The 144,179-nt window shown below is 46.7% G+C and overlaps 8 protein-coding genes across 8 annotated transcripts; 4 read left to right on the forward strand and 4 right to left on the reverse strand.

Annotated features, from left to right (window-relative positions):
• The first annotated feature begins 3,066 nt into the window (after window positions 1–3,066).
• LOC142194203 (olfactory receptor 2AT4-like) lies at window positions 3,067–4,032 on the forward strand. The gene has a single exon (XM_075263221.1). It carries the CDS (start codon window positions 3,070–3,072, stop codon window positions 4,030–4,032), a length of 963 nt encoding a protein of 320 aa, XP_075119322.1. The 5' UTR covers window positions 3,067–3,069.
• A 14,194-nt stretch (window positions 4,033–18,226) lies between these two features.
• On the reverse strand, window positions 18,227–20,197 carry LOC142194204 (olfactory receptor 52K1-like). The gene is made up of 2 exons (XM_075263222.1): window positions 20,011–20,197; window positions 18,227–19,167 (listed from the first exon to the last, which is right to left on the reverse strand). Exons 1-2 carry the CDS (start codon window positions 20,195–20,197, stop codon window positions 18,227–18,229), a joined length of 1,128 nt encoding a protein of 375 aa, XP_075119323.1.
• A 23,658-nt stretch (window positions 20,198–43,855) lies between these two features.
• LOC142194205 (olfactory receptor 10A4-like) lies at window positions 43,856–45,163 on the reverse strand. The gene is made up of 2 exons (XM_075263223.1): window positions 45,142–45,163; window positions 43,856–44,793 (listed from the first exon to the last, which is right to left on the reverse strand). The coding sequence occupies exons 1-2, from the start codon at window positions 45,161–45,163 to the stop codon at window positions 43,856–43,858; spliced, it is 960 nt and encodes a 319-aa protein (XP_075119324.1).
• A 6,912-nt stretch (window positions 45,164–52,075) lies between these two features.
• Window positions 52,076–63,455, forward strand: LOC142194206 (olfactory receptor 10A4-like). The gene is made up of 2 exons (XM_075263224.1): window positions 52,076–52,100; window positions 62,494–63,455. Exons 1-2 carry the CDS (start codon window positions 52,076–52,078, stop codon window positions 63,453–63,455), a joined length of 987 nt encoding a protein of 328 aa, XP_075119325.1.
• A 4,379-nt stretch (window positions 63,456–67,834) lies between these two features.
• Window positions 67,835–70,579, reverse strand: LOC142194208 (olfactory receptor 6B1-like). The gene is made up of 3 exons (XM_075263225.1): window positions 70,409–70,579; window positions 69,572–69,641; window positions 67,835–68,775 (listed from the first exon to the last, which is right to left on the reverse strand). The coding sequence occupies exons 1-3, from the start codon at window positions 70,577–70,579 to the stop codon at window positions 67,835–67,837; spliced, it is 1,182 nt and encodes a 393-aa protein (XP_075119326.1).
• Window positions 70,580–113,740: 43,161 nt separating this feature from the next.
• LOC142194209 (olfactory receptor 6B1-like) lies at window positions 113,741–114,685 on the forward strand. Its single transcript, XM_075263226.1, has one exon. The coding sequence runs from the start codon at window positions 113,741–113,743 to the stop codon at window positions 114,683–114,685; it is 945 nt and encodes a 314-aa protein (XP_075119327.1).
• Window positions 114,686–121,159: 6,474 nt separating this feature from the next.
• On the reverse strand, window positions 121,160–122,110 carry LOC142194210 (olfactory receptor 2A12-like). Its single transcript, XM_075263227.1, has one exon. The coding sequence runs from the start codon at window positions 122,108–122,110 to the stop codon at window positions 121,160–121,162; it is 951 nt and encodes a 316-aa protein (XP_075119328.1).
• Window positions 122,111–137,599: 15,489 nt separating this feature from the next.
• Window positions 137,600–138,541, forward strand: LOC142194211 (olfactory receptor 1D2-like). The gene has a single exon (XM_075263229.1). The coding sequence runs from the start codon at window positions 137,600–137,602 to the stop codon at window positions 138,539–138,541; it is 942 nt and encodes a 313-aa protein (XP_075119330.1).
• The last annotated feature ends 5,638 nt before the right edge of the window (window positions 138,542–144,179 follow it).

Genomic DNA, 144,179 nt, shown 5'->3' on the forward strand with positions numbered 1-144,179 from the left:
GAAGGCTTGTAGAAGTTTATTAGAAGACATTACTCCTATATGTGCAATGTTTGTGGATGTTTAAGATAGTTACAGAGCCGCTGCTTGTTCTATAACAGGGCGATCCGAGTCCATGGTGAATAAATGCTACTATTTAACTTCAAATAATTTTGGCCTCTTTAGTTTGGTTTGTGGATTTATGGTAACATCCATGAGGTTCAAGGCAGGGATGGAATTAAGATCAGCATTTCGGGTAGCTCAAGGAAGTGAATGGGTATTCTCTGCATCCTTAGTGGTCTAGGGCATTGTGTGGGTTAATCTCGATATTCCTGCTGGTGTCTAGTGGCATACTTTCCAGGCTCTAGCATTGGCCATACAGGAGATAGGGTGACATTAGGAGGGTCCATCTACTCCCCATGGTCTCTCCATCACACATATTGAATTTCATGACCCATCTCTTACAGACTGCTCTCCATGGTTACTGGTTCCATTTTCACAGATTAGAGCCCATGCCCCCTTTCTCTCATAGACTGTTCCCCATACCTCCTATTACATAGACTTCTTCCCATGCCCCTCTCTTTCAGAAACTTCTCTCCCATCTCTCCATCTCTTTCACAAATACTGTAGATTTATGATTTTTCATGTTGACTGCTTTCCATGGTTCCTCTTTCCCCCACCAAACCCCATGCCTCCTACCTCTTGCAGACTTCTCCCCATGGTTTCCCTATCACAGACTGTTTCTCATAATTCCCCTGTCCCTGACCAATCCACATGCTTTATATTTATTGCAGACTGCTCCCCATGATTCTCACTTTTGCAGACCACTGCCCATGCCTCCTTTCTCTTCTAAATGGTTCCCATGCCTTTCTCTATTACACAGATTTCATGTTTTCATTTTGAATGCTCTAAGCAACCATTCCTCATGCCGCTTTCTCTCACCAAATGCTAACCATTCCCCCTATAGTATGCGGAATATTCCCTATGCCCCCTCTATTACACAGACTGCTCCCCATGTCCCCTCTATTACACAGACTGCTCCCCATGTCCCCTCTATTACACAGACTGCTCCCCATGTCCCCTCTATTACACAGACTGCTCCCCATGTCCCCTCTATTACACAGACTGCTCCCCATGTCCCCTCTGTTACACAAACTGCTCACCATGTCCCCTCTATTACACAGACTGCTCCCCAGGTTCCCTTTATTACACAGTCTGCTCCCATGTCCCCTCTATTACACAGACTGCTCCCCATGTCCCCTTTATTACACAGTCTGCTCCCCATGTCCCCTCTATTACACAGACTGCTCCCCATGTCCCATCTATTACGCAGACTGCTTCCCATGACCTCTCTATTACACAGACTGCTCCCCATGTCCCCTCTGTTACACAAACTGCTCACCATGTCCCCTCTATTACACAGACTGCTCCCCAGGTTCCCCTTATTACACAGACTGCTCTCCATGTCCCCTCTATTACACAGACTGCTCCCCATGTCCCCTCTATTACACAGTCTGCTCCCCATGTCCCCTCTATTACACAGACTGCTCCCCATGTCCCCTCTATTACACAGACTGCTCCCCATGTCCCATCTATTACGCAGACTGCTTCCCATGACCCCTCTATTACACAGACTGCTCCCCATGCCCCCTCTGCTACACAGACTGCTCCCCATGTCCCCTCTATTACACAGACTGCTCCCCAGGTTCCCTTTATTATACAGTCTGCTCCCCATGTCCCCTCTATTACACAGACTGCTCCCCATGTCCCCTCTATTACACAGACTGCTCCCCAGGTTCCCTTTATTACACAGTCTGCTCCCCATGTCCCCTCTATTACACAGACTGCTCCCCATGTCCCCTCTGCTACACAGACTGTTCCCCATGTCCCCTCTATTACACAGACTGCTCCCCAGGTTCCCTTTATTACACAGTCTGCTCCCCATGTCTCCTCTATTACACAGACTGCTCCCCATGCCCCCTCTATTACACAGTCTGCTCCCCATGTCCCCTCTATTACACAGACTGCTCCCCATGTCCCCTCTATTACACAGACTGCTCCCCATGTCCCATCTATTACGCAGACTGCTTCCCATGACCCCTCTATTACACAGTCTGCTCCCCATGCCCTTTCTGTCACACAGACTTCTCCCCATGCCCCCTCTGTTACACAGACTGCTCCCCATGACCTTCCCATGCACACACTGCTCTCCTGGTTCTCCATCTCTTTCTATATTTCTCGTATTCATGTTGACTCCCCCCTATGATTCCCTCCATCCCAGTGTCATCTCCATGTCCTCCCCCTCACTCAAATGCTCCCATGGTTCCCCATCTCTCCCACAAGCTACTCCCTATGCCTCCCTTCTCTCATAGACTTCTGTAATGAGCCCCAATTCCTCTCAATCAGATTGCTCCCCAATACCCCATTTTACATTGACTACTTTTTATGTGTGCCCTCTTACACTTGTTCTTTATCCCCCTCTCCTGGACATCTCCTTACTTCCTTAGAACATAATATTTTTCCCATGACTTCATAAACAAATTTTAGTGATATTCAGGCTTAATATATCATTTATATTGTCATGAAAAATTCTACTAAATTCCTTATCCACCCCAAACTATATGGGGAATATATAATATGCATATTTTTCCAAATTGAGTGTTTTTGGGGCACCTGGTCAGCCATGAAGGCTCTGGACCTGTAACTTACAAATGTACATACATCGAGTAACATAATATGCCTATTACTTATTGTTTGGGAACAGTTGGGGTATGGCTGAGCCCATGGACTTCTCTTTGGCAGAGCATATCATAAACGTCCTAGCAATGTCTGGTGAGAGATGTCCTTCAAGAAAAAAATTGCTTTCAAAAATTTCAATCGTGGTCATTGAGAATGGGTTCCAATCTGTTTACCAATAGTTTATCGAATAAAGTCAATAATTCCATTGTTCCTCTCTTCTTGTGGGAACCGATGGGGCTCCAGTCCAAGCCCTCTGCCAATGACGTTGATCCGTAGTGTATTCTTCGTATATGGCCCTCCACCCTCCATCATACTAAGCTCCTTCTCTACTTTACAGCTCATCATCACCAGGCTATGGCCAACCAGTCTGATGTTATGTTCATACTCATTGGATTCCCGGGGCTGCCCGAGATGTACCATACCGTGGTCTCCTGTATACTGTTTCTTGTATATATCGCTGCCCTCTCAGCTAATAGTGCCGTCATTCTGCTGATTACATGGAAGGAACATCTCCATCAGCCCATGTACATCATCGTTGTGAACCTGGCTCTTTCCGACGTCTTATTTGATACAATAACGTTACCCAAATTAATAGCCAAATACTGGTTTGGAGCAAGCGGCATGACGTTCTCAGCCTGCATGTTCCAGCTCTTCTGCGTCCACTACTTGGGGTCTCTTGATTCATTCATCATCATGTTTATGGCCCTAGATCGCTATGTGGCCATCAGCCGACCCCTGAGGTATTCCACCATCATCACCAAGAGACTTACCGTACTTATCTCCGTTCTCCTGTGGGTTCTGGCCGCTCTGACCTCCTTAGTCAATGTCGTCTGGCACTCCCAGTTTCCATATTGTGGCTCAAGAAAGATCAACAATTGTTTTTGTGTAAACATGGCGGTCATGGTTCTAGCCTGCGGGGATATCTCGTTGCTTAAACAGACTGTGTATTATATTGCCATGGTGGTCCTCTTAGGTCCATTGTGTTACATTATAATATCCTACGTCCTCATCATTGTGAAAGTGTGCTCATCGGTGAAGAACGAGAGTCTACAGAAAGCGTTCTACACGTGTGTCACTCATCTGTTCATCATCTTCATGTACTACGGCCCTCGGGTGTTCGTGTACACGGCCTATCAGGTCAACTTGGTCTTCAGTCTAGACTTTAGTGTCTTGCTTCTCTGCCTCTACACCTATCTCCCCCACGTTTTCAACCCAATTATCTTTTGTCTGAGGACTCAAGAAATCCGAGAAGTCATTGGAAAAGCCCTACGGAGGAAATTTGGGTTACACATTGAAGTTGGGGTGGTGCACACATAGACTAGGAGCCAAAAGAAGATCAAATTACACATAATAGTAATAGTAATAATAATCATCATAATGCTACATTTAATAAATACATCTTATCTATTACATTTTCTAGTGGTGGTAACTGTAGCTGTGTATTTTGTTACCGGGGTGGAGATGGGCGAAATACTTTGGCACAAGCCAGGTTATTAATTGGGCCACAGTAGTCACATGGGCACACCGAGTGAAATGACATCATGACACTCAGCATGCCCCTGACACAGTGGCATAACTAGGAATGGCGGGGGCCTTGTGGTGGACTTATGACATGGCCCCCTCCCCTTCCTGACTGACACCGAAGACCTTGACCGACCGACCCCCCGCTGCATTCCTGCGCACTCTGCCTGCCAGTGTCCAGAGATAACTCTCAGCCTGCGCTGTTAAGAATCAGACACCGGGGATCCCTGGGTGGCCACAGAACGCCACTGTCTCCTGCTCTCACGCTCTGCCCGGCCCCGCACAGACACGCCCCACCCATAGGCCCACCCTGCCCACAAGAAGTGGGTAGTAGATCTTTTGCCTTGGTCAGTTTATAAAGTAGTTCACATGCTGAAAAACTGTGAGCACCCCTGGTGTATAGCATTCGGAAAATCAATGCTGATTCTGCAGCAGGCTCGTCCTTGCTAGTCGGGAGAGCTGGCAGCTTGCTGTTATGAGGGAGCTTACTTTTTCTCATAGGAATGAATTGACCAGCGTTGATTGGCCAGTGTACAGCATTCGGCCAATCAACGCTGGTTCTGCCGGAGGCTCGTCTGTGAGGAGGTGGAGTCTAAGATCGAACCACAGCAGTCTCCATTGTGGTCCAATTTTAGACTCCGCCTCCTCACAAACGAGCCTCCGGCAGAACCAGCATTGATTGGCCGAATGCTGTACACTGGCCAATCAACGCTGGTCAATTCATTCCTATGAGAAAAACTAAGCTACCTCATAACCACAAGCTGCCAGCTCTCCCGACTAGCAAGGAAGAGCCTGCTGCAGAACCAGCGTTGATTTGCCGCAGGCTCGTCTTTGCTATTCAGGAGAGCTGGAAGCTTGCTGTTATGAAGAAGCTTACTTTTTATCAGCGCAACTGCAAGCGCTGTGCATAGACTATAATGGGGTCCGTGCGCTTTAACTGCACAGCGCTCCTCCTAAACACTCTCCTCCTGCTACTCGTGGACTTGGTGACTCTCCTTTAGTTGAATAATGGTTTCCCCTGAAACAAGCATTTTTTCCCATAGACTATAATGGGATTCGATATTCGATCGAGTAGTTGAATATTGAGGCTCTACTCGAAACGAATATTGAATCTCGAATATTTCACTACTCGCTCATCTCTAGATGTAAGGGGTAGTTGGAAAAAAACTGTTATTTTTAGATCTTCTAGGGGTCTTGAATCCCATTGGATCTTATCACTTATACAATACACTGCAATGCTAATACATTGCAATGTATTGTAATGTATTACAGGCTGCCTAGTGTATAATTCTGAGCCAGAACAGACCCCCATATTTATTCTGTTTTACGCTTACTAGACCCTTTCATTAATTTATCTCCCCAACCAAGCACCAAAATTAATTCAGCCCTTATACTAGACCCCCTAAAAAATTCAAATCCCAATCCAGACCTCTAAATCTATTCAGATCCATGACTAAACCCCTAAACTATTTGGATACCTGTTTAGACCCCCTAGTTCGTTTGATCTATATACAGGACCCCAAAATGTAGCCATAAAACAGACCAAATCGGTAAATTACTTCAGACCCCGACAACACCCCTAAATGAATCAAAACTTCAAGCAGAACTTAATGGAAAAAGAACTCAAAGTTAATCTACACCCCCAGCTAAATTAATTCAGACCCCTGACCAGACCACAACTAGACCTCTAAGATATTGAATATAAATCCAACCCCCAAATTAAAAAAGACCCCATACTAAATTATACGACATTAAAGGGATTCTACCATTAAAATCAATTTTTTCTCATTGACACAGGAATAGCCTTAAGAAAGCCTATTCTTCTCCTACCTTTAGATGTCTTCTCCGCGCCACCGTTTGGTAGAAATCCCGGTTTTCGTCTGTATGCAGATGAGTTCTCTCGCAGCACTGGGGGCGGTCCTCAGAGCTCAAACAGCACTGGAGGCATCCCCAATGCTGTGAGAGAACTCTCCAGCGAAGCCTCCATCTTCTTCAGGAATGGCCTTGTCATGCATCTTCTTCTGGCGGTCAAACTTCTAGGCCTCGGGAAGTGTTGACTGCACATGCCCACAGGCCACAAGAAGTAAGTAAGCAGCCATTTTCTTGTGGCCTGTGGGCATGCACAGTTGGCTCTGCTCGAGGCCTAGAAGTTTGAGCGCCAGCTTCAGAAGAAGACGCGTGAAGAGGACGTTCCTGAAGAAGATGGAGGCAATCCCTAAAAATCCCAGACAGCAAAATTGAATCAGGCCCCCAGTAAGACCTGTAACAACCAACACTCCCAACTAGAACCCTAAATTTAGATCTCAAGCCAGACCCCAAAATTAATTCAGACCTTATACCAAATCACAAAATGAAACAGGCAGCAGGAAACACCCCAAAAATAATTCAGACCCCTATCCAGACCACAAAAGGTATTGAGAGTAACATGACCCCAATAATGATTCATATCCCAAATCAGACCCCAAAATTAATTCAGATCATTAAAAAGACCCCTGCCCAGAATCATCCATTCATTCATTCATTCAGACTTCTGACCAGACTCCTAAATTTGAGATCCCAGACTAGGCAGCAAAAATGGATCAGATGCCCCAATCAGACTTGTATTTAATCCGAACCCTCCCCCTACTGTTATTCAGATTCCTGATCACACCCCAAAATTAACTCAAATCCCATAACAGTCCACAAAATGTATTCAGACCCTAGACCAGACCTCCAACTCAGGGGTCTTACCTTAAGCCCCTAAAGCTGGGGTACTACTCACAAGGTTGTGACACTGCCCAGCATCTGCAGAACAACTCCAGAACTAATTATTGTACTTTGGAGAACAGGCCATGGTCTATTCTTTCCTCAAAAGCAACTTCCTCTGAAGCCCTGCTCAAGATGCCTGACTCTATTAGTGGTGGCACAAGACGGTGGTGAGCGGGCCTCCTTTATCATGTTTGTAGCCAGGGCCCAGATGGTGGTAACAGCCGTACTGGTCTGATGGTGGTCAGGTGCTTGGTTGAGGAGACCCTCATAGACCCCACTAAGAATGAGAAAGTTTATTGGGACAACCAGATTTAACCCAAATATTCCAAAAGTTTCAGGTTCGACACAAAACTGAAAAGTTTGGGGTTCATCACCCACAAAACACTATTATACTCTGGAGTCTCCTAAGATCCCAGAGAATAAAAAATGGAGGCCCATGGGAGGTGGGTATAAATTAAAACACTTATACTCATCTTACCTCACATCTCCTAGTTGTCCAGTGATTTCCCCGGTGTCTTCTTCCGGCCTCTTTTGGCCTCTAGCTGACATCATGTTCCTCAAGGTCGCCACTGAGGCCTATGATTGGAGCTCACCAACATTATGATGCTTTGACCCAGAGTACAGGCCTGAAGAAGGTTCTTGGGTGAGGCAAGGTGAGTATAACTGTTTCTTATTTGTACTCACCTCCCCCGTGTCTCCACTTATTTTACTCTGGGGTCAGAGGAGACCCTCGAGTGTAATAATAGCCCTTCCCATTCATGCCGAAACAGTTGGGCCTGAAACAAATCTGAAGGCTGAACCCGATGAATATTTGTTGAAACCAATCTTGTGAGATTGGTCCATCTCTAGGATCCACCAAGTATTCATGACAGTAAGTGTGTGAGTCGTTACAAAGAGTGACTCTTGCTCTGGAGGTCCTGTCCTGTCCTGCACTACATATTACTATGGAGAAGTCAAACACTCTCTGATTGCTGACAGTCCTATTTGAGGGACTCTTTATGGATCGGCCAAAGGACCATCCAAACCAGTAAAAATAGTCCAAAAAGGACAACACTATCATTTAAATTAAATTTGTGACTATCATGTAGGAATAGCCTTAAGAAAGGCTATCCATGTCCTACCTTTAGATGTCTTCTCCGGGCCGTCGTTCGGCATATAATCCGGTGTCCATTAGTATGTAAATGAGTTCTCTTGCAGCACTGGGGGTGGTCCTCAGCGCTCAAATAGCACTGGGGGCATCCCCAATGCTGCGAGAGAACTCTCCAGTGCCGCCTCCATCTTCTTGAGGAATGGGTCTTCTTCTTACACAGTATAGTAAGCGGCCATTTTCTTGTGGCCAGCAGGCATGCACAGTCACCTTTGCCCTAGGCCTGAGACCTAGAAGTTTGAAGCCAACCCTCGAAAGAAGATGTGTGAAGACCCGTTCCTGAAGAAGATGGAGGCGGCACTGGAGAGTTCTCTTGCAGCATTGGGGACGCCCTCAGTGCTGGTTGAGTGCTGAGGACTGCCCCCAGTGCTGAGGACTGCCCCCAGTGCTGTTTGAGTGCTGAGGACTGCCCCCAGTGCTGTTTGAGTGCTGAGGACCGCCCCCAGTGCTGCAAGAGAACTAATTTCTATACTGACGGAAACCGGATTATATACCAAACGGCAGTGCGGAGAAAACATCTATAGTTAGGAGACGAATAGCCTTTCTTAAGGCTATTCCTACGTGTTAGTCAGAAAAAACTGAGTTTAAATGATAGGATCCCTTTAACCCCATGACCCTAAGGTCAGTCTAGTGGAAGGGAATACAATTATAAATACATTAAATCTTAATATAATAAATCATATAAATGCAAAAAATATCTAGATTTTTTTTTTAATTAATCTATTTTGAACATTCTTAAATGTTATTACTTTTTTCAAAAAAATACATAAAAATAGGGATACAATTTTGGATTTTTTAATTCTGAGTTTCAGTAACACTATAAAAATGAAACCAGAATTTAGTCTGACGAATCTAAGCTGTAGATTGGTGACATGACGGCTCATTAACAAGAAAGCAAAAACAACAATTCACCGAAGACCATAAAAGAGCAGTGGTGAGCGCGACACGATGACAAGGCTAATGACGCCCTGGGAGACCTTATTAGCCAAAGTCAAGAGCGTCATTACCTAATGACCTCCCCTCTGACTTCTCAGTAAATAGTGTCACTGCCGGGGGTAATGAGGGTTGTTGTCACTGTGACATAAGGAGACGAGACCTGGGAATCCAAGAGGGAATCTTTTTGAAACATTAACTTAGAGAACAAAACATTGGGCGACGTCTGATGATTCCGACAAGCACAATTTCCTCTTGACTTCTTATAATTAGTCTTCTTTATGATCCGGCTGAGAACTGGCACGATGCCCCCTGAGCATATCCGGGCCGCACATGGGCGTTGAGGCGCAGCAGCGCATCATCTGTTACCTTGTAATAGTCTTCACTGGAGTTCATTGAGTTTTAGGCAGAGATTTGATGGATTATTTTATATATAACGAAAGTACAATAACTAAAGTAGTAAAACTTTACCAACTCTGTTTCCACTAACTCGGCAAATGATGGAGTTAAAAAATACCATTACCATGTTGACCCCATTGGTATGCTCTTTTACCTCTGTCCTTTTCAGAGTGCCCAGACCTACTTACCAAACCCCTACCGAAACTTCTTAGGTTGCCCAGTGTCATACTGCCCCATTAGCAAACCAGAAGACCCTCCAGGGTGCCCAGGCTCCAAAACAATAAAGATCCAGGAGAAGACACCCAAATTTCAAGGGCACTATGGTCTATTTTATAGGAATTTTTTTTAGGTAGACCTCCCAAATTATTTTAAGTGATGGGTAGGGTGGAACGATCGGGATCTGAAAAGATCGGATCCCGATTGGCGATGGAGCAAATTTCACGATAGGGATCAGCTGGAAAACGATCGGAAATCATGATTTTGAAATCTCAAGATCGGCTCAACCCCAAAAGTGACTTTTCCCATAGGGAAGCATTAACTAGGATTGAACCATCGAGATCAGGAAAAATCGGATCCCGATCGGCAATCAAACAAATTTCATGATCGGGATCGGCTGGAAAATGATCGGAAATCGGATTTTAAAATCGATCTTGAAATCTCAAGATCAGCTCAACCCTAGTGGTGGGCTGAAGAGACCCCAGTCCAACATTGTACATTCCTACCAGATTCTGTTCTACTTGATCCAGCAATGATGTGTAACACGTGATCACTGCAGCCAATCACTGATGTCTCAACATCTTTAAGGTCTTCATTGAGGCCAGTGATCAAAGATTGTATCAGCATATCACTGCCGAATGTCCAAGGTTTATAGAACACCAAAGGAAAAACCCATTTGTCATGTTCTTCCCCCTCAGGCCCTGCAGAAAGTATGACAATGGTTCTTAAATTAAAATCTGAGAACTACATAAGCGTTAAATATATCAAGTCACCTCAAACGATCTGGAGGAATATGGAAAAAGATACACTCATTGACACAGAAGACAACCACAAAAGCCACCACTTTCCCCCAGTGATCATCAGTGAAAGTATCTTCTAGAAAGATATTCACATACTTATACTGAGCCTACTGCAAATAGTTAGAGGTCCCAAATAGGTGACCCCCCCATCACCCACAACTTTGAAATGCCAAAATAGACCATATGGGAAGGGACTTTCATCCCCACCACAAGGGAAGTTGATTTGGCACACCCATGGTATTACCCTGCACTGGCTGGGAAGCAATGGTTGGGTTAAACCAGGATTAACTTTTTGCTTGTATAAGAACCATCACACCTTTTTGGGAGTTGCGATTTCACTTAAAGTATGTTCTGTTCCATGTCCTGGTAAAAGAGTCATTGTATCACAAGTAGACATGAGAAAAATGGTTCAGATCGATCCAGATTAAGACAGAATTTTCCAAAAGTTTTTGGGGTTGGTTACATAGAAAACACTATCATACTCTATTATAATGGAAACCCAGCATAGTTGAGGCAACATTACCCCACTTTTCCTGGACATCTTTGAAATATGGTGGACCCCTGACATCCACCTCTGGCCTCTTCCAGACTCTGGCTGATGCGCAGATGAAGCAGAGCTGCGCTGAGCTCGTCTACTCCAGAGATGCAGCCAAGCTGAGCGCACGGCCAGCACTGCTACAACGGAGATGAAGCAGAGCTGGCCGTGCACTGAGCTCAGCTACTCCAGACATGCAACAGAACTGATCTCACGGCCAGTCCTGCTACATCGGAGATGAAGCAGAGCTGGCCGTGCGCTGAGCTCGTCTACTCCAGAGATGCAGCCGAGCTGAGCGCACGGCCAGCACTGCTACATCGTAGATGAAGCAGAGCTGCCGTGCGCTGAGCTTGGCTACTCCGGAGATGCATCAGAGAACGCACAGCCAGCACTGCTACATAGGAGATTCAGCAGAGCTGAGTGTGCAGCAGGGTTCAACGCACACTCAGCACTGCTACATCTCAGATGCAGCACTGCTAAATCTGAGATCGGACCACAATGGAAACTGCTGTGGACCGATCTTAGACTCTGCCTCCTCTGGTAGAACCAGCGTTGATTGGCCGAATGCTGTACTCTATGTGGCATTCGGCCAATCAACGCTGGTCAATGCATTCCTATGGGAAAAAGTCAGCTCGCGCATATCGCAAGCTGACAGGGATCCCGACCAGATAGAGCCCCAAAGAGCTGGGTGAGTGACATTCCCACCTAAATAAAGGTAATCCCTAGCTAACCCTGCCTGTACATCTGTCCCTGTCTCACAGTCACATAGTTCACAGTCTCAGATTAATTGAATGTTAAATCCACTATTCGTATAAATTGGAGGTCACCTGATTTCGGCAGCCAATTAATTTTTCAGATTTTTTTTCGATGCTTCCGTTGTCGTAGTTCCTGTCCAACCTCCCCTGTGCCGTTATTGGTGCAAAAAACGCTCCAGGGAAGGTGGGAGGGGACACAAATTTTTACTGCGTTTGCCTCGTGGTATTCGATTGTAATTGAACACCTCGAACTGCCTGATATTCGATCGAATGGTGTTCGCTCATCTCTAGTACTTACCTTTCTGCTCTGTTGGGAAGGTATGTAATGAGCTAATTTTGCTGTATGGGGCCACTGTATGAACCATACAGTAGCCCTTTTACTGGGCCAACATACAGAGGTCCCTGCACTGAGTCCCCACACAGTCGTCCCTTCACTGGTCCCTTCCATACATTTGGCCATTCACTGGTCCACCATTTAGTTGTCCCTTCACTGCTCCTCCCATTTAGTTGTCACTCCCATAAATTTGGCCCTTCACTGGTCCCTCCATACAGTTGTTCCTCCCATAGATTTGGCCCTTCATTGCTCCCTTATATAGCATTCTCTCCCATACAGTTGTCTCTTCAGTATGCATACAGTATGGGAGAACCAAAGAAGGGGCCACTGTATGGGGGACCAGTGAAAGTTCAACACCAATTACACCAGCAACGTAATTAATTGTGTGGGGGCAGTGATTGGGAGACATTAAAGTGTGTGGGGCATTGGGGGGATATTATTGGGGATGTCTATGAATTGGAGTGACCTCTGAGGAGGCTGGAGAGGTGTAAGATTAGAGAAAACAAAAAGCATAATCACTCATCCTCAGTGCCCTCTTGTCCACTTATGTTGGCTCCTCATTGCTGGAAGTCCTGCACCTTGTGTCATTTCTAAGACAAACCTTCTCTTTACAATGTCCAGGCGCCCCACACATTGCATAGATAAGAAGAGAGCGAAGGCACTGCAAACAATGAACACACGTAGCAAGCAAGTGAACGGAAATGTAACAACCTGGAAAAATTGTTTACAAATCTTGATATAGAACAGAATTTTATTGGTTGGTTGCCCATTAGGGTTGAGCCGATCTTGAGATTTAAGGATCGATTTAAAAATCTGATTTCCGATCATTTTCCAGCTGATCCCGATCGTGAAATTTACTCGATCGCCGATCAGGATCCGATCTTTTCCGAACCTGATTGTTCAACCCTACTCCCCATTTATCTAAGAACTATTTGCTTGCACATATTTCCCAGACTCCTTTCGACCACTTTGTTCCTGAGGCAGAATATAATGGGGTTGTATGAATGTGACCCAAAACTGTAGGTACAGATCATGAGCAGGGCTTTAGGGAGGACCTGGGACAGGTGGACACAGCCAACTATTCGCGGTATATAGGAATCTATACGGGAGTTTACAGCCAGCATGGACAAAGAACAGTGATTTGACCTTGTTGGGGCCACAATATGGAAAAAACAACCCCCATGTCATTACATATGTCCCCAAAAAAGCTTTAGCAAACCATGGAACTAGACACAAAGCTCTATTATAGATGATGGCGTGATACCGGAGAGGTCTACAGATGGCCACATACCGATCAAGAGACATTAGCAAGAGGGTTAATGAATCAAGACAGTTCAGTATATGGACAAGGCCATCTGGAGGAAGCAGATACAGCAGGTATTTGGTGCTAGCACAACTTTTTGTTTTTCCAGTTGTATTGCAGTCACAGGAACCCCATTCACCTGCATTTCTGGTTTGTATTTTTGGCAATGCTGTCCAACGTTTTTGTGTTTGTTGCATTGAGAAGGAGGTAGACCGTGACCCAAACCGGTACTTAGGGATGGAATTTAGGCAAGTCTCAGTCTTCAAATTTTTAGATTGGCCCTTGACTAGCTTTGAAACCAACCAATAACAGCTGTCATTGGCTGATCACAGGGTCTGGGAGGTCCATGACCTTTAAACCATCCAATAAAAGCTGTCATTGGCTGATCACATGGTCTGGGAGGTCCATGACCTATAAACCATCCAATAACAGCTGCCATTGGTTGATCACATGGTCTGGGAGGTCCATGACCTGTAAACCATCCAATAAAAGCTGTCATTGGTTGATCACATGGTCTGGGAGGTCCATGACCTATAAACCATCCAATAACAGCTGTCATTGGCTGATCACATGGTCTTGGAGGTCCATGATCTTTAAACCATCCAATAAAAGCTGTCATTGGCTGATCACATGGTCTGGGAGGTCCATGACCTATAAACCATCCAATAACAGCTGCCATTGGTTGATCACATGGTCTGGGAGGACCATGACCTGTAAACCATCCAATAAAAGCTGTCATTGGTTGATCACATGGTCTGGGAGGTCCATGACCTATAAACCATCCAATAACAGCTGTCATTGGCTGATCACATGGTCTGGGAGGTCCATGACCTGTAAACCATCCAACAAAAGCTGTCATTGGCTGATCACATGGTCTGGGAGGTCCATGACCTGTAAACCATCCAATAAAAGCTGTCATTGGCTGATCACATGGTCTGGGAGGTCCATAACCTGTAAACCATCCAATAAAAGCTGTCATTGGCTGATCACATGGTCTGGGAGGTCCATAACCTGTAAACCATCCAATAAAAGCTGTCATTGGCTGATCACATGGTCTGGGAGGTCCATGACCTGTAAACCATCCAATAAAAGCTGTCATTGGCTGATCACATGGTCTGGGAGGACCATGACCTGTAAACCATCCAATAAAAGCTGTCATTGGCTGATCACATGGTCTGGGAGGACCATGACCTGTAAACCATCCAATAAAAGCTGTCATTGGCTGATCACATGGTCTGGGAGGACCATGACCTGTAAACCATCCAATAAAAGCTGTCATTGGCTGATCACATGGTCTGGAAGGACCATGACCTGTAAACCATCCAATAAAAGCTGTCATTGGCTGATCACATGGTCTGGGAGGTCCATGACCTGTAAACCATCCAACAAAAGCTGTCATTGGCTGATCACATGGTCTGGGAGGACCATGACCTGTAAACCATCCAATAACAGCTGTCATTGGCTGATCACATGGTCTGGGAGGACCATGACCTGTAAACCATCCAATAAAAGCTGTCATTGGCTGATCACATGGTCTGGGAGGACCATGACCTGTAAACCATCCAATAAAAGCTGTCATTGGCTGATCACATGGTCTGGGAGGTCCATGACCTGTAAACCATCCAATAAAAGCTGTCATTGGCTGATCACATGGTCTGGGAGGACCATGACCTGTAAACCATCCAATAAAAGCTGTCATTGGCTGATCACATGGTCTGGGAGGTCCATGACCTGTAAACCATCCAATAAAAGCTGTCATTGGCTGATCACATGGTCTGGGAGGACCATGACCTGTAAACCATCCAATAAAAGCTGTCATTGGCTGATCACATGGTCTGGGAGGTCCATGACCTATAAACCATCCAATAAAAGCTGTCATTGGCTGATCACATGGTCTTGGAGGACCATGACCTGTAAACCATCCAATAAAAGCTGTCATTGGCTGATCACATGGTCTGGGAGGACCATGACCTGTAAACCATCCAATAAAAGCTGTCATTGGCTGATCACATGGTCTGGGAGGACCATGACCTGTAAACCATCCAATAAAAGCTGTCATTGGCTGATCACATGGTCTGGGAGGTCCATGACCTGTAAACCATCCAACAAAAGCTGTCATTGGCTGATCACATGGTCTGGGAGGACCATGACCTGTAAACCATCCAATAACAGCTGTCATTGGCTGATCACATGGTCTGGGAGGACCATGACCTGTAAACCGGCCAATAACATCTGATCACAGACCTGGAGTTACCATTAAGACCTCATAGGGCTCTATGAACGGAAAAATAAAAATGTTATGAGGTTTGAAGGCAGGGAGTCAAAAATGAAAATCAAAAATCAAAAAACTCCACCCGATGGGAAGGAGTTAATGTCTTGATGAATAATACATGTCTTCTTTTTCACGTTGATTCTTATATTTCATGATTATTTTATTTATAACACACATGAAAAACCCTTTATAATTGGGACTCAGTGAGAGTTTTTTAATTTAATTTTTTATTTATTTTTTACATTTTTTGTTTTTCTTCTCTGTTTCTCGTTTCGTGTGCAGTGTTTCACCAGACCAGGATCAGTATCCATGCACATGGTCATACAATTATTACCAGATTGTTTAGTCCCAGCCTGTCTGTATTCTCCAGGTCTCCTCTATGTTCTCTTTCCTTACAACTTAGGACCTAAGGGCCAAAAAGTAAACCTATAGGGAATTTCAGCTTTCCGTGGATCCTCACTTGCCACTTTGTAGCGTACATTGCTCTTAAGCCATTCTAATACTTGTGGGGTGTAAGGTGGAGCACAACTAACCCCCCATTAGAAGGCATTGGCCTCATTGTTTGTCAAACATGGGACCCAAGGGGGGATTGTTGGCTAAACTAAACCCTGGTAATTGGTGCACAGAGTATCAATGCTCATGGAGTCTCCCAGGTGTGTGAGAAGACTACACGAGGAAAGACCAGGCAACAGAGCCCTGGAGACTCTGGATCATAATCTGAGGCTGGGATAAGGTTTAATGGTCCTTGGAGCCTGGTAAGAGGACAGTGGACAGCAGGGTTTGACCCATGAACATGGCTGCTCATGTATCCCATGCAAAGGATGGGAGACTCCATATTGACTGTAGACTATCAGCAAGCAGATATTATAATATCAGTTCTATGCTTTACTTAAAGTTGTTTTCCAACCCCTTCCCTGCCCCCTTTCAAAATAAGGAAAGGGGGCAGGGAAGGGGTTAGACTAAACTAACTTCTGCCCCAACCACAGTTTCATAGTCTGTTCCAGCGTTCCAGCAGTCACATGGGGGTGATCGGGTCCTTCGTCGCCACAGAGGAAGTAGAGACTGAACTATAACAGCTCGCTGGTGGGTGTCCCTTATATTCCCACTATAGACAAGTGGGGTAAACATGGCCCTAACATTTCTATCAATCACATCTTGTATATTTTCGATGAAAGGAAAACAGAATATGGTGAAATATATGGAATTCCCGCCCATGGAGTTGGCCTTTATGACGAGGGTTGAGCCGATCTTGAGATTTCAGGATTGTTTTTAAAATCCGATTTTCGATCATTTTCCAGCCGATCCCATGATCGTGAAATTTGCTCGGAATCGAGAAAGATCGGATCCCGATCGGTGATCGAGCAAATTTCAACCCTATTTGGGACACATCCCACATCGTACTTTATGGCAGTGAGAAATTTTTGGATGATGTTTTATGTTTATTTTTAAAAATAAATAAAAAATTTACAAAAACATTAGGATGGTCAATGTTCACGTCACATAAGAGAAGATAATAATTAACATTCACCACACTTGACTTTATTTTGTAAGAATTGTTTATTTTTTGCGTAAGAAGTTATATGACTTTTTATACAAGAAAATTTTGAAGGAAATTTTAAAATTCTATTTTTTTAAGAAAGTAATTCAGTTTTGAAATGATTGGGGGGCTTAGACACAAGATAACAAAACAATCTTCTATATTTGTTACCCTGCCCATCTCCCTATCAAACTATATCCGTTTCCTTAGTTCCTCAAGCCAACGCGTTTCATGTCCCAACAGGATGGAGGGGCAATACCGTTGAGGATTGCCCCTCCATCCAGTTGGGACATGAAACGCGTTGGTGGAAGGAAATAAGGGAAATGGATCTAATTTGATAGGGAGATACAGGAAGAGCTTTGGGGACTGTCCTTGGAGGGGCAATCCTCAACTAGCAAGCTGGGCTCATACCGTTGAGGATTGCCCCTGCATCCAGTTGGGACATGAAACGCGTTGGTGGAAGGAAATAAGGGAAATGGATCTAATTTGATAGGGAGATACAGGGAGAGCTTTGGGGACTGTCCTTGTTGGGGCAGGAGTCATGGTGGGACATAGGTGAGAGATTACACGAGCCCTTCGTCTGCAAGTCCCGATGAGTCCCCAACATCTCTCAGTAGGTTCAGGTAAGACGGTTTGTTTTGTGCACTGCAATTGGTGATGCAAAACAAAAATTATTACAAAAATAGTAAAACTTAAAAAATAAATAAATAAATATACAATTTATTCGTATCGACCTTACTAAAGTTATGGTTAGGTGACCAATATCAGATGGGTAAGGTTCCAACACTGAAAGTAGGTCATTGACCTACTTCCAATGACCACGACCAATGACCTCCCAGTGCCCACAATACCATTTTCTGGCTTAGGTCGGTGACTCTCTACCTAAAGTAGATCAATGACCTCATCATTCCTAGCAAAACCCAAAAGATTTTGAATTTGCCAAAATCCATATTTTTTGGGTTGGCAAATTCAAGGAATCCGATTTGTGACCATTGGAATTCCTCATCACCGTTAGGTAAATTTTTGTCTCTTAAATATCGACCTCAAAGTTGTTTTAATCTCCTCGTTCCTGAGACAAAATATGATGGGGCTGGTGAAATGTGGCACAAACGAGTAGAGACAGATAAGGGAGATGTAGACGTCCACTGGGGGTCTTTGTATCTGCTCGTAGGTGTAGACAAGGAGCCGCGGGACGTTGTAGGTGGCGATGACGAACCAGTGGGTCACGCAGGTGTAGAAGGCTTTATTCCAGCTCTCGGATCGCGCCGACATGCAGATTCTTCTGAGGATGACGCTGTAGGAGAATATGATGAAAGACAATGACCCAAGGTAACAAGCCAAGCCAACAAAGTAAGCTCTCAGAAGAGCCGAAGCTGGGTCGGTGGAGCTCGTGGCGCCAACGGTTCCCATAGAACAGAAGAAGTTCTTCACTTTATTGGAGCCAACGTAGGATAGAGAATACGCCAAATACATGATATAAAGTCCGATCAGCACCGCCCCCGCGTACAAGGATATGCAAACGACTATGACGAGTCTGTTACTAATGATGGAGTGATAGTGGAGAGGTTTGCAAATGGCGACATAGCGGTCAATGGCCATCAGCAAGATAATAAAAGAGTCAAAAGGATTCAAGGTGTGAACCAGGGTCAACTGCAGGAAACACCCTACGAAGGTCATGGAGCCGGCGCCAAACCAATACGTGACAATCATTTTTGGCAAAGTGGCGGTGTCAAACAGAAGGTCGGACATGGCCAGGCTTGCGATGATAATGTACATGGGTTGATGTAAATGTTCTTTAAGGACGATTAAAGAGATGACAGTGATGTTCACCCATAGGGATACATTATAGACCAGGAAAATGAGAGTTCCCACCACAATATGAAACTTCTCTGGAAGACCCGGGAATCCGATGAGGACAAACTCGTGAAATGTCGATTTATTCGCCATGGACTCTGAGAAAATACAATGTTGCATGTATAGATCATGGAAAATGAACAATTGATCAAGTAAAGAATACACAGTATACTGCCACCTGGTGTTAAAAGTGTGTATCAATGTGCATGTCCACTTACTGAGCTGAGTGGTGGACATGCATGCTCGGCCTCAGTAATCCTCTGTCTACTGTCTATATGAATTGTTTCTTTGCTTGTCAGGGATGGACCTGAGTCTGTTGCAATATATAGCAAAGTTGAGAATTTTACATCCAAATAATCTCCTTGCACCCAGGCCTGTGACTATGACAAGGGGGAATCCTGAGTGTATGGAGGAAGCAAGATTCCCCATAGTCATAGAAAGAATTCTCTGCAGTAAGAGGTACAAGGCCATTGAAGTCTCTTCTACAGACTCTTAAAATCTATACACAAGTTCAGGAGAGGTCGGAGGACTTTGATAATATCATTTTAGAATTTTAAAGAAGCAACATTAATGCAGGGATGTGATTGCAAGATTCCAGGTCAGGAAGGAAGTTTTTCCTTGATATAGGGCGATTGGTGTCGGCCACATTGGGCTTTTATGCCTTTTAGGTCAACTTGGTAGGATTATTGGATGGACAATGTTATCAACAGTAAAGATATAGGCATGGAAAGAGTTAATTGACTGTGTGTTAGTGTCCAATATTGGGTCAAATGTGTGCATGTGCACTGAGAGAGAGACAGAGAGGGGCCATACCCTTCCATCTGCTGCAGACACCCCTGCCCTAACCAGACCCCTCTGACTTCTAGGCTCTGTCTGCCCCAACTCTTCTGTTTTCCTTTAGACTCCTCTGTCTCCACTAGACTTCTTTGTCCCCTTCAAACCCTTCTGTGTTCCTCCAGACTCTCCAGACTCTCCTGCCCCCTCCACACTGGTCTGTTTCTTTTCCAGACTCTTCTGTTCTCCTCCAGACCCTCCTACTCCCCTACAGACTCTCCTTTCTCCTCCAGACTCTTGCAGGGTGACTCTTTCTTCCCTATAGACTCTCCCGTCTTCTCCAGACTCCTTCATCTACCCAGACTCTTCTGTTCTCCTCCCAACTACTCTGTTCTTCTCTAAACTTCTCTGTCCCCTTCAAACATTGGTTTGCTAATCCAGACTCCTCTGTACTAGAGATGAGCGAACAGTAAAATATTCGATGTTTGTTTTTCGTTCCGAATCGCATCTCAATATTGGACTATTGGAAGGAATATGGAACCCCATTATAGTCTATGGGAGAAAATGCTTCGTTTCAGGGGATCCCACCATTCCACTCAGGAGGGTCACCAAGTCCACTATGACACCCCAGGAAATGATGCCAACACCCTGGAATGACACTGGGTCAACAGGGGGCGCATGTCTGGGGGCATCTAACACACCAAAGACCCTCTATTACCCCAACATCACAGCCTAACAACTACACACTATACACACTCACTACAACCTCTATCAAAGTGGGGGGAAAATACCTGGAAACCTTCTTTACTCCCCAAATGGATGGACACAAACCCCAATTTAAGCTCAACAAACATTACCAAGCACCCCTTTAAATCACTTTCCCCATGACAACCACAGATGGAATAGACAATGGGAAATCCTTCAGTCCCCCCCTGACCTGTCATTGTGTGTGTGTGTGTGTGTGTGTGTGTGTGTGTGTGTGTGTGTGTGTGTGTGTGTGTGTGTGTGTGTGATGTGGTAAGACCTTCCAAAATTCACTTTTCTAGCCCTTAACATGAGCCCTTCCAAATTAAGTTCCAGGCCCTTAAGCTGAGCTCCAGCAGAGATTGAGGCCCTTCAGGTGACTTCAGCCTCTACCTGCAGAGTTTTAGGCCCTTTCACTTAGTTCAGCCTTCACCTGCAGAGATTTGTTGGTTCTTTGGGAGAGTTGAGCCTTTAAAAAGCAGAGATTTAGTTTTTGGCCCTTAGGGCCCATTCACATGGAGTAATGTGCCGCATGACCTGGCACGTATATGCCGTGTGAGATTTTACGGGCCGTATACGCTCCCATTGACCACGGCATATACGTGCCAGGTCATGCGGCACATTACTCCATGTGAATGGGCCCTTAGAGTGAGTAGAGCCTTTAAAATACAGTGTCTTTGGCCCTTGGAGTGACTAGAGCCATGCAGCAGCAGTGTTTTATTTTTTGGCCCTTGGGGTGACCCCTAAAATATTAGATTTCAGGCCCTTGGGCTGGAGCCCTAAAAAATTGAGTTGCAACCCCCTGGAAGGGGGGGGGGGGGGTAATGGAATTTTTTTTTTACATTCAGGAGTAGGGGCTGGGATTGTAGGAGGAGGAGGATGAGGAGGAAGAGTAAATTGGGTGCTGGCAGCCCTTCTCCAGTACCTGGACTGTGGAGTGGATATACAGCTGGGTATCCACGTCCCCGTGCACGTCCCCTGCTGCTACGCTGCATGATTTGCAGATTTATTAAGCTCTGATAAGATCTGTTATTTCCTGCCTAACCAAAGCTAGAAATCCCTGTATTGCCCTGAGACCAAGCTCTCCTTATCACTCCAAAACGAAAATGAGACAAAGATGGCCGACACTATTCTTATGAATCAGAGGTCACATGTTTGCGGCAGCCAATGGGTTTTTTCAATTTTTTTCACTGCCTCCTTTGTCCTAGTTCCTGTCCCACCTCCCCTGCACAGTTATTGGTGCAAAAAAAGCGCCAGGAAAGGTGGGAGGGGATACCAATTTTTACTGCGTTTGCGGCCTTGTATCGAATATCCCGAATGGCCTGATATTCAATCGAATACCTATTCGATCGAACGGCGTTCGCTCATCTCTACTCTGTACCTCTCCCATCACCTCCAGGCTCTGGTAGGGGGGCTCTTTCCTCCCTGTAGACTCTCCTGTCCTCCTACAGACTCCTCTTCAGACTCCCCTTCCCCTCCAGACCCCTCTGCATCTCCAGAATCCTCAGTCTCTTCTAGACTCCTCTTTCCCCTGTAGACTTACAATTCTTCTTAGTAAACTAGGCTGTATATAGAGTGGAGAGAACATGAATGGGCATCAGAGATTGGCAAACGCAGTGCCGGAGGTTCCTTGGAAAGTTGTGTAGTATGGACAGAGTATGACTGTTGCATCCTGACCTTGTGCAGTATATAATATACCTTGTGTGTATAGGTGACACCATTGCCTGCAGTGTGCTGTGTGCAGGACCTGCTGCAATAACTGTACCTTCAGCTGTGTATCTTCTGTGCCATCCAGTGGTGGACTAGGAGAATAGCATGTCACATTATGGTGTCAGTAAGCAGTCAGTAAGCCATGGGTGCAAATACTTTCCTGCAATGTGGCAAAACATATTTCTGTGCTGGTCTAATCCCTATTATGTCAGTGATTCTTCTATCTGTACATTACATACAAAGAACAAGAATTATCTTCTGGCCTTACCTGCAGATTGTTCTGTATAAAGGTTCTAAGCAATAAAAATTCACCATAAACCGGTGCCCTGCAGAGTTTCAGAATGACTTCGAAACCATAGCAGAAAAATCAGGAATAAAGGTATACAGGATATAGATATACAGGGATATAGGAACACATGATAACATGTATCAGGAGTGATGGGAAGTAGAAGGGAACGTACCTGCTGCAGTCACATAGGAGGCTCCTATATAGTAAGGGCTTTGTCCTCTGGGCTGTTTTATAGAGATTCGGCTGCAGGTTTGTCCCTTGGAGATTTCCTATATGAGTCTCAAACGTTGGAAAAAAAACTATCCGACAAACTGCGGTAATTGCTCATTACTTTATTCTACACATCAAACTTTCAATCTCCAAAGACATTTTATTCCCAGGCCACATAATGGTCCTGTACCTAGTCGTATTACCTTGTATATTACATTGTATCTAATTGTGTTACCTTGTATATTACAATTAGAGATGAGTGAACACCGTTCGATCGAATAGCTATTCGATCGAAAATCATGGCGTTCGATGTATTCGTTCACAATCGAATACAAGGCCGCATACGCAGTGGAAATTCGTATCCCCTCCCACCTTCCCTGGCACATTTTTTGCACCAATAACTGTGCAGGGGAGGTGGGACAGGAACTACGACAATGGAGGCAGTGAAAAAATTTGAAAAAATCCATTGGCTGCCGAAATCAGGTGACCTCCCATTCATAAGAACGGCCGCCGCCCTATTCGCCATTTTAGCGGTCAGAGGTAGGGAGAGAGAGACATCTGCTGAGGGCTAGATAGCGATTAGCTTCAGATAGGCAGGCAAGAACTAAAGAAGAAAACCAACAGCTCAGAGCTATACACTGTAGGGACAGGGGTCCAGCTTTCCCCGGACGGTGGAAAACAGGGATACACAACAGATACAACTTCATACATAGCGGAGAAACAGCTTTCATTGTTGGCTGTCCGCACACAGAATAGCCGGAATCCACAGCAGTGACTACATCATATAGAGCTGAAAAAAAAAACTTGAATTTTGGGGGGGCCTGAAAAATAACAGCAATCTACTGCAGTTACGTCTTGCTATATATGTGCAAACCAGCTTTTCAGGCTGTGTAACCCCAGAACAAGGATACAGAGCAATTAGGTCAGGCTATGTCCGCTCAATCCAGATATCCAGGGTGTGTACCCCCAAAACCTAGGTGGGAGCACCGAAATTCAGTCAGGCTATATCAGCTCAATCCAATTTTTTTGTTCAATCCAGTATTATTTGTTCTCCATGATGTGAACTATGCCTTTGTCTCTTGAGAAGCAACCCAACATGAAGTCAGCCATGTGTGCCAGTGTGTTACTTGGCATGCCTTTGCTGGCCCCAACTGTAAGGGTCACTCTCCATTTCCTCCATTTTCCACTCCCCTTCATACCATTTGTGGTGAAGCAATGGGATGCACTGAAGTGCACCCTCTAGCCTCGTGTGGGACAGGGACATCAGATGCCACTCCAACCCCCTCGTCTTCCTCCGCCAGCCAACGGTGCGAAGATGAGAGGAGTGTGCTCTGAATGTTTTCTGCCTAGCAGAGGCTAGTTCTCACTTACGAAAATGGCCCCACTTTGACCTGTATATCAGGCACAATGGTGTAGGTTTCAAAGAAACATGGCACCAACAAGTTGAAAACGTGGGTCATGTGTGGACCGTGTTTGAGTCTGGCAAGCTCCAGACGTGCTACCAGGTTCCAGCCATTATCACAGGCGCCAAAATGCCAGGCCCCAGGTGTAGCAGGGAAAAAAACATTGCCATCTCAGCCAGGATGGCATCCCTGACCTCGGAGGCACTGTGCTGTCTGTCCCCCAAGCTGATCAGCTTCAGCACGGCCTGCTGACATCTCCCCACGCCAGTGTTACAGCATTTGCCGCTAGTAGCTGGGGTGGAGGTTGCAGCATCGTAGGGTTTCAGTCTACTGCCATGCCCCATGCTCCCAGCCCTGCCATGAATTTTGGGCTGAGAGAGGAGATAGACCACCCCAGTTTGCACCCCGGGCTGAGACTCCACTACATTCACCCGGCCTGTCATTAAAGATAAGCAGCATCCCTGACCACAGGTGCTTGTCCATGCGTCGGTGGTCAAGTGGACCTTGCAGCAAAGCGCGGAGCTCTGGGCCCGACTGATGTTATGGGACACATGCAGGTGCAAGGCAGGGACAGCACACCAAGAGAAGTAGTAATGGCCAGGCCCAGCATAGGGAGGTGCCCCAGCTGCCATCTGCTGACGGAAGGCCTGGGTATCCAGAAGCCTAAACGCCAACATCTCCAGGGCCAGCAGTTTTTGATGAGGCCGTTAAAGGCTTGGGCATGTGGGTGGCTTGCGCTGTACTTCTGCCTGCAATGAAACACCTGGGAGATGGGGAGTGGCTGGGAAGAGGTGCATTATGGTGCAGGCCAAAAGGGCGGATGAGGGTGAACTCCCCAAAGTGTCAGAGACAGGTGTGTAGGTGTCCAGGCTGGTGTAAACAGTGAAAGAGGCAGTGGCGGCAACGCCGGGCGACGATTGTCCTGTGTTTGCTCTCTCACACTGAGCCCAGGGCTTGCCTTCCAAATGACAGCGCACGCAAGAGGTGGTAAGGATGCTCTCTTCAGATCCCCTACTCAGTTTAGACTTGCAAAATGTGCAAACAACACTAAATTTGTCATGTAACTGGTGACACTAGGCACCTCAGTGTCTCTTGAAAAGCAACCTAACATGAAGTCAGCCATGTGTGCCAGTGTGTTACTTGGCATGTCTTATAATAAGTTTCTAACCAGCACAGTTGGGAGAATCAGGGTGGATTGAGCCTCTAACCAGAAGAGTTTGGGGGCATTAGTGTGAATTGAAGCTAGTCGGAGCAGAATTGTACAACGCAGATGATGGAGGAGTATGAGGAGGAGGAAGAATTGTAGAGGGTGAGCACACACATCAAACTTCATGTCAGGGTGCTTGACACTGCTGGAAATGAAAATGATGGGTCTATGCAGTGGCTGCTCATTTTGATCAGCGTCAGCCGGTCAACACTGTTAGCTGACAGCCGGCTGCTCTTATCCGTCATGATGCCACCGACTGCGCTGAAAACCCTTTCCTATAGCACGCTGGCGTCAAGGCAGGAAAGGACCTCCAATGCGTAGAGCGCAAGTTCCAGCCACAAATCCAACTTGGAGACCCAATAAGTATAGGCCGCAGAGGGATCGGAGAGGACAGGGCTGGGGTCGGCCAGGTATTCCCGCAACATGCACCTATACTTGTCCCTCCTGGTGACACTAGGCCCCTCAGTGGCAGTAATTTGGTCAGGGGTTGCCATTAACATGTCTCAAACCTAGGAATAAGTCTTGCAACAGGGTAGAGTTTTGTATGAGTGGCCTTGCTGCCTCTGGACATGCCTTTTCCTGTAGCCACTGTTTTTCCTGCTAAGCTTGCCTCCACATCTACACTGCTTTCTCCACTAGACATCACCCCTGTCCATGTCGGGTCGGTGGCCTCGTCATCCACCAACTTCTCTTCCAATTGCTCACTGTCCCTTGCACCTTAGTGTGACTTTTGCCCCTAGACATCGCCCCAGTTTATGCCTCTGTTTCTAGACACCTTTTTTGTTGATTAGTTTGCCTGCACATCTACACTCCTTTCGCCCCTAGACATCACCCCTGTTCATTTCTGGTCAATGGCCTCGTCATCCACCAACTCCTCTTCCAATTGCTCACTGTCCCCTTACTGGAAACCGCACATAACCACAGCTCGGGCCTAGTCTGTGTTGTACCCTGCACCTTGCTTAACGCAGCTGCCATATCAGGAATTGTGATGAGCGCATGCTAATGTTTCGTGTCCAGTGGAAAGGATGGGATAGGATTTCACATAAGTCTGCCACCCATGGAAACTCATGGTACAGAAACTGCGGGAGATGACTTTGATGAACCCTTGGGTTTTGGAGATGGAACTCCATCAAAGGTCTGTGCAGCTCACACACTCTACTCAACATATGTTATCTAGGGTTTCAGTGTGTGGGGATGTCGCACAACAGCCAGTGTTCGGGCAGATGGAGGCGTTGCTGGAGGCTTCGGAGGCTAGCAGCGGCTCCTGTACACTTGCGAAAGTGGGAGCACAAGCGCCGCATTTTCACCAGTAGCTTCTGTACATTTGGGTATGTTTTCAAAAAATATTGAACCACCAACTTAGACGTGGGCCAGGCATGGACCATGTTGGAGGCTGGCAAGCTGCAGAGCCGCTACCAGGTTCCTGCCGTTATCACACATGACAAACATGCCAGGCCCCAGGTGTAGCAGGGAAAAACACATTGCCATCTCAGCCAGGATGGCATCCCTGACCTCGGAGGCAGTGTGCTGTCTGTCCCCCAAGCTGATGAGCTTCAGCACGGCCTGCTGACGTCTCCCCACGCCAGTAGCTGGGGTCGATTCAATGGCAGAGGAGGAGGAGGAGGAGAGTGGTGTTTCTGCACTCCTGCCAGGAATATTGGGCGGGGAGACAAGGCAGGCCACCACAGTTTGAGACCCGGTCCCAGCCTCAACTACATTCAGCCAGTGTGCCGTGATTTAGATGTAGCGTCCCTGGCCGCATGCACTTGTCCACGCGTCGGTGGTCAAGTGGAACTTTGTGCAACTTAGCGCAGAACTTAGGGCCTGCCTGATGTTACGGGACACACGCTGGTGCAAGGCTCCACTAACCCCAAGGGCCAAAAACACTGCTGGTGCAAGGCTCAACTCACCCAAAGGGCCAAAAACTAAATCTCTGCTGGTTAAAGGCTCAACTCACCCAAAGGGCCTAACACAATGCTGGTGCAAGGCTCAACTCAATTACAGGTGCAACATTTACATGGCTTCTTTCCAAACCGAGGGGGATTCCTTTCGGTAAGATGTGATGGCTGTTTCCAGCCCTGATTATTCTGGTTGATCGTGTTCAGTAATGAGGCAGCTCAGCATGAGGATCTTGTATGTTAGGTTGTCCATGCCCACTAATATGCATGAAGACTCCATCACAGTAAATGTCCTTATTATTCTCCAATTCAATCTCTGAATGATCTGCTCTGACAGACGGCCTAGGCACTGCTGCAATGGCAATCACTGGGGTCTCCTGTTCTGGTTCCAAAGAATCTTGTGTTTTACTTGAAGAAGAGACCATCTTAGTCTGACTGCTGGTTGCTTGTGCTGCAGCATGTGGAGTTGGCTCTGTCAGCCTTGTGATGAACTCCTCATTCTGGATCCCATTACTTTCAACAGTCTCTAAAGTCTTTTGAAACTTTGAATTCTGTTCAGTTCCAAAGGACTCTGTGTTTAGATTTGGCTCAGTCGCAGCTCCAGGACAGGCCTTGGAAGGCAAGGTTTCCTTTAGTGGCTCCATCTCAGCAGGATGATGATGGTGAAGCTTGGTTACATCTGGTGTCGGAAGGGAAAGTGGTTTCTGATCTACATGTAAAGTACTGGAGCATGTTGTTTGGACAATTAACACCTGATCAGAACCCTGTATAGGTAATGTAGAGTCCCATATTAGAGGACCATTACCGCTAGTAGTGGTTGCAGCCAATTCTCCCCCCTTGCGGTCCTATAAATAAAAGTTGCCCCAGGACTTGATGCCAAAATGTTATCAATTTCACAATCCAAATCAAGGTCAATGTCTGGGTCCTCCGTCCAATTCACTGCATCAATCCAACACAATGAGAGTGATGGTTCTGGAACCACTGTTTTAGGGGCTAAGAGTTTTAAAGGGGCTAACACTCTGCTGGTGCAAGGCTTTACTCACTCCAAGGGCCAAAAACACTGCAGGTAGAAGGCTGAAGTCACCTGAAGGGCCTCAATCTCTGCTGATAGCTCAGCTTAAAACATCTTGTGTGGTACCAGTCCCAAAGAAACCCAACCCGATGGGCTACAATGACTACCGACCTGTAGCACTGACATCACACCTGTTGAAGGTCCTAGAGAGACTGGTCCTGACACACCTACACCCCCTAGTGAGCTCCGCTCTGGACCCCCTCCAGTTTGCCTATCGGCCGGGCATTGGGGTAGATGACGCCATCATCCACCTTCTTCACAGAGCTCTCTCTCACCTGGAGAAACCCGGGAACACTGTGAGAATAATGTTCTTTGATTTCTCCAGTGCGTTCAACACCATTCAGCCAGGGCTACTGAGGGAGAAGCTGAACCTTGCTGGTGTGGACCATCACCTGTCCTACTGGATCCTAGACTACCTGACAAACCACCCCCAGTATGTGAGAGCTCGGAACTGTGTGTCTGACACTGTGATCTGTAGTACGGGGGCACCACAAGGTCCAGTTCTTGCCCCATTCCTCTTCACACTGTACACTGCTGACTTTAGGCACAACTCCTCCAGCTGTTACTTACAGAAGTCCTCCGATGACTCTGCTATAGTCGGCCTTATCACTGATGGCGACGATAGGGAATACAGAGACTTACAGTCCTATGAAAAAGTTTGGGCACCCCTATTAATCTTAATCATTTTTTGTTCTAAATATTTTGGTGTTTGCAACAGCCATTTCAGTTTGATATATCTAATAACTGATGGACACAGTAATATTTCAGGATTGAAATGAGGTTTATTGTACTAACAGAAAATGCCTAATATGCATTAAACCAAAATTTGACCGGTGCAAATGTATGGGCACCCTTATCATTTTATTGATTTGAATTCCCCTAACTACTTTTTACTGACTTATTGAAGCACAAAATTGGTTTTGTAACCTCAGTGAGCTTTGAACTTCATAGCCAGATGTATCCAATCATAAGAAAAGGTATTTAAGGTGGCCAATTGCAAGTTGATCTCCTATTTGAATCTCCTCTGAAGAGTGGCATCATGGGCTACTCAAAACAACTCTCAAATGATCTGAAAACAAAGATTGTTCAACATAGTTGTTCAGGGGAAGGATACAAAAAGTTGTCTCAGAGATTTAACCTGTCAGTTTCCACTGTGAGGAACATAGTAAGGAAATGGAAGAGCACAGGGACAGTTCTTGTTAAGCCCAGAAGTGGCAGGCCAAGAAAAATATCAGAAAGACAGAGAAGAAGAATGGTGAGAACAGTCAAGGACAATCCACAGACCACCTCCAAAGAGCTGCAGCATCATCTTGCTGCAGATGGTGTCACTGTGCATCGGTCAACTATACAGCGCACTTTGCACAAATAGAAGCTGTATGGGAGAGTGATGAGAAAGAAGCCGTTTCTGCACGTACGCCACAAATAGAGTTGCCTGAGGTATGAAAAAGCACATTTGGACAAGGCAGCTTCATTTTGGAAACAAAAATTGAGTTGTTTGGTTATAAAAAAAGACGTTATGCATGGCGTCCAAAAAGAAACAGCATTCCAAGAAAAACACATGCTACCCACTGTAAAATTTGGTGGAGGTTCCATCATGCTTTGGGGCTGTGTGGCCAATGCCGGCATCGGGAATCTTGTTAAAGTTGAGGGTCGCATGGATTCCACTCAGTATCAGCAGATTCTTGAGAATAATGTTCAAGAATCAGTGACGAAGTTGAAGTTACGCCGGGGATGGATATTTCAGCAAGACAATGATCCAAAACACCGCTCCAAATCCTCAGGCATTCATGCAGAGGAACAATTACAATGTTCTGGAATGGCCATCCCAGTCCCCAGACCTGAATATCATTGAACATCTGTGGGATGATTTGAAGCGGGCTGTCCATGCTCGGCCACCATCTAACTTAACTGAACTTGAATTGTTTGTCCAAAATACCTTTATCCAGGATCCAGGAACTGATTAAAAGCTACAGGAAGCGACTAGAGGCTGTTATCTTTGCAAAAGGAGGATCTACTAAATATTAATGTCACTTTTCTGTTGAGGTGCCCATACTTTTGCACCAGTCAAATTTTGGTTTAATGCATATTGCACATTTTCTGTTAATACAATAAACCTCATTTCAATCCTGAAATATTACAGTGTCCATCAGTTATTAGATATATCAAACTGAAATGGCTGCTGCAAACACCAAAATATTTAGAACTAAAAATGATTAAGATTAATAGGGGTGCCCAAACTTTTTCATAGGACTGTATATCGGGACTTTATTGAATGGTGCCAGCAGAACCACCTCAGGATTAATGCTGGGAAGACCAAGGAGATGGTGGTGGACTTAAACAGAGAAGTGCCCCGACCCCGGTGGAGATCCAAGGGACATGCATTGAGATAGTCAGGACCTATAAGTATCTGGGCGTGCTCCTCAATAATAAACTAGACTGGGCTGATCACCTGGAGGCGCTGCACAGAAAGGGCCACAGCAGGCTCTACCTGCTCAGGAGGCTGAGGGCCTTCGGAGTCCAGGGGACACTTCTTAGGGCCTTCTTCAACTCTGTGGTTGTCTCAGCCATCTTTTTCGGGGTGGCCTGCTGGGGGAGCAGTATATCAACCAAGGACAGAAATAGACTTGACAGGCTGATCAGGAGGGCCAGCTCTGTCCTGGGGAGCCCCTTGGACCCAGTACAGGTGGTGGGTGACAGAAGGATACTGTCCGTGGTGACCTCCATGCGGGAGAACAAATCCCACCCCATGTATGGGACTGTGATGGGACTTGGCAGCACTGTAAGTGACCGTCTGCTTCAGCCCAAGTGTGAGAAGGAGCTATTGCAAGTCCTTCCTTCCAACCGCGACCAGGCTGTATAATCTACATCAGACCAAGCGAAGACACTCCACACAGAGAACTAATGATTATGACGATGACCATGAGGTTTTCCTCTTTCTCTTCCGTTTTTCCTAGTATATCTTCTCTTCTCAGCATATGTGTGTCTACGTCTGTATTATATTACTATGTATTATCCTGTACCTGTATTACTATGCAGCTGTAACATGCTGAAATTTCCCCAATGTGGGACTATTAAAGGATTATCTTATCTTATGTTATCTTAAGGGCCTGTAACTTAATTTAGAAGGCTCACATTAAGGGCTAGAAAAGTGCATTTTGGAAGGTCTTACCACATCACACACATCCACAATGACAGGTCAGGGGGGGACTGAAGGATTTCCCATTGTCTATTCCATCTGTGGTTGTCATGTGCAATGTGATTTAAAGGGGTGCTTGTTAATATTTCTTTAGCTTAAATTGGGGTTTGTGTCCATCCATTTGGGGAGTAAAGAAGGTTTACAGGTATTTTCCCACGTTGATAGTGGTTTTCTTGAATGTGGAAAGTGTGTAGTCGTTAGGCTGTGATAGTGGGGTAATAGAGGGACTTTGGTGTGTTAGATGCCCCCAGACATGCTTCCCCTGCTGTCCCAGTTGCATTGCAGAGGTGTTGGCATCATTTCCTGGGGTGTCATAGTGGACTTGGTGACCCTCCTGAGTCGAATGGTGGGATCCCCTGAAACGAAGCATTTTCTCCCATAGACTATAATGAATTGAAACGAATAATGAATATTGAATATTTTACTGTTCACTCATTTCTAATATATAGTGCTAGGAGCCCTGACAGTGTCATACACTATGTATTATAGATAGGTTCCTAGGAGCCCTGACAGTGTCATACACTATGTATTATAGATAGGTTCCTAGGAGCCCTGACAGTGTCATACACTATGTATTATAGATAGGTTCCTAGGGGCCCTGACGGTGTTATACACACTATGTATTATAGATAGGTTCCTAGGAGCCCTGACAGTGTCATACACTATGTATTATAGATAGGTTCCTAGGGGCCCTGACGGTGTTATACACACTATGTATTATAGATAGGTTCCTAGGAGCCCTAACAGTGTCATACACTATGTATTATAGATAGGTTCCTAGGAGCCCTGACAGTGTCATACACTATGTATTATAGATAGGTTCCTAGGGGCCCTGACAGTGTCATACACTATGTATTATAGATAGGTTCCTAGGAGCCCTGACAGTGTCATACACTATGTATTATAGATAGGTTCCTAGGAGCCCTGACAGTGTCATACACTATGTATTATAGATAGGTTCCTAGGAGCCCTGATAATGTCATACACTATGTATTATAGATAGGTTCCTAGGAGCCCTGACAGTGTCATACACTATGTATTATAGATAGGTTCCTAGGAGCCCTAACAGTGTCATACACTATGTATTATAGATAGGTTCCTAGGAGCCCTGACAGTGGCATACACTATGTATTATAGATAGGTTCCTAGGAGCCCTGACAGTGGCATACACTATGTATTATAGATAGGTTCCTAGGAGCCCTGACAGTGTCATACACTATGTATTATAGATAGGTTCCTAGGAGCCCTGACAGTGTCATACACTATGTATTATAGATAGGTTCCTAGGAGCCCTGACAGTGTCATACACTATGTATTATAGATAGGTTCCTAGGAGCCCTGACAGTGTCATACACTATGTATTATAGATAGGTTCCTAGGAGCCCTGATAATGTCATACACTATGTATTATAGATAGGTTCCTAGGAGCCCTGACAGTGTCATATGCTATGATACCATACAACAATTCTGGTCTTTGTGACAGATTGCTCTGTCTGTTCCCCTAAAAATTGAATCCCCCACTACCAGCACCTGTCTAGTCATTCCCCGATTCCACCCCTCCCACACTTTCAGGAGCAGCCATCTTCTTCGGTGTGGCCTGCTGGGGGAGAAGTATATCAATCAGAGACCGTGATAGCACTGGGCAGTACTGTCAGTGACCAACTGCTTCACCCCAAGTGTGAGAAGGAGCTATCGGAGATCCTTCCTCCCAGCGGTCAGGCTGAATAATCTACATCAGGCCAAGTGAAGACACTCCGCACAGAGAACTAAATGATCCTGAATCTTTCTTTCCTTCTTAGTTGCTCTGACTCCTGGTATCTTCTATCTGCTCTGAGCTTGTCTGTGTCCTGTCCTGTAATATATTACTGTATTATCCAGGCTGCTGTAACACACTGAGTATCCCCATGGTGGGACTAGTAAGGGATTATCTTATCATATATATACAATGTGTCATAATATGACGACATAAATACATTTTTATTTACATTTTTTTATTAACAGTATTAAGCAGAAAAAAACCTATATTACTGTAGTATTGCCGGCAGAATATATTATATCACGTCACTTCTACAGCTTGGTAACATTGTAAATAGAGATGAGCGAACAGTGTTCTATCGAACTCATGTTCGATCGGATATTAGGCTGTTCGGCATGTTCGAATCGAATCGAACACCGCGTGGTAAAGTGCGCCATTACTCGATTCCCCTCCCACCTTCCCTGGCGCCTTTTTTGCTCCAATAACAGCGCAGGGTAGGTGGGACAGGAACTACGACACCGGTGACGTTGAAAAAAGTAGGCAAAACCCATTGGCTGCCGAAAACATGTGCCCTCTAATTTAAAAGAACAGCGACGCCCAGCTTCGCGTCATTCTGAGCTTGCAATTCACCGAGGACGGAGGTTTCCGTCCAGCTAGCTAGGGCTTAGATTCTGGGTAGGCAGGGACAGGCTAGGATAGGAAGGAGAAGACAACCAACAGCTCTTGTAAGAGCTAAATTCCAGGGAGAAGCTTGTCAGTGTAACGTGGCACTGACGGGCTCAATCGCCGCAACCCAGCTTTCCCAGGATCCTGAATGGAATACACTGTCAGTGTATTCCCGTATACCCGATATATACCCCGATACCCGTTCCAACGGTGTGCCCCCCCACCTTCACCCCAGAAATACCCTGCAAGTCCCCTAGCAATAGAATTGGGGCTATATACACCCACAATTTTTACTACTGGTATACAGTGCCATTGTCTGACTGGGAATTCAAAGAATATATTGGGAATACAAATACCCTCATTTCTTGCTACTGCCATATAGTGCCAGTGTCTGACTGGGAATTCAAAGAATATATTGGGGTTACGTGCACCCACAATTTTTACTACTGGTATACAGTGCCATTGTCTGACTGGGAATTCAAAGAATATATTGGGGTTATAAATACCCTCATTTCTTGCTACTGCCATATAGTGCCAGTTTCTGACTGGGAATTCAAAGAATATATTGGGGTTACGTGCACCCACAATTTTTACTACTGGTATACAGTGCCATTGTCTGACTGGGAATTCAAAGAATATATTGGGGTTATAAATACCCTCATTTCTTGCTACTGCCATATAGTGCCAGTTTCTGACTGGTAATTCAAAGAATATATTGGGGTTACGTGCACCCACAATTTTTACTACTGGTATACAGTGCCATTGTCTGACTGGGAATTCAAAGAGTATATTGGGAATACAAATACCCTCATTTCTTGCTACTGCCATATAGTGCCAGTGTCTGACTGGGAATTCAAAGAATATATTGGGGTTACGTGCACCCACAATTTTTACTACTGGTATACAGTGCCATTGTCTGACTGGGAATTCAAAGAGTATATTGGGAATACAAATACCCTCATTTCTTGCTACTGCCATATAGTGCCAGTTTCTGACTGGGAATTCAAAGAATATATTGGGGTTACGTGCACCCACAATTTTTACTACTGGTATACAGTGCCATTGTTTGACTGGGAATTCAAAGAATATATTGGGGTTATAAATACCCTCATTTCTTGCTACTGCCATATAGTGCCAGTTTCTGACTGGTAATTCAAAGAATATATTGGGGTTACGTGCACCCACAATTTTTACTACTGGTATACAGTGCCATTGTCTGACTGGGAATTCAAAGAATATATTGGGGTTATAAATACCCTCATTTCTTGCTACTGCCATATAGTGCCAGTTTCTGACTGGTAATTCAAAGAATATATTGGGGTTACGTGCACCCACAATTTTTACTACTGGTATACAGTGCCATTGTCTGACTGGGAATTCAAAGAGTATATTGGGAATACAAATACCCTCATTTCTTGCTACTGCCATATAGTGCCAGTGTCTGACTGGGAATTCAAAGAATATATTGGGGTTACGTGCACCCACAATTTTTACTACTGGTATACAGTGCCATTGTCTGACTGGGAATTCAAAGAGTATATTGGGAATACAAATACCCTCATTTCTTGCTACTGCCATATAGTGCCAGTTTCTGACTGGGAATTCAAAGAATATATTGGGGTTACGTGCACCCACAATTTTTACTACTGGTATACAGTGCCATTGTCTGACTGGGAATTCAAAGAGTATATTGGGAATACAAATACCCTCATTTCTTGCTACTGCCATATAGTGCCAGTGTCTGACTGGGAATTCAAAGAATATATTGGGGTTACGTGCACCCACAATTTTTACTACTGGTATACAGTGCCATTGTCTGACTGGGAATTCAAAGAGTATATTGGGAATACAAATACCCTCATTTCTTGCTACTGCCATATAGTGCCAGTTTCTGACTGGGAATTCAAAGAATATATTGGGGTTACGTGCACCCACAATTTTTACTACTGGTATACAGTGCCATTGTCTGACTGGGAATTCAAAGAGTATATTGGGAATACAAATACCCTCATTTCTTGCTACTGCCATATAGTGCCAGTGTCTGACTGGGAATTCAAAGAATATATTGGGGTTACGTGCACCCACAATTTTTACTACTGGTATACAGTGCCATTGTCTGACTGGGAATTCAAAGAGTATATTGGGAATACAAATACCCTCATTTCTTGCTACTGCCATATAGTGCCAGTTTCTGACTGGGAATTCAAAGAATATATTGGGGTTACGTGCACCCACAATTTTTACTACTGGTATACAGTGCCATTGTCTGACTGGGAATTCAAAGAGTATATTGGGAATACAAATACCCTCATTTCTTGCTACTGCCATATAGTGCCAGTGTCTGACTGGGAATTCAAAGAATATATTGGGGTTACGTGCACCCACAATTTTTACTACTGGTATACAGTGCCAATTTCTAACTAGGAATTCAAAATGCGCAAGGCTCCCGGAAAGGGACGTGGACGAGGCCGTGGGCGAGGTCGGGGGAATGGTTCTGGGGAGCAAGGTAGCAGTGAAGCCACAGGGCGTCCCGTGCCTACTCCTGTGGGGCAGCAAGCATTGCGCCACTCCACAGTGCCAGGGTTGCTTGCCACATTAACTAAACTGCAGGGTACAAACCTTAGTAGGCCCGAGAACCAGGAACAGGTCTTGCAATGGCTGTCAGAGAACGCTTACAGCACATTGTCCAGCAGCCAGTCAGACTCTGCCTCCTCTCCTCCTATTACCCAACAGTCTTGTCTTCCTTCCTCCCAAAATTCCGAAGCTTTACAGAACAATAACCCAAACTGTCCCTGCTCCCCAGAGCTGTTCTCCGCTCCTTTCATTGTCCCTCAACCTGCCTCTCCACGTCACGATTCCACGAACCTAACAGAGGAGCATCTGTATCCAGATGCTCAAACACTAGAGTCTCCTCCATCTCCGTTCGATTTGGTGGTGGATGACCAGCAACCCACCCTCATCGACGATGATGTGACGCAGTTGCCGTCAGGGCATCCAGTTGACCGGCGCATTGTGCGGGAGGAGGAGATGAGACAGGAGTTGGAAGAGGAAGTGGTGGATGATGAGGACACTGACCCGACCTGGACAGGGGGGATGTCAAGCGGGGAAAGTAGTGTGGATGTTGAGGCAGGTGCAGCACCAAAAAGGGTAGCTAGAGGCAGAGGCAGAGGTCAGCAGCTTAGGCGAAGCCAGGCCACACCCGGAATCTCCCAAGATGTTCCAGTTCGTACCCAGCCCCGAAAAACTCCCACCTCGAGGGCACGTTTCTCGAAGGTGTGGAGTTTTTTCAAGGAATGCGCCGAGGACAGATATAGTGTTGTCTGCACAATTTGCCTCTCGAAATTGATTAGGGGCTCTGAGAAGAGCAACCTGTCCACCACTTCAATGCGCCGTCATTTGGAATCCAAGCACTGGAATCAGTGGCAGGCAGCAACGGCAGGACAAAGGCCGCCTGCCGTTCACGCCACTGCCACTGCCTCTGCCACTGCCTCTGCCACTGCCACTGCTGACTGTGCTGGCGATGCACTCCAGAGGACGAGCCAGGACACCACTTCATCTGCCTCCGCCACTTTGTTGACTTCTACCTCATCCTCCCCTGGTCCTGTCTTATCTCCTTCTCCTGCACCATCAAAGGCACCATCAGGCGTTTCTTTACAACAACCCACCATCTCTCAGACATTGGAGCGGCGGCAGAAATACACTGCTAACCACCCACACGCGCAAGCCTTGAACGCCAACATCGCTAAACTGCTGGCCCAGGAGATGTTGGCGTTCCGGCTTGTTGAAACTCCCGCCTTCCTGGACCTGATGGCAACTGCGGCACCTCGCTATGCCGTCCCTAGCCGTCACTACTTCTCCCGGTGTGCCGTCCCCGCCTTGCACCAGCACGTGTCACTCAACATCAGGCGGGCCCTTAGTTCCGCGCTTTGCACAAAGGTCCACTTGACCACCGACGCGTGGACAAGTGCATGCGGACAGGGACGCTACATTTCACTGACGGCACACTGGGTGAATGTAGTTGAGGCTGGGACTGCTTCCCAAACTGGCCCGGTGTACCTCGTCTCCCCGCCTAACATTCCTGGCAGGGACACGAGAAGAACACCCCCCTCCTCCTCCTCCTCTACCGCCTCCTCCTCCGCCACCGCCTCCTCCTCCGCCACCGCCTCCTCCTCCGCTGTTAGATTGACCCCAGCTACGAGTTGGAAACGTTGCAGCACTGGCGTTGGTAGACGTCAGCAGGCTGTGCTGAAGCTGATCAGCTTGGGGGACAGACAGCACACTGCCTCCGAGGTGAGGGATGCCCTCCTCGATGAGACGGCAATATGGTTTGAGCCGCTGCACCTGGGCCCAGGCATGGTCGTTTGTGATAACGGCCGGAACCTGGTAGCAGCTCTGGAGCTTGCCGGACTCCAACATGTTCCATGCCTGGCCCACGTCTTCAACCTAGTGGTGCAACGTTTCCTAAAGAGCTACCCCAATGTTCCAGAGCTACTGGTGAAAGTGCGGCGCATGTGCGCCCACTTTCGCAAGTCGACAGTAGCCGCTGCTAGCTTAAAATCTCTCCAGCAACGCCTGCATGTGCCACAACACCGGCTTTTGTGCGACGTCCCCACACGCTGGAACTCAACGTTTCAGATGTTGAATAGAGTGGTTGAGCAGCAGAGACCTTTGATGGAATACCAGCTACAAAACCCTAGGGTGCCACAAAGTCAGCTGCCTCAGTTTCACATCCATGAGTGGCCATGGATGAGAGACCTTTGTGACATCCTACGGGTCTTTGAGGAGTCCACAAGGAGGGTGAGCTCTGAGGATGCGATGGTGAGCCTTACAATCCCGCTCTTGTGTGTTCTGAGAGAATCCCTGATTGACATCAGGGATAACTCAGATCACACAGAGGAGTTAGGGATAGCATCCGATCCGTCACAGCTGGAGAGTAGGTCCACACATCTGTCCGCTTCACTGCGTTTAATGGAGGAGGAGGAGGAGGAGGAGGAGGAAGAAGAGTTGTCCGATGATGTGATGGTGATACAGGAGGCTTCCGGGCAACTTCGAATCGTCCCATTGTTGCAGCGCGGATGGGTAGACATGGAGGATGAGGAGGAAATGGAGATTGAACTTTCCGGTGGGGCCAGAGGAGTCATGCCAACTAACACTGTGGCAGACATGGCTGAGTTCATGTTGGGGTGCTTTACAACCGACAAGCGTATTGTCAAAATCATGGAGGACAACCAGTACTGGATCTTTGCTATCCTTGACCCCCGGTATAAAAACAACATCTCGTCTTTTATTCCGGTAGAGGGGAGGGCCAATCGCATCAATGCTTGCCACAGGCAATTGGTGCAGAATATGATGGAGATGTTTCCAGCATGTGACGTTGGCGGCAGGGAGGGCAGTTCCTCCAGTAGGCAACCAAGTTCTCACCGGTCCACACAAACGAGGGGCACACTGTCTAAGGTCTGGGACACCTTGATGGCACCCCCTCGCCAAAGTGCCGCCACGGAGGGTCCTAGTGTCACCAGGCGTGAGAAGTATAGGCGCATGTTGCGGGAATACCTTTCCGACCACAGCCCTGTCCTCTCCGACCCCTCTGCGCCCTACACGTATTGGGTGTCGAAGTTGGACCTGTGGCTTGAACTTGCCCTATATGCCTTGGAGGTGCTGTCCTGTCCTGCCGCCAGCGTCCTATCTGAGAGGGTGTTCAGTGCAGCCGGTGGCATCATCACTGACAAGCGCACCCGTCTGTCAGCTGAGAGTGCCGACCGGCTCACTTTGATAAAAATGAACCACCACTGGGTAGAGCCGTCATTTTTGTGCCCACCTGTGTAAAGCACCCCAACATGAAACTCCATGTCTGTACTCAACCTCTCCAATTCCTCCGCATCCTCATACTCATCCACCATAAGCGTTGCACAATTCTGCTAATACTAGGCTCCCTCCACCCTGATTTCCCCCAACTCTGCTGGTTAGAGGCTCCCTCCACCATGAATTTGCCCAAACTGGGCTGTTTAGAGGCTCCCTCCACCATGAATTGGTCCAAACTGGGTTTTTTAGAGGCTCCCTCCACCATGAATTTGCCCAAACTGGGCTGTTTAGAGGCTCCCTCCACCATGAATTGGTCCAAACTGGGCTGGTTAGAGGCTCCCTCCACCATGAATTTCCCAAAACTTGGCTGTTTAGAGGCTCCCTCCACCATGAATTTGCCCAAACTGGGCTGTTTAGAGGCTCCCTCCACCATTAATTGGTCCAAACTGGGCTGGTTAGAGGCTCCCTCCACCATGAATTTGCCCAAACTGGGGTGGTTAGAGGCTCCCTCCACCATTAATTGGTCCAAACTGGGCTGGTTAGAGGCTCCCTCCACCATGAATTTCCCAAAACTTGGCTGTTTAGAGGCTCCCTCCACCATTAATTGGTCCAAACTGGGCTGGTTAGAGGCTCCCTCCACCATGAATTTGCCCAAACTGGGCTGTTTAGAGGCTCCCTCCACCATTAATTGGTCCAAACTGGGCTGGTTAGAGGCTCCCTCCACCATGAATTTGCCCAAACTGGGCTGTTTAGAGGCTCCCTCCACCATGAATTGGTCCAAACTGGGGTGGTTAGAGGCTCCCTCCACCATGAATTGGTCCAAACTGGGGTGGTTAGAGGCTCCCTCCACCATTAATTGGTCCAAACTGGGCTGGTTAGAGGCTCCCTCCACCATGAATTTGCCCAAACTGGGCTGTTTAGAGGCTCCCTCCACCATTAATTGGTCCAAACTGGGCTGGTTAGAGGCTCCCTCCACCATGAATTTGCCCAAACTGGGCTGTTTAGAGGCTCCCTCCACCATGAATTGGTCCAAACTGGGGTGGTTAGAGGCTCCCTCCACCATGAATTGGTCCAAACTGGGGTGGTTAGAGGCTCCCTCCACCATTAATTGGTCCAAACTGGGCTGGTTAGAGGCTCCCTCCACCATTAATTGGTCCAAACTGGGCTGGTTAGAGGCTCCCTCCACCATGAATTTGCCCAAACTGGGGTGGTTAGAGGCTCCCTCCACCATTAATTGGTCCAAACTGGGCTGGTTAGAGGCTCCCTCCACAATTAATTGGTCCAAACTGGGCTAATTAGAGGCTCCCTCCACCATGAATTGGTCCAAACTGGGTTTTTTAGAGGCTCCCTCCACCATGAATTTGCCCAAACTGGGCTGTTTAGAGGCTCCCTCCACCATGAATTGGTCCAAACTGGGCTGGTTAGAGGCTCCCTCCACCATGAATTGGTCCAAACTGGGGTGGTTAGAGGCTCCCTCCACCATTAATTGGTCCAAACTGGGCTGGTTAGAGGCTCCCTCCACCATTAATTGGTCCAAACTGGGCTGGTTAGAGGCTCCCTCCACCATGAATTTGCCCAAACTGGGGTGGTTAGAGGCTCCCTCCACCATTAATTGGTCCAAACTGGGCTGGTTAGAGGCTCCCTCCACAATTAATTGGTCCAAACTGGGCTAATTAGAGGCTCCCTCCACCATGAATTGGTCCAAACTGGGTTTTTTAGAGGCTCCCTCCACCATGAATTTGCCCAAACTGGGCTGTTTAGAGGCTCCCTCCACCATGAATTGGTCCAAACTGGGCTGGTTAGAGGCTCCCTCCACCATGAATTTCCCAAAACTTGGCTGTTTAGAGGCTCCCTCCACCATGAATTTGCCCAAACTGGGCTGTTTAGAGGCTCCCTCCACCATTAATTGGTCCAAACTGGGCTGGTTAGAGGCTCCCTCCACCATGAATTTGCCCAAACTGGGGTGGTTAGAGGCTCCCTCCACCATTAATTGGTCCAAACTGGGCTGGTTAGAGGCTCCCTCCACCATGAATTTCCCAAAACTTGGCTGTTTAGAGGCTCCCTCCACCATTAATTGGTCCAAACTGGGCTGGTTAGAGGCTCCCTCCACCATGAATTTGCCCAAACTGGGCTGTTTAGAGGCTCCCTCCACCATTAATTGGTCCAAACTGGGCTGGTTAGAGGCTCCCTCCACCATGAATTTGCCCAAACTGGGCTGTTTAGAGGCTCCCTCCACCATGAATTGGTCCAAACTGGGGTGGTTAGAGGCTCCCTCCACCATGAATTGGTCCAAACTGGGGTGGTTAGAGGCTCCCTCCACCATTAATTGGTCCAAACTGGGCTGGTTAGAGGCTCCCTCCACCTTGAATTTCCCAAAACTTGGCTGTTTAGAGGCTCCCTCCACCATTAATTGGTCCAAACTGGGCTGGTTAGAGGCTCCCTCCACCATGAATTTGCCCAAACTGGGCTGTTTAGAGGCTCCCTCCACCATGAATTTGCCCAAACTGGGCTGTTTAGAGGCTCCCTCCACCATGAATTGGTCCAAACTGGGCTGGTTAGAGGCTCCCTCCACCATGAATTTCCCAAAACTTGGCTGTTTAGAGGCTCCCTCCACCATTAATTGGTCCAAACTGGGCTGGTTAGAGGCTCCCTCCACCATGAATTTGCCCAAACTGGGGTGGTTAGAGGCTCCCTCCACCATTAATTGGTCCAAACTGGGCTGGTTAGAGGCTCCCTCCACCATTAATTGGTCCAAACTGGGCTAATTAGAGGCTCCCTCCACCATGAATTGGTCCAAACTGGGTTTTTTAGAGGCTCCCTTTACCATGAATTTGCCCAAACTGGGCTGTTTAGAGGCTCCCTCCACCATGAATTGGTCCAAACTGGGCTGGTTAGAGGCTCCCTCCACCATGAATTGGTCCAAACTGGGCTGGTTAGAGGCTCCCTCCACCATGAATTTCCCAAAACTTGGCTGTTTAGAGGCTCCCTCCACCATTAATTGGTCCAAACTGGGCTGGTTAGAGGCTCCCTCCACCATGAATTGGTCCAAACTGGGGTTTTTAGAGGCTCCCTCCACCATGAATTGGTCCAAACTGGGGTTTTTAGAGTCTCCCTCCACCATGAATTGGTCCAAACTGGGGTTTTTAGAGGCTCCCTCCACCATGAATTTGCCCAAACTCTGCTGGTTAGAGGCTCAATCCACCCTGATTTTCAAAACAAATGTTGGTGCCAACCTCAACTTACTACAAGGGCCAAATTCACTGCTGGTGACAAGCTCTCCTCACTGCAAGTGCCAAATACACATGTTTCAAGGTGTTTTCCTACTGTCAGAGAGGTGGTATTGAGTGTGTAAAGTGTGTAGTTGTTAGGCTGTGATGTTGGGGTAATAGAGGGTCTTTGGTGTGTTAGATGCCCCCAGACATGCTTCCCCTGCTGTCCCAGTGTCATTCCAGAGGTGTTGGCATCATTTCCTGGGGTGTCATAGTGGACTTGGTGACCCTCCAGACACGGATTTGGGTTTCCCCCTTAACGAGTATCTGTTCCCCATAGACTATAATGGGGTTCGAAACCCGTTCGAACACACGAACATTGAGCGGCTGTTCGAATCGAATTTCGAACCTCGAACATTTTAGTGTTCGCTCATCTCTAATTGTAAACACTAAACTCACAATAGCAAAGTGCATTATCCTTTTCCACCCCAATCTGATTTTTTCCCGTTTCCAGTATGTTGTACAGAATATTACATAGAGTCATTATTAAGTACAATCTGAACATGAAAGTAATGGAGGAGGATAAGGACCATGGTCCACATTTACTAGGGTACGTGTGCTGGGTGCCCGGGCTCACCAAATTTACTACAACTCGTAACAGAAGACTAGTGTGAGTTCTATCACAAATCTACGCACCCACATACACGAGGATGACTAACAGCCTTCAGCCTCCTAGTCATTTTGGTAAGCCGTATGCCTGTGAAGGAACCAAGTACAATCGGTGCATCGCCGTCTTAATAAATTCCTCCCAATATTATAAAAGATAAATTAACTTTGCTAAACTTAAAACCTAAAAACGAAGCATTTTCTTGCCCATATTTCCCAGAGTCCTCTTGATCTCCTTGTTCCTGAGACAGAATATAATAGGGCTGCAGACATGGGGCACGTAACTGTAGATACAGATCATCAGGGCGGCGACATCGGCGTTGGGGTTGACCTGGGTCTTGTAGCCATAGTCCACTATACGGGGTATGTAGAAGATGATGAGGACAAACCAGTGGGTGATGCAGGTGTTTAAGGCTTTCTGCCAGTTCTCCAGGTGGCTCATGGAGCAGATGTTGAGGATTATTACGATATAGGACACCACAATGGCGGAGAAGGGGCCCATGTGCATTATCAGACCCGCGTAGAGAGCATTCCTCCTGACGGTAGAGGAATCCATGCAGGAGTTTATAGCCACAGATGACACAGAACAGTAGAAGGATTTGACCCTGTTGGGGCCACAGTATGGAAGAAACAACCCCCATGTCATGACATATGTCCCGGTGGAAGCTGAGGCAAACCAAGCGGCCAAACATAAGAACATGCAGACTCTATTACTGACGATGGCGTGATACCGGAGAGGTCTACAGATGGCCACATACCGATCAAAGGCCATGATCAAAAGGGTTAATGAATCAAGACAGTTCAGTATATGGACGAAAGCCATCTGGAGGAAGCAGGCCGAGAAGGAGATGGCCTCCGACCCAAACCAGTACTTGGAGATGATGTGGGGCAAGGTCATAGTGTCAAAGAGCAGGTCGGACAGGGCCAGGTTAGCGATAATGATGTACATGGGCTGGTGAAGGTTGTCTTTCAGGAGGACTATCCCTATAACCATGATATTAACACAAACTGAGATGCTGTAAATGCAGAACATGAGAGCTCCAAACACGGAGTAGAAGTCTTCCCGGAGGCCCGAGAAAGCAACAATGACGAAACAGAAGGTGGTGGAGTCATTCGCCATATCTGTGAAAAGAGAAAGCATTGGATAAAGGAGAAATCTGTTCACAAAGCTCACAAGAATTTTTTTTTTTTTCCACTCCTGACTTTGGCTTAAAAAACTGCTACAAAATCTGCAACAAAAAAAGCTGTGTTTCCGCAACATGGGGCCTCAGCCTTAATGATGTTGTATGGATGTTTAGGGTCAATATGGAGTCCATTTGATGACTCCTGTATAGGGTGCAGCGATCGGGATCGAAAAAGATCGGATCCCGATCAGCGATCGAGTAAATTTCACGATCGTGTTCGGGTTCCGATCCTGCCTAAAAAAGATCAGGAACGGAATTCCGATCCCAATCACTCAACCCTAGTTACCTGCACAGAACCACTGCCGCATCCCGGAGCTCCGGGTCGTTGTTCTTGGTCCGGTCCTCTCTCATTCAGACGCCGACAGAGCGCCGTGTGCGCCCCCGCCTCCCTAGGCTAACTAGTGTTACTGATGCTGGGAGTAGGCACAACAAGCCCTGTCTACTCCCAGCATCAGTAACACTAGCCTAGGGAGGCAGGGGCATACACATCGCTCTGTTGGCATCTGAATGAGAGAGGACCGGACCGAGAATAGCGCCCAGAGCTCCAGGGTGCGGCAGCGGTTCTGTGCAGGTAACCGGACAGCAGGGGGGACTAAGTAGCCGGTGGATTTTTTAATCACTACACAGCATGGAGTCCAAAAGTTGAAGCCTTCAATATTTGGACTCCATGCTGTGTAGTGAATAGGATCGTTTTTAAAATCCGTTTTTTGATTATTAAAAAATCCCATTGACTTACATCAGGCTCGGAATTGGAGTCGGGATCGGGTTCGAATGGAAAATGATTGGAAATCAGATTTTAAAAATGATCCTGAAATCTCAAGATCGGCTCAGCCCTACTGCTGTATGGTATTGCACTACAGACAAGTATATGCCTGTATTTCTCCACATTGAGGATATCATTCATCCTGACTAGTGTTCAGCGTGTAGTATTCGATCAACTATCTCGCCGGCATAGGAATGCGTGTAATCAGCCGAACACCAAGGGGTTAAATGCTTTGAATATTTGATGCGTTTAACTCCTTGGTGTTCGGCCGATTACACGCATTCCTATTCGATCGAATACTACTCGATCAGCACTAATCCTGACCAAATCCTCAACTCCATTTGCTAAAATGCATCGCCAAATCGCATGAACCCTCCACCATACTCCACTGTAACCTGAAGCCACTGATTATTGTACTATCCTCCGTCCCATTTTGACTCATGAGTCCAGAACTTCCCCATCCATTTCTCTGCACCTGATTTCCTAAGTTTTCATGTTGAGTCTTGACCTTGTCTCCACATTGAAGCTATGACTTCTTACCAATAATTCTTCTATGAAGACCACTTCTGGCCAATCTTCTCCAACAAGGAATGAATGTACCTGGGTCCCATGTTCTGCCAGTTCCGAGCTGAGGGCACTGATGGACATCTCCTGGTTTAGAAGGGAAGTCAGTCTGATAGGTCTTTCATCTACTCTACTAAATTTCTTCGGTCAACAAATGTGTTTATAGTCCTCAATGTTGCCCATTTCTTGCTGCTTCTTCAAATTTGGCTATAACACAAGGCAGTTTGTACCATCAGGGACTTGTCTGATTGGCTCCAACATTATTCTACAGCAGGGCAATGACCCCAAACATCCATCCAACACCATTAAGATCTATCTCCGGAGTAAAGAAGAACAAGGAGACTTGGAAATGACTATATGACCCCCAACAAAGCCCTGATCTCAATATCATCAAGTCTGTCTGGTATGACATAAACAGACAGAAGGATTGGAGTAAGCCTACATCCACAGAAGATTTGTGCTAATTTCTCCAAGTTGATGGGAACAACCTCCCTTCAAAAACTGTCTGCAAGTACTGAGAAGGGAATTTCTAGAAGAGCAATTCCCCAGTAGCTTCTGATGAACCCTGGGAGAAGGAGAACAACAATATAGTGAGTCCTAAACTGAACCCATCCCCTCTCCCTGCCTACTTGCGTAACTGCCCTAGGCGCCAGATGACAACTGGGTGGCAGTCCCTTCTTATGATATAGGTGACAATACAGAATACAAACAAGACAAACAACAAATGGGAGGTTAGTCAGAATCAGTCAAGCAGTGCAGTACAGAATCAAAATCCAAAAGAATAGTCACAAGAAAAGTCAAAGATCAGACAATGTAATACAAACAGTAACAGTATAGCCAGCACAGACAGAAAGGAAAAGAGCGAGCACTAAGGTGAGGGTGGGAAAACAAGATATAGGAAGGAAGAACTCACCCTAGACTTGATTGGAAGGAAAGATATCAATCACATAAGGAAGGCTGAGATTAACTATTTGAGGAGAAGAGGGAAACAAAAAAGTTACAGATGAGTGTGGTGGAGAATCACGGCCGCAAAATAAGGTGGCGTATACGATCCAGGCTCCCATTGAAATCAATGGGAGCTTTTACAGCGCGCAAACTCTGACATGCCATATACGTACCAGATCACGCTGCACGTTACATCGTGTGAATGCACCCTTATAGTTGTACAAAAGTACAAATTGGTTGGCACTTCTATGTGACTCTAATCATCTATGTTTATTGAACAAAAGGTTCTAATCTGACCCCTTACATTTCCTATGCAAAAAAAAAAAAAAGACAGGACATCTTTTGTCCTGAGGTGAAGAATAAGAATTAGAGATGAGCGAGTACTGATCGGATCAGCCGATCCGAACAGCACGCTCCATAGAAATGAATGGACGTAGCCGGCATGCGGGGGGTTAAGCGGCCGGCCGACGTCAAAGCGGAAGTACCAGGTGCATCCATTCATTTCTATGGAGCGTGCTGTTCAGATCAGCTGATCCGAAAAGTACTCGCTCATCTCTAATAAGAATCTTTCCGTTATAATTTCCTCCATGTCTTACAATTCTGCTTTCAGTTAAATAAACTCCTTACAAGAACTGCACAACAATGTAACCTGTACACAGCATCTTAATACTTGATGTGCGACGTCCCCACACGCTAGAACTCGACGTACCACATGTTGAGCAGAGTGTGTAAGCAGCAGAGACCTTTGATGGCATTCCATCTCCAAAACCCAAGGGTTCCTCAGAGTCAGCTCCCGCAGTTTCTGCACCATGATTTTCCATGGGTGACAGACTTATGTGAAATCCTTTCCCATCCTTTCCACTGGACACGAAACATTAGCATGCGCTCATCACAACTCCAGACATGGCAGCTGCGTTAAGCAGGGTGTAGGGTACAACACAGACCTGGCCCGAGCTGTGGTTATGTGCGGTTTTCAGTAAGGGTACAGTGATCAATTGGAAGAGGAGTTGGTGGACGACAAGGCCACCGACCCGACATGGACAGGGGTGATGTCTAGGGGCGAAAGCAGTGTAGATGTGGAGGGAAGCTAAGCAGCAAAAACGGTGGGTAGAGGCAAATGCATGCAAAACTCTAAACTGTTTCAAGACTTATTCCTAGGTCTGGGACACGTTAATGGCCCCCCTGGCCAAATTACTGCCACTGAGGGGCCTACTGTCACCAGGAGGGACAAGTATAGGCGCATGTTGTGGGAATACCGGCTGACCCCAGCTCTGTCCTCTCCAATCCCTCTGTGCCCTACACTTATTTTCTCTTCTCTTTTTCTGCAATACACAAATCTTTTGAAGTTCCTTTGGGATCTCAGAGGAGGTGGCCTCAGTGCTGAAAAACACATCTGATGCCCCTTGGTGATATGCATTAAGAGAACCCTCGAGCAACCAAGTGTAGTCAGCTAGCATAGCATCGAGCATGGCTAAATGCAGACAAAGAAGTTGTACCACTTCCAGAGATGGTAACTTCAGTGCTGCAGTTTTCAATGGACAGTGTAACGGGATTAGCTCAGGGATCGCTGTCTTGACCACTTTTTGGCACAAAATGAAAGTTCAATCCAGCCAAGTATGGTGCAAGGATTTAACCCCACATGTCCCAAAACCTGGAGTGGCTGAATGGAGTAGAGACACCAATACTCCCTGCTCCAGCAGCCAGACCATTACCAGGGTTTTGGTAATACCCACCAGCCAGGAGCGCAGCTTTGCTCAGCTGCACCTAGATTGTGTATGACAGGAACCTGGGAGAAATGTATACTCCTTCTACCACTTTTCCCCTGGCCCTGTCACAACGGTCACACCAGATGTTCGGATTGTCCTTCATTAAAGTTTCCTTATACTTTAGGAAATAAACTTGTGAGGGTGAAAGGTTGAGATATCGCATCAAACAATCCTTGACTGTACTTCTGTGACTGTGAAGAATGCCACCATTGGCCTTGGAAATAGGTAGGCACGAGCGACCTGAGTATCAAATATATTGTTTAGTGTATCACACCGTATTGAGGGGAAGGGGTTCAACAGAGGGAGAAAAGGACCCGAAAAGAGATCCTGGGAGGACGGAGAAGTAATGGCTGCAGTTGTACTATATTTATAGAGCAGTTTTCAGTGTTCTAGTACCAGTGTCCGGTGCTTGTACTGCTTGAGTTATTGGTGGAAATAATGTCACAGAAATAAATGAAAAATACAAGGGGTAGACCCTTAAAAATTGGATTGAGCTGATATAGCCTGACTGAAATTTTGTCTCTCCCACCTAGGGTTTGGGGTTACAGACTGTGAAAAGCTGTATTGAGCGGACATAACTGGACTGAATTTCGGTGTCTCCCACCTAGGTTTTGGGGGTACACACCCTGGATATCTGGATTGAGCGGACATAGCCTGACCTAATTGCTCTGTATCCTTGTTCTGGGGTTACACAGCCTGAAAAGCTGCTTTGCATGTATATAGCAAGAAGTAACTGCAGTGAATTGCTGCAATTTTTCACGAAACAACAAAATTCAAGTTTTTTTTCCAGCTATGTGTACTTGTAACTGCTGTGGATTGCTGCTTTTTTTCAGGCCCCCCCAAAATTCAAGGTATTTCCATCTCTATATGAACTTGTAATTGCTGTGGATTCCGGCTATTCTGTGTGCGGACAGCCAACAATGAACGCTATTTCTCCGCTATATATGACGTTGTATCTGTTGTGTGTCCCTGTTTTCCACCGTCCGGGGAAAGCTGGACTCCTGTCCCTGCAGTGTATAGCTCTGAGCTGTTGGTTTTCTTCTTTAGTTCTTGCCTGCCTATCTGAAGCTAATCGCTATCTAGCCCTCAGCAGATATGTTTCTCTCCCTATGTCTGACCGCAAAAATGGCGAATAGGGCGGTGGCCGTTCTTATGAATGGGAGGTCACATGTTTTCGGCAGCCAATTGGTTTTTTTTCAATTTTTTTCACTGCCTCCATTGTCGTAGTTCCTGTCCCACCTCCCCTGCACAGTTATTGGTGCAAAAAATGTGCCAGGGAAGGTCGGAAGGGATACAAATTTTTACTGCGTATGCGGCCTTGTATTCGATTGTGAACGAATACATCGAATGCCATGATATTTGATCAAATACCTATTCGGTTGAACAGCATTCGCTCATCTCTACTTCTCACAGCTGAGGGTTTGTTACTGTTGTATCCATCCTGGACAATCCTCGGTGAGCAGCAGCATCACACGGCTCACTTGCCTTATACTTTGTTACATTGTATCAGTCAGGATTCTTCTCAGCTCTATCAGTGTAATTTGGGTTTTCATTCATTGACAACAAGCAGTACAAAATATTGATGAAGGAAAGAAAGACAAGGAGGGGTCTGACTGTTATACTATATACTCTGACTGTTATACAATATGCTCTGACTGTTATACTATATACTCTGACTGTTATACAATATGCTCTGACTGTTATACTATATACTCTGACTGTTATACAATATGCTCTGACTGTTATACTATATACTCTGACTGTTATACTATATATTCTGACTGTTATACTATATACTCTGACTGTTATACTATATATTCTGACTGTTATACTATATACTCTGACTGTTACACTATATACTCTGACAGTTACACTATACGCTCTGACTGTTATACTATACGCTCTGACTGTTATACTATATGCTCTGACTGTTATACTATACGCTCTGACTGTTATACTATATATTCTGACTGTTATACTATATACTCTGACTGTTATACTATATACTCTGACTGTTATACTATATATTCTTTCTGTTATACTATATACTATGACTGTTACACTGTATATTCTGACTGTTATACTATATACTCTGACTGTTATACTATATATTCTGACTGTTATGCTATATACTCTGTTATACTATATACTCTGACTGTTAAACTATATACTCTGACTGTTATACTATATACTCTGACTGTTACACTATATACTCTGACTGTTACACTATATACTCTGACTGTTACACTATATATTCTGACTGTTACACTATATACTCTGACTGTTACACTATATATTCTGACTGTTACACTATATACTCTGACTGTTATACTATATACTCTGACTGTTACACTATATACTCTGACTGTTATACTATATAATCTGACTGTTACACTATATACTCTGACAGTTACACTATATACTCTGACTGTTATACTATATAATCTGACTGTTATACTATATATTCTGACTGTTATGCTATATACTCCGACTGTTATACTATATACTCTGACTGTTATGCTATATACTCTGTTATACTATATACTCTGACTGTTATACTATATACTCTGACTGTTATACTATATACTCTGACTGTTATACTATATACTCTGACTGTTATACTATATACTCTGACTGTTACACTATATACTCTGACAGTTACACTATACACTCTGACTGTTACACTATATACTCTGACTGTTATACTATATATTCTGACTGTTATAGTATATACTCTGACTGTTATACTATACACTCTGACTGTTCTACTATACATTCTGACTGTTATACTATATACTCTGACTGTTATACTATATACTCTGACTGTTATACTATAGGAGTGCTGAGCTCACTTTACCTTGCAGACTTCCATACCCGTGTTCTCTGCTGCTGCGGCACCTCCGGCTTCTGACATCCACGGCCTGCTGGTGCTTTATATACAGTCCTCTATGTTATATATACAGTCCCTGATGACCTAATTAACCAGACAGGCCATGACATCATGGGATCAATCTCATATTCTCATATTCTCATTAGATGATTTTGGCAAATTCAAAAGTTTTGGAACTTTTAGTTTGAATCTGATTGTAAACAGATCCGTTCACCAATCCTTGAGTATTATTATTATTACAGACGAGGAAACCTGTTTGTAACAAACTCAACTTGGCATGACTTTCCCCAAAATGTCGCTCCTGGTCTGTTGCAGAAGTGAGAGAGCCTTAGTCTTCTTCTGTGATGTGTCCTAATGGTCTCCAGCCCTCCTGAGGTGTGGGGTGAGGGAGGGTGTAAGGGCAGGCATGGAGTGGTTGGCTGGTTTGGGGGTACCATAGTCCTCGTCGTCCTCGTTTGGTGACAGGTAGATGATGGGCATGTGGGTATGGGGCTCCTCTTCTCCCAGTAGGATGTAGAGTTTCCTCTTTCCGTCTGCAGACGTGGACTCTAACTCCCTCACCTTCCTTAGTCTAAGCTGACTGGAACACTTCCTTGCACTTCAGAAGCTGGAGGAAGACTCCGGGTCTCCTCACACTTCCCAGAAGTCTATCCTCTGGAATATACCATCTGCTCTACATCCCAATCTCCTTTGGATCAGACTATTTAAGGAACGACATAGAGATACAAAACTAAATGGGAAAACAAAATTAGTTATGTCCAATATTCGTGGGGTTCAGATCCCAGGTCGCCTCAGACCAAGCTTGCTCGGAATGGACCAGAAATGCTATTACTATACTGTGGATTCTCTTCAGAGCCCAGAACATAATAAACGGAGGCCCAGGGGAGGCGAGTAATATAAAAATAATGATACTCACATTGCCTCACCTTTCCTGGCCATCCTTACAGCGTCCAATGGTTCCCAACCATCGTCTTCAGACCTTTGGCTAACATCACATGGGTTGACGCTTGGGTGGAAGAATCACATCAGCGACCTGGGGCACTGACATCAGAGTTTGGAAGAGGTCTGAAGAGGAGACCACTGGGCACACGGGAGAGGTGAGTATAAGTGTTTGTTATTTCACTTGGCCTCTACTTATGACAGTCTGAAGAGACCCCACATTATAATAGTTTTGAGTTTAGATCAAGCCTGAAACTTTTGGAAAATTTGGGTGGAATTTGGTTTAGAAAAAACTGCATTTCCACCAGTTTCTTATGGGGGGGGGGGGTTCTCACGGGGATTATGGGTGCTGCCAAAATGATCACCTGTATTCTGTGAATTGCTACAATTATGGCCACAAAGATATCTACCCCACGTGTCTCTGAAGCCAGGCACCGATGAAGTTCTGATGAAGGAACTCACAGACCCTCGGCTCCTCACTTATAAGCTCTGTAGGTTTGAGGAGCCCATTGGCATTTGTCCGGCTATGAGGTTGCTTCATTCCACAAGTTTACCAACAAGCCATGTCCCAATCTTGCCTACAAGTGCTCCTACTCACAAACTGTCCTCCAAGCCAGCCCACTCACCAAATTTGTGTGAAGGAGACCTTAATATGGAACCATTCCCATCTCGGTAATCCCATTCACAGGGCCGTACGAGGACTTAATGTTTGTAGGAGAAATCATTCTTTGCAGTGGTACCATTTAATATTACGTACAATGTACTGGGAAACTGGGAAAAAAATCAGAATTGGGTGGAAGTAGAGAAAAAGTGCGACTTCAAGGGTTTCATTTTTAAAGGGATTCTACCATCAAAATCAAATTTTTTGTTGGTCACACGTAGTAATAGCCTTAAGAAAGTCTATTCTTCTCCTACCTTTAGATGTCTTCTCCACTCCCCCATTCTGTAGAAATGCAGGTTTTGTCGGTATGCAAATGAGTTCTCTTGCAGCACTGGGGGCGGTCCTCAGCACTCAAAGAGCATTGGGGGCATCTCCAATGCTGCGAGAGAACTCTCCAACAGTGTCACCAGCTTGGCCCCCCCACACCATCACACCTCCTCCTCCATGCTTCACGGTGGGAACCAGGCATGTAGGGTCCATCCGTTCACCTTTTCTGCATTGCACAAAGACATGATGGTTGGAACCAAAGATCTCAAATTTGGACTCATCAGACCTTGGCACATTTCCACTGGTCTAATGTCCACTCCTTGTGGTCTCTTCTGCTTGTTGCCGGTCCTTAGCAGTGGTTTTCTAGCAGCTATTTTACCATGAAGGCCGGCGGCTGCACAACGTCTCCTCTTACCAGTTGTTGTAGAGATGTGTCTGCTGCTAGAACTCTGTGTGGCATTGACCTGCTCTCTAATCTGAGCTGCTGGTAACCTGCGATTTCTGAGGCTGGTGACTCGGATGAACTTATCCTCCGCAGCAGAGGTGACTCTTGGTCTTCCTTTCCTGGGGCGGTCCTTATCCTCCGCAGCAGAGGTGACTCTTGGTCTTCCTTTCCTGGGGCGGTCCTTATCCTCCGCAGCAGAAGTGACTCTTGGTCTTCCTTTCCTGGGGCGGTCCTCATGTTAGCCAGTTTCTTTGTAGCGCTTGAGGGTTTTTATAACTGCACTCGGGGACACTTTCATAGTTTTGCCAATTTTACGGACTGACTGACCTCCATTTCTTAAAGTAATGATGGCCACTTTTTCTTTACTTAGCTGCTTTTTTCTTGCCATAATACAAATTCTAACAGTCTATTCAGTCAGACTATCCGCTGTGTATCCACCTGACTTTTGCACAACACAACTGATGGTCCCAACCCCATTTATAAGGCAAGAAATCCCACTTATTAAACCTGACAGGGCACACCTGTGAAGTGAGAACCATTCCTGGTGACTACCTCAGGAAGCTCATCAAGAGAATGCCAAGAGTGTGCAAAGCAGGAATCAAAGCAAAAGGAAGCGAGAATAAGACAGCTTGTCAGCTGTGTCACACTTTTTTTGGTAAGTCTACAATTCCACATGTGTTACTTCTGAGTTTTGATGCCTTCAGTGTGAATCTACAATTGTCATAGTCATGAAAATACAGAAAACTCTTTGAATGAGAAGGTGTGTCCAAACATTTGGTCTGTACTGTAGGTGATACCTTGGTAATAGGAACATGGTCAAGACTATGGTCACAGCAGAGGAACGTAGTCAAAAATTGAGGTTCATCGCCAATGGAGCAGTTTAGGAGCCAAACAAAGTAACCAAAGCAGGACCATAGGTAATAATAGCTAGCAGCAATACAAATACTAGGGATGACTTGGAACAGGGATATGGAGTCTTACAAGATGGTGTCAGGCAAGGTGTATAGGGGTAATGGACTGGGCAAGTCCCTCCAGGAACTTGTTATGAATTGTACGCTGATCCTTGGACTGAATATACAGTATATATCACATCTAGAGGATCTCATAATTCACCCAATGTGAAGCATATAATAATGAAGAGGAAGAAGCATTAATGAGGGTCTGGGCCGTATGGTAAAGAAGAAAAGAGAATGGTAACCAGATGAGACATCTTCTCCACGTCATTGGTCCTACTAGACAAGGATTTTTCCGTATCTCCTGGGACTGAATCTGATCATTACTGTTGTCTTGTAAAGGGGAGAGTTGCTGGGAGCGGGGCACAATGATGAGAATTTGGTACATACGCATAGCGACCCTTGAAACATCCCTGTGAGTTGACAAATGGGCTGGTCGCCATCTCAGGTAGTATCAATCCTGTATTATTAGTACCGTGGAAAGTAGAACTGATGGACCTGCAGCCTCTTCATGGTCACATGACCAGGTCCATCACTCTATGGCCCAGCAGAAGATAAGAGAAGCATGGAAGTGGAAACAAAGTAAAACAAGTGACGGGAGACGTCTCCTCATATCTTGTATCAACTTCAGCGCATGAAACGTGTATATTATATTTAGTGAGATTAAAGTAAAGCTGCCCATACACATTAGATTGTGGTGATTAGTGGACGTGGCTGACCACGACATACACTGATACTAGTAGCAAACCTCCAGCACAGCCCAAATATTTTTGTTAAAGTCTTCTGTCGGCCTTCATGAATATATACGGTGCTTTCATGGCCAGCTTGATGGATGGTGCACTAGTAGATATGACCAGCTTTAACCACTTCCGTGCCAATTTGTTGTTCAGGACCGGACACAATTCTGTTTTTTTTGTATATTCTGTTTTGAGGGCCTGAACCTGTAATAAGGGCGTGTTATTGATGTATTATTTTGTTTATGTTTTTTTATTACTTTTTTATGTTTTACATTGTGTCCCCATTAGGTCATAATAGACCTCTGGGGAAATCTGAGCACTTTTTTGTAGGGGAGGCCGATTTCCCCTGAAACTGTGGCTGGTACATTGAACCCCATTTACGGGAGGAATACAACCTCCTGGCCATCACTATAGCACAGATCTAGGACCTCTAGGACCCAGCAGCTCTTATAACCTCTAATCCCGGGTCAGAGGGAAGCCACATCATGGTGGCGCCCATAGTGGTGTATGCAGCTCTCATTGAATACTGTGTACACAATGATCAGGAAGGCAGGGATGGTAACAAACCTTCCCTGCCTTCTCTAAGGGAGCTCCAAATTTAGTTACAACCAGCGCCCTGTTCCAGCAGCTGCATGATTGGTACTTATTAGGGTTGAGCGATCGTGTTTGGAAAAGATCGGATTCTGATCAGCGATCGAGAAAATTTCACAATCGTGATCGGAATTTCGAACACGATCTTTTTAGGTGGGATCGAGATCGGTGATTATTTCCCACAATGCTTTGCTACTGGCCAAGCATTGTGGGAAAAGCTAACAATGTTAGCCTTAACACTGAGTACATGCTCCACTCATGAGAATGAGCGGAGCATATACTCAGTGTGAAGGCTCTGCTGCGGTTCCATAGGAATGAATGGAAGCAGCCGGCACACAGCCTTAACCCCCTGCATGCCGGCTGCGTCCATTCATTCTAATGGGAGACTAGCTAACATCTCTAGTAGCTACTTACCTGTGGAGATGGCTGGTCTGGTGCCCGGTGTTCTCGTTCTTCTTCTCCTCGCTGCTCCCGCCTCCCAGGTTAGTGTTAAAGAGCTAGGAAGAAGGCGGGGCTTGTGGCTTAGGAAAGTGTGGGCGGGTACAGGGCAGGGAGACGTGATGTCTCCCCTCCCAGTACCCGCCCACACTCTTCTAACCCGCCCACACTCTCCTAACCTAGAAGGCAGGGGACAGTGAGGCGAAGAAGAACGAGAACACCGGGCACCAGACCAGCCATCTCTGCAGGTAAGTGGACACCAGGGGGGACTAAGTAGCCAGAGGATTAAAAAAAATCACTACACAGTGTGGATTCTAACAATTAAAGCGTTCAATTGTTAGATTCCATGTTGTATAGTGAATAGGATTGTTTTTAAAATCTGATCTCTGATTAGTAAAAAAAATCCCATTGACTTGCATAGGGATCGGAATTGGGATCGAGATCGGTTCGAATGAAAAATGATCGGAAATCGGATTTCAAAATCGATCCTGAAAAGTCAAGATCGGCTCAACCCTAGTACTGATACATCTTTGCAAAGCTAGACAACCACTCTCCAGACGTATATACCCAATGGGCAGTCCGAAAGTAAACTATCTACATATATGCTTTCTGGTGGTATTGGATTGGCCCCATCTCCGGGTAACATGGGTACTGCATCATAACATTTAGTTTTGTGTTGTGCTATATTTTTTTCTCTGGTGATCCCACGCCCTGGTGCTTGTATAATAGTAACGTACACTATTCCCTGAAAAAGTGATCATGGTATTAGGTATTTTTATGCGCCAGTTTTATTTTCATGTTTGTGTTTAACATATTAAGAAACTGGTGAGAGGAGTGACCAGGTAAAGAGAGGAAAATGACAACAAAACTCTGATAGTAGGCCGGTAGTCACAAGTAACCAAAGTGCAGGGACTCCTTCATAGCTAGCTGGCATTTTATTATGCAAAGGGACACAGGGTAACCCCAATGTCTCTGCATTATTGAGAGTAACCCCTAAAACAGCCGACATGCAAGGGTTAAGAAGGGTTTTTGACATGACCTGCTCCAAAAATGGGATTTCTATAGTTTACTGGATAAATAAACACTAGTTTCCATGACCATGAAGCAGCGGATGGGACTTAGTTTTATTTATGTTTATTAATGTGATTAATTCATTTTTTATTTTTTTTTGTGACTTCTGCCATAAATGTTTAATAAAATATTTTTTCTTATTTGTTCCTTTTACTTCATTGCTACTGATTAAATAATATCAGCTGACTGACAGTGTAAAGTACTAATAAAAAAAATCTAACACTAACCCCCATAGTAACCTGGTACCCACTGTCACCAGGAGTACTGGGAAGAGCTAGGTCCCATCCAGTGCCTGACCACCAGAAGGGATTGTCAGGTATTAGGGTGGTCGCAGGCTGGGATTATTAGGTTGGGAATTGCCAAAAACAGTGGAGACTAGTAGTATGAAAAAGCAGCATCAGACTATTACTGAAGGATACTTAGGCCCAAGTTTAGTTTTTCACCTTTCCTAGCCTGATATTAACAGTCATTGGCCACCCAAGTGCAAGGTCATCACTCAAGATGGTCAGGTACCAGACAGAACCCAGCTCTTTCCAGTAGTCTAATAACAATCTGCTTCTTACTGACTATCACCATGCCCGCAGCTTAGTAATGCATTTCCTAAGGCTGTAGTACTTCTACATTATAGTGGATAGTGCTGCAGAGTGTGGGGACAAAAGACCCTGAGGAACCCCTTCTAAATCAATCCCTACAGTCTCGCTTAGTTAGGGGTTATCCTTGGTCAAACCTTTTTTGTCAATTATTCTTAATAATATCTCCAATGTCCACCAAAAATTTTGACATGAAATAAAATTAGCTTACGCGCAAATTAATAGAAAGAGGGCCCAGATTTAGACTGAGGCTCCTTGTGTGCACCAGATATAATTGTTCTGGAGAACTTTCAACAACCCTTAAGAAATACACCAAAGTACCTATCAGGTTTGGGTGTCTTCTGCTGGGCGATTATTGGGCTACTGGTGGCTCAGTCTGCCCCTGACATGACCCCTTTACATAGAGGGCCCATGTGCAGCTGAAGAGATTGTATCTATAGTGCCTGCCCCAATATATACACCAGTGAGAGCAATATTATATACTACAACAGCTGGATATACCCTGTGCCCTCAGCTGTCAGCAGCAGAGCAGTCACTCATCAGGTCTATAGGGATTGTGTCTGTTAGACAGAGGTCTGTATATAAAGTCAAGAGGCAGGCACCAGTCAGCAGGAGACACCAGTCAGCAGCACTGCAGAATTACAGCAATCACTGGGCAGGATATGTGGATGGTAAATTCAGCTCAGAACTTCTACTCATAACTTGTAGCATGTGAACAGACTCCTATTATACACAGAAATTTATACAAGGAATAGACAACACTTATTACATGCTACTAAAGAATGGAAAACGCTGCACACTGCATACAGCTGAGGGTTTGTTACAATTGTATCCAGTCTGAACAATTGTCTGTGATCTCAAAGATACATATCAGGATGTATGTGGTGACTGGGAGAGAGGGATCTGTGGTGTTACATAGGACTGCCGGTGACATCTACTACATTACCTGTATATAGAGAGTTATCACTGTGTTATCTGTGGTGTTACATAGGACTGCCGGTGACATCTACTACATTACCTGTATATAGAGAGTTATCACTGTGTTATCTGTGGTGTTACATAGGACTGCCGGTGACATCTACTACATTACCTGTATATAGAGAGTTATCACTGTGTTACCTGTGGTGTTACATAGGACTGCCGGTGACATCTACTACATTACCTGTATATAGAGAGTTATCACTGTATTATCTGTGCTGTTACATAGGACTGCCGGTGACATCTACTACATTACCTGTATATAGAGAGTTATCACTGTGTTATCTGTGGTGTTACATAGGACTGCCGGTGACATCTACTACATTACCTGTATATAGAGAGTTATCACTGTGTTATCTGTGGTGTTACATAGGACTGCCGGTGACATCTACTACATTACCTGTATATAGAGAGTTATCACTGTGTTATCTGTGTGTTACATAGGACTGCCGGTGACATCTACTACATTATCTGTATATAGAGAGTTATCACTGTGTTATCTGTGGTGTTACATAGGACTGCCGGTGACATCTGCTACATTACCTGTACTCAGAGAGTTATCACTGTGTTATCTGTGGTGTTACATAGGACTGCCGGTGACATCTACTACATTACCTGTATATAGAGAGTTATCACTGTGTTATCTGTGTGTTACATAGGACTGCCGGTGACATCTACTACATTATCTGTATATAGAGAGTTATCACTGTGTTATCTGTGGTGTTACATAGGACTGCCGGTGACATCTGCTACATTACCTGTACTCAGAGAGTTATCACTGTGTTATCTGTGCTGTTACATAGGACTGCCGGTGACATCTACTACATTACCTGTACTCAGAGAGTTATCACTGTGTTATCTGTGGTGTTACATAGGACTGCCGGTGACATCTACTACATTACCTGTATATAGAGAGTTATCACTGTGTTATCTGTGGTATTACATAGGACTGCTGGTGACATCTACTACATTACCTGTATATAGAGAGTTATCACTGTGTTATCTGTGGTGTTACATAGGACTGCCGGTGACATCTACTACATTACCTGTACTCAGAGAGTTATCACTGTGTTATCTGTGGTGTTACATAGGACTGCCGGTGACATCTACTACATTACCTATACTCAGAGAGTTATCACTGTGTTATCTGTGGTTTTACATAGGACTGCCGGTGACATCTACTACATTACCTGTATATAGAGAGTTATCACTGTGTTATCTGTGGTGTTACATAGGACTGCCGGTGACATCTACTACATTACCTGTATATAGAGAGTTATCACTGTGTTATCTGTGGTGTTACATAGGACTGCCGGTGACATCTACTACATTACCTGTATATAGAGAGTTATCACTGTGTTATCTGTGGTGTTACATAGGACTGCCGGTGACATCTACTACATTACCTGTATATAGAGAGTTATCACTGTGTTATCTGTGGTGTTACATAGGACTGCCGGTGGCATCTACTACATTACCTGTATATAGAGAGTTATCACTGTGTTATCTGTGGTGTTACATAGGACTGCCGGTGACATCTACTACATTACCTGTATATAGAGAGTTATCACTGTGTTATCTGTGGTGTTACATAGGACTGCCGGTGACATCTACTACATTACCTGTATATAGAGAGTTATCACTGTGTTATCTGTGGTGTTACATAGGACTGCCGGTCACATCTACTACATTACCTGTATATAGAGAGTTATCACTGTGTTATCTGTGGTGTTACATAGGACTGCCGGTGACATCTACTACATTACCTGTATATAGAGAGTTATCACTGTGTTATCTGTGGTGTTACATAGGACTGCCGGTGACATCTACTACATTACCTGTATATAGAGAGTTATCACTGTGTTATCTGTGGTGTTACATAGGACTGCCGGTCACATCTACTACATTACCTGTATATAGAGAGTTATCACTGTGTTATCTGTGGTGTTACATAGGACTGCCGGTGACATCTACTACATTACCTGTATATAGAGAGTTATCACTGTGTTATCTGTGGTGTTACATAGGACTGCCGGTCACATCTACTACATTACCTGTATATAGAGAGTTATCACTGTGTTATCTGTGGTGTTACATAGGACTGCCGGTCACATCTACTACATTACCTGTACTCAGAGAGTTATCACTGTGTTATCTGTGGTGTTACATAGGACTGCCGGTGACATCTACTACATTACCTGTATATAGAGAGTTATCACTGTGTTATCTGTGGTGTTACATAGGACTGCCGGTCACATCTACTACATTACCTGTATATAGAGAGTTATCACTGTGTTATCTGTGGTGTTACATAGGACTGCCGGTCACATCTACTACATTACCTGTAGTTATCTGTCCAAAGTGTCCCAGTCACTGTTTTTCAACATTACAACGCCAGGCCACGTGTTGCTTGCACTATGAGCAGACTGCGTGTCCTACATATGCAGCCATGGCCTCCGGACTTGTCTCCCATCGAGAACATCTGGAACACCACTGGTTGACAAATGCAAAGGAAGCTGCCAGGGGACAATCTTTATGACTTGATAGCCCAAGTGCTTTCGGGGTGGCAAAACATTAATCCGATAACCATTTATAACTTTTTTAATAGTATGCCTAGATGTGGCAGTGCAGGGACTCCTCTATGTGGTGCTCAAACTTGAATCCATTGAATATTTTGTTCCCAGTTTTTGCATCTTGTAATTTCCAGAATTCTAATACGTTTGCTTCTCAGGATTGCTATTTCAATGTTGATGAGTGTGTGTGTGTTATCAGCCGATTGTGAGGTTCAGTGCTCGGGTGGAAAGTGCAAGATTCCAGGATTTATTTCACTCAGCCAATAAAATTGATAGAGATAAAGGAAATGTAAAAAAAAGACACTAAAATAGAAAAAATGTATATAACAATAGGTCATTCCCTGATTCTCCATTAGAAACAGATTCAGAAGAAAAACCTCAACAAATACAAAAATTATTTGGGAAATCTACAAATCTACCAGGGACTTGTCTTCCCATTTTAACCTTTTCTGTTCCTTATTTCCCAGGTCTTATGGCGAACGATTCCAACTCCTTTGATTTTGTCATTGTTGGGTTCTTGGGTCTCCAGGAGAAGTTCTACCCTGTGTTTGCAGCGCTCATGTTCTGCGTTTACTGCATCTCACTTTGCGCCAATACCATTGTCATAGTAATAACCTGTCTAGAGGAACACCTTCACCAGCCCATGTACATCATCATCGCCAATCTCGCCCTGTCCGACCTGCTCTTTGACACCACAACATTGCCCAAGATCATCTCCAAGTATTGGTTTGGGTCGGAGTCCATCTCCTTCTCGGCCTGCTTCCTCCAGATGGCCTTCGTCCATACATTGAACTGTCTCGATTCATTAACCCTCTTGCTAATGGCCTTTGATCGGTATGTGGCCATCTGTAGACCTCTCCGGTATCACGCCATCATCAGTAATAGAGTCTCCATGTTCTTATGTGTCGCTGCTTGGTTCGCCGCAGCTTTCGTTGGGACATATGTCATGACATGGACTGTGTTTCTTCCATATTGCGGTCCCAACAGGGTCAGAAACTTCTACTGTTCCATGGCACCAGTGGCTATAAACTCCTGCATGGACTCTTCAGACATCAGGAGGAATGGGCTCTACGCGGGTCTGATAATGCACATGGGACCCTTCTCCGCCATTGTGGTGTCCTATGTAATAATAATCCTCAACATCTGCTCCATGAGCCACCTGGAGAACTGGCAGAAAGCCTTAAACACCTGCATCACCCACTGGTTTGTCCTCATCATCTTCTACATACCCCGTATAGTGGACTATGGCTACCACTCTCAAGTCATCCCCAACGCCGATGTCGCCGCCCTGATGATCTGTATCTACAGTTATGTGCCCCATGTCTGCAGCCCCATTATATTCTGCCTCAGGAACAAAGAGATCAAGAGGACTCTGGGACATCTGGGCAAGAAAATGCTTCGTTTTTGGAAAAACGTGGAAACAAGATGACCGCGTAGCCAACGTGTATTTTATAGTTGCAGTATTTTTCTACATTATTATACTATAGTTAATGTGTTGCCTCTAATATTAACCCTTTCCTACCTTTTGCCCTGTAAAGTCCAAGTTTTCTGAATTTTGGCTCTGTCTCCAACGACAACTATCCTGTGTGTCACCCACATGCAACCTAGAGGTGACATCTCCGCACATTGTACTGGCATTGCTCTTACTAGTATCTATAGCATCACATGGGTGGGGACGGTAAAATAATGTAGATAGCTTTGTTATATTGTCTCACAGTGACCAAAGCAAATCAAAGCGCCCAGTATGTCTAGGACACACAGGATAGTTGTGGCTAGAGGTAGAAACGGCATACTATAGCTGGCTTTGAATGAGGGCAGAATATGGTTAATATTAGAGGTGGTCAATAGAGATGAGCAAATTTTTCAAAAAATTTTCAAAAATTTCTGATACGATTCAATCCGAATGAATTCATGGCAAATCGTATTCTAAAACAGCTATTTCCTGGCCACAGAGTGACTGTATAGTGGTGTAGGACACCGGGCCTTGCAGTGGTTTTAGTGATGTCCCACTAGGGGACCTGAACCAGCGATGCTCTGATCACTGGTTCAGCACTATACACGTGTATTGCAGATGCATAGGCTGACTTCTTCACTTCTTGGCAGGATCAATCTGGTACTGGGGCTATTAGCAGCATCTGGCGTCACTGGCCAGACCCTGAGGTGCAGAAGATGGATATTGGCACCCCTTCCCCCCTCTTGTTGCAGGGTGTGCCAAGGGGGGCATGAAACAATGCTGAAACCCTCGGATGCCCTTGGAGCATGTTTGACTGCAGCATCCGAAGGATTAAAACCTGCAATCATAACTGTGCTCCAGCCGGGGGTCAGTTACAGCTAACACCCGCTCCCGATGCCATAGGTGGGCTCGAAAGGGTCAAAGTTATTATTATTAGTTTACACCTCCCTCAGCCAACCCCCTGGTTATCTATCATCCTGAACAAGCCCTTTAATTGACACGATGGTGACCCTTTAAAGACATAGAGTGGCTGTGTTTCATCTTTACATTAGAGAGAAGCATAACTTTATTCCATTGATGTGTATTTGGATTGCATCTAATAAATGACTTTATTCAATTTATAGGATTGGAGAAGATCCTTCATTTGGGATAAGGATTAGACGTGAAATGACCTGATAACGTTATTCTGTGGATTGTTAGGATTACGGTTATTCCTGACTTATTTACGGTCGTTTTTTAATCTTTCATTCCTTTGTACAATAAAAAAATGCAAAGAAAAGTTTCAATTTGTAACAACGCGTTCAATAACTTGTTCTCTGTCAATGTGGGGCTTGTTTTTTGCAGAATAAGTTTTCATTTGCATTGGTACTTATTTGGGATAATGGGAAGGGCCAGGGGCACTGCACTCATTTACAATATCACAAGTGATGCCGCAGGTACTAGATCTGCCATCCTTAAACTGGTGTTACAGAAATTGCAGATGGCCTTTAAAAAAAGATTTTGTGATAATATATTTACAACCTTCACAGTATCAGGATTCACATGTATGCAGATGGAGATAACAGGCAGTCCCATGTCACCAGACCCCAAGCTTACGGATAGAGATAACAGGCAGTCCCATGTCACCAGACCCCAAGCTTACGGATAGAGATAACAGGCAGTCCCATGTCACCAGACCCCAAGCTTACGGATAGAGATAACAGGCAGTCCCATGTCACCAGACCCCAAGCTTACAGAACCAAGAAATTTCCACTCAACGTGAAGGGCCCCTAAAACACCATCACACAAGAGGCAAGGAGAATGTTATTCATGTAACAGATATTCTTGGTAAAGACTGAGACTCAAAGGAGACTCAAGAAACTTAGATGTGTGATTTAGCTTCTAGAGATAGATGTAGGTCACAGAATAGAAGAGGTCACATGGGAGGTGGAACGAGGTAGGAGTCCTGCAGAGCCCGGCTTAAAGGGATCCTATCAATAAAACTCAATTTTTTTCTGCCTAACACGTAGGAAAAGCCTTAAGAAAGGCTAGTTTTCTCCTACCTTTAGATGTCTTCTCCTTGCCGCCGTTCGGTATAAATCATGGTTTTCAGCGGTATGCAAATTAGTTCTCTTGCAGCACTGGGGGCGGTCCTCAGCACTCAAACAGAACTGGGGGTGTCCCCAATGCTGCGAGAGAACTCTCCAGCGCCGCCTCCATCTTCTTCAGGAACGGCCTCTTCATGCATCTTCTTCTGGCGCTGGTGGTCAAACCGACTGCACATGCCTGGGCCACAAGAAAAATGGCCGCTTACACAGTAATCGGAGAGTTCTCTCGCAGCATTGGGGACGCCCCCATTACTGCAAGAGAACTCATTTTCATACCGAAGAAAACTGGGATTTCTACCGAATGCGGCGCAGAGAAGATATCTGAAGGTAGGATAAGAATAGCCTTTCTTAAAGCTATTCCAACGTGTTAGTCACAAAAAATTGTGTTCTAATGATAGGATCTAGAGATCAGCAAACAGTGAAATGTTTGAAGTTCGATTCGAGTAGCCGCTCAATACTCGACTGTTCAATTGAACATTGAACCCCATTATAGTCTATGGGGAATAAATACTCGTTTAGGGGGAAACCACCATTCGACTCAGGAGGGTCACCAAGTCCACTATGACACCCCAGGAAACGATGCCAACACCCTGGAATGCAACTGGGACAGCAGGGGAAGCATGTCTGGGGGCATCTAACATGCCCAAGTCACTGTATTACATCTGGATCCTTGTCAACTTGTGATATGCGGGAGCTGACTTTTTCCCATAGGAATGCATTGACCAGCGTTGATTGGCCGAATGCCATAAAGAGTACAGCATTCGGCCAATCAACGCTGATCTGCCAGAGGCTCATCTGTGAGGAGGCGGAGTCTAATTTCGGACCAGAATGGAGACTGCTGTGGACCGATCTTAGACTCCACCTCCTCTGGCAGAACCAGCGTTGATTGGCCGAATGCTATACTCTGTATGGCATTCGGCCAATCAACGCTGGTCAATGCATTCCTATGCCAAATGTAGCAGTGCTGGCCGTGCGCTCAGCTCAGCTACACTGGAGATGCAGCCAAGCTGAGCGCATGGCCAGCACTGCTACACCAGAGATGTGAACCCTGCTGCACACTCAGCACTGCTGCATCAGAGATGCGCTGAAGCCTGCTGCACACTCAGCTCTACTGCATCAGCGCGTCTCTGATGCAGGAGATCTGAGCACTCTCTGCCTCTGCTACATCTTTGTGTCCCTGCTTCTAGACCTCTACACCTTCTACATTACCATGTGCTCCTCCTTCTTGACTTGACCTTCACCTTCTACCTTACTCCATGTTCCTCCTTCTAGACCTTCACCTTCTACCTTACTCCATGTTCCTCCTTCTAGACCTGTCCTTCACCCTCTACATTACCATGTGCACTCTTTCTGGGCCTGACCTTCATCTTCTACCTTACTCCTTGTAGACTTGTTCCTTACCTCCTACAATACTCTGAGATCCTCCTTTCAGACCTGTCCTATGTCTTCTTCATAAAACTGTGGAAGAACAGCTTCTTCTGGACAAAGAACCACAGCTCACCATCTCCCAGTCCATAGATCTTATTTCGGCCAGACATCTTCAGTGTCAAAGAGAGTCAAAATGATAATCCAAACTTTATTGAATCAACAGTCTGGACCACGTCAACATCCACTGGAGCAAGACGCATCACAAATCCTTAGTATTAACATGTATTACATGACACCCACCAGCCATCGGGTTTATTGAATCTTCAGCTGCACAATTGACCTATTAAATATTCATTCGGTTACTTTGTTTGAAGCATCTGAAACACTTGGGTACATGGTCTAAGAAAGGCACCCTAAGGAATACTGACCCCATGATGGGCAAAGGGCATTAAGTGGGGCGGACTGAGCCTATAGGCATGTTAGGGGTAGCAGTATACTTCCTATGTCCTTCAATTGGGTTAGTCAATATCAGATATGGATGGGCTATTCTAATCTAATTTTCAGACCCTATCTGATCATGGAAAACCCCTTCAATAGTGTTGCAGACCATGCATCTCCTTTGTGGTAGCAAGTCCCCATAATGGCACCCACTTCTTCTAGAAGGATATTGCCTCACTGCAAAAAATCTACGGAAATGGTCTTCAGGACAAAGAGTTCATAATGATGACCTGTCCCCGATGTCTCAGATCTCAATCTGATCAAGTATCAAGTTCAATCAATGGAGGTTGCAGCTCAACTTATTGGTCTAACAGGATCTGCTGCAAATATCTGGGCACCGGGGATCATGGGAAACCATCAGAGATCTTGTGGAGTCCATACCTCGAAGGGTCGGAGCGTTATCTAAGGACTAACAATCTGCTTGCACATATTTCCCAGAGTCCTCTTGATCTCCTTGTTCCTGAGGCAGAATATAATGGGGCTGCAGATATGGGGCACGTAACTGTAGATACAGATCATGAGTGTCGCAACATCAGCGTTGGGGACAACCTGAGCATTGTAGCCATAGTCCACTATACGGGGTATGTAGAAGATGATGAGGACAAACCAGTGGGTGATGCAGGTGTTTAAGGCTTTCTGCCAGTTCTCCAGGTGGCTCATGGAGCAGATGTTGAGGATTATTACGATATAGGACACCACAATGGCGGAGAAGGGGCCCATGTGCATTATCAGACCAGCGTAGAGACCATTCCTCCTGGCAGCAGAAGAATCTATACAAGTGTTTACGGTCACTGGTGACAATGAGCAATAGAAGGATTTAATTCGGTTGGGACCACAATACGGAAAAAATATCCCCCATGTCATGACATATATCCCAACGAAAGCAGCGGCGAACCAAGCGGCTACACATAAGAACATGGAGACTCTATTACTGATGATGGCGTGATACCGGAGAGGTCTACAGATGGCCACATACCGATCAAAGGCCATTAGCAAGAGGGTTAATGAATCGAGACAGTTCAATGTATGGACGAAGGCCATCTGGAGGAAGCAGGCCGAGAAGGAGATGGACTCCGACCCAAACCAATACTTGGAGATGACTTTTGGCAAGGTCATGGTGTCAAAGAACAGGTCGGACAGGGCCAGGTTAGCGATGATGATGTACATGGGCTGGTGAAGGTGCTTCTTCAGGAGGACTATCACTATGACGGTGGTATTGGCACAAAGGGAGACATCGTAAATGAAGAACATGAGGACTCCAAAGACTGGGTAGAACTTCTCCTGAAGACCCGAGAATCCAACAATGACAAAATAGAAGGTGGTGGAGTCATTCGCCATAAGACCTGTACAAGCAAGGATATAAAAAGGTTAATAAAGGCAAAAACGGGACAAGTCCAAGGAGAGTTCTCATTTCTCCTAATTATTTGCAAATGTATCATATTTGGAGGGTCGGGGGAGGAGGGAAAAATCCAAAAACCTCATCTTTCCCATCTTTCCTCACTTCTCCTGAGATCCCTGGCTGCCTCCAGTCTACGTTCCTGTCGTCTTCCAGCTGCTTCTTTGACATCAGCGGCCCCGGGTCACCTCTCAGGTCTGTGATTGGGCCTCAGTGGTCAGAAGGGGGCGCCGATGTCATGGAACTTTAATATGAGGGTGTCAAACCCTAAAATCTTATGCTCGGCAGGACCTGAAATACCTGAAATTTTTGGAATTCTGATTCATTAATCTCCGCACTGTTCAATGATTGATTCCTATTAAAGTTATTTTATTTTTGCAAGGAAAAGAATAGAGCAGGTTTCCCCGCACGGCTTGTAGGAACATGAGGCCGTGTAGAGTGTAGAACTTCACTGGACTTTGGAAGAAACATAGATATCCATGCACGATGAGCGGCATGTGACGAGACGGAGGGTCTGTTCTTGGTCTTGGCCACTGTACACATTGAATGTGAATGTAATGACAATGAGGATTATGATTGGGTCAGATGCAGCTGCTGCAGCACAGCTTGCATAGTGTAGAACTTCACTGACATGAACAGCCTGTCTGCTCCAACAGTGTGCAATTCAATCAAGTAACTCGCACCTTTGTTTTGCATAAACTGTTCCTTTTTGGGGATGCGTTTGATCAGGGCACATTACTTACAAACCATCTGCACCGGTTTTAGTTTTCGGTAAGGGGGCACTTCTATTCTCGCCGTATCTAGGACTGTCTCCTTTTAATAAAAGCTCAAGGAAAAGGCAAGAAAACCACTCGGGTACATGAGCAGAACAAAAAAGCTCATCATGTCCCACAGCATTAATAGAACAATCCCATAGAGTACAAGTGCACACGGCCAAGACAAAGGGGAACCTGAAATAACTCGCATGGGCTCAACATGGATCAAGGAACAGAATACAGAATATCAAGTACAAGAACTGCAGAGAAAACAGACAGGGGAACTACAAAAAGTATAGATAAAAAGGTGCAACTAATATGTAACAACTAAATCCCAGCTCTCTACTATTATATTAGAGTAATCTGGACCTCACACTGAGCCCAGAACCCCCGACCTCTTATCTGTGTAATATTATCAAACTGCAAAATGTGTCACCGGCAGTCCTATGTAACACCACAGATAACACAGTGATAACTCTCTATATACAGGTAATGTAGTAGATGTCACCGGCAGTCCTATGTAACACCACAGTTAGCACAGTGATAACTCTCTATATACAGGTAATGTAGTAGATGTCACCGGCAGTCCTATGTAACACACAGATAACACAGTGATAACTCTCTATATACAGGTAATGTAATAGATGTCACCGGCAGTCCTATGTAACACACAGATAACACAGTGATAACTCTCTATATACAGGTAATGTAATAGATGTCACCGGCAGTCCTATGTAACACCACAGATAACACAGTGATAACTCTCTATACACAGGTAATGTAGTAGATGTCACCGGCAGTCCTATGTAACACCACATATGTTACCTGTATGACATTCTGTAGACTTAAGGCGTCATTCACACAGTGCATGGTTGTTCCTGGGGTTCTGTGCTCTTCCATTTGTTCCACTTGTAGATTCTTAGAGCCAGAGCCTTCACTTTGTAACTGAGTGTTATTATTACTCACAGCTGAGGGTTTGTTACCATTCTTCACCATCTCTTCTCTGCAGCCCCACCTGGGGTCCTCACATTAGCAGTATATATATATATATATATATATATATATACTGTATATATATATACTGCTAATGTGAGGACCCCATGTATATATATATATACATGTGTCTACCCTCCCTCCAGATTGTTACAATGAATCAGTAAAATGCATCAGTCTGAGCTCACAGAGCATTGTCTAGACACAACTGTAACAAACCCTCAGCTGTAGAATTTTTGGGCAGGAAACAAAGAACATGAAAAATAGAAGCACAGAAATGGAGTCACCTATTGTTGTATAAACACCTGCAGATGATAGGAGTCTGTTCACATCTTACAAGGCTGTGATAGAAGTTCTGAGCAGACGTTACCCTCCAGATCTCCAGCTCAGTGATGGTTGCAGAGCTGCCCGCTGCTGCCGCCACTACCGGCTTTATATACAGCCACAATCCCTAAGGACCTGACGACTGAGCGACTGCTGAGAGCTGAGGACACAGGGGAGAGGCGGTGATGTCACATCATGGAAATACAGTCACTACTACAATCAGTCACTGTTATAGCTGTAATATTACTACATTATTATCACTATTATTATTTATTATTATTATTATTACTTATATAATACTGTGTGGGGTCATTGTGGATCATACAATACTGTATGGAGGCAGGGGCGGATCCAGGGCCGGGCGAGCCGGGCCCCGCGGTGCGGCCGGGACCTAACAAAATGGTCCCGGTCGGCATGTCCCGACTCCAACTGAGCTCAGCGTTAAAGCAGGAGCTGACAGCGGTAGGACGCCGATGAGCCGAATACATAGGCGTTTAAAGCAGGAGCTGTCACAGCTCAGCCCCTGCTTTAACGCTGAGCTCCGGCATTTGTAGCCGCGATGTGATGACGTCATCACATCGCGGCTACAATATGTGTCTGAGGGAGAGAGCTGCGGGGGAACGAGGAATGGTGAGTGTGAGAACGGCATGACACTGGGGCAGATGGAGGGGGGGGAGAACGGCATGACACTAGGGCAGATGAAGAGGGGGAGAACAGCATGACACTGGGGCAGATGGAGGGGGGAGAACGGCATGACACTAGGGCAGATGAAGAGGGGGAGAACAGCATGACACTGGGGCAGATGGAGGGGGGAGAACAGCATGACACTGGGGCAGATGGAGGGGGGGAGAACGGCATGACACTAGGGCAGATGAAGAGGGGGAGAACAGCATGACACTGGGGCAGATGGAGGGGGGAGAACAGCATGACACTGGGGCAGATGGAGGGGGGAGAACGGCATGACACTAGGGCAGATGGAGGGGGGGAGAACGGCATGACACTGGGGCAGATGAAGAGGGGGAGAACGGCATGACACTAGGGCAGATGGAGGGGGGAGAACGGCATGACACTGGGGCAGATGGAGGGGGGAGAACGGCATGACACTGGGGCAGATGGAGGGGGGGAGAACGGCATGACACTAGGGTAGATGGAGGGGGGGGAGAACAGCATGACACTGGGGCAGATGGAGGGGGGGAGAACGGCATGACACTGGGGCAGATGGAGGGGGGGAGAACGGCATGACACTGGGGCAGATGGAGGGGGGGGAGAACGGCATGACACTGGGGCAGATGGAGGGGGGGAGAACGGCATGACACTGGGGCAGATGGAGGGGGGAGAATGGCATGACACTGGGGCAGATGGAGGGGGGGAGAACGGCATGACACTGGGGCAGATGGAGGGGGGATAACTGCATGATACTAGGGCAGATGGAGGGGGGGGGGGAGAACGGCATGACACTGGGGCAGATGGAGGGGGGGGAGAACAGCATGACACTAGGGCAGATGGAGGGGGGAGAATGGCATGACACTGGGGCGGATGGAGGGGGGGAGAATGGCATGACACTGGGGCAGATGGAGGGGGGGGAGAACAGCATGACACTGGGGCAGATGGAGGGGGGAGAATGGCATGACACTGGGGCGGATGGAGGGGGGGAGAACGGCATGACACTGGGGCAGATGGAGGGGGGGAGAATGGCATGACACTAGGGCAGATGGAGGGGGGAGAACGGCATGACACTGGAGCAGATGGAGGGGGGGGAGAACGACATGACACTGGGGCAGATGAAGAGGGGGAGAACGGCATGACACTAGGGCAGATGGAGGGGGGAGAACGGCATGACACTGGGGCAGATGGAGGGGGGAGAATGGCATGACACTAGGGCAGATGGAAGGGGGGAGAACGGCATGACACTGGAGCAGATGGAGGGGGGGAGAACGACATGACACTGGGGCAGATGAAGAGGGGGAGAACGGCATGACACTAGGGCAGATGGAGGGGGGAGAATGGCATGACACTGGGGCGGATGGAGGGGGGGAGAACGGCATGACACTGGGGCAGATGAAGAGGGGGAGAACGGCATGACACTAGGGCAGATGGAGGGGGGAGAATGGCATGACACTGGGGCAGATGAAGAGGGGGAGAACGGCATGACACTAGGGCAGATGGAGGGGGAGAACGGCATGACACTGGGGCAGATGGAGGGGGGAGAACTGCATGACACTGGGGCAGATGGAGGGGGGAGAATGGCATGACACTGGGGCAGATGGAGGGGGGAGAACTGCATGATACTAGGGCAGATGGAGGGGGGGAGAATGGCATGACACTGGGGCAGATGGAGGGGGGAGAATGGCATGGCACTGGGGCAGATGAAGAGGGGGAGAACGGCATGACACTGGGGCAGATGGAGGGGGGAGAACAGCATGACACTGGGGCAGATGGAGGGGGGGAGAACGGCATGACACTGGGGCAGATGGAAGGGGGGAGAATGGCATGACACTGGGGCAGATGGAGGGGGGATAACTGCATGATACTAGGGCAGATGGAGGGGGGAGAATGGCATGACACTGGGGCAGATGGAGGGGGGAGAACAGCATGACACTGGGGCAGATGAAGAGGGGGAGAACGGCATGACACTAGGGCAGATGGAGGGGGGAGAATGGCATGACACTGGGGCAGATGAAGAGGGGGAGAACGGCATGACACTAGGGCAGATGGAGGGGGAGAACGGCATGACACTGGGGCAGATGGAGGGGGGAGAACTGCATGACACTGGGGCAGATGGAGGGGGGAGAATGGCATGACACTGGGGCAGATGGAGGGGGGAGAACTGCATGATACTAGGGCAGATGGAGGGGGGAGAACAGCATGACACTGGGGCAGATGGAGGGGGGAGAACAGCATGACACTGGGGCAGATGGAGGGGGGGGAGAACAGCATGACACTGGGGCAGATGGAGGGGGGGAGAACAGCATGACACTGGGGCAGATGAAGAGGGGGAGAACGGCATGACACTAGGGCAGATGGAGGGGGGAGAATGGCATGACACTGGGGCGGATGGAGGGGGGGAGAACGGCATGACACTGGGGCAGATGAAGAGGGGGAGAACGGCATGACACTAGGGCAGATGGAGGGGGGAGAATGGCATGACACTGGGGCAGATGAAGAGGGGGAGAACGGCATGACACTAGGGCAGATGGAGGGGGAGAACGGCATGACACTGGGGCAGATGGAGGGGGGAGAACTGCATGACACTGGGGCAGATGGAGGGGGGAGAATGGCATGACACTGGGGCAGATGGAGGGGGGAGAACTGCATGATACTAGGGCAGATGGAGGGGGGAGAATGGCATGACACTGGGGCAGATGGAGGGGGGAGAATGGCATGGCACTGGGGCAGATGAAGAGGGGGAGAACGGCATGACACTGGGGCAGATGGAGGGGGGGAGAACAGCATGACACTGGGGCAGATGGAGGGGGGGAGAACGGCATGACACTGGGGCAGATGGAAGGGGGGAGAATGGCATGACACTGGGGCAGATGGAGGGGGGATAACTGCATGATACTAGGGCAGATGGAGGGGGGAGAATGGCATGACACTGGGGCAGATGGAGGGGGGAGAACAGCATGACACTGGGGCAGATGAAGAGGGGGAGAACGGCATGACACTAGGGCAGATGGAGGGGGGAGAATGGCATGACACTGGGGCAGATGAAGAGGGGGAGAACGGCATGACACTAGGGCAGATGGAGGGGGAGAACGGCATGACACTGGGGCAGATGGAGGGGGGAGAACTGCATGACACTGGGGCAGATGGAGGGGGGAGAATGGCATGACACTGGGGCAGATGGAGGGGGGAGAACTGCATGATACTAGGGCAGATGGAGGGGGGAGAACAGCATGACACTGGGGCAGATGGAGGGGGGAGAACAGCATGACACTGGGGCAGATGGAGGGGGGGGAGAACAGCATGACACTGGGGCAGATGGAGGGGGGGGAGAACAGCATGACACTGGGGCAGATGAAGAGGGGGAGAACGGCATGACACTAGGGCAGATGGAGGGGGGAGAATGGCATGACACTGGGGCAGATGGAGGGGGGAGAACTGCATGACACTGGGGCAGATGGAGGGGGGAGAATGGCATGACACTGGGGCAGATGGAGGGGGGAGAACTGCATGACACTAGGGCAGATGGAGGGGGGAGAATGATATCACCCTGCGGCAGATGGAGGGGGGGAGAACTGCATGACACTGGGGCAGATGGAGGGGGGAGAATGGCATGACACTGGGGCAGATGGAGGGGGGAGAACTGCATGACACTAGGGCAGATGGAGGGGGGAGAATGATATCACCCTGCGGCAGATGGAGGGGGGAGAACTGCATGATACTAGGGCAGATGGAGGGGGGAGAATGGCATGACACTGGGGCAGATGGAGGGGCGAGAACAGCATGACACTGGGGCAGATGAAGAGGGGGAGAACGGCATGACACTAGGGCAGATGGAGGGGGAGAACGGCATGACACTGGGGCAGATGAAGGGGGGGGGGATGGCATGACACTGGGGCAGATGGAGGGGGAGAACTGCATGACACTAGGGCAGATGGAGGGGGGAGAATGGCATGACACTGGGGCAGATGGAGGGGGGGAGAACTGCATGATACTAGGGCAGATGGAGGGGGGAGAATGGCATGACACTGGGGCAGATGAAGGGGGAAGAACAGCATGACACTGGGGCAGATGGAGGGGGGAGAATGGCATGACACTGGGGCAGATGGAGGGGGGAGAACTGCATGATACTAGGGCAGATGGAGGGGGGAGAATGGCATGACACTGGGGCAGATGAAGGGGGAAGAACAGCATGACACTGGGGCAGATGGAGGGGGGAGAATGGCATGACACTGGGGCAGATGGAGGGGGGAGAACTGCATGACACTGGGGCAGATGGAGGGGGGGAGAACGGCATGACACTGGGGCAGATGGAGGGGGAAGAACGGTATGACACTATGGCAGATGAGGGGGGAGAACGGCATGACACTGGGGCAGATGGAGGGCGAGAACGGCATGACACTGGGGCAGATGAAGGGGGGGAATGGCATGACATTGGGGCAGATGAAGGGGGGAGAACGGCATGACACTGGGGCAGATGAAGGGGGGAGAACGGCATGACACTGGGGCAGATGAAGGGGGGGATGGCATGACACTGGGGCAGAGACGGGGGGGGAATGAAACTGTGGGCAGATAAAGGGGGAGAATGGCATGAAACTGGAGACAGAGATAGAGGGGGGGGACATGAAACTAGGGGTAGATGAAGGGTGTATATGAAAATGGGGGGGAGATATAATTTACGGGTGACTGTAGGAGGATTATACTGTGTGGAATCACATGAAAATTGAATGAGAATGGGTGGAGTCAACATAAAAGTGGGCGGGGCCTAACTTGCTGCGGTGCGCTGTGCGCGCCGCACGTTTTGTTCCCTCTTTCTAGTCTTCAACAGTTGGGAAGTACAGGTTAGAAGTGCGAGACCCCCAGTAAGTAGGGCCCCGCCAAAGTCAATTGCCTAGGGCCCCGCAAACCCTGGATCCGCCACTGTATGGGGGCCATTGTGGAGCATATAATACTGTATGGAGGTCATTGTGTATCATATAATACTGTATGGGGGTCATTGTGGATCATATAATACTGTATGGGGGTCATTGTGGATCATATAATACTGTATGGGGGTCATTGTGGATCATATAATACTGTATGGGGGCCATTGTGGATCATATAATACTGTGTGGGGGCCATTGTGGATCATATAATACTGTATGGGGCTATTGTGGATCATATAATACTGTATGGGGTCATTGTGGATCATATAATACTGTATGGGGGCCATTGTGGATCATATAATACTGTGTGGGGGCCATTGTGGATCATATAATACTGTATGGGGCCATTGTGGATCATATAATACTGTATGGGGTCATTGTGGATCATACAATACTGTATGGGGGCCATTGTGGATCATATAATACTGTATGGGGGCCATTGTGGATCATATAATACTGTATGGAGGTCATTGAGGATCATATAATACTGTGTGGGGGCCATTGTGGATCATATAATACTGTATGGGGTCATTGTGGATCATATAATACTGTATGGGGGCCATTGTGGATCATTTAATACTGTATGGGGTCATTGTGGATCATATAATACTGTATGGGGGCCATTGTGGATCATATAATACTGTATGGGGCCATTGTGGATCATATAATACTGTATGGAGTCATTGTGGATCATATAATACTGTATGGGGGCCATTGTGGAGCATATAATACTGTATGGGGGCCATTGTGGAGCAAATAATACTGTATGGGGCCATTGTGGAGCATATAATACTGTATGGGGGTCATTGTGGAGCATATAATACTGTATGGGGGCCATTGTGGAGCATATAATACTGTATGGGGGCCATTGTGGAGCATATAATACTGTATGGGGGCCATTGTGGAGCATATAATACTGTATGGGGGCCATTGTGGATCATATACTACCGTATGGGGGCCATTGTGGATCATATAATACTGTATGGGGGCCATTGTGGATCATTTAATACTGTATGGGGGCCATTGTGGATCTTATAATACTGTATGGGGCAATTATGGATCATATAATACTATGTGGGGGCCACTGTGGAGTATATAATACTGTGTGGGGTTACTGTGAATTATATAATATGATGTGGGCCCCACTTTGGGTGATGAAATATTGTGTGGGGGTCATTGCGGAGCATGTAATACTATGTGGTGTCACAGTGAAGCATATAATACTGTGTGTTGGCCATTGTGGCAGATATAATACTGTGTGGTGCCACTGTAGGGCATATAAAACTGTGTGGGGACCACTGTGGAGCATATAATACTGTGTGGGGGCCACTGTGGAGCATATAATACTGTGTTTTGGCCACTGTGGAACATATAATACAGTGTGGTGCCACTATAGGGCATAAAATACTATGTGGGTCCACTGGGGAGCATATAATACTGTGTGGGGGCTACTGTGGATTATATAATATTATGTGGGGGCCGCTGTGTAGCATATAATATTGTGTGGAGGACACTATAGAAAATATAATACTGTGTGACATCCAATGTAGAGCATATAATACTGTGTGGGGGCCACACAGTCTGTATTTATAAAGGGTGTCTACTCAGTGGTCTGACTTTGACTGTGTGTTTTGAGGGGTTTATTCTGGTGTCTGTAATACATGAGGGTCTGACGTTTGTTTAGGCGGTTGTTCCTGGGTCTGTATTACTTCCTGGGTTTGCTATCGGGTCTGTATTTAGTCCTGTGTGATCTGAATAACTGTAAAGCTTATGGTCTGCCAGGGTTCTCCACATATCTCCATGTCTGCACTGCCCCAGTCTCTTGGTATCTCCATCCTTCTCCAGAGTACTGCTATAACCTTGTATCACTACTGCCAGTTCTGGCCCTGATACAGGATTTTTATGAGTTTTTTGGGGGCCACACGGTGGCTCAGTGGTTAGCACTGTAGCCTTCCAGCGTTGGAGTCCTGGTGTCCTGCACACAGTATTATGTCCCATAGTGGCCCCTGTACACAGTATTATGTCCCATAGTGGCCCCTGCACACAGAATTATATCCCATACTGGCCCCTGCACACAGAATTATACCCCATAGTGGCCCCTGCACACAGTATTATGTCACATAGTGGCCCCTGCACACAGTATTATGTCCCATAGTGGCCCCTGCACACAGTATTATCCCCCATAGTGGCCCCTGCACACAGTATTATGTCCCATACTGACACCTGCACACAGTATTATACCCCATAGTGGCCCCTGCACACAGTATTATCCTCCATAGTGGCTCCTGCACACAGTATAATGTCCCATTGTGGCCCCTGCACACAGTATTATGTCTCATAGTGGCCCCTGCACACAGTGTTATCCCCCATAGTGGCCCCTGCACACAGTATTATCCCTCATAGTGGCCCCTGCACACAGTATTATGTCCCATTGCGGCCCCTGCACACAGTATTATCCCCCATAGTGGCCCCTGCACACAGTATTATCCCCCATAGTGGCCCCTGCACACAGTATTATACCCCATAGTGGCCCCTGCACACAGTATTATACCCCATAGTGGCCCCTGCACACAGTATTATACCCCATAGTGGTCCCTGCACACAGTATTATGTCCCATAGTGGCCCCTGCACACAGTATTATGTCCCATAGTGGCCCCTGCACACAGTATTATCCCCCATAGTGGCCCCTGCACACAGTATTATCCCCCATAGTGGCCCCTGCACACAGTATTATCCCCCATAGTGGCTCCTGCACACAGTATTATGCCCCATAGTGGCCCCTGCACACAGTATTATCCCCCATAGTGGCCCCTGCACAAAGTATTATACCCCATAGTGGCCCCTGCACACAGTATTATACCCCACAGTGGCCCCTGCACACAGTATTATCCCCCATAGTGGCCCCTGCACACAGTATTATACCCCATAGTGGCCCCTGCACACAGTATTATACCCCATAGTGGCCCCTGCACACAGTATTATACCCCATAGTGGTCCCTGCACACAGTACTATCCCCCATAGTGGTCCATGAACACAGTAATATCCCCCATAGTGGCCCCTACACACAGTATTATACCCCATAGTGGCCCCTGCACACAGTATTATCCCCCATAGTGGCCCCTGCACACAGTATTATGTCCCATAGTGGCCCCTGAACACAGTATTATCCCCCATAGCGGCCCCTGCACACAGTATTATGTCCCATAGTGGCCCCTGCACACAGTATTATCCCCCATAGTGGCCCCTGCACACAGTATTATGTCCCATAGTGGCCCCTGCACACAGTATTATGTCCCATAGTGGCCCCTCCACACAGTATTATGTCCCATAGTGGCCCCTGCACACAGTATTAAGTCCCATAGTGGCCCCTGCACACAGTATTATCCCCCCTAGTGTCCCCTGCACACAGTATTATGCCCCATAGTGGCCCCTGCACACAGTATTATGCCCCATAGTGGCCCCTGCACACAGTATTATGTCCCATAGTGACCCCTGCACACAGTATTATCCCACATAGTGGCCCCTGCACACAGTATTATACCCCATAGTGGCCCCTGCACACAGTATTATGCCCCATAGTGTCCCCTGCACACAGTATTATGCTCCATAGTGTCCCCTGCACACAGTATTATCCCCCATAGTGGCCCCTGCACACAGTATTATGTCCCATAGTGGCCCCTGCACACAGTATTATGTCCCATAGTGGCCCCTCCACACAGTATTATGTCCCATAGTGGCCCCTGCACACAGTATTAAGTCCCATAGTGGCCCCTGCACACAGTATTATCCCCCCTAGTGTCCCCTGCACACAGTATTATGCCCCATAGTGGCCCCTGCACACAGTATTATGCCCCATAGTGGCCCCTGCACACAGTATTATGTCCCATAGTGACCCCTGCACACAGTATTATCCCACATAGTGGCCCCTGCACACAGTATTATACCCCATAGTGGCCCCTGCACACAGTATTATACCCCATAGTGGCCCCTGCACACAGTATTATACCCCATAGTGGCCCCTGCACACAGTATTATGTCCCATAGTGTCCCCTACACACAGTATTATCCCCCATAGTGTCCCCTGCACACAGTATTATCCCCCATAGTGGCCCCTGCACACAGTATTATCCCTCATAGTGGCCCCTGCACACAGTATAATGTCCCATAGTGGCCCCTGCACACAGTATAATGTCCCATTGTGGCCCCTGCACACAGTATAATGTCCCATAGTGGCCCTGCACACAGAATTATGTCCCATAGTGGCCCCTGCACACAGTATTATCCCCCATAGTGGCCCCTGCACACAGTATTATCCCCCATAGTGGCCCCTGCACACAGTATTATCCCCCATAGTGGCTCCTGCACACAGTATTATGCCCCATAGTGGCCCCTGCACACAGTATTATCCCCCATAGTGGCCCCTGCACAAAGTATTATACCCCATAGTGGCCCCTGCACACAGTATTATACCCCACAGTGGCCCCTGCACACAGTATTATCCCCCATAGTGGCCCCTGCACACAGTATTATACCCCATAGTGGCCCCTGCACACAGTATTATACCCCATAGTGGCCCCTGCACACAGTATTATACCCCATAGTGGTCCCTGCACACAGTACTATCCCCCATAGTGGTCCATGAACACAGTAATATCCCCCATAGTGGCCCCTACACACAGTATTATACCCCATAGTGGCCCCTGCACACAGTATTATCCCCCATAGTGGCCCCTGCACACAGTATTATGTCCCATAGTGGCCCCTGAACACAGTATTATCCCCCATAGCAGCCCCTGCACACAGTATTATGTCCCATAGTGGCCCCTGCACACAGTATTATCCCCCATAGTGGCCCCTGCACACAGTATTATGTCCCATAGTGGCCCCTGCACACAGTATTATGTCCCATAGTGGCCCCTCCACACAGTATTATGTCCCATAGTGGCCCCTGCACACAGTATTAAGTCCCATAGTGGCCCCTGCACACAGTATTATCCCCCCTAGTGTCCCCTGCACACAGTATTATGCCCCATAGTGGCCCCTGCACACAGTATTATGTCCCATAGTGACCCCTGCACACAGTATTATGTCCCATAGTGACCCCTGCACACAGTATTATCCCACATAGTGGCCCCTGCACACAGTATTATACCCCATAGTGGCCCCTGCACACAGTATTATGCCCCATAGTGTCCCCTGCACACAGTATTATGCTCCATAGTGTCCCCTGCACACAGTATTATACCCCATAGTGGCCCCTGCACACAGTATTATGTCCCATAGTGTCCCCTACACACAGTATTATCCCCCATAGTGTCCCCTGCACACAGTATTATCCCCCATAGTGGCCCCTGCACACAGTATTATCCCTCATAGTGGCCCCTGCACACAGTATAATGTCCCATAGTGGCCCCTGCACACAGTATAATGTCCCATTGTGGCCCCTGCACACAGTATAATGTCCCATAGTGGCCCTGCACACAGAATTATGTCTCATAGTGGCCCCTGCACACAGTGATATCCCCCATAGTGGCCCCTGCACAAAGTATTATCCCTCATAGTGGCCCCTGCACACAGTATTATGTCCCATAGCGGCCCCTGCACACAGTATTATCCCCCATAGTGGCCCCTGCACACAGTATTATCCCCCATAGTGGCCCCTGCACAAAGTATTATACCCCATAGTGGCCCCTGCACACAGTATTATCCCCCATAGTGGCCCCTGCACACAGTATTATGCCCCATAGTGGCCCCTGCACACAGTATTATCCTCCATAGTGGCCCCTGCACACAGTAATATCCCCCATAGTGGCCCCTACACACAGTATTATACCCCATAGTGGCCCCTGCACACAGTATTATCCCCCATAGTGACCCCTGCACACAGTATTATCCCCCATAGTGGCCCCTGCACACAGTATTATGTCCCATAATGGCCCCTGCACACAGTATTATGTCCCATAGGGGCCCCTGCACACAGTATTATTCCCCATAGTGGCCCCTGCACACAGTATAATGTCCCATAGTGGCCCCTGCACACAGAATTATGTCTCATAGTGGCCCCTGCACACAGTATTATCCCTCATAGTGGCCCCTGCACACAGTATTATCCCTCATAGTGGCCCCTGCACACAGTATTATGTCCCATAGCGGCCCCTGCACACAGTATTATCCCCCATAGTGGCCCCTGCACACAGTATTATACCCCATAGTGGCCCCTGCACACAGTATTATCCCCCATAGTGGCCCCTGCACACAGTATTATACCCCATCGTGGCCCCTGCACACAGTATTATGTCCCATAGTGACCCCTGCACACAGTATTATCCTCCATAGTGGCCCCTGCACACAGTATTATCCCCCATAGTGGCCCCTGCACACAGTATTATCCCCCATAGTGGCCCCTGCACACAGTATTATCCCCCATAGTGGCCCCTGCACACAGTATTATACCCCATAGTGGCCCCTGCACACAGTATTATCCCCCATAGTGGCCCCTGCACACAGTATTATCCCCCATAGTGGCCCCTGCACACAGTATTATCCCCCATAGTGGCCCCTGCACACAGTATTATACCCCATAGTGGCCCCTGCACACAGTATTATCCCCCATAGTGGCCCCTGCACACAGTATTATCCCCCATAGTGGCCCCTGCACACAGTATTATACCCCATAGTGTCCCCTGCACACAGTATTATGCATCATAGTGGCCCCTGCACACAGTATTATGTCCCATAGTGGCCCCTGCACACAGTATTATACCCCATAGTGACCCCTGCACACAGTATTACCCCCCCCCCCATAGTGGCCCCTGCACACAGTATTATGTCCTATAGTGGCCCCTGCACACAGTATTATGTCTCATAGTGACCCCTGCACACAGTATTATGTCCCATAGTGACCCCTGCACACAGTATTATGTCCCATAGTGGCCCCTGCACACAGTATTATGTCCCATAGTGGCCCCTGCACACAGTATTATACCCCATAGTGGCCCCTGCACACAGTATTATCCCCCATAGTGGCCCCTGCACACAGTATTATCCCCCATAGTGGCCCCTGCACACAGTATTATCCCCCATAGTGGCCCCTGCACACAGTATTATGCCCCATAGTGGCCCCTGCGCACAGTATTATGTCCCATAGTGGCCCCTGCACACAGTATTATCCCCCATAGTGGTCCCTGCACACAGTATTATACCCCATAGTGACCCCTGCACACAGTATTATGTCCCATAGTGGCTCCTGCACACAGTATTATGTCCAATAGTGGCCCTGCACACAGTATTATGTCCCATAGAGGCCCCTGAACACAGTATTATGTCCCATAGTGGCCCCTGCACACAGTATTATCCCCCATAGTGGCCCCTGCACACAGTATTATGTCCCATGGTGGCCCCTGCACATAGTATTATACCCCATAGTGACCCCTGCACACAGTATTATGTCCCATAGTGGCCCCTGCACACAGTATTATGTCCCATAGTGGCCCCTGCACACAGTATTATACCCCATAGTGACCCCTGCACACAGTATTATGCCCCATAGTGGCCCCTGCACACAGTATTATCCCCCATAGTGGCCCCTGCACACAGTATTATGTCCCATAGTGACCCCTTCACACAGTATTATGTCCCATAGTGGCCCCTGCACACAGTATTATGTCCCATAGTGGCCCCTGCACACAGTATTATCCTCCATAGTGGCCCCTGCACACAGTATTATGTCCCATAATGGCCCCTGCACACAGTATTATCCCCATAGTGGCCCCTGCACACAGTATTATGTCCCATAGTGGCCCCTGCACACAGTATTATCCCCCATAGTGGCCCCTGCACACAGTATTATCCCCCATAGTGGCCCCTGCACACAGTATTATGTCCCATTGTGGCCCCTGCACACAGTATTATGTCCTTTAGTGGCCCCTGCACACAGTATTATGTCCCATAGTGGCCCCTGCACACAGTATTATACCCCATAGTGACCCCTGCACACAGTATTATGTCCCATAGTGGCCCCTGCACACAGTATTATGTCCCATAGTGGCCCCTGCACACAGTATTATACCCCATAGTGACCCCTGCACACAGTATTATGCCCCATAGTGGCCCCTGCACACAGTATTATCCCCCATAGTGGCCCCTGCACACAGTATTATGTCCCATAGTGACCCCTTCACACAGTATTATGTCCCATAGTGGCCCCTGCACACAGTATTATCCCCCATAGTGGCCCCTGCACACAGTATTATGTCCCATAGTGGCCCCTGCACACAGTATTATCCCCCATAGTGGCCCCTGCACACAGTATTATCCCCCATAGTGGCCCCTGCACACAGTATTATGTCCCATAGTGGCCCCTGCACACAGTATTATCCCCCATAGTGGCCCCTGCACACAGTATTATGTCCCATAGTGGCCCCTGCACACAGTATTATGTCCCATAGTGGCCCCTGCACACAGTATTATGTCCCATAGTGGCTCCTGCACAGAGTATTATGTCCCATAGTGGCCCCTGCACACAGTATTATCCCCCATAGTGGCCCCTGCACACAGTATTATACTTCATAGTGGCCCCTGCACACAGTATTATGTCCCATAGTGGCCCCTGCACACAGTATTATGTCCCATAGTGGCCCCTGCACACAGTATTATGTCCCATAGTGGCTCCTGCACAGAGTATTATGTCCCATAGTGGCCCCTGCACACAGTATTATCCCCCATAGTGGCCCCTGCACACAGTATTATGTCCCATAGTGACCCCTGCACACAGTATTATACCCCATAGTGGCCCCTGCACACAGTATTATAGCCCATAGTGGCCCCTGCACACAGTATTATAGCCCATAGTGGACACCCATAAACAATTATTATACTCTATATATCTTTTCACACCCCAGAGTATAATAATCGGAGACCCGGGGGAATAAAAACATAAAAAACTACTGTTATTTACTCGTCCCTAGGCTCCTACGCTGTCTTCTTCGCTGCTGTCCTTGTTCAATGACGTTGGACGTCACATGACCCGGACGCAGGCCGGGTTCATGTGACGTCATAGATGTCAGAAAGGACGTCAGGAAGGAGGCCTGGCAGGATTGTGGAGAGGTAAGTAACAGTGTTTATGTTGTCCTCTTTCCTCTCCCAGTCTGCCGATCATTGTACTCAGGGGTCTGACTCCTGACTCCCGAGTATAATGATAGCGGCGGTAGCGGCTGTCACCGGGCCCCTAATGTCTGTGCACTGATCTAAACATTAAAAATTAATTGACAGGGCCACAAATGCAGACACATATAGAACAGGTATAGGACACTTATAGGACCTGCTGCATAATATGCAGCTCTTCAATTTGGCCCAGACACACTGCCGAAAAAAAACATCTATGTGTACGGGCCCATTGAAATATAATAGTCCATATTTTTATCCACAATTGCAGATAAAAAGTCAGGTCATGTGTATTACAGCTTAGTAACTCCATGTGCCTCATAGTAATAGCAATTAACCCCATCATGTCCCTCACATTAACCCCCTGTGTGCCTCACATAAGAATTACTGATATGTAAGACATATGGAGGTAATAATTATTACATTAAATAGTATTAAGGCACTTTATTATTACCTCCATATATGTCAAATATCAGTAACCCTAATATGGGGCACACAGGGGTTAATATGAGGGACATGATGGGGTTAATTGCTATCAATCTGAGACACATGGAGTTACTAACACTAAATTAATAACCCCAAATGCCTGACAGTAATAGGAATAGTAACCCCCCTCCCCTCCCCCCTCCAGCATGTACCTGGTGAATTTTACTTTCACTTTGCAGTATGGAGCTTCCTCTCCTCCTGACTGAACGCCAATCCGAATAGGGCCGGCGGTCCTGACTGTACAGCGTCCTTTTTGGTAATTTTAACCCCCCTTTATGCTACTTCTGTTAGCCATCTTCAGCCTGTTCTGGAGCATTCCACTTGAAAGAGAGATGTGGGGGATATGGGTTTATTTCTCCTTGCACTAGAGTTTGTGTTTTGTTTATTTTATGTTCTGTTCCCCCTGCTGCTAATTGGCTGATTTATGGTACAGCCTGATGTATAAGAGACTATGTTTAATTTTTACCTGGCCTCTTTGACTCCCTGCAGAGCTTTCCCACCCTCCCTCCCCTTTCTTCAACTGTATTTTGTTACTTGATTGCTGATCTTTTTCTCTTTTGTAGACGCATCGGGTTCCTTCTGAGAAAGTCACAGCTGGCGGTTTATTGTGTATATGGGAGTGGAGGTGACATGCTCGTGGGGAGTCTCACGGCTGGCATACCACGCCACGCCTACTTAGGTATATGCTAATTTATATATATATGATGGTAATATATATATAGAGATACCGCTTTACGTTTACTGATATCCGTTAAGAGGTTGTTATCAATAAAGAGCTGTGGCCGACCCCGTCCACCAAACTATTTGAGTTTAACTTCCGTGTGTGGTGTTTTTATTGAAGATGAGCATAAGGTTAGGGTTTGCTTTACGCTGTTTAGTCTGTGCAGTCTCTTCTCTGCAGGGTCCGGGCAGCAGCCTTATGCTACACAGCGATTAGCTCCTCCTCCTGGGATTTCCTCACTAGCAGGAGAAGAGGGACGCTCCCTCCTCTTACTATGTGCAGGTCCCAAAGTACTACTAGGAAGTACTAATAGTTGAGGCTCGGGGCCTACCGGGCGATTCCCCGGTAACCTGGTGGGCCAGTCCGACCCTGTCCATACCCCACACACAGTATTATATGCTCCTCAGTATGCCCCCTACAGTATTATATGCTCCTCCATACCTCACACAGTATTATATGCTCCTCAGTATGACTCACACACTCTATTATACTTACCCATGAAGAGCCGCCGCCGTGCGTCCTCCTCCTTCATTTGACTTAGATCACTGCGCCTGTGCCAGGGCAGCGGTCTATACACTGACACCTTTCAGGGGTATGAGCATTAGCAGCGCTGAAAGCAGCGATCGCTCATCAATGGGGAATCTTGTATCGGATTCCCCTTTAGTGAGCGTTCTGGGTGACTACATGGGTGCCAGTATATGGGCTCTGTGTGCCCTCTCTGGCCATATCGGCTCTATGAAAAGGAGTTTGACAAATATGGCGTAGAAAACGGTTGTCTTTAGCACCCCTCCCCCCCCCCACAATCCCACTGAATGCCTTGGGTACCTTATACCATTCAGGCCAACAAGATTTTTGGGGCCAATTTTCCAAGCGGAAAACCTTGTCTCATACAGGTGGAAAACACTTTTATTTGTCTTCTGGAGAAAAGGAATAAGACTTCATGCTCACAGATCTGGAGGTCAAAGGCATTGTACTACGTGTGTAAGACTTCAGGAGAGTCTGAAAAACCTCTAACCATAAGGTATAGCAGTCCAGAATGGCTTCAATCCTACAATCTCCAAGACTCAGGGATCTACTGGAGATGTCAATCCCATTCTAGATCCTATGAGCAATTCTGATGGTCATGACCACCTATCACACCACATTGTGGAGGGTCCACTGAATCGTGAGGTTTGTAGCCACCCCCTCCGTTACAGACCACAACCACCCGTTCCTCTCTCCAGACAGGCTCTCCCTATGCATTTAATAGCAGAAGCCAAGGCTCTAATATCCTTCTTCTGGCTCCAAGGCGACAAGTCTTCCAGGCTTGAAGAATGTTATAGCTGGTCCAAAATGATCATCACCTCAAGACAATGGAGTATTCTGACCTAATGGGGGCAAAGTAACATTGGGTAAATGGAGGCCTATGGATATGTTTGATCTATGCACTAGGAGCTTCCCTGTTATGTAGGCCAAACATATAGTACAGTGTGAAGACACCCTTATATTACGGCTTTAACCCTTTGAGGAGGCAATGACTTTCCTTTTTTTTTTTAATTTTATTTTTTTTCCTCCCTGTTTTTGAAGCTCAAGGCTTATTTTTTGTGTGGGACAAGCTGTGTTTTCTAATGACCCCATTAAATATGATAAAAAACAAAAAGATTTGTGGAGTGTAGAGATGAGCGAACACTAAAATGTTCGAGGTTCGAAATTCGAATCGAACAGCCGCTCACTGTTCGTGTGTTCGAACGGGTTTCGAACCCCATTATAGTCTATGGGGAACAGATACTCGTTAAGGGGGAAACCCAAATCCGTGTCTGGAGGGTCACCAAGTCCACTATGACACCCCAGGAAATGATGCCAACACCCTGGAATGACACTGGGACAGCAGGGGGCGCATGTCTGGGGGCATCTAACACACCAAAGACCCTCTATTACCCCAACATCACAGCCTAACAACTACACACTTTACACACTCAATACCACCTCTCTGACAGTAGGAAAACACCTTGAAACATGTGTATTTGGCACTTGCAGTGAGGAGAGCTTGTCACCAGCAGTGAATTTGGCCCTTGTAGTAAGTTGAGGTTGGCACCAACATTTGTTTTGAAAATCAGGGTGGATTGAGCCTCTAACCAGCAGAGTTTGGGCAAATTCATGGTGGAGGGAGCCTCTAAAAACCCCAGTTTGGACCAATTCATGCTGGAGGGAGCCTCTAAAAACCCCAGTTTGGACCAATTCATAGTGGAGGGAGCCTCTAAAAACCCCAGTTTGGACCAATTCATGGTGGAGGGAGCCTCTAAAAACCCCAGTTTGGACCAATTCATGGTGGAGGGAGCCTCTAAAAAACCCAGTTTGGACCAATTCATGGTGGAGGGAGCCTCTAAACAGCCCAGTTTGGACCAATTCATGGTGGAGGGAGCCTCTAAACAGCCCAGTTTGGGCAAATTCATGGTGGAGGGAGCCTCTAAAAACCCCAGTTTGGACCAATTCATGGTGGAGGGAGCCTCTAAAAACCCCAGTTTGGACCAATTCATGGTGGAGGGAGCCTCTAAAAACCCCAGTTTGGACCAATTCATGGTGGAGGGAGCCTCTAAAAAACCCAGTTTGGACCAATTCATGGTGGAGGGAGCCTCTAACCAGCCCAGTTTGGACCAATTCATGGTGGAGGGAGCCTCTAAACAGCCCAGTTTGGGCAAATTCATGGTGGAGGGAGCCTCTAACCAGCCCAGTTTGGACCAATTCATGGTGGAGGGAGCCTCTAAAAACCCCAGTTTGGACCAATTCATGGTGGAGGGAGCCTCTAAAAACCCCAGTTTGGACCAATTCATGGTGGAGGGAGCCTCTAAAAACCCCAGTTTGGACCAATTCATGCTGGAGGGAGCCTCTAAACAGCCCAGTTTGGGCAAATTCATGGTGGAGGGAGCCTCTAAAAACCCCAGTTTGGACCAATTCATGGTGGAGGGAGCCTCTAAAAACCCCAATTTGGACCAATTCATGGTGGAGGGAGCCTGTAAACAGCCCAGTTTGGGCAAATTCATGGTGGAGGGAGCCTCTAAAAACCCCAGTTTGGACCAATTCATGGTGGAGGGAGCCTCTAAAAACCCCAGTTTGGACCAATTCATGGTGGAGGGAGCCTCTAAAAAACCCAGTTTGGACCAATTCATGGTGGAGGGAGCCTCTAAACAGCCCAGTTTGGGCAAATTCATGGTGGAGGGAGCCTCTAAAAACCCCAGTTTGGACCAATTCATGGTGGAGGGAGCCTCTAAAAACCCCAGTTTGGACCAATTCATGGTGGAGGGAGCCTCTAAAAACCCCAGTTTGGACCAATTCATGGTGGAGGGAGCCTCTAAAAAACCCAGTTTGGACCAATTCATGGTGGAGGGAGCCTCTAACCAGCCCAGTTTGGACCAATTCATGGTGGAGGGAGCCTCTAAAAACCCCAGTTTGGACCAATTGATGGTGGAGGGAGCCTCTAAACAGCCCAGTTTGGACCAATTCATGGTGGAGGGAGCCTCTAAAAACCCCAATTTGGACCAATTCATGGTGGAGGGAGCCTCTAACCAGCCCAGTTTGGACCAATTCATGGTGGAGGGAGCCTCTAACCAGCCCAGTTTGGGCAAATTCATGGTGGAGGGAGCCTCTAAACAGCCCAGTTTGGGCAAATTCATGGTGGAGGGAGCCTCTAACCAGCCCAGTTTGGACCAATTAATGGTGGAGGGAGCCTCTAAAAACCCCAGTTTGGACCAATTCATGGTGGAGGGAGCCTCTAACCAGCAGAGTTGGTGGAAATCAGGGTGGAGGGAGCCTCTAACCAGCAGAGTTGGGGGAAATCATGTTGGAGGGAGCCTAGTATTAGCAGAATTGTGCAACGCTTATGGTGGATGAGTATGAGGATGCGGAGGAATTGGAGAGGTTGAGTACAGACATGGAGTTTCATGTTGGGGTGCTTTACACAGGTGGGCACAAAAATGAAGGCTCTATCCAGTGGTGGTTCATTTTTATCAAAGTGAGCCGGTCGGCACTCTCAGCTGACAGACGGGTGCGCTTGTCAGTGATGATGCCACCGGCTGCACTGAACACCCTCTCAGATAGGACGCTGGCGGCAGGACAGGACAGCACCTCCAAGGCATATAGGGCAAGTTCAAGCCACAGGTCCAACTTCGACACCCAATACGTGTAGGGCGCAGAGGGGTCGGAGAGGACAGGGCTGTGGTCGGAAAGGTATTCCCGCAACATGCGCCTATACTTCTCACGCCTGGTGACACTAGGACCCTCTGTGGCGGCACTTTGGCGAGGGGGTGCCATCAAGGTGTCCCAGACCTTAGACAGTGTGCCCCTCGTTTGTGTGGACCGGTGAGAACTTGGTCGCCTACTGGAGGAACTGTCCTCCCTGCCGCCAACGTCACATGCTGGAAACATCTCCATCATATTCTGCACCAATTGCCTGTGGCAAGCATTGATGCGATTGGCCCTCCCCTCTACCGGAATAAAAGACGAGATGTTGTTTTTATACCGGGGGTCAAGGATAGCAAAGATCCAGTACTGGTTGTCCTCCATGATTTTGACAATACGCTTGTCGGTTGTAAAGCACCCCAACATGAACTCAGCCATGTCTGCCACAGTGTTAGTTGGCATGACTCCTCTGGCCCCACCGGAAAGTTCAATCTCCATTTCCTCCTCATCCTCCATGTCTACCCATCCGCGCTGCAACAATGGGACGATTCGAAGTTGCCCGGAAGCCTCCTGTATCACCATCACATCATCGGACAACTCTTCTTCCTCCTCCTCCTCCTCCTCCTCCTCCATTAAACGCGATGAAGCAGACAGATGTGTGGACCTACTCTCCAGCTGTGACGGATCGGATGCTATCCCTGACTCCTCTGTGTGATCTGAGTTATCCCTGATGTTAATCAGGGATTCTCTCAGAACACACAAGAGCGGGATTGTAAGGCTCACCATCGCATCCTCAGAGCTCACCCTCCTTGTGGACTCCTCAAACACCCGTAGGATGTCACAAAGGTCTCTCATCCATGGCCACTCATGGATGAGAAACTGAGGCAGCTGACTTTGTGGCACCCTAGGGTTTTGTAGCTGGTATTCCATCAAAGGTCTCTGCTGCTCAACCACTCTATTCAACATCTGAAACGTTGAGTTCCAGCGTGTGGGGACGTCGCACAAAAGCCGGTGTTGTGGCACATGCAGGCGTTGCTGGAGAGATTTTAAGCTAGCAGCGGCTACTGTCGACTTGCGAAAGTGGGCGCACATGCGCCGCACTTTCACCAGTAGCTCTGGAACATTGGGGTAGCTCTTTAGGAAACGTTGCACCACTAGGTTGAAGACGTGGGCCAGGCATGGAACATGTTGGAGTCCGGCAAGCTCCAGAGCTGCTACCAGGTTCCGGCCGTTATCACAAACGACCATGCCTGGGCCCAGGTGCAGCGGCTCAAACCATATTGCCGTCTCATCGAGGAGGGCATCCCTCACCTCAGAGGCAGTGTGCTGTCTGTCCCCCAAGCTGATCAGCTTCAGCACAGCCTGCTGACGTCTACCAACGCCAGTGCTGCAACGTTTCCAACTCGTAGCTGGGGTCAATCTAACAGCGGAGGAGGAGGCGGTGGCGGAGGAGGAGGCGGTGGCGGAGGAGGAGGCGGTAGAGGAGGAGGAGGAGGGGGGTGTTCTTCTCGTGTCCCTGCCAGGAATGTTAGGCGGGGAGACGAGGTACACCGGGCCAGTTTGGGAAGCAGTCCCAGCCTCAACTACATTCACCCAGTGTGCCGTCAGTGAAATGTAGCGTCCCTGTCCGCATGCACTTGTCCACGCGTCGGTGGTCAAGTGGACCTTTGTGCAAAGCGCGGAACTAAGGGCCCGCCTGATGTTGAGTGACACGTGCTGGTGCAAGGCGGGGACGGCACACCGGGAGAAGTAGTGACGGCTAGGGACGGCATAGCGAGGTGCCGCAGTTGCCATCAGGTCCAGGAAGGCGGGAGTTTCAACAAGCCGGAACGCCAACATCTCCTGGGCCAGCAGTTTAGCGATGTTGGCGTTCAAGGCTTGCGCGTGTGGGTGGTTAGCAGTGTATTTCTGCCGCCGCTCCAATGTCTGAGAGATGGTGGGTTGTTGTAAAGAAGCGCCTGATGGTGCCTTTGATGGTGCAGGAGAAGGAGATAAGACAGGAACAGGGGAGGATGAGGGAGAAGTCAACAAAGTGGCGGAGGCAGATGAAGTGGTGTCCTGGCTCGTCCTCTGGAGTGCATCGCCAGCACAGTCAGCAGTGGCAGTGGCAGAGGCAGAGGCAGTGGCAGTGGCGTGAACGGCAGGCGGCCTTTGTCCTGCCGTTGCTGCCTGCCACTGATTCCAGTGCTTGGATTCCAAATGACGGCGCATTGAAGTGGTGGACAGGTTGCTCTTCTCAGAGCCCCTAATCAATTTCGAGAGGCAAATTGTGCAGACAACACTATATCTGTCCTCGGCGCATTCCTTGAAAAAAACTCCACACCTTCGAGAAACGTGCCCTCGAGGTGGGAGTTTTTCGGGGCTGGGTACGAACTGGAACATCTTGGGAGATTCCGGGTGTGGCCTGGCTTCGCCTAAGCTGCTGACCTCTGCCTCTGCCTCTAGCTACCCTTTTTGGTGCTGCACTTGCCTCAACATCCACACTACTTTCCCCGCTTGACATCCCCCCTGTCCAGGTCGGGTCAGTGTCCTCATCATCCAACACTTCCTCTTCCAACTCCTGTCTCATCTCCTCCTCCCGCACAATGCGCCGGTCAACTGGATGCCCTGACGGCAACTGCGTCACATCATCGTCGATGAGGGTGGGTTGCTGGTCATCCACCACCAAATCGAACGGAGATGGAGGAGACTCTAGTGTTTGAGCATCTGGACACAGATGCTCCTCTGTTAGGTTCGTGGAATCGTGACGTGGAGAGGCAGGTTGAGGGACAGTGAAAGGAGCGGAGAACAGCTCTGGGGAGCAGGGACAGTTGGGGTTATTGTTCTGTGAAGCTTGGGATTTTTGGGAGGAAGGAGGACAAGACTGTTGGGTAATAGGAGGAGAGGAGGCAGAGTCTGACTGGCTGCTGGACAATGTGCTGTAAGCGTTCTCTGACAGCCATTGCAAGACCTGTTCCTGGTTCTCGGGCCTACTAAGGTTTGTACCCTGCAGTTTAGTTAATGTGGCAAGCAACCCTGGCACTGTGGAGTGGCGCAATGCTTGCTGCCCCACAGGAGTAGGCATGGGACGCCCCGTGGCTTCACTGCTACCTTGCTCCCCAGAACCATTCCCCCGACCTCGCCCACGCCTCGTCCACGTCCCTTTCCGGGAGCCTTGCGCATTTTGAATTCCCAGTTAGAAATTGGCACTATATACCAGTAGCAAAAATTGTGGGTGCACGTAACCCCAATATATTCTTTGAATTCCCAGTCAGACAATGGCACTATATACCAGTAGTAAAAATTGTGGGTGCACGTAACCCCAATATATTCTTTGAATTACCAGTCAGAAACTGGCACTATATGGCAGTAGCAAGAAATGAGGGTATTTGTAACCCCAATATATTCTTTGAATTCCCAGTCAGAAACTGGCACTGTATACCAGTAGTAAAAATTGTGGGTGCACGTAACCCCAATATATTCTTTGAATTCCCAGTCAGAAACTGGCACTATATGGCAGTAGCAAGAAATGAGGGTATTTATAACCCCAATATATTCTTTGAATTCCCAGTCAGACAATGGCACTGTATACCAGTAGTAAAAATTGTGGGTGCACGTAACCCCAATATATTCTTTGAATTCCCAGTCAGAAACTGGCACTGTATACCAGTAGTAAAAATTGTGGGTGCACGTAACCCCAATATATTCTTTGAATTCCCAGTCAGAAACTGGCACTGTATACCAGTAGTAAAAATTGTGGGTGCACGTAACCCCAATATATTCTTTGAATTCCCAGTCAGACAATGGCACTATATGGCAGTAGCAAAAATAGTGGGTGTATATAGCCCCAATTCTATTGCTAGGGGACTTGCAGGGTATTTCTGGGGTGAAGGTGGGGGGGCACACCGTTGGAACGGGTATCGGGGGTATATATCGGGTATACGGGAATACACTGACAGTGTATTCCATTCAGGATCCTGGGAAAGCTGGGTTGCGGCGATTGAGCCCGTCAGTGCCACGTTACACTGACAAGCTTCTCCCTGGAATTTAGCTCTTACAAGAGCTGTTGGTTGTCTTCTCCTTCCTATCCTAGCCTGTCCCTGCCTACCCAGAATCTAAGCCCTAGCTAGCTGGACGGAAACCTCCGTCCTCGGTGAATTGCAAGCTCAGAATGACGCGAACCTGGGCGGCGCTGTTCTTTTAAATTAGAGGTCACATGTTTTCGGCAGCCAATGGGTTTTGCCTACTTTTCTCAACGTCACCGGTGTCGTAGTTCCTGTCCCACCTCCCCTGCGCTGTTATTGGAGCAAAAAAGGCGCCAGGGAAGGTGGGAGGGGAATCGAGTAATGGCGCACTTTACCACGCGGTGTTCGATTCGATTCGAACATGCCGAACAGCCTAATATCCGATCGAACATGAGTTCGATAGAACACTGTTCGCTCATCTCTAGTGGAGTGGAATTAATCCTATTAATATTATAAATGTGAAAGTTTGTGAGTTTGGATGTTCGGATGTTTGTTAGTCAATCACGCAAAACCCACTCGACCGATTTGGCTGAAATTTTCCACAAACATAGTTAATACACCCCATTGCGCAATAGGCTAGTTTTCGTCACAATAGTGCACATACGTTTTTCCCAGAACCCCCACAAACCCCAAACTCACATCACCATCTCTGCAATCTCACACACTTTGGACCATAGCAAGCCACAAAATTCCTATTGCCCTCTACAGCCTCGCCCCTAACCCCACACAATCACATATACATATACTTTACCACTTTGCCCCTCACCTTACCGATACTCCAGGAGGCGCTCTTTAACGCTCCGGAGCAGCCATGTTTGCCGACCCCCACCGCTCTGACAATCCGCGACACCCCCCACCCATGTCAATACCCCTAGGAGGTCTAATAAATGCAAAAAAAAAAGTTTAAAAAAAGTAAAAACAATATTAAAAACAAAAAAAAAAAGGATTAAAAATTCAAATCACCCCCCTCTCCCTAGAACACATATAAAAGTAGTTAAAAACTGTGAAACACATACGTGTTAGGTATCCCCGCGTCCAAAATCGCCCGCTCTACAAAGCTCTACAAATATTTTTCCTGTTCGGTAAACGCCGTAGCGGGAAAAATGGTCAAAAGTGCCAAACTGCCGTTTTTTCACTGTTTTGATTCTGATAAAAATTTGAATAAAAAGTGATCAAAGCAATAACATTTTCTGCAGATGGTAGAATTACAAAGTACACCCGGTCCCACAAAACAAGACGCCCTATACATCCCCGTACACGCACGTATAAAAAAGTTACGGCTGTCGGAATATGGTGACTTTTCAAAAAAAATTTTTTTAACAGTTTTGGATTTGTTTTTAAGGGGTCAAAATGTAACTAAAACCATATAAATTTGGTATCCCCGGAGTCGTAACGAAACACAGAATACAGGGGACATGTCATTTTGGTTGCACAGTGAGCGCTGTAAAACCAAAGCCCGTAAGAAAGTCGCAGAAATGCATTTTTTCTTGAAATCCACCCCATTTTGAATTTTTTCCCTGCTTCCCAGTACATTATATAGAATAATTAATGGTGGCATCATGAAGAAAAATTTGTCCCGCAAAAATTAACACCTCATATGACTCTGGGAGCGGAGAAATAAAAAAGTTATGAGGTTTAGAAGGAGGGGAGTCAAAAACGAAAATCAAAAAATGCCATCGGCGGGAAAGGGTTAACTTCAAATACTTCTGTCCCAAAGTCACTATGTAAAGTTTCTCACAACACCGTATATATAGCAGCTCTAATACAAAGTAACTGCAACACAAAAGTCTCACGTATTCTCTGAATTACAGCAAAAACAAGATACAAAGTTACATTTCATATCCCATACCTTATACACAGTACGAAAACCTTACCCGCGCCTGTATATACCCACTGCTACAATCACCGCAGACCAAGTCGCGGATACCAGCTAGTATATATATATATATATATATATATATATATATATATATATAATAGCTTTTACCCGCGACTTCGTCTGCAGAAGCCCGACCCCCTGCAGGACCCACCTGGAGTGGTGCGTAGGCTTGTTCCTTTGCCTTGTGTCCGCAGCGGGCCCTTCCTACACCTGTGGGCCCATGGACCCTCAGGGCCCACCCTGCGGCCCGTTGGAACTGTTTACCTCATCTACCTCCTGGCGCCCGCCACTCCCCTTTCTCCCTACCCGCTTCCCCATGTGGTTACTCCTTCCTCCTAACCTGTGCCCCTTTGCCCCCCAGGAATGTGCCCCCTTCCATACCTAACCCCATGCCCCCTTCTCCCGTGTAACCTACTCCATGCCCCATTCCCCCGTCTTACCTACCCCGTGCCCCCTTCCCCTGTCTTACCTACCCCGTGCCCCCACACCCTGAGGCCTGCTGTAACTCTTTACCTCCTCTCCCTCCTGGCGCCCGCCACCCTACCACCCTCTGTCCCTACCCGCTTCCCCATGTGGTCACTCCTTCCTCCTACCCCATGGCCCCTTCCCCTGTCATACCTACCCCATGCTCCCTTTTCCCCCTCACCAGACCCTGCTGACTGTGTGTCCCCTTTCCCCCTACCAACCTGTGGCCCCGTCCTCACCACACCCTCGGCTTCCTGTGCACCGATCTTCCGACTTGTAGTGTCCAGAGACGGCAGACACTGCGGGACAGCTGGCTGAACTGGCATTCCAGAGCGTGGCGCAGGCGACCCCCTGTCCTGCCGCAGCAGAGTACTGCGGTCCCATGATGAGGCCACACAGGTGGGGCAGCGTATGGACTTGTCGCTGCCCCAGAGTAGAGGCCCTTGTGCAGGACGCTCCGGACCTCTCAGAGACGCCATGTTGGTGTGGACGGCAGCCGGACGATAACTCCGCCCACATAGAGAAGCGGCATCCAATCAGGTGAGCTGCTGAAGGGGCTGGGATGACGTCATCCCAGGTCCTACAGCGTGCCAGGACTTGCAGCAAATTGAACCGTGAGAAGCACCGGGTACGGAAGTGAATTGTGGTGGTGTACGGGAATTCCATGTAGCCTATCGTTCAGTCCGGGACCCAAGGTATGTATGTGCACATTTACAGACAAATCCATTCACCCGTGTAGGTGTGATGGAGGAACAAACATCCAAACACACATACATTCACCTTTATAATATTAGCAGGATATATAGATATACACACACAATTCCACTAGGGTTGAGCCGATCTTGAGATTTCAGGATCAATTTTAAAATCCGATTTCCGATCATTTTCCATCCGATCCCAATCGTGAAATTTGCTCGATCACCGATCAGAATCCGATTTTTTCCAATCCCAATCACTCTACCCTAAATTCCATCATTTTTTTTTTTTTTTTTTTGGGGGGGGTTGTTTTTCTTTTTTTTGCGGGCTGAATGTTCCTTTTTATTGTTACCGATCTGCGGCATCTATAACTTCTTAATCGCTTTCTATTCCTATTGTGTTGGTGGATGGATGTGACCAAGATAATAAAGGCCAATTGTGAAATTTGGGGAGGGGGTTGTTGTTACGCCATTCATATCATGGGGTGAGTATTGTTGGATATTCTTAGTTTGGGTACTTTCTGTGATACCAGTTCCATTTATTGTTAAATTTTTAGAATTTTTTCTTTTTTTTTAAACTTTTTAATCCTTTTTTAAATTTTCAGTCCATAGATGACCACCTAGGAAAATTTGGAATTCTGCCCTCAATTTTTTGGTATATTTTTTGTATATTACCCTAGCATGAATCTTCTCCAGCTGCCGCTGTGATTATGGGATAGAGTCGTCAGGGAATATTTCATGGGATGTGCACACATTAGACGCAGTCGGTTTTACGATTGTGACATCTGAAGTCCCCTGTGACGTAATAAATTGTCATTAAGAAGTTACAATATACTGGAGAAAATCACCGGAGACCCGGACGGCCGCACGTGCAGACATATAAATAGAGGGGAGCAGAGGGCGAGACGTGAGCGCGCAGCCTGGATCATGACCGGAGTCCTTCCACTGCTCCTTCTTCTCCGTAAGTGTCATCCACGATCAGTAGGACAGGGCAACTTTTTGGATTTGGGCTCCATAGTATTGCATAGGTAGATTATTTGTAGGCAGGGGTTGTAGTAATTAAATCCAGAATTTTGGGCCCGTTTTGGATAACTTATTAGCCCAATGTATGACGGCTTCTGCTTGGCAGGGGACGTGGCACATGGTTTATGGTGCAGATTAGAGATGAGCGAACAGTGTTCTATCGAACTCATGTTCGATCGGATATTAGGCTGTTCGGCATGTTCGAATCGAATCGAACACCGCGTGGTAAAGTGCGCCATTACTCGATTCCCCTCCCACCTTCCCTGGCGCCTTTTTTGCTCCAATAACAGCGCAGGGTAGGTGGGACAGGAACTACGACACCGGTGACGTTGAAAAAAGTAGGCAAAACCCATTGGCTGCCGAATACATGTGACCTCTAATTTAAAAGAACAGCGACGCCCAGGTTCGCGTCATTCTGAGCTTGCAATTCACCGAGGACGGAGGTTTCCGTCCAGCTAGCTAGGGCTTAGATTCTGGGTAGGCAGGGACAGGCTAGGATAGGAAGGAGAAGACAACCAACAGCTCTTGTAAGAGCTAAATTCCAGGGAGAAGCTTGTCAGTGTAACGTGGCACTGACGGGCTCAATCGCCGCAACCCAGCTTTCCCAGGATCCTGAATGGAATACACTGTCAGTGTATTCCCGTATACCCGATATATACCCCGATACCCGTTCCAACGGTGTGCCCCCCCACCTTCACCCCAGAAATACCCTGCAAGTCCCCTAGCAATAGAATTGGGGCTATATACACCCACAATTTTTACTACTGGTATACAGTGCCATTGTCTGACTGGGAATTCAAAGAATATATTGGGAATACAAATACCCTCATTTCTTGCTACTGCCATATAGTGCCAGTTTCTGACTGGTAATTCAAAGAATATATTGGGGTTACGTGCACCCACAATTTTTACTACTGGTATACAGTGCCATTGTCTGACTGGGAATTCAAAGAATATATTGGGAATACAAATACCCTCATTTCTTGCTACTGCCATATAGTGCCAGTGTCTGACTGGGAATTCAAAGAATATATTGGGGTTACGTGCACCCACAATTTTTACTACTGGTATACAGTGCCATTGTCTGACTGGGAATTCAAAGAATATATTGGGGTTATAAATACCCTCATTTCTTGCTACTGCCATATAGTGCCAGTTTCTGACTGGTAATTCAAAGAATATATTGGGGTTACGTGCACCCACAATTTTTACTACTGGTATACAGTGCCATTGTCTGACTGGGAATTCAAAGAGTATATTGGGAATACAAATACCCTCATTTCTTGCTACTGCCATATAGTGCCAGTTTCTGACTGGGAATTCAAAGAATATATTGGGGTTACGTGCACCCACAATTTTTACTACTGGTATACAGTGCCATTGTCTGACTGGGAATTTAAAGAGTATATTGGGAATACAAATACCCTCATTTCTTGCTACTGCCATATAGTGCCAGTGTCTGACTGGGAATTCAAAGAATATATTGGGGTTACGTGCACCCACAATTTTTACTACTGGTATACAGTGCCAATTTCTAACTAGGAATTCAAAATGCGCAAGGCTCCCGGAAAGGGACGTGGACGAGGCCGTGGGCGAGGTCGGGGGAATGGTTCTGGGGAGCAAGGTAGCAGTGAAGCCACAGGGCGTCCCGTGCCTACTCCTGTGGGGCAGCAAGCATTGCGCCACTCCACAGTGCCAGGGTTGCTTGCCACATTAACTAAACTGCAGGGTACAAACCTTAGTAGGCCCGAGAACCAGGAACAGGTCTTGCAATGGCTGTCAGAGAACGCTTACAGCACATTGTCCAGCAGCCAGTCAGACTCTGCCTCCTCTCCTCCTATTACCCAACAGTCTTGTCTTCCTTCCTCCCAAAATTCCGAAGCTTTACAGAACAATAACCCAAACTGTCCCTGCTCCCCAGAGCTGTTCTCCGCTCCTTTCATTGTCCCTCAACCTGCCTCTCCACGTCACGATTCCACGAACCTAACAGAGGAGCATCTGTGTCCAGATGCTCAAACACTAGAGTCTCCTCCATCTCCGTTCGATTTGGTGGTGGATGACCAGCAACCCACCCTCATCGACGATGATGTGACGCAGTTGCCGTCAGGGCATCCAGTTGACCGGCGCATTGTGCGGGAGGAGGAGATGAGACAGGCGTTGGAAGAGGAAGTGGTGGATGATGAGGACACTGACCCGACCTGGACAGGGGGGATGTCAAGCGGGGAAAGTAGTGTGGATGTTGAGGCAGGTGCAGCACCAAAAAGGGTAGCTAGAGGCAGAGGCAGAGGTCAGCAGCTTAGGCGAAGCCAGGCCACACCCGGAATCTCCCAAGATGTTCCAGTTCGTACCCAGCCCCGAAAAACTCCCACCTCGAGGGCACGTTTCTCGAAGGTGTGGAGTTTTTTCAAGGAATGCGCCGAGGACAGATATAGTGTTGTCTGCACAATTTGCCTCTCGAAATTGATTAGGGGCTCTGAGAAGAGCAACCTGTCCACCACTTCAATGCGCCGTCATTTGGAATCCAAGCACTGGAATCAGTGGCAGGCAGCAACGGCAGGACAAAGGCCGCCTGCCGTTCACGCCACTGCCACTGCCTCTGCCACTGCCTCTGCCACTGCCTCTGCCTCTGCCTCTGCCACTGCCACTGCTGACTGTGCTGGCGATGCACTCCAGAGGACGAGCCAGGACACCACTTCATCTGCCTCCGCCACTTTGTTGACTTCTACCTCATCCTCCCCTGGTCCTGTCTTATCTCCTTCTCCTGCACCATCAAAGGCACCATCAGGCGTTTCTTTACAACAACCCACCATCTCTCAGACATTGGAGCGGCGGCAGAAATACACTGCTAACCACCCACACGCGCAAGCCTTGAACGCCAACATCGCTAAACTGCTGGCCCAGGAGATGTTGGCGTTCCGGCTTGTTGAAACTCCCGCCTTCCTGGACCTGATGGCAACTGCGGCACCTCGCTATGCCGTCCCTAGCCGTCACTACTTCTCCCGGTGTGCCGTCCCCGCCTTGCACCAGCACGTGTCACTCAACATCAGGCGGGCCCTTAGTTCCGCGCTTTGCACAAAGGTCCACTTGACCACCGACGCGTGGACAAGTGCATGCGGACAGGGACGCTACATTTCACTGACGGCACACTGGGTGAATGTAGTTGAGGCTGGGACTGCTTCCCAAACTGGCCCGGTGTACCTCGTCTCCCCGCCTAACATTCCTGGCAGGGACACGAGAAGAACACCCCCCTCCTCCTCCTCCTCTACCGCCTCCTCCTCCGCCACCGCCTCCTCCTCCGCCACCGCCTCCTCCTCCGCTGTTAGATTGACCCCAGCTACGAGTTGGAAACGTTGCAGCACTGGCGTTGGTAGACGTCAGCAGGCTGTGCTGAAGCTGATCAGCTTGGGGGACAGACAGCACACTGCCTCCGAGGTGAGGGATGCCCTCCTCGATGAGACGGCAATATGGTTTGAGCCGCTGCACCTGGGCCCAGGCATGGTCGTTTGTGATAACGGCCGGAACCTGGTAGCAGCTCTGGAGCTTGCCGGACTCCAACATGTTCCATGCCTGGCCCACGTCTTCAACCTAGTGGTGCAACGTTTCCTAAAGAGCTACCCCAATGTTCCAGAGCTACTGGTGAAAGTGCGGCGCATGTGCGCCCACTTTCGCAAGTCGACAGTAGCCGCTGCTAGCTTAAAATCTCTCCAGCAACGCCTGCATGTGCCACAACACCGGCTTTTGTGCGACGTCCCCACACGCTGGAACTCAACGTTTCAGATGTTGAATAGAGTGGTTGAGCAGCAGAGACCTTTGATGGAATACCAGCTACAAAACCCTAGGGTGCCACAAAGTCAGCTGCCTCAGTTTCACATCCATGAGTGGCCATGGATGAGAGACCTTTGTGACATCCTACGGGTCTTTGAGGAGTCCACAAGGAGGGTGAGCTCTGAGGATGCGATGGTGAGCCTTACAATCCCGCTCTTGTGTGTTCTGAGAGAATCCCTGATTGACATCAGGGATAACTCAGATCACACAGAGGAGTTAGGGATAGCATCCGATCCGTCACAGCTGGAGAGTAGGTCCACACATCTGTCCGCTTCACTGCGTTTAATGGAGGAGGAGGAGGAGGAGGAGGAGGAAGAAGAGTTGTCCGATGATGTGATGGTGATACAGGAGGCTTCCGGGCAACTTCGAATCGTCCCATTGTTGCAGCGCGGATGGGTAGACATGGAGGATGAGGAGGAAATGGAGATTGAACTTTCCGGTGGGGCCAGAGGAGTCATGCCAACTAACACTGTGGCAGACATGGCTGAGTTCATGTTGGGGTGCTTTACAACCGACAAGCGTATTGTCAAAATCATGGAGGACAACCAGTACTGGATCTTTGCTATCCTTGACCCCCGGTATAAAAACAACATCTCGTCTTTTATTCCGGTAGAGGGGAGGGCCAATCGCATCAATGCTTGCCACAGGCAATTGGTGCAGAATATGATGGAGATGTTTCCAGCATGTGACGTTGGCGGCAGGGAGGGCAGTTCCTCCAGTAGGCAACCAAGTTCTCACCGGTCCACACAAACGAGGGGCACACTGTCTAAGGTCTGGGACACCTTGATGGCACCCCCTCGCCAAAGTGCCGCCACGGAGGGTCCTAGTGTCACCAGGCGTGAGAAGTATAGGCGCATGTTGCGGGAATACCTTTCCGACCACAGCCCTGTCCTCTCCGACCCCTCTGCGCCCTACACGTATTGGGTGTCGAAGTTGGACCTGTGGCTTGAACTTGCCCTATATGCCTTGGAGGTGCTGTCCTGTCCTGCCGCCAGCGTCCTATCTGAGAGGGTGTTCAGTGCAGCCGGTGGCATCATCACTGACAAGCGCACCCGTCTGTCAGCTGAGAGTGCCGACCGGCTCACTTTGATAAAAATGAACCACCACTGGATAGAGCCTTCATTTTTGTGCCCACCTGTGTAAAGCACCCCAACATGAAACTCCATGTCTGTACTCAACCTCTCCAATTCCTCCGCATCCTCATACTCATCCACCATAAGCGTTGCACAATTCTGCTAATACTAGGCTCCCTCCAACATGATTTCCCCCAACTCTGCTGGTTAGAGGCTCCCTCCACCCTGATTTCCACCAACTCTGCTGGTTAGAGGCTCCCTCCACCCTGCTTTCCCACAACTCTGCTGGTTAGAGGCTCCTTCCACCATGAATTTGCCAAAACTGGGCTGGTTAGAGGCTCCCTCCACCATGAATTGGTCCAAACTGGGCTGGTTAGAGGCTCCCTCCACCATTAATTGGTCCAAACTGGGCTGGTTAGAGGCTCCCTCCACCATGAATTTGCCCAAACTGGGCTGTTTAGAGGCTCCCTCCACCATGAATTTGCCCAAACTGGGCTGTTTAGAGGCTCCCTCCACCATGAATTGGTCCAAACTGGGTTTTTTAGAGGCTCCCTCCACCATGAATTGGTCCAAACTGGGCTGGTTAGAGGCTCCCTCCACCATGAATTGATCCAAACTGGGGTGGTTAGAGGCTCCCTCCACCATTAATTGGTCCAAACTGGGCTGGTTAGAGGCTCCCTCCACCATGAATTGGTCCAAACTGGGGTTTTTAGAGGCTCCCTCCACCATGAATTGGTCCAAACTTGGCTGTTTAGAGGCTCCCTCCACCATTAATTGGTCCAAACTGGGCTGGTTAGAGGCTCCCTCCACCATGAATTGGTCCAAACTGGGTTTTTTAGAGGCTCCCTCCACCATGAATTTGCCCAAACTGGGCTGTTTAGAGGCTCCCTCCACCATGAATTTGCCCAAACTGGGCTGGTTAGAGGCTCCCTCCACCATGAATTGGTCCAAACTGGGGTTTTTAGAGGCTCCCTCCACCATGAATTGGTCCAAACTTGGCTGTTTAGAGGCTCCCTCCACCATGAATTGGTCCAAACTGGGGTGGTTAGAGGCTCCCTCCACCATTAATTGGTCCAAACTGGGCTGGTTAGAGGCTCCCTCCACCATTAATTGGTCCAAACTGGGCTGGTTAGAGGCTCCCTCCACCATGAATTGGTCCAAACTGGGTTTTTTAGAGGCTCCCTCCACCATGAATTTGCCCAAACTGGGCTGTTTAGAGGCTCCCTCCACCATGAATTGGTCCAAACTGGGCTGGTTAGAGGCTCCCTCCACCATGAATTTCCCAAAACTTGGCTGTTTAGAGGCTCCCTCCACCATTAATTGGTCCAAACTGGGCTGGTTAGAGGCTCCCTCCACCATGAATTGGTCCAAACTGGGGTTTTTAGAGGCTCCCTCCACCATGAATTGGTCCAAACTTGGCTGTTTAGAGGCTCCCTCCACCATGAATTGGTCCAAACTGGGGTGGTTAGAGGCTCCCTTCACCATTAATTGGTCCAAACTGGGCTGGTTAGAGGCTCCCTCCACCATTAATTGGTCCAAACTGGGCTGGTTAGAGGCTCCCTCCACCATGAATTTGCCCAAACTGGGCTGTTTAGAGGCTCCCTCCACCATGAATTTGCCCAAACTGGGCTGGTTAGAGGCTCCCTCCACCATGAATTGGTCCAAACGGGTTTTTAGAGGCTCCCTTCACCATGAATTGGTCCAAACTTGGCTGTTTAGAGGCTCCCTCCACCATGAATTGGTCCAAACTGGGTTTTTTAGAGGCTCCCTCCACCATGAATTTGCCCAAACTGGGCTGTTTAGAGGCTCCCTCCACCATGAATTTGCCCAAACTGGGCTGGTTAGAGGCTCCCTCCACCATGAATTGGTCCAAACTGGGGTTTTTAGAGGCTCCCTCCACCATGAATTGGTCCAAACTTGGCTGTTTAGAGGCTCCCTCCACCATGAATTGGTCCAAACTGGGGTGGTTAGAGGCTCCCTCCACCATTAATTGGTCCAAACTGGGCTGGTTAGAGGCTCCCTCCACCATTAATTGGTCCAAACTGGGCTGGTTAGAGGCTCCCTCCACCATGAATTGGTCCAAACTGGGTTTTTTAGAGGCTCCCTCCACCATGAATTTGCCCAAACTGGGCTGTTTAGAGGCTCCCTCCACCATGAATTGGTCCAAACTGGGCTGGTTAGAGGCTCCCTCCACCATGAATTTCCCAAAACTTGGCTGTTTAGAGGCTCCCTCCACCATTAATTGGTCCAAACTGGGCTGGTTAGAGGCTCCCTCCACCATGAATTGGTCCAAACTGGGGTTTTTAGAGGCTCCCTCCACCATGAATTGGTCCAAACTTGGCTGTTTAGAGGCTCCCTCCACCATGAATTGGTCCAAACTGGGGTGGTTAGAGGCTCCCTCCACCATTAATTGGTCCAAACTGGGCTGGTTAGAGGCTCCCTCCACCATTAATTGGTCCAAACTGGGCTGGTTAGAGGCTCCCTCCACCATGAATTTGCCCAAACTTGGCTGTTTAGAGGCTCCCTCCACCATGAATTTGCCCAAACTGGGCTGGTTAGAGGCTCCCTCCACCATGAATTGGTCCAAACGGGTTTTTAGAGGCTCCCTTCACCATGAATTGGTCCAAACTTGGCTGTTTAGAGGCTCCCTCCACCATGAATTGGTCCAAACTGGGGTGGTTAGAGGCTCCCTCCACCATTAATTGGTCCAAACTGGGCTGGTTAGAGGCTCCCTCCACCATTAATTGGTCCAAACTGGGCTGGTTAGAGGCTCCCTCCACCATGAATTGGTCCAAACTGGGGTTTTTAGAGGCTCCCTCCACCATGAATTGGTCCAAACTTGGCTGTTTAGAGGCTCCCTCCACCATTAATTGGTCCAAACTGGGCTGGTTAGAGGCTCCCTCCACCATGAATTGGTCCAAACTGGGTTTTTTAGAGGCTCCCTCCACCATGAATTTGCCCAAACTGGGCTGTTTAGAGGCTCCCTCCACCATGAATTGGTCCAAACTGGGTTTTTTAGAGGCTCCCTCCACCATGAATTGGTCCAAACTGGGCTGGTTAGAGGCTCCCTCCACCATGAATTGGTCCAAACTGGGGTGGTTAAAGGCTCCCTCCACCATTAATTGGTCCAAACTGGGCTGGTTAGAGGCTCCCTCCACCATGAATTGGTCCAAACTGGGCTGGTTAGAGGCTCCCTCCACCATTAATTGGTCCAAACTGGGCTGGTTAGAGGCTCCCTCCACCATGAATTTGCCCAAACTGGGCTGTTTAGAGGCTCCCTCCACCATGAATTTGCCCAAACTGGGCTGGTTAGAGGCTCCCTCCACCATGAATTGGTCCAAACTGGGGTTTTTAGAGGCTCCCTCCACCATGAATTGGTCCAAACTTGGCTGTTTAGAGGCTCCCTCCACCATTAATTGGTCCAAACTGGGCTGGTTAGAGGCTCCCTCCACCATGAATTGGTCCAAACTGGGTTTTTTAGAGGCTCCATCCACCATGAATTTGCCCAAACTGGGCTGTTTAGAGGCTCCCTCCACCATGAATTGGTCCAAACTGGGGTGGTTAGAGGCTCCCTCCACCATTAATTGGTCCAAACTGGGCTGGTTAGAGGCTCCCTCCACCATTAATTGGTCCAAACTGGGCTGGTTAGAGGCTCCCTCCACCATGAATTGGTCCAAACTGGGGTTTTTAGAGGCTCCCTCCACCATGAATTGGTCCAAACTTGGCTGTTTAGAGGCTCCCTCCACCATTAATTGGTCCAAACTGGGCTGGTTAGAGGCTCCCTCCACCATGAATTGGTCCAAACTGGGTTTTTTAGAGGCTCCCTCCACCATGAATTTGCCCAAACTGGGCTGTTTAGAGGCTCCCTCCACCATGAATTGGTCCAAACTGGGGTGGTTAGAGGCTCCCTCCACCATTAATTGGTCCAAACTGGGCTGGTTAGAGGCTCCCTCCACCATTAATTGGTCCAAACTGGGCTGGTTAGAGGCTCCCTCCACCATGAATTTGCCCAAACTGGGCTGGTTAGAGGCTCCCTCCACCATGAATTGGTCCAAACTGGGTTTTTTAGAGGCTCCCTCCACCATGAATTTGCCCAAACTGGGCTGGTTAGAGGCTCCCTCCACCATGAATTGGTCCAAACTGGGGTTTTTAGAGGCTCCCTCCACCATGAATTTGCCCAAACTGGGCTGTTTAGAGGCTCCCTCCACCATGAATTGGTCCAAACTGGGTTTTTTAGAGGCTCCCTCCACCATGAATTGGTCCAAACTGGGCTGGTTAGAGGCTCCCTCCACCATGAATTGGTCCAAACTGGGGTGGTTAGAGGCTCCCTCCACCATTAATTGGTCCAAACTGGGCTGGTTAGAGGCTCCCTCCACCATTAATTGGTCCAAACTGGGCTGGTTAGAGGCTCCCTCCACCATGAATTTGCCCAAACTGGGCTGTTTAGAGGCTCCCTCCACCATGAATTTGCCCAAACTGGGCTGGTTAGAGGCTCCCTCCACCATGAATTGGTCCAAACTGGGGTTTTTAGAGGCTCCCTCCACCATGAATTGGTCCAAACTTGGCTGTTTAGAGGCTCCCTCCACCATTAATTGGTCCAAACTGGGCTGGTTAGAGGCTCCCTCCACCATGAATTGGTCCAAACTGGGTTTTTTAGAGGCTCCCTCCACCATGAATTTGCCCAAACTGGGCTGTTTAGAGGCTCCCTCCACCATGAATTTGCCCAAACTGGGCTGTTTAGAGGCTCCCTCCACCATGAATTGGTCCAAACTGGGGTGGTTAGAGGCTCCCTCCACCATTAATTGGTCCAAACTGGGCTGGTTAGAGGCTCCCTCCACCATTAATTGGTCCAAACTGGGCTGGTTAGAGGCTCCCTCCACCATGAATTTGCCCAAACTGGGCTGGTTAGAGGCTCCCTCCACCATGAATTGGTCCAAACTGGGGTTTTTAGAGGCTCCCTCCACCATGAATTTGCCCAAACTCTGCTGGTTAGAGGCTCAATCCACCCTGATTTTCAAAACAAATGTTGGTGCCAACCTCAACTTACTACAAGGGCCAAATTCACTGCTGGTGACAAGCTCTCCTCACTGCAAGTGCCAAATACACATGTTTCAAGGTGTTTTCCTACTGTCAGAGAGGTGGTATTGAGTGTGTAAAGTGTGTAGTTGTTAGGCTGTGATGTTGGGGTAATAGAGGGTCTTTGGTGTGTTAGATGCCCCCAGACATGCTTCCCCTGCTGTCCCAGTGTCATTCCAGAGGTGTTGGCATCATTTCCTGGGGTGTCATAGTGGACTTGGTGACCCTCCAGACACGGATTTGGGTTTCCCCCTTAACGAGTATCTGTTCCCCATAGACTATAATGGGGTTCGAAACCCGTTCGAACACACGAACATTGAGCGGCTGTTCGAATCGAATTTCGAACCTCGAACATTTTAGTGTTCGCTCATCTCTAGTGCAGATACCATTGGGTGGCTCCACAACGTTCAGCTCTAGTTGACAGGACAGGATGAGGAGTCATCTTATTTTTGTGGTCATGTTTTGTGTTTTTGGGAGCCTTTGTCATCCCCTGTTATTACATCTTATTACATATTGGATGTTAGGATTGTGCACGATACATTAGTAAGATCTAAAGAGGATTTAGGAACCTTTATGAATTTTTGTTTTATCCTCATCCCGGCTACTCCTGAACTGTTGGACCCGTATGTGATTGCTCCAAGATGATTGGAGTGTTTATGTTGTTCTTTAGATTCTTGACCCACTGAAGAATCCTCTTAGATCCAATCCTGATCCCCAAAGTATGCTTCTGAAGGCACCCTAACATGTTTTAGCTTTGGACCCTTGCTCTTTCCTTCTCAATGTTGGGACTTATATCCTTAAGACTTAAAGAACCATTGAATCTAATAGAAGGTATAAAAGAGGGGGGATACAACAAGTATGGACAGGAAAATAAGTGGTGGAGGCCTCTTAAGTCTCCAAGATGGTGGAGGCCTAGAGTTACAGAACTTCACATCCTCTCAGCATTCCAAAACCTGAAGGTCCAAAACCTGAAGGCTCAAGTAAGTCCAAAACTATAGTTGGAGAAGAGTAAACGTATCGAAAGAAAAATACTGTGCATGTGATGGCTTATACTATTATTATACTATACTATTGGTCTTAATCTCTTGTTCATGTCCCGTTTTCTCCCTTTAGTGTTATAGTGGCTGTGATCAGGATAAGATTCTTCTCTGGATAAGACCAATCCAATCTGGAGGTCCCATCTGCCCATACTAACCGCATGCTCTTCCTCTTTGACATACACCTTTAAGGATAACTAAGAAGAGGGTGAATTCCTTGTATTATTCCTTGTATTGTACACCTTGTGTCCCACCCCCGAATAGAACTTTTTTACTTTTGTCCTCTATAGTAAGTGGGTTAATTTTTGCAGGAGGAGTTGTATTTTTACATGGAACCCCATTGGGCTATATACAATGTTTTGTTTCATTTTATTTAATATGTTTTGGGAGGAACAACATGAACAAACCGCAATTCTGTCCTTATTTTTGTGTTTCATTTTTGGAACATTTGTTCTGTATTAAAAAGACAATGATGTCGATATCGTATTTATAGGGTTTGTTATGTTTTATCAATCCTATTAATATTATAAATGTGAAAGTTTGTGAGTTTGTGAGTTTGTGGGTTTGTGTGTTTGGATGTTTGCATGTTCGGATGTTTGTTCCTCAATCACGGAAAAACCGCTCCACCGATTTGGCTGAAATTTTCCACAAACATAGTTAATACACCCGATTGCGCAATAGGCTACTTTTCGTCACAATAGCGCACATACATTTGTGCCAGGACACCCACAAAACCCAAACTCACACCACCATCTCTGCAATCTCACACACTTTGGACCATAGCAAGCCACAAAATTCATATTACCCCCTGCAGCCTCGCCCCTAACCCCACACAATCTCATATACATATACTTTACCACTTTGCCCCTCACCTTACCGATACTCCAGGAGGCGCTCTTTAACACTCCGGAGAAGCCATGTTTGCCGACCCCCACTGCTCTGACAATCCGCGACACCGCCCACCCATGTCAATACCCCTAGGAGGTCTAATAAATTCAAAAAAAAAAAGTTTTAAAAAAGTAAAAAAAATATTAAAAAAAATAAATAAAAAGGATTAAAAATTCAAATCACCCCCCTTTCCCTAGAACACATATAAAAGTAGTTAAAAACTGTGAAACACATACATGTTAGGTATCCGCGCGTCCTAAATCGCCCGCTCTACAAAGTTATACAAATATTTTTCCTGTTCGGTAAACGCCGTAGCGGGAAAAATCGTGAAAAGTGCCAAACCGCCATTTTTTCACTGTTTTGATTCTGATAAAAAATTGAATAAAAACTGATCAAAGCAATAACATTTCCCGAAAATGGTAGAATTACAAAGTACACCCGTTCCCGCAAAAAAAGACGCCCTATACATCCCCGTACACGCATGTATAAAAAAGTTACGGCTGTCGGAATATGGCGACTTTTCAAAAAATAATTTTTTAACACAGTTTTGGATTTTTTTTAAGGGGTCAAAATGTAAATAAAACCATATAAATTTGGTATCCCCGGAATCGTAACGAAACACAGAATACAGGGGACATGTCATTTTGGTTGCACAGTGAACGCCGTAAAACCAAAGCCCGTAAGAAAGTCGCAGAAATGCATTTTTTCTTCAAATCCACCCCATTCAGAATTTTTTCCCTGCTTCCCAGTACATTATATAGAATAAATAATGGTGGCATCATGAAGAAAAATTAAGACCTCATATGGCTCTGGGAGCGGAGAAATAAAAAAGTTATGGGGTTTACAAGGAGGGGAGTCAAAAACGAAAATCAAAAAATGCCATCGGTGGGAAAGGGTTAACTTCAAATACTTCTGTCCCAAAGTCACTATGTAAAGTTTCTCACAACACCGTATATATAGCAGCTCAAATACAAAGTAACTTCAACACAAAAGTCTCACGTATTCTCTGAATTACAGCAAAAACAAGATACAAAGTTACATTTCATATCCCATACCTTATACACAGTACGAAAACCTTACCCGCGCCTGTATATACCCACTGCTACAATCATCGCAGACCAAGTCGCGGGTACCAGCTAGTTACTAAATAAAGAAGAACAATTGCTTGGAGGCATAGTGTTCTGACTCCAGTAACTTTTTTGTTTTATTTATTGATGGATCTATCTATTGTGGGATTTTATTGGTTTCTATGATTTTTTTTTAATCACTTTTTATATGGAACAAAAATTTTAACATTGTGTATTTATTAAGATGTTTTTTTTTTTTTAAATGTAATTCACCCTATACAATAAATAATATAGTTTAATAATTTGAATTTGTAAGCATGTGCCGATATTATGGCTTTTTCATTTACTTTATTTATATTAGAATGGGGAATTTTATTTTTTTTTACTTTTTAGGTTTTTAGGTTTTTTAGAAAATTGTACTATTTTACACTTATTTTCTGGAAAGGGAACTTAAACATAGGATAACTTCTACACTAGATTGCAATACTTCTGTTTTACAGTATATTATACATCTTAGCAAATTCCTATTAGGCTGTACCAAAAACAGGACCTAATAGGTATCAGCACACAACACTCACAATGTTGTTGTTAGTTCAGAACTTGGTTAAAGGGATCCTATCATTAGAATCCCTTTTTATTCTAACTAACACATAGGAATAGCCTTAAGAAAGTCTATTCTTCTCCTACCTTTCGTTGTCTTCTCCGCGCTGCCGTTCAGTAGATATTCCGTTTTCCGTATTTATGCAAATGAGTTCTCTCGCAACACTGGGGGCGGTCCTCAGCGCTCAAACAGCCCTGTGGGCATCCCCTATGCTGTGAGAGAACTCTCCAGCGCCGCCTCCATCTTCTTCAGGAACCAGCCTCTACGCGTCATCTTCCTCTTCTGGCCTGGCTTTCAATGCTCTACGCATGCGCAATCGGCTCTGTCAGCGGGCCTCAGGCAGAGCCGACTGCCCCTGCGCGTGGCCAATTTTTTGTGGCTGCTCACTACAAGAGCTCGCGTAAGTGGGCACAAAAAAATGGCCATGCGCATGTGCAGTCGGCTCTGGATTGCACATGCATAGAAGATTGAAAGCCAGGCCGGAAGGCAACACGTAGAGGCCGGTTCCTGAAGAAGATGGAGGCAGCGCTGGAGAGTTCTCTCGCAGCATTGAGAGCGCCCTGTGCTGCTTGAGCGCTGGGACCTACCCCCAGTGCTGCGAGAGAACTCATTTGCATAAAGGAATATCTACCGAACGGCGACATGTAAAGGTAGGAGACAAATAGCCTTTCTTAAGGCTATTCCTATGTGTTAGTTGTGTTAGTTAGAAAAAAGGGATTCTAATGATAGGATCCCTTTAATGAAGCTTCTCAGATGAGAGAAGAAGAAATCTGTAAAAGTCAAGGCTGAAAATACAAAAACGGAGATAATAAGAGCAATAAGAAGTTGAGTTTCTTGACTCGCTGTAGCGATGGTGTAATGGGGTGTCTTTTCAGTGTAATGGTCCCTAAGTACATATATAACATCCCATACATCCCATCATCCTATACATAGTACAAAGGTGCAAGTTCTAATGAACCAAAATCCAAAAAGTCCTGGTAAGCCCTTGAGAAAGTTTTTGCTTATTTCTGTGTCACTTATTTACACTAGTTTAATTATTCTCAACCTTTTTTTTTGTTTCCAGGGCTGTTATTGGAAGTTCTCGTAAGTGGCAATGATCAACCAAAGTGATGTCTCCGAGTTTGTCCTCCTTGGTTTTCCCGGTGTCTCTGAAAGCTTTCACATCGCCATCTCCATGAGCTTCTTTGTGATCTTCAATATCTCATTGTTCTCCAATTGTATAGTCCTAGGTCTGATCATTCTTCAAGAACACTTGCACCATCCCATGTACATCATTATTGGAAACCTGGCTCTCTCCGACCTCATATTTGACACATTGACCTTGCCAAAGATCATCGGCAAATATTGGTTTGGTGACGGTTCCTTGTCCTTTGCGGCTTGTTTTTTTCAGATGTTTTTTGTCCACCATTTGGGTTCTTTAGACTCTTTTATTATCATGCTGATGGCCATTGACCGCTTTGTGGCCATTTGTAGACCTCTTCATTACTGTTCCATCATCACGAACAAAACGGCTTCCCTGTTCTGCTACATTTTTTGGTTTATCGCCTCAGTCATTGGTCTCGCCATTGCCATCATGGGGTCACAGCTGCCATATTGTGGACCAAACAAGGTCAAAAACTGTTTTTGTTCCCTCACACCTGTGTCTGTTCTATCCTGCGTCGACTCCCTCACCACCAGACGTATCGTCTTTATTATCGCTCTGGTTGTCCATCTTTGTCCGTTGTCCTTCATTATATTCTCCTATATATTCATAATAAGGAAAATCTACTTAATGGCTCATACAGAAAATTGGCAAAAAGTTTTCTACACGTGCACCACCCAAGGGTTTGTTATCTTCTTCTACTTTGTCCCCAGGTTGGTCGTCTACACCTACAACCAATTCCAGCTCTTTTCCAATGCCGATGTCAACGTCTTACTGATCTGTGTTTATACATTTGTGCCACATTTCACCAGTCCCATCATCTTCTGCCTCAGAACAGAAGAAATAAGAAATACTCTGAGAAAGGTTTATCGAAAACTTGTGTCTTGTACAACGTGAACGGAATTTAAAAGAGCTGATTCGAATAATATTTGAAACATAGTTTGGAATAGCTCACTCCCATAGGAACAAATGGAATTGGGCGAGCAGCAAGGAGTTAAGCATGGGCCACCGGCACCGGCCTTGCCCGGGCTGCTTCCATTCATTCCTATGGAGCGAGGTATTTGAAACTAGAGTTTCGAATACTATTTGCTCATCTCTAGAATTTCAAAAATTGGTTTACACTAATTTTATATGGGAAGAATATGCAAATCTGTCTTCCATGATGTAATTAGGAAGTCAGCTGCTGTTGCCTCAGTGTTGCAAACCAATAGAGGGCGCTCACTGGAATGTGCAAGCCTGTCTTCCCTGATGTAGTTAGGAAGACAGAACTCCAGAGAAATAACCCAATAAAGGTTGCTCCCTTTCGCATCATGCTCGACCTTCCAAGAGGCCTTTGTTTTGCAATGACGCTGGGATTATTTATTATTTATTCTTCCCATGGTCCTTTGTGAAGTGGAGTGCTAAAGGCTTAATAAGTCTCCACACACCTATATGGTGGTCTCTCCCCACGGAGTGACGATATCCCCATAACCCTGTCTAAGCCTCTCACCTCTACCAGGTTATAGTCCTCTCTACATCAAGCTGATGAGATGCAAGTACATCGAAACGGCCGTCCTTGATTGAGAGACTATGTATACCTGGTAATAATCCCAGCGTCATTGCAAAACAAAGGCCTCTTGGAAGGTCGAGCATGATGCAAAAGGGAGCAACCTTTACTGGGTTATTTCACTGGAGTTCTGTCTTCCTAACTACATCAGGGAAGACAGGCTTGCACATTCCAGTGAGCGCCCTCTATTGGTTTGCAACACCGAGGCAGCAGCAGCTGACTTCCTAATTACATCATAGAAGACAGATTTGCATATTCTTCCCATTTTCCTTTGCGAAGTGGAGTGCTAAAGGCTTAATAAGTCTCCACACACCTATATGGTGGTCTCTCCCCAAGGAGTGACAATATCCCCATAACTAATTTTATATATTTTTTTAAGCATTTTCATAATTCATCTAATTGGCACCAATTGGAAAATTGACCAAATACATTTATGAATTCCTTGAAATAATTTTCCTAATATACAGAATTTAGTTCACGAGCCTTTTAAGTTGCAATAATAAAAATATTTCATGGGATTTTGTTTTGTTGTGTTGCAATAAAAATTATCCTGATGGAATTTTGTTGTGGTTACTTTTGTAAGCTGTTGTACGTTTTGTAACTTTGTAAGTTGTTGATGATCAGACATGTGCAGAGATTGCCTGAGGTTCCTGAGGATCCTGTCGCTACCCTGTGACTGTAGGATACCTGAGTTTATCCACCATGTGCAAGGAACGTATACTGTATGTCAGTGACAGTCTGAGTCTTAGTAGAAGCTTAATGGTGGGTCTATGACATAAAGAGAAAGAGCAAAGGTCCAGAAATGAGCAGAGCTGGAGCAGTAAAGAGGCCGGAGTCAATGGGAAGTAAGTGGACTGGACTACTGAGACTTTAATCCGAAGATAGGGAGGAAAACCATAAAAAGTGGTTGGTTAACCGTGGCCTATTAAAGTGGCCATGTAGGATAGTTGAAGAACCGTTGAGTGAAGGACTATCTGTGAATGATCATTCCACCAATCCAACAATCCATATTGACCTTACTTATTGAAGTATACCCACTGAGTAGGGTTGAGCGATCGTGTTCAGAAAAGATCAGATTTCGATTGGCGATCGAGAAAATTTCACGATCACGATCGGAATTGCGAACACGATCTTTTTAGGTGGGATCGAGATTGGTGATTATTTTCCACAATGCTTTGCTTCTGGCCAATGTTAGCCTTTACACTGAGTATACGCTCCGCTCATTCTGAGCGGAGTGTATACTCAGTGTGAAGGCTCCGCTGCAGTTCCATAGGAATGAATGGAAGCAGCCGGCACACAGCCTTAACCCCCTGCGCGCCGGCTGCGTCCATTCATTCTAATGGAGACTAGCTAACATCTCTAATAGCTACTTTCCTGCAGAGATGGCTGATCCAGTGCCCGGTGTTCTCGTTCTTCTTCGCCTCACTGCCCCCGCCTCCCAGGTTAGTGTTAAAGAGCTAGGAAGAAGGCGGGGCTTGTGGCTTAGGAAAGTGTGGGCAGGTACAGGGTGGGGAGACGTGACATCTCCCCTCCCAGTACCCGCCCACACTCTCCTATCCTGAGAGGCAGGGGGCAGCAAGGCGAAGAAGAACGAGAACACCGGGCACCGGACCAGCCATCTCTGCAGGTAAGTGGACACCAGGGGGGACTAAGTAGCCAGAGGATTAAAAAAAAATCCTCTGGCTACTTAGTGATTTAAAAAAATCACTACACAGCATGGATTCTAACAATTAAAGCGTTCAGTTGTTAGATTCCATGCTGTATAGTGAATAGGATTGTTTTTAAAATCCGATCTCCGATTAGTAAAAAAATCCCATTGACTTGTATTGGGATCAAGATCGGGTTCGAATGAAAAATGATCGGAAATCAGTTTTCAAAATCGATCCTAAAAAGTCAAGACCAACTCAACCCTACCACTGAGTAGCTGTAACGGACAGCCTATATGGACCTGCTCCGCCACCTAGACTGTTAGACTTTGGGCTACTCTTGAGGGCTTTGTCTTAGTGACCTCCTGGTTTTCACACTTTATCTCCTATAAAGGGTTCTGTTCTTCACTGGAGGGGACCATGAGGTCGCAACCTCTAGGAGTAGTCCCGGTGTAGATGGCAGCTGAACCAATTGCCGGAGAGATGCTTGTACATAATAGAGATGTAAACAGCCAAAGGGTCAGGGCGAGCAGCTTAGATACATAGGTCGAGTACAGGCAGAAGTCATACATGGATGTATAGAATCAAAAACTGAGTCAAACAATAGGCCAAGGTCAACAATGGGATTAGATTTCTCCCAATGCTATGGCAGAGATCATCATGTGTAGACTTATAGATATGGTCACCTATAGCTCTCGCCTTGCTAGTAAGTTCACTGGTAGGAACTAGAAGGAAAGCGATGACTAGTAAGAAGATAAACCAAGTGTCAGGGAAGATACTTTGTCTTGTCTAACCTACAATTAGACATTGTGGCTGTATTCTCATTGCTTAGAGTTTTGGAGAACATGGACACTTACACGCTCACAGCCAGGGGTAGTTGGGATTCTGCAAGTGGTGATAGTGACCTGGTGTTTACGTGGACCCTGAGTAAGTCTACGGTGTGTGGATGGTGCAAACCCAAGAGACACATGTAGATGGGGCAGGCCGTAGCATCTGGTAGCATCCCTAAGGGTGCATTCACACGGTGTAACGTGCCGCGTGATGTGGCACGTGTACGCCGCGGGACCCTTTGTGTGCCGTACACGCTCCCATTGATTTCAATGGGAGCGGGGATCGTATGCGCCGCGCTAGTTTGCCGCCGTGCATTTATTCGCGGCGCACACAAAGGGTCCCGCGGCGTACACGTGCCACATCACGCGGCACGTTACACTGTGTGAATGCACCCTTAGGCCCAAAGAGACACTATAGGATGGCAGAAAAGCCAACGGCCACTTTGGGATCGACCAAATCTAGTTCTTGGTGGAGCTCTGGAGCGTCACACAGTCCTCAAGCTCCGGTAAAAGATGTCATAACATGGAAACTTTAGGGAATTGATATTGAAGAGCTTGCTGTAAGTGGAAATATCTACATAGAGAGAATAATTGCAGCTCAGCCCTATTCACTTCTCCAAACAAAACAGAGAAGATAAAGTAATACCCTTTACCTACAGCCATGGGAAGAAGTTTTGTCCCAGGTATGAAGATCCCTATTTCATATTTATTGCACTAAATAGTCTTTGATCTTCCAAAAAAATTGTAAATTTAGTTCAAGTCTGTGATGTAATAAAGTCTCCTTACACCAAGATATTATAGAGGTCTCCACTATGGTGGTGAATTGGGCGTCTGAATTTAGTTCAGTGGTCAGGTCAAGGGTCTGGCACAAGAAGCTGCACAGAGAAGGTCATATATATACAATGATCAATGGTTTGACTTTTTTTCATTCTCTTTTGTGTTTTTCCATTGGAGACAAATTAAATGATGATATTACCAAAGAATTTGTGATTGCAATCATTTTCTGGAAGACACTGAGTATTATCTGACAGAATTGCAGGGGTGCCAATACTTTTGGCCAACACTGTACACACAAGGACACAGGACAGAGGTGGAGTCAACTTTAGTCCATTTCAACTGGCTGCAAGTGTGATTTAGTTATTGCCACCACCTGTTAGGTGCCTCAGGTAAGTAACAGGTGCTGTTAATTACACAAATTAGAGAAGCAGCACATGATTTTTCAAACAGTGCCAATACTTTTGTCCACCCCCTTTTTTATGTTTGCTGTGGAATTATATCCAATTTGGCTTTTTGACAATTCTTTTTGTGGTTTTCCATTGAAGACAAATTAAATGAAGAAAATACCAAAGAGTTTGTGATTGCAATCATTATCTGGAAGAACAGGAGTATTATCTGACAGAATTGCAGGGGTGCCAATACTTTTGGCCAACACTGTATGTGCAAACCCTAAATTTATTTAGATGTCTGGCAAAGAGTTTAAAGGGGTTTTCCAACCAAAGCAAGCTATCCTGTATCCATAGGATTGGGGATAGCTTTCAGAACAGGGGAGTCTGACCACTCAGGTCCATACGGATAAAGAGAGTGGATGGATCGGTTGTCGGGCATGCTCACGGCTCCTTTCTTTTCAATAAGAGCGCTGGACATTGATGATGTTTGATACTCGGCTATCTCTGGCACTCCCACTAAAATTAATGGAGCGGTCGGACCCCCAAACATCTGCAAGTTATCTCTTTTCCTATAGGGGATCACTTGCTTTGGTCAGAAAACTCCTTTAAGGGGTTTCTGATCTGGTTGTAGACGTATACAGATTGCATTTGACTATGGGGTTTGATCAGGGGTCTGTATTTATTTTGGGGATGGGTCTGGTCTGTATTCTAGAATGTGGCCTTAGGTCTAAATGTATTGGGGGGGGGGGACCAGGCTTGGATGCCCCTTGACTTTACCTGTTTACACTCTACCATTCCACCATTGGCATAGGCAACATGACAATGATCGAAAGCTCAAAATCCAGTCTACAGAACATCTCCATGGCTGAGGAGATACCAACTGAGGACCAGATGAGAACTCAGTCAAGGTTGTAGCTATAGAGGGTCCAGAAGAAACGGTCAGGAACCCAGGAACCGATCGCTGAGGGCACAAAATCACAAAAGAGACACCTGTTATGGATTTTCCATCGAAGCTGAGGAGCTTGATCTTAAGCTTCTGTTTATCTCCTGAAGTGGATCCTCGTAATTCTGTTCAGATCTTGAAAACTACCATGACAGACAGCCAGGCAGAATTTCCATCCCAGGGTTTGGAGATGCTGAGCAATATTTTGGTAAAAAGGAGAGAAAAATATATATGAGCAAGTTCATATCAAAGTTGAGCCTATATGTAGTCTCTGTATTGGAAAAGCAACTGGTGCATATGTCAAACATCCATAGAGTCCTACTGACATAGTGACTGTATAGTAGGCAGGTATAGTAGGGATACTTATTGCTTTATGGAACAGTGTACTCAACAGAGGCATCCATTAAAGGGATTCTACCATTAAAATCAATTACGTATAAATTCCGGTTTTCATCGGTATAGAAATGAGTTCTCTCGCAGCACTGGGGGCGGGCCCTTGCACTCAAACAACACTGGGGGTGTCCCCAATGCTGCGAGAGAACTCTCCATCTTCTTCAGGAACGGCCTCTTCACGCGTCTTCTTCCGGCACTGGGGATCAAACATCTAGGTCTTGGGCAGAGCCGACTACTCATGTCTGCGGCCACAAGAAAAGTGGCCGCTTACACAGTAAGTAAGCAGCCATTTTCTTGTGGCTGGCGGGCATGCGCAATCGGCTCTACCTAGAAGTTTGACCCCCAGCATCGGAAGAAGACGCATGAAGAGGCTGTTGATGAAGAAGATGGAGGCGGAGCTGGAGAATTCTCTTGCAGCATTGGGACCGCCCCCAGTGCTGCGAGAGAGCTCATTTGCATACCAATGAAAACTGGGTTTTATACTGAACAGTGGCCTGAAGAAGACATCTAAAGTTAGGAGACGACTAGCCTTTCTTAAGGCTATTCCTACGTGTGATTGACAAAAAAATTGACTTTAATGGTAGAATCCCTTTAAAGAAAACCATAGCATATAATATACATGATTTTACATAGGATCCTATGAGTGAAGCATACCACTGTACACCCATATACCAGCATATGTCAGGATATACTCCACACGTATGCAGTGTCTCCAGTGTGAGCATGGTGTCACCTCTGTGATGTCCTCTCCTAAGATGTCTACAATTGGATTTTGCAACATAACCATTATATAGAATGTTAGACCATAATGTTTACCTTCTGAACAATTCTGAACACGAAGAAATGGTTAATACATCTTGGTGGTCCCTCTTCTTAACACATTTCTTAGAGTTCTTTTAATTTCCTCAGTCCGAAGACAAAATATAATAGGGCTGGCGAAATGCGGGGCGAAGGTGTACAGGCAAATCAGCAGGACATTGACATCGGCGTTGGGAATGAGCTGGATCTGGTTGTAGGTGTAGACGACGAGTCGAGGGATGAAATACAACCCAATGACGAACCAGTGAGTGGTGCAAGTGTAAAAAGCCTTCTGCCAATTTTCAGAGTGTCCCAAGGAGCACATCTTAGAAAGGATGACGATATACGAAAAGACGATAAAGGACAACGGGCAAACGTGGGCGAACAAGGCGATAATGAAGCCAGTCCTCCTGGCCGAAGAGGAATCGGCACAAGACAAGACGGCAACAGGAGTGAGTGAGCAGAAACAGCTCTTAATTCTGTTGGGGCCACAATATGGAAGCCAAAGACCTAAGGTGGTAATAACAAGGCCAATGATGGCGGCACAAAGACAGAATAATAAGCACAAGATGGTCACCACGCGGTTACTGATAATAGTGTGATATCTTAGCGGCTTACAGATGGCGACGTAACGGTCCATGGCCATCAGCATGATAATGAAGGAGTCAAACGTGGCCAGATAATGGACAAAGAACATTTGGATGAAACACACCGAGAAGGACAACGATCCGGCCCCAAACCAATACTTGGCAATTATTTTTGGCAAGGTCAATGTGTCAAAAAGTAAGTCGGAGAAGGCCAGGTGACCCACGATGACGTACATTGGCTGGTGAAGGTGTTTACTTAGGACGATCAACACAATGACAATCCCATTGGCGCAGAGAGATACGTTATAGAAAAGGAAGATGGTGATGGAGACCACAGGAGAGAACGTCTCTGCCAGACCCGGAAATCCAAGCAGGACAAACTCAAAGACATTTGATTGGGTCGTGTTGGCCATTGGCTTCAATGTGTATGTATCTAGAACTAAGAGATAGTTGTCAATGAAAGAAATGTATCCTTATGGTTCCCCATTATAGAACGATGAGTCCACCACTTATAGGAGGAATAGTCCAATCTCCAGTCCCTAGCGCTTGACTCTTCAACATACAGCAACTCGTTACGGCAGTGAGACAGATCTGTATCAAATACAATGTATAAAAAATTTACATATTGCCAATGTAGATCAGTTTGGGATACTCACCCCTTAGACTACTGTCGAATGTAGTGGTGGCCAACTGGATTTACTGGATTTGTTGAAAGAGAAACTCAAAAATTTCAAGTTCGGTAGAAAAATTCATGAAAAAAAAAAATTTACAGACGAATTTGGCAAATAATAGACAACGAGGGTCACATAATATAATGACAATGGGCTTTAGTTATACCCCATCTGTGGATAGAGAGGTCCCAAATATAAAAACAGCCAAGATCTCTGCTGATTGTCAGTGACGAGAATCCTTCTTTTTTACATCTACAAAATTGTTGGTCACCCTCGTTTAATGAAAGAAAACCCCAGAACGGTCCCAGAAATCACCGGAATCTGACACAAGTAATAAGAAATAAAAAACATTCTATGAAAATGAAGAAATTAAAGTCAGACTTTGCTTTTTGCTTCAACAGAATTTTTGTAAAAATAAACCTCATGACGCGGCCTGGACAGAGATGACGGTTCCTGTAACTTAATATTTTGTTGCACCTTTAGGGACAATCGCTGCGATCAGACGATTCCTGTAACTGTCACTGAGACTTCTGCCACTCTCCGCAGGGATTTTGGCCCCCTCCTCAGTTGTCTCGGGTGTGAGACAACATGCTTCAGCTCCTTCCAAAGATGCTCAATAGGATTTAGGTGCGGGCTCATAGAAGCCACTTCAGAATAGTCCAATGTTCTCCTCTTAGCCATTGTTGGGGGGGTAGCTGTGTGTTTTGGGTCAATATCCTGTTACCTTACCCATGACCAGTGACTGAGACCGAGCTTTCTCACTCTAGGCAGCACATTTCTCTCTAGAATCCCTTGATAGTCTTGACATTTCATTGTACCCTGCACAGATTCAAGACACCCTGTGCCAGATGCAGCAAAGCAGCCCCAGAACATAACAGAGCCTCCTCCATGTGTCACAGTATGGACATAACAGAGCCCCCTCCATGTGTCACAGTAGGGACATAATAGAGCCCCCTCCATGTGTCACAGTATGGACATAACAGAGCCCCCTCCATGTGTCACAGTAGGGACATAACAGAGCCCCCTCCATGTGTCACAGTATGGACATAACAGAGCCCCCTCCATGTGTCACAGTATGGACATAACAGAGCCCCCTCCATGTGTCACAGTATGGACATAACAGAGCCTCCTCCATGTGTCACAGTAGGGACATAACAGAGCCTCCTCCATGTGTCACAGTAGGGACATAACAGAGCCCCCTCCATGTGTCACAGTAGGGACATAACAGAGCCCCCTCCATGTGTCACAGTATGGACATAATAGAGCCCCCTCTATGTGTCACAGTATGGACATAACAGAGCCCCCTCCATGTGTCACAGTAGGGACATAACAGAGCCCCCTCCATGTGTCACAGTATGGACATAATAGAGCCCCCTCTATGTGTCACAGTATGGACATAACAGAGCCCCCTCCATGTGTCACAGTATGGACATAACAGAGCCCCCTCTATGTGTCACAGTATGGACATAACAGAGCCTCCTCCATGTGTCACAGTAGGGACATAACAGAGCCTCCTCCATGTGTCACAGTATGGACATAACAGAGCCCCCTCCATGTGTCACAGTATGGACATAACAGAGCCCCCTCTATGTGTCACAGTATGGACATAACAGAGCCTCCTCCATGTGTCACAGTATGGACATAACAGAGCCCCCTCTATGTGTCACAGTATGGACATAACAGAGCCCCCTCTATGTGTCACAGTAGGGACATAACAGAGCTCCCTCCATGTGTCACAGTAGGGACATAACAGAGCCTCCTCCATGTGTCACAGTAGGGACATAACAGAGCCCCCTCCGTGTGTCACAGTAGGGACATAACAGAGCCTCCTCAATGTGTCACAGTATGGACATAACAGAGCCCCCTCTTTGTGGCACAGTAGGGACATAACAGAGCTCCTCCATGTGTCACAGTAGGGACATAACAGAGCCTCCTCCGTGTGTCACAGTAGGGACATAACAGAGCCCCCTCCGTGTGTCACAGTAGGGACATAACAGAGCCCCCTCCGTGTGTCACAGTAGGGACATAACAGAGCCCCCTCCGTGTGTCACAGTAGGGACATAACAGAGCCTCCTCCGTGTGTCACAGTAGGGACATAACAGAGCCTCCTCCGTGTGTCACAGTAGGTACATAACAGAGCCTCCTCCGTGTGTCACAGTAGGGACATAACAGAGCCCCCTCCGTGTGTCACAGTAGGGACATAACAGAGCCCCCTCCGTGTGTCACAGTAGGGACATAACAGAGCCCCCTCCGTGTGTCACAGTAGGGACATAACAGAGCCCCCTCCGTGTGTCACAGTATGGACATAACAGAGCCCCCTCCGTGTGTCACAGTAGGGACATAACAGAGCTCCTCCATGTGTCACAGTAGGGACATAACAGAGCTCCTCCATGTGTCACAGTAGGGACATAACAGAGCTCCTCCATGTGTCACAGTAGGGACATAACAGAGCCCCCTCCATGTGTCACAGTAGGGACATAACAGAGCTCCTCCATGTGTCACAGTAGGGACATAACAGAGCCCCCTCCATGTGTCACAGTATGGACATAACAGAGCTCCTCCATGTGTCACAGTAGGGACATAACAGAGCCCCCTCCATGTGTCACAGTATGGACATAACAGAGCCCCCTCCATGTGTCACAGTAGGGACATAACAGAGCCCCCTCCATGTGTCACAGTATGGACATAACAGAGCTCCTCCATGTGTCACAGTAGGGACATAACAGAGCCTCCTCCATGTGTCACAGTAGGGACATAACAGAGCCCCCTCCATGTGTCACAGTAGGGACATAACAGAGCCCCCTCCATGTGTCACAGTATGGACATAATAGAGCCCCCTCTATGTGTCACAGTATGGACATAACAGAGCCCCCTCCATGTGTCACAGTAGGGACATAACAGAGCCCCCTCCATGTGTCACAGTATGGACATAATAGAGCCCCCTCTATGTGTCACAGTATGGACATAACAGAGCCTCCTCCATGTGTCACAGTAGGGACATAACAGAGCCTCCTCCATGTGTCACAGTATGGACATAACAGAGCCCCCTCCATGTGTCACAGTATGGACATAATAGAGCCCCTCTATGTGTCACAGTATGGACATAACAGAGCCTCCTCCATGTGTCACAGTAGGGACATAACAGAGCCTCCTCCATGTGTCACAGTAGGGACATAACAGAGCTCCCTCCATGTGTCACAGTAGGGACATAACAGAGCTCCCTCCATGTGTCACAGTAGGGACATAACAGAGCCCCCTCCATGTGTCACAGTAGGGACATAACAGAGCTCCTCCATGTGTCACAGTAGGGACATAACAGAGCCTCCTCCGTGTGTCACAGTAGGGACATAACAGAGCCCCCTCCGTGTGTCACAGTAGGGACATAACAGAGCCTCCTCAATGTGTCACAGTATGGACATAACAGAGCCCCCTCTTTGTGGCACAGTAGGGACATAACAGAGCTCCTCCATGTGTCACAGTAGGGACATAACAGAGCCTCCTCCGTGTGTCACAGTAGGGACATAACAGAGCCCCCTCCGTGTGTCACAGTAGGGACATAACAGAGCCCCCTCCGTGTGTCACAGTAGGGACATAACAGAGCCTCCTCCGTGTGTCACAGTAGGGACATAACAGAGCCTCCTCCGTGTGTCACAGTAGGTACATAACAGAGCCTCCTCCGTGTGTCACAGTAGGGACATAACAGAGCCCCCTCCGTGTGTCACAGTAGGGACATAACAGAGCCCCCTCCGTGTGTCACAGTAGGGACATAACAGAGCCCCCTCCATGTGTCACAGTATGGACATAACAGAGCCTCCTCCATGTGTCACAGTAGGGACATAACAGAGCCCCCTCCATGTGTCACAGTATGGACATAACAGAGCTCCTCCATGTGTCACAGTATGGACATAACAGAGCCTCCTCCGTGTGTCACAGTAGGGACATAACAGAGCCCCCTCCATGTGTCACAGTAGGGACATAACAGAGCCCCCTCCATGTGTCACAGTATGGACATAACAGAGCCCCCTCCATGTGTCACAGTAGGGACATAACAGAGCCCCCTCCATGTGTCACAGTATGGACATAACAGAGCTCCTCCATGTGTCACAGTAGGGACATAACAGAGCCCCCTCCATGTGTCACAGTATGGACATAACAGAGCTCCTCCATGTGTCACAGTAGGGACATAACAGAGCCCCCTCCATGTGTCACAGTTGGGACATAACAGAGCCTCCTCCATGTGTCATAGTATGGACAGTGATCTTTCCAAGATAGGCTTCATTTTTCCGTCTGTGAACATAGAGCTGATGTGTCTGGCCAAAAAGTTGTCTCCTCTGTCTATAGGACATTCCTCCATTGTGGCTTGTCAGCATGGAGTTTGGTTATCATTAGTTTTGTCAGATTCTGGTTATTTCTGTGACCATTGTGGGGTTTTCTTTCTTTAAAGAGGGGGACCAACAATTCTGTCCACGTGTGTATGAACTTAGAACTTGTCCAGACCTAGTAAACTCTCAGTCACACGACCATGTCTTTTCAATATATTATCAGTAATTACCGGCCTATTGTAATTATATTCTATAACTTTACTTACATTTTTGTTTCTTATTAAGTCGCACAGATCTTTTAAGATTCTTTAATGACGAAAACATTTTATTTAATTAATCAAGTTCTTCCTTGTGTCCTTTGTGTGTTACACGTCTGATTCTTGTCACCAGGTCCTTTGTTTCAGTGGCAGAATTCTACACTCAAATTGTCATAGGACATCAGCACAGTATATAGTATATACACATACAGTGAATAGGATGTACCACTATCTATCTATCTATCTATCTATCTATCTATCTATCTATCTATCTATCTCCTATCTATCTATCTATCTATCTATCTCCTATCTATCTATCTATCTATCTATCTATCTATCTCCTATCTATCTATCTATCTATCTATCTATCTATCTATCTCCTATCTATCTATCTATCTATCTATCTATCTATCATCTATCTATCTATCTATCTATCTATCTATCTATCTATCTATCTATCATCTATCTCCTATCTATCTATCTATCTATCTATCTATCTCCTATCTATCTATCTATCTATCTATCTATCTCCTATCTATCTATCTATCTATCTATCAATCATCTATCTCCTATCTATCTATCTCCTATCTATCTATCTATCTATCTATCTATCTCCTATCTATCTATCTATCTATCTATCTCCTATCTATCTATCTATCTATCTCCTATCTATCTATCTATCTATCTATCTATCTCCTATCTATCTATCTATCTATCTATCTATCTATCTCCTATCTATCTATCTATCTATCTATCTATCTATCTATCATCTATCTATCTATCTATCTATCTCCTATCTATCTATCTATCTATCTATCTATCATCTATCTATCTATCTATCTATCTATCTCCTATCTATCTATCTATCTATCTATCTATCTCCTATCTATCTATCTCCTATCTATCTATCTATCTATCTATCTCCTATCTATCTATCTATCTATCTATCTATCTATCTATCTATCATCTATCTATCTATCTATCTATCTATCATCTATCTATCTATCTATCTCCTATCTATCTATCTATCTATCTATCTATCTATCATCTATCTATCTATCTATCTCCTATCTATCTATCTATCTATCTATCTATCTCCTATCTATCTATCTCCTATCTATCTATCTATCTATCTATCTCCTATCTATCTATCTATCTATCTATCTATCTATCATCTATCTATCTATCTATCTATCTATCTATCTCCTATCTATCTATCTATCTATCTATCTATCTCCTATCTATCTATCTATCTATCTATCTATCTATCATCTATCTATCTATCTATCTATCTATCTATCTATCTATCTCCTATCTATCTATCTATCTATCTATCTATCTATCTCCTATCTATCTATCTATCTATCTCCTATCTATCTATCTATCTATCTATCTATCTCCTATCTATCTATCTATCTATCTATCTCCTATCTATCTATCTATCTATCTATCTATCTATCATCTATCTATCTATCTATCTATCTATCTCCTATCTATCTATCTATCTATCTATCTATCTCCTATCTATCTATCTCCTATCTATCTATCTATCTATCTATCTCCTATCTATCTATCTATCTATCTATCTATCTATCTCCTATCTATCTATCTATCTATCTATCTATCTATCTATCTATCTCCTATCTATCTATCTATCTATCTATCTATCTATCTCCTATCTATCTATCTATCTATCTATCTATCTCCTATCTATCTATCTATCTATCTATCTATCTATCTCCTATCTATCTATCTATCTATCTATCTATCTATCTCCTATCTATCTATCTATCTATCTATCTATCTATCATCTATCTATCTATCTATCTATCTCCTATCTATCTATCTATCTATCTATCTATCTATCTATCTCCTATCTATCTATCTATCTATCTATCTATCTATCTATCTCCTATCTATCTATCTATCTATCTATCTATCTATCTATCTATCTCCTATCTATCTATCTATCTATCTATCTATCTATCTATCTCCTATCTATCTATCTATCTATCTATCTATCTATCTATCTATCATCTATCTATCTATCTATCTATCTATCTATCTCCTATCTATCTATCTATCTATCTATCTATCTATCTATCTATCTCCTATCTATCTATCTCCTATCTATCTATCTATCTATCTATCTATCTATCTATCTATCTCCTATCTATCTATCTATCTCCTATCTATCTATCTATCTATCTATCTATCTCCTATCTATCTATCTATCTATCTATCTATCTATCTATCTCCTATCTATCTATCTATCTATCTATCTATCTATCTATCTATCTCCTATCTATCTATCTATCTATCTATCTATCTATCTATCTATCTATCTATCTATCTGTCTAGAGGTGAAATATACCTAGATGTCATGTGATTACAAAGTTTTGGCCATGTTTGTATCACTTTAGCCTCTTTTTCTATAATCCACAGTTACATTGTTACTTTTTGTTACATTTTGTTCTGATACATTTCCACTAATCCCACCCCGGGGTACTTACATCTAAAGACAAATTCCAGGGGTGATGTTCATGTCCCTTCCTCCGCAGCCCGGCTCACTGCCTCCTGTTACATATATATATATATATATATATATATATATATATATATATATATAGGGGTGATGTGGCCCCCAGTGACTCCCAGCCCTCCCAGTGAATCAGGTGAAGGATATAATGGGCGTCCTAATGACTCATTATCACAGATGTCTCAGGTGAGGCGACCCCCGGGGGACATCAGAAACTGAACTCACCTGAATATTTATTCTCTCTGGATCTATTATACGATTAATTAACCCATGGAATGAAAGAATAAACTGTAGCCATATTGTGGTCTGGATGTTTTATATCATATAGAAAGATATATTTTATTAGTATTATAAATAACAAATATCCTTGTATAAAATCCTCTGCCGAGTTCCATTGCAGAGACCCGGCACAGTCCAGTGCTCCTGTATATTGGTGAGTGCCGAGGCTTCCCTTGTTATTATACTGGAGTTGCGTCCTCTCTGACTGTGACACCCAATGTAATGGATGGAAACATAAGCAAGAGGAACCTGCAGCCTCAGCTCTGACATAATACATATGGAGGCCTCGCTGTAGTGACCGGCACAGACCGGAGGCCTCGCTGTAGTGACCGGCACAGACCGGAGGCCTCGCTGTAGTGACCGGCACAGACCGGAGGCCTCGCTGTAGTGACCGGCACAGACCGGAGGCCTCGCTGTAGTGACCGGCACAGACCGGAGGCCTCGCTGTAGTGACCGGCACAGACCGGAGGCCTCGCTGTAGTGACCGGCACAGACCGGAGGCATCGCTGTAGTGACCGGCACAGACCGGAGGCCTCGCTGTAGTGTCTAGCCTGGTAGATGAGCCTGGCCGCTGCATTCAGAATAGATTGTAGAGGGGAGAGTTTAGTGAGGGGAAGACGGATTAGAATTCTGGAGATGTTTTTGAGGTGGAGGTGACATGAACGTGCGAGTGATTCAACATGAGGGGTGAAGGAAAGGTCTGTGTCAAACATGACCCCGAGGCAGCGGGCATGCTGCCTAGGAGTTATAGTAAGGCCTGAGACTGCAATGGATATATCAGGGACAGATCTATTAGATGGTGGAAACAGTAGTAGTTCAGTCTTGGAGAGATTTAGTGTCAGATAGAGCGAGGACATGATATTAGAGACAGCAGAGAGACAGTCACTGGTGTCCTGTATGAGTGCAGGGGTGATGTCATGGGAAGATGTGTATAATTGGGTGTCATCAGCATAAAGATGGTACCTGAAGCCAAATCTGGCGATGGTTTGTCCAATGGGGGCTGTGTAGAGAGAAAAGAGCAGGGGGCCTAGGACCGAGCCCTGAGGAACCCCAACAGCAAGGGAAAGAGGGGAGGAAACAGAGCCCACAAATAATACACTGAAAGTGCGGTCTGAGAGATAAGTGGAGAACCAGGAGAGCGCAGTGTCCATGTGGCCGACTGAGCGGAGCAGAGTGAGGAGGAGATGATGGTCAACAGTGTCAAAAGCTGCAGAGAGGTCCAGAAGAATAAGAAGAGAGAAGTCACCATTGGATTTATCCATCAGGAAATGCACGCATGGACACTTACACTGCGCACGCACATACACATGGATCACATGCGCACATACTGTACATGCACACATATACACGGACCCAGTGGCGTAAGTACCGCCATAGCAGCATACGCAGCTGTCACAGGGCCCAGGACATTAGGGGCTTGGTGACAGCTGCTACCGCTGCTATCGTTATACTCAGGGGTCTTTTCGGACCCCCAAGTATAATGATCAGCGGACCGGGAGAGGTAACAAACATAAAAAACACTGTTACTTACCTCCCCATGACCCAGGCAGGCCTCGGCCTAGTCGTCTAAGGTTTTTTTATGTTTTTCTCCCCCCAGGTTTCCGATTATTATACTCTGGGGTCTGAAAAGATATACAGAGTATAATAATTGTTTATGGGTGTCCACAGTGAGACATAATACAGAATATGTAACATCAATCAATGTTACGACAAATTAGTAAAATATAAAAATAATAAAAATTTAAAGTGGAAAAAATATTTCCTGAAGCTCTGAGAATGTGACGTTACCATAACCAATAATGTAACATATCGTGCGCGAGCGAAGCCGCCGGGGATTGTACGAGAATGTAAGAAGATGAAGATACACAAGAGCGCGGCCGAGGATTAACCCCTTAGCGACCCTTGACGTAACTGTACGTCATGGGTCGCATGGGGATGTATGGAGCGAGCTCACACGCTGAGCTCGCTCCATACAGGGCAGATGCCGGCTGTATAATACAGCCAGGACCTGCCAATAACAGCAGCGGTTGGTGCCCGAGCCGATCGCTGCTGTTAACCCTTTACACACTGCGGTCAAACGCGACCGCAGCGTGTAAACAGCGCAGGCGGCATGGGCGCCGCCATGTTTCGCCGATCGCCGCCCTCCTGAACGTCACATGAGGGCAGTGATCGGTTGCTCTGACAGCCGGAAGCCTATTGAAGGCTTCCAGGCTTGTCTCTGCACTAGATCTATTAGACGATGCCAGAGGCAGCCTCTAATAGAAGTGCTGCGATTCTGCTATTCACTGCAATACTGTAGTATTGCAGTGAATAGTATGAGTGATCAGACTCCCTAGGTTTCAAGGTACCTAAGGGGTCTGATCATAAATGTAACAGAAGAAAAAAAAAAGTTTTTAAAAGTATTAAAAAAATAAAAAAATATAAAAGTTCAAATCACCCCCCTTTCCCTAGATCAGCTATAAAAGTAATTAAAGAACATTAAACATAAACATATTAGGTATCCCTGCGCTCCAAAATGCCCGAACTATTAGAATATTAAAACATTTATTCCGTACTGCGAACGGCGTAGCGGCAAAAAAAATAAAGACAGCCAAAAAGTGTTTTTTTTCAACACTTTGCCTCTTATAAAAAATTGAATAAAAAGTGATCAAACCATCAGATCTTTCCCCAAATGGTATCAATAGAAACGTCATCTTGTCCCGCATAAAAAGACACCACAACCAGCTCCATACATGGAAATATGAAAAAGTTACAGGTGTTAGAACATGATGACACAAATTTTTTTTTCTATTTTGCAAAGTTTATCATTTTTTTAAAAGTATCAAAACGTTTCAAATACTATATAAATTTGGTATCACCGCGTTCGTACTGACACGTAGAACACAGGTAACATGTCATTTGTACCAAACAGTGAACGCTGTAAAAATTAAACCCATAAGAAAATGGCGCAAATGCATTTTTTCTCCAATTGCACCTCATTCTGAATTTTTTTCCAGCTTCCCAGTACATTGCACAGCATATTGAATGGTGCCATTACAAAGTACAATTTGTCCCGCAAACAATAAGCCATCATGTGACTCTGTGAACTGAAAAATGAAAAAGTTATGGCTCTTGAAATGTGAGGAGGGAAAAACGAAAATGCGAAACCAAAAAATGGCCTGGTCCTTAAGGGGTTAAAGGGGTTTCCAGGGTCTAAAACATATATTCTTCTCAGTGATCTATGCAAATGAGGTTGACCTTTTGCATTGGAAGTCCAAGACCATTATGACATCACTAGAACTTGATGACATCACAATGATGGGGAGGTGATATATAGTCCTGACACTACAGGAGCTGCTCAGAGGATGGCGACAGATGAAGATGTCCAGGCTGAGGAGAGAACTACAACAGGTATGTCCTATAGGGGGCGTCCATGCTGGGGAGAATTGAGGATTCACTGTAGATACATCTAACCTTCCTCTATTATAGCGCCCCCCAGTGTTCCCCTTTTGTACATACACATAGCCTGAGCACCGGTGGCTCCTATTTATTAGACTAGTAATACCGGACTATGGATGACATCACACAGGCAGCGGTGTAATGTATAGAGCAGATAGAAATAGCCGTGGCCTTCCTTCATCTGTCCCGTTCCATTTGGATCCACTCCTGTCAGGATCAGGAAGGCCCCGCCCAATCTCATAAGCCACACCCACTAAAAAAGAATATTTGGGCAAATGTCGGCAGGGCCAAAATTTTCCACCTTAGTAACTCCAAACAACCTGAGATGAATTCCCCCATGGAACATCACTCACTCGTATGACATCACCAGGCCATGTGACATCACAATGATGGATTTGCATAAACACACCTTACACTGTAACTTATTACTATAGGCAAGGTCCAGGCCAGGGACTAGAGGAGGAGAGGCATGGTTAGAAACCTCTCTCCTCAGTAACGCAAAGCCGACTGCACATGCTCACAACCACAAGAAAAATGTCCGCTTATATAGTATTGTAAGTGGCCATCTCCAAACTGCTGGCCCTGGAGATGTTGCCATTTAGGCTTGTGGAGACTCAGGCTTTCTGTGACCTGATGGCAGCTGCGGCACCTCGCTATGCCGTCCTTAGCCATTTCTACTTTTCCCAGTGTGCCGTCCCCGCATTGTACCGGCACGTGTCACTCAACATCAGGCGGGCCCTGAGTTCCGCACTTTGCACTAAGGTCCACTTGATCACCGAGGCATGGACAAGCGCATGCGGACAGGGACGCTATATCTCACTCACGGCAAACTGGGTGAATGTAGTGGAGGCTGGGACCGGGTTGGAAACTGGGGAAGCCTATCTCCTATCCCCACCCAAGATTCCTGGCGGGGGTTCTCACAAACCCTCCTCCTCCGCCGTAGCATTGACCCCAGCTACGAGTTGGAAACGCTACAGCTCTGGCGTGGGGAGACGTCAGCAGGTCGTGCTGAAGCTCATCAGCTTGAGCGACAGAAAACACATTGCCCCTGATGTGAGTGATGCCATCCTAGAGGAGACGGCAATGTGGTTTTCGCTGCTGCACCTTGGGCCCAGCCATAGTCGTGTGTGATAATGGCTGGAATCTGGTAGCAGCTCTGGAGCTTGCCAACCTCCGCCATGTTCCATGCCTGGCCCACGTTTTCAATTTGATGGTGCCAAAGGTTTTTAAAAACCTACCCCAATGTGCCTGAGCTACTGGTGAAAGTGCAGCGCTTGTGCACCCACTTTTGTAAGTCTTCAGTAGCCGCTTCTAGCCTCTGAACCCTCCAGCAAGGCCTACATCTGCCCGAACACTGGCTGTGCTGTTACATCACGTACCATATGTTGAGCAGGGTGTATGAGCAGCAGAGACCCTTGATGGAGTACCATCTCCAAAACCCTAGGGTTCCTCAAAGTCAGCTCCCAGAGTTTCTCCACCATGAGTTGCCATGGATGGCAGACTTATGTGAGATCTTGCGTGTCTTTGAGGAGTCAACCATGAGGGTCAGCTGTGACAACGCACTAGTGAGTGTAACAATCCCACTCCTGTTTGTGATGCGAGAATCTCTCATCCCCATCAGAGATAACGCATTGTACGCTGAGGAGTCGGGGATAGGAGCAGAAACATCTCAGCAGGAGAGTCAGGGCACACTCCTGTCCGCTTCACAGCGTATAATGACGGAGGAGGAGGATGAAGTGGCAGATGAGATGATTGTCACACACAAGGCTAGTGGGGACACATGACTGACTTCATGTTGGGTTGCTTTTCCAGTGACAAATGTATTGTACACATCATGAGAGCAAACAATACTGGATTTTTTAAATCCTCGACCCCCGTATAAAAATAACATCTCGTCTTTTATTCCGATAGAGGGGAGGGCCAGTCGCATGAGTGATTGCCACAAGCAACTGCTGCAGAATATGATGGAAATGTTTCCATCAATCCTCGCTGGTGGCACACAGGAGAGTTCCTCCAAGAGGCGAACAACTGCCATCCGGTCCACACCCACCAGGGGCACACTATCCAAGGTCTGGGACACGTTAATGGCACCCCCTCGCCAAACTACTGCCACTGAGGGGCCTAGTGTCACCAGGAGGGATAAGTATAGGCGCATGTTGCGGGAGTACCTGGCTGACCAAAGCCCTGTCCTCTCCGATCCCTCTGCGCCCTACACGTATTGGGTGTCGGAGTTGGACCTGTGGCTGGAGCTTGCGCTTTACGCCTTGGAGGTCCTGTCCTGTCCTGCCGCCAGCGTCCTATCTGAGAGGGTGTTCAGTGCAGCCGGTGGCATCATCACCGATAAGCGCAGCCGTCTGTCAGCTGAGAGTGCCGACCGGCTGACGCTGATCAAAATAAACAGCCAATGGATTGACCCAGGATTTGCATCTCCACCAGTGTAAAGCACCCCGACATGAAGTTCCATGTTTCTGCTCCAGCTCACCAGTTCATCCTCCTCCTCCTCCACCATCACTGTTGAAAAACGACATTTAAAAACAACCCATTAAGGCTCACCTGAAGGGCCTAATATTATGTTCCGACAATCCTCAATTCATCCCAAGAGCCTAATACTCTGCTGCTAAGAGGCTCCACTCACCTCAAGGACCTAAAACTCTGCTGATACAAGGCTCAACTCACCCCAAGAACTCCTAAAACTAAGTTTGGGAGGGCTCACCCCAAGGGCCTGAAAAGTAATGTTTGGAGGTCTCACCACATCACACACACACATACACAATGACAGTTAAGGGTCGGTACTGTTGGATTTCCCATTGCCTATGCTGGGACTGTGCAGGATTAGGGATCTGTGAGTAAAATATCACATGTTCCCTATTTCCATAATCCAATAGGTGGTGGGTGAAGGCAAAATAAAAAAAAAAATAAAAAACCTTTGCTTTACAAGGGACAAACATTTTCTGGGAAAGCCTTTTAAACATTGGGGCAGAAATGATGATCCAATACTGTAGCCCTAAAGCTGCAATGCACAAGCCGACCACTAGGGCGATCACACTCCTAGAATATCACTATGCAACAGAATAATGCAACACAACGTTGTCTTGAAAGGCAAATGATCTCAGTTAGCCGATGTCTAGTGACACAATCTGGGATTAAAACAGGACATCTCCTCTAAAAGGGATCTGACTCCAAAGTCCCCTGCAAGGAAGATGACGCAACGCTCCGCTAGATGGCAGTGCGATTACTCGTTCAGAGGAGGCGTCTCATCCCTATAAATCCTATAATGACTACTTCTCCATTGCTTGCTTGGCTTGAGTTGGCAGAATCCATTTGGGACCTTATTAGCAGGAAAATCCTCCGCAGAGAGCGCACTGTACACTTTTACGCTTACAGGACATTCTTAAGTAATTAGGTCTATCTTGCTCCTTAAGTATTTAACCCTGTCAGACCTCAGCCTCAGGAGACATTAGGTCTATTGTCTATATAAATCCAGGGTGCACAGAGGATGTCACTGCTGGAGGTTAGAAGAAGGAGTCACCTGGAGAGCTATCGTAAGTAATACAGCTGCTATATCTGAAAGCAATGACATTGTAAGCAACAAAAGCCAAGAAGTGGGCCCCCTTTAGGATGTGATGTAAACTTCTTGTAATGTATCAAAGATGGCAGGCTTCAAGATGGCAGAGGGGAATGTGGCATGCATATGTGTTACTATAGGGGATCCATTGTGGAATGGTGGTGGCCTGACTACTGGGGCGTCCTACTAATGATGAGAATGGAGGTCCCATGTTCCAAAGGTCTATATCTTGTAGGATATACTTGGCCAGCTTCATCAACCCAATAGACTGTTGCTCCATTCAGACAGGGGTACAAGGGATGCCCGTTCTCATGAACAACAAGCCTTCTGTAATGGGCTCTGAGCATGTTTTGGCCTACTGGCCAATATTGGCCCTACTGGCCAATCATTGTGGGAACTAACGTGAGACCTCGATCCCGCCAAAAAAGATCGGGATCGGAATCCGATCTTTTCCGATCCCGATCGCTCAACCCTGGTAGCCAACTGAAGGAACTGCATGCTCTTTGGCTCCTTGTAAAAAAAAAAAAATAGCTTGCCAGTAGGGTTGAGCAATCGGGTTGGAAAAGATCAGATCCTGATCGGCAATCGAGCAAATGTCACGATCGGGATCAGCTGGAAAATTATTGGAAATCGGATTTTAAAATCGATCCTGAAATCTCAAGATCGGCTCAACCCCACTGGCCAGTAAATAATCTAATGATATGACCCATAGACAAGGAATTTTTTCAAAAAATTCAAATATCTTAAGAACAATTTATCACAATTTGTCATCAATTTCGTATTTATATTTCTTCTAGAGTTTCTACCATTTTGAAGTTCCAAGATTCCTCTATGGCCAACGGTTCTGGAGGTTTTGACTTTCAGCTCACCGGTTTTCCGGGAATTCCATCAAAATTTGAACTTCTATTTTCCTTGACAATGTTCATCATGTATATCCTAACCTTGGTCTCAAATGGATCTGTAATGGCCTTGATCATCATGAAGGTGAAGCTGCACGAACCTCTGTATATAATGATCGCCAACTTGGCTTTCTCCAACCTCTTCTTTGACACGGTGACCTTACCCAAGTTCATTGCCAAGTACTGGTTTGATGGTGGAAGAATCTCTTTCCTTGCATGCTTCATCCAGGTGTACCTGGTCCACTGCCTGGCTGGAGTCGATGCCCTCATACTCATGTTGATGGCTTTTGATCGTTACGTTGCAATTTGCAGACCATTGAGGTATTCGTCCATAGTCACCCATAGAGTCACCATGTTAGCCTGTGGGTTGTTCTGGCTCTTCATGGCTTTGTCTTCTCTTACGAACCTGCTTATTACCAAACATCCCTTCTGTGGCCCTAATAAGATTGTTAGTTTATTCTGCAATAGCTCAACCCTTTTGCGCTTGGCTTGTGATGATGTCAATGGTACTCGAGAAACCCTCCTGACTGTTGGCTTGGTCATTCTTTTCCTGCCATTGACCTTCATTGTATTGTCCTATGCCATCATCATCCTGTCCATCATCTCATTAAACCACTCCAATGGCTGGAGGAAGGCTTTGTCTACGTGCACAACCCATTGGATTGTCATGACTTTGTTCTACCTCCCTCGGGTATTTGTGTATATCGCCAATTACGTCCGGCTGGTCCTTTCCCCGGACCTCAGTGTCCTTCTCATTTTTCTGCACTCCTATTTGCCACATTTAGCCAACCCTCTGATATACTGTCTCAGGACCGAGGAGATCAAGAGGACAATTGCCAACATTATTAGGAGTAAAATTGGATTGGAGAAGTGATTGTTACCCCATTGTTTTGCAGTAACCTACATTTATTGAGGGTTTTTAATCTAATGCCCAGTAGTAAGTTAGGGATCGGAGTAGAGGTCACTGGTGGAGAGAGGCGCCCTTATTTTTGTAATAATAAAAGGGGTATCTGTATGACTATAGTCTTATCTTCCATTGGCTTGTCTTGTTTTACACTTTTTTCCATTTTGCTTGGGCTCTCGTTCCCTTGCAGTCCTTCTAGAGGAGGTCATGGAGTGGGCACTCCTTAGGATCCCAGTCCTCGGTAAGTACTGAAGAAGAACCATTCTCACCGCTCACTCCCCGACCCATAACATTTGGGTGCTGGAGACATTATATTGTGTAGGAGATACGGTTGACCTGGTTGTATGGACATATCACACTGCTCTAGGCACTAGAGTCTGAACATGCCCTGGAAAAGGCACATTTAGGGTAAAAATGCAAATGGCTTCTCTAGTAGCCATCCAGGCCCCATGGTGATTCTCACCTGCCCACAGTGTGCTGATAGAACGTACTTGGGGTGTAGATGGACACCCCCTCCCCTTATCCATGGAGCCAGGCATTAATGTATCACAGGCTTTAGCTCCAGTGAACCTCTGCAGATGGCTTAGGTGAGGTCTACACAACGAGTCCCATTGCATGTCCAAAGACCACATTAGAGATTAGAAATGAGCGAATAGTGTTCGATCGAGTAGGTGTTCGATCAAATATTACGGTATTCGAGATACTCGTACTCGATCGAACACTACTAGCTATTCGAAGTTTAATGTTCGATGCAGAACCAGCATTGATTGGCAGAATGCTATACATTGCCAATCAACGCTGGTCCTTCTCCTACCTTTAGAAGTCTTCTCCGTGCAGCGTCCCCGAGTCTTCTTCCGGCTGGAATTCACTCTGCCTAGGCATCCGGCCTAGGCAGAGCTGACTGCCCATGCGCGGGCATGCCCTCGCATGCACAGTTGGCTCTGCTCAGGCGTCGGGCCGGGCAGAGCCGACCGTGCATGCACAGTCGGCTCTGCCTAGGCCCCGATGCCTAAGCAGAGTGAATTCCAGCCAGAAGACACTGCAGGGGCGCTGCGCCGGGAGAAGACTTCAAGGGGAATCCAGCCCGACCGTCACTCATGGACTTGGTAAGTATGATTTAATCGAATGTTGCCTACCCCTGAAATGAGCATTTTCCCCATAGACTATAATGGGGTTCGAAATCTGTTCGAACAGCCGAACAGTGTGCGGCTGTTCGAATCAGATTTCGAACCTCGGACATTTTAGTGTTCGCTCATCTCTATTACCGTACTCAGATCAAATCATCTTCAAATCAAGTTTTCCAAAAGTTTTTAGCTCGACCAGAACCTGAAACTCTTTGTATTCATCAGCACTATTATGTTTTGGGATCTCTTTTGACTCCGTGTGCCTTACCTTAGCTCTTATGGACTCTTCTGGCCTCTTTTGACTTCCTGGCATCTCAGGGAACCTCTGAGGACCAATCACAGGCACATGGGGTGCGCATAAAATACTGTCCCGCCTGCAACAAATACCACAGTGCAGCACATAGTACCATGCAAAAGCACCAAATACTACAGTGTCACTGAAAATGCCTCTCCAAAAACAGCACTGTCCCCCTTCCCACCCCTCCCACCCTGACAGTAGCTTGGTTTCTCTTCCTATTCCTTCTCACGTAGCCCTGCTCGCTGCTCCTAACTCATCTTCAGTGTCTCTACAAGGCTATCGTTGTAGGCTGCAGGACCAGTTCACTGATGGTCATGTGATGATGTCATATAGGTCCTTCAAGCCTTGGACACTGTACTTCACCCCAGAGTATTAGAGCATTGTGGGGTGTAGGGTGCTATTATTTTGCTTAGAACATTTAAGAATTTTTTGTAGACCCCGGAGTATAATAATGGAAGGTCCTGTGGAGGCGCAGAAAAATAAGTAACAGCTTCTACTCATATTGCGGTGTCCAGTCTTCTTTCTTGGCGTCTTCCTCTCCTGTGTAGGGAAGAGGATAGAAAAGACTGGAATAGAATGCCTGACACTAACCCGGAGCCCTAATTATTATACTCTGAGTCCTCGAGAGGGTATAATAACAATTTGTACATGGCGAACCCCCAAAATCTCATTTTTGCAGAGAGTTGTAACAATCCCCCCTTTCTTATCCATATTATAAACACTTAGCCCCCCAAATTTCTAATCACTGAGGATTCGACTGCTGGAAACCCCAGCAATCAGGACAACATGGGATCCAAGTGCCTTACTATGGATCAGTGATGAACATCCTTGGCCATTCACCTCTATAAGACCATTGGGTTGGTTATCTCCAGCAGTTCCATAAACATGAATGCAGTGGTCATGGGAATGGGGGTCCACAAGTGTCCCCAGTGTGTCATGTCAATGGTCTCCATGTTTTGCTACTATTTCCTCCACTTATATGGGAATTTCATTATCCTTAGCCTTTCTCTTCTATGGGATTGCCAAAGAGCAGTGTCTGACTGTCGGAGCAGCGCCTGAGCATTCCCAGGGGGCACTTGTGGGTAAGGTTGAGCTGATCTTGAGATTTCGGGATCAATTTTAAAATCCAATTTCCAATCATTTTCCAGCTGATCCCGATCATGAAATTTGCTCGATCGCCGATGGGGTCCGATCTTTCCCGATGACTCAACCCTACTTGTGGGCCCTTATTCTCCTGATCTGGAGGTGACAATGGCCCGACCGAAAGCGATCAGACACTTAACCCCTTTCCTATTTTCCGAAAGCCAAAGCTTGGTATATTATGACTGAGGGCTCGATTTTTGTGGGACAAATTGTATTTCATAATGGCACAGTTTATTAGTCTGCATGATACCCTGGAGAATAAAGCTAATTCAGAATGGGACAAAAATCTGAAAAAAGAAGGAAATGTGTCATTGTTCTTATAGCATTCCCTGTGTGGTAAAAGTAACCGGTCCCAGTTACACCAAATTTACTTAGTTTTTGATATATTTTAATATATTTAATCTAAATAAAATTTCAAACTTGATATATGTCACTTTATATGGCAATAACTTTGAGACCCTTTAACTTACACAAGTGATTTTGAGATTGTTTTCTCGTGACGCATCGTACTTCATGTTAGTGCTTAAACAATGATTAATATTTTTGTATTTATTTATGAAAAAATAGGAAATTTAATGGAAATTTGGAAAAAAATTGCAATTTTCAAAATATGAAATGCTCCGCTTTTCAGACAATCATACCACTCATATATAAATACTAGCTTTTACCCGCGACTTCGTCCGCAGAACCCTGACCCACCTGGAGTGGTGCGCAGGCTTGTTCCTTTGCCTTGTGTCCGCAGTGGGCCCTTCCTACACCTGTGGGTCCATGGACCCTCAGGGCCCACCCTGCGGCCCACTGGAACTGTTTACCTCCTCTCCCTCCTGGTACCCGCCACCCGCCTTTCTCCCTACCTGCTTCCCCATGTGGTCACTCCTTCCTCCTACCCCGTGCCCCTTTGCCCCCCAGGAACGCGCCCCCTTCCACCCCCTAACCCCATGCCCCCTTCCCCCCCTAACCCTATGCCCCCTTCTCCCATGTTACCTACTCCGTGCCCCCTTTTTCCTCCTACCCCATGCCCCCTTCCCCCCGTCTTACCTACCCCGTGCCCCCCCACCCTGCGGGCCGCTGGAACTCTTTACCTCCTCTCCCTCCTGGTGCCCACCACCCCCCTTTGTCCCTACCCGCTTCCCCATGTGGTCACTTCTTCCTCCTACCCCATGCCCCTTCACCCGTCTGACCTACCCCTTTCCCCCCCCACCAGACCCTGCTGATCGTGTGTCCTCTTTCCCCTACCAACCTGTGGCCCCGTCCTCACCACACCCTGGGCTTCCTGTGCACCAATGTTCTGACTTGTATTGTCCAGAGACGGCAGACGCTCACGGACAGCAGGTCGAATCGGCGTTCCAGAGCGCGGCGCAGGCGATCCCCTGTCCGGCTGCGGTAGAGTACTGCAGTCCCGTGGTGAGGCCACACAGGTGGGGCAGCGTATGGACTTGTCTTTGGTCCAGAGTAGAGGCCCTTGTGCAGGACGCTCCGGACCTCTCAGAGACGCCATGTTGGTGTGGATGGTGGCCGGACGATAACTCCGCCCACATAGAGAAGCGGCATCCAATCAGGTGAGCTGCTGAAGGGGCTGGGATGACGTCATCCCAGGTCCTACAGCGTGCCAGGTCCTGCAGCAAAATGAACCGTGAGAAACACCAGGCACGGGAGTGAATTGTGGTGGTGTACGGGAATTCCATGTAGCCTATCGTTCAATCCGGGACCCAAGGTATGTATGTGCGCATTTTCAGACAAATCCATTCACCCATGTAGGTGTGACTGAGGAACAAACATCCAAACACACATAATTTCACCTTTATAATATCAGTAGGATTATCTCCCATATCTCTGCTTTATATTGGACCATCTTTTAATTGTTCTCTAATTTATTTTGGATGCTACAAGGCTTACAAGTGTAACAGCGATTTTCTAAATTTACTACAAAATTCCCCAAACTAATTTTTCAGGGACCCCCTCAGTTCTGAAAAGAATAATAAAGGCCTATGTAATAGAAACCCCCATAAATCACCCCATTTTCAAAATTGAACCCCTCAAATAATTCAAAATAGCATTTTAGAGGTTTTTTTTTAACCCTTTAAGCATTTCACAGAAATTAAAACAGTATGGAGGTGAAATTTATAAATTTCATTTTTTTTTAAATAATTCCTTCATTTAGCCCTAAAATTATCACATTCACAAAGGGTTAAATGAGAAAATTCATCTCACAGTTTGTCGTGCAATTTCTCCCGAGCACAGAAATGCCCCACATGTGGGTGTAAACTGATCTTTGGGCAGACGGCAGCGCATGGAAGGGAAGGAGCAACACTGGGGGTATGAAAAGCAGATTTTGCTGGAATAGTTTTCGTGTGCAATGCCACATTTGCAGAGCCCCCAGAGTACCAAAACAATGGAAACCCCCCAATATTTTCCCCATTTTGGAAACTGCACCCCTTACAGAATTCATCAAGGGGTAGAGTGAGCATTTTTAACTCACAAATTTTACTAACATTGGGACTCAGAATGGGAAGAGCGCTATTTGGGTTTTGCAGGGCAAATTTTGCAGGAAAAGTTTTCAGGTGCCATGTTGCATTTGCTGAGCTCCTAAAGTATCAATACAATGGAAACCCCCCCAAAAGTGACCCCATTTTAGAAACTACACCCCTTATAGAATGTATCAAGGTGTATTATCATTTTGAGCCTAAAAATGCTCCCCAAAAATTAATGTGCAAAGGGAAAATTGAAGTTTTTAAAGAAATATCCAATTGTGATGCCCAATACGGTTGCACCCACTTTGTATTGTCAGAGACCTGAACTCCTATTAAGTGGGCCATCCCAAGGGGCAAAAAATTATATGTGTGGGTGTAAGCTGCTGCTTGGGCACACAGCAGGGCTCAGAAGGGAAGGAGCACTGCGCTTTTTAGCTTTTGGGGTTGTGAGAGAGTGAAGGGTGTGGTCTGGGAAGACAAGTACATTCCAGCCAAGCACCTAAAGGGTGTATGGTAAAGACTCACACCAGGGAGGTCAGCTGACTAATCAGGCCCTAATAACAGTCTGAATG

Source organism: Leptodactylus fuscus, chromosome 2 (genome assembly GCF_031893055.1).
Source record: "Leptodactylus fuscus isolate aLepFus1 chromosome 2, aLepFus1.hap2, whole genome shotgun sequence".
Classification (NCBI taxonomy): domain Eukaryota; kingdom Metazoa; phylum Chordata; class Amphibia; order Anura; family Leptodactylidae; genus Leptodactylus; species Leptodactylus fuscus.

Bases quoted from the DNA above. Each gene is read 5' to 3' on its own strand.
- LOC142194203 (XM_075263221.1), top strand. From the start codon at position 3,070: ATGGCCAACCAGTCTGATGTTATGTTCATACTCATTGGATTCCCGGGG.
- LOC142194206 (XM_075263224.1), top strand. From the start codon at position 52,076: ATGTCGCTCCTGGTCTGTTGCAGAA. The intron at 52,101-62,493 runs GTGAGAGAGCCT...CTTATTTCCCAG, and splicing joins GCTCCTGGTCTGTTGCAGAA to GTCTTATGGCGAACGATTCC.
- LOC142194210 (XM_075263227.1), bottom strand. From the start codon at position 122,110: ATGGCCAACACGACCCAATCAAATGTCTTTGAGTTTGTCCTGCTTGGA.
- LOC142194211 (XM_075263229.1), top strand. From the start codon at position 137,600: ATGGCCAACGGTTCTGGAGGTTTTGACTTTCAGCTCACCGGTTTTCCG.
- LOC142194209 (XM_075263226.1), top strand. From the start codon at position 113,741: ATGATCAACCAAAGTGATGTCTCCGAGTTTGTCCTCCTTGGTTTTCCC.
- LOC142194205 (XM_075263223.1), bottom strand. From the start codon at position 45,163: ATGCGGCAGTGGTTCTGTGCAG. The intron at 44,794-45,141 runs GTAACTAGGGTT...CTCTTTTCACAG, and splicing joins GCGGCAGTGGTTCTGTGCAG to ATATGGCGAATGACTCCACC.
- LOC142194204 (XM_075263222.1), bottom strand. From the start codon at position 20,197: ATGAAGGAGTCTGGAGAAGACGGGAGAGTCTATAGGGAAGAAAGAGTC. The intron at 19,168-20,010 runs GTTTGAAGGGGA...GTATTTTCTCAG, and splicing joins GTCTGGAGGAACACAGAAGG to AGTCCATGGCGAATAAATCG.
- LOC142194208 (XM_075263225.1), bottom strand. From the start codon at position 70,579: ATGGTGAAGAATGGTAACAAACCCTCAGCTGTGAGTAATAATAACACT. The intron at 69,642-70,408 runs GTAACATATGTG...TTTTATTAAAAG, and splicing joins GTCTACAGAATGTCATACAG to GAGACAGTCCTAGATACGGC. The intron at 68,776-69,571 runs GTAAGTAATGTG...TTGCTTGTACAG, and splicing joins AAAACCGGTGCAGATGGTTT to GTCTTATGGCGAATGACTCC.